Source organism: Rattus norvegicus, chromosome 8, assembly GCF_036323735.1.
Source record: "Rattus norvegicus strain BN/NHsdMcwi chromosome 8, GRCr8, whole genome shotgun sequence".
Lineage (NCBI taxonomy): Eukaryota > Metazoa > Chordata > Mammalia > Rodentia > Muridae > Rattus > Rattus norvegicus.
This window is the reverse complement of record NC_086026.1, coordinates 66,830,068-66,966,538: the sequence shown is the minus strand read 5'-3', so window position 1 is coordinate 66,966,538 and position 136,471 is coordinate 66,830,068. Positions and strand designations below refer to the sequence as shown.

At 49.6% G+C, this 136,471-nt stretch overlaps 7 protein-coding genes and 1 non-coding gene across 22 annotated transcripts; 4 read left to right on the top strand and 4 right to left on the bottom strand.

Moving 5' to 3' along the window:
- Window positions 1–21,677: 21,677 nt before the first annotated feature.
- On the top strand, window positions 21,678–40,889 carry Csk (C-terminal Src kinase). 3 transcript variants are annotated; one of them, XM_006243163.3, is made up of 13 exons: window positions 21,678–22,526; window positions 36,250–36,326; window positions 36,653–36,766; window positions 36,879–36,991; window positions 37,281–37,500; window positions 38,290–38,383; window positions 38,577–38,642; window positions 38,723–38,822; window positions 38,915–39,005; window positions 39,254–39,327; window positions 39,428–39,623; window positions 39,701–39,787; window positions 40,027–40,889. In XM_006243163.3, the coding sequence occupies exons 2-13, from the start codon at window positions 36,312–36,314 to the stop codon at window positions 40,207–40,209; spliced, it is 1,353 nt and encodes a 450-aa protein (XP_006243225.1). In that variant the 5' UTR covers window positions 21,678–22,526; window positions 36,250–36,311; the 3' UTR covers window positions 40,210–40,889. The 3 variants fall into 3 exon arrangements, with proteins under 3 accessions (XP_006243225.1, XP_006243226.1, NP_001025210.1); XM_006243164.5 differs by lacking the exon at window positions 21,678–22,526 and adding an exon at window positions 22,685–22,882; NM_001030039.1 differs by lacking the exon at window positions 21,678–22,526 and having other exon boundaries at window positions 36,265–36,326.
- Window positions 40,890–41,026: 137 nt separating this feature from the next.
- On the top strand, window positions 41,027–59,855 carry Lman1l (lectin, mannose-binding, 1 like). Of its 2 annotated transcripts, none has more exons than XM_063265121.1 (13): window positions 41,027–47,157; window positions 51,052–51,206; window positions 51,305–51,412; window positions 51,518–51,576; window positions 53,014–53,113; window positions 53,485–53,605; window positions 54,530–54,585; window positions 55,289–55,421; window positions 56,001–56,152; window positions 57,146–57,213; window positions 57,895–58,018; window positions 58,610–58,737; window positions 59,615–59,855. In XM_063265121.1, the coding sequence occupies exons 1-13, from the start codon at window positions 46,839–46,841 to the stop codon at window positions 59,745–59,747; spliced, it is 1,656 nt and encodes a 551-aa protein (XP_063121191.1). In that variant the 5' UTR covers window positions 41,027–46,838; the 3' UTR covers window positions 59,748–59,855. The 2 variants fall into 2 exon arrangements, with proteins under 2 accessions (XP_063121191.1, NP_001012483.2); NM_001012465.2 differs by having other exon boundaries at window positions 46,955–47,157; window positions 59,618–59,797.
- A 483-nt stretch (window positions 59,856–60,338) lies between these two features.
- Cplx3 (complexin 3) lies at window positions 60,339–67,101 on the top strand. Its single transcript, NM_001109295.2, has 3 exons — window positions 60,339–60,887; window positions 62,094–62,181; window positions 64,347–67,101. The coding sequence occupies exons 1-3, from the start codon at window positions 60,724–60,726 to the stop codon at window positions 64,569–64,571; spliced, it is 477 nt and encodes a 158-aa protein (NP_001102765.1). The 5' UTR covers window positions 60,339–60,723; the 3' UTR covers window positions 64,572–67,101.
- A 4,057-nt stretch (window positions 67,102–71,158) lies between these two features.
- Window positions 71,159–77,719, bottom strand: Ulk3 (unc-51 like kinase 3). Of its 5 annotated transcripts, none has more exons than XM_017595922.3 (16): window positions 77,451–77,719; window positions 76,681–76,821; window positions 76,477–76,597; window positions 75,956–76,060; window positions 75,173–75,316; window positions 74,898–74,980; window positions 74,327–74,482; window positions 74,038–74,143; window positions 73,808–73,848; window positions 73,488–73,590; window positions 73,295–73,359; window positions 73,133–73,211; window positions 73,022–73,059; window positions 72,666–72,713; window positions 72,473–72,539; window positions 71,159–72,372 (listed from the first exon to the last, which is right to left on the bottom strand). In XM_017595922.3, exons 1-16 carry the CDS (start codon window positions 77,550–77,552, stop codon window positions 72,356–72,358), a joined length of 1,416 nt encoding a protein of 471 aa, XP_017451411.1. In that variant the 5' UTR covers window positions 77,553–77,719; the 3' UTR covers window positions 71,159–72,355. The 5 variants fall into 5 exon arrangements, 3 of the variants coding, with proteins under 3 accessions (XP_017451411.1, XP_038938114.1, NP_001258064.1); NM_001271135.1 differs by having other exon boundaries at window positions 72,099–72,372; window positions 73,022–73,062; window positions 77,451–77,605; XM_039082186.2 differs by having other exon boundaries at window positions 73,022–73,062; window positions 76,194–76,597; window positions 76,681–77,719.
- Window positions 77,720–78,387: 668 nt separating this feature from the next.
- Scamp2 (secretory carrier membrane protein 2) lies at window positions 78,388–105,035 on the bottom strand. 2 transcript variants are annotated; one of them, XM_017595894.3, is made up of 10 exons: window positions 104,838–105,035; window positions 90,169–90,237; window positions 89,679–89,777; window positions 89,032–89,160; window positions 87,841–87,958; window positions 86,503–86,631; window positions 85,766–85,925; window positions 84,466–84,567; window positions 79,984–80,104; window positions 78,388–79,767 (listed from the first exon to the last, which is right to left on the bottom strand). In XM_017595894.3, the coding sequence occupies exons 1-10, from the start codon at window positions 104,892–104,894 to the stop codon at window positions 79,633–79,635; spliced, it is 1,119 nt and encodes a 372-aa protein (XP_017451383.1). In that variant the 5' UTR covers window positions 104,895–105,035; the 3' UTR covers window positions 78,388–79,632. The 2 variants fall into 2 exon arrangements, with proteins under 2 accessions (XP_017451383.1, NP_076445.1); NM_023955.1 differs by lacking the exon at window positions 89,032–89,160 and having other exon boundaries at window positions 104,838–104,990.
- Window positions 105,036–114,430: 9,395 nt separating this feature from the next.
- On the top strand, window positions 114,431–122,737 carry Mpi (mannose phosphate isomerase). Of its 5 annotated transcripts, none has more exons than NM_001004081.1 (8): window positions 114,523–114,548; window positions 114,992–115,119; window positions 116,425–116,625; window positions 117,815–117,956; window positions 118,268–118,450; window positions 120,470–120,643; window positions 121,640–121,848; window positions 122,094–122,427. In NM_001004081.1, the coding sequence occupies exons 1-8, from the start codon at window positions 114,533–114,535 to the stop codon at window positions 122,310–122,312; spliced, it is 1,272 nt and encodes a 423-aa protein (NP_001004081.1). In that variant the 5' UTR covers window positions 114,523–114,532; the 3' UTR covers window positions 122,313–122,427. The 5 variants fall into 5 exon arrangements, with proteins under 5 accessions (XP_063121189.1, XP_038937015.1, XP_063121190.1 ...); XM_039081085.2 differs by lacking the exon at window positions 114,523–114,548 and adding an exon at window positions 114,568–114,702 and having other exon boundaries at window positions 122,094–122,737; XM_063265119.1 differs by lacking the exon at window positions 116,425–116,625 and having other exon boundaries at window positions 114,431–114,548; window positions 122,094–122,737.
- Trnaa-agc55 (transfer RNA alanine (anticodon AGC) 55) lies at window positions 120,047–120,119 on the bottom strand. Its single transcript has one exon. It is a non-coding gene; the product is annotated as a tRNA-Ala (tRNA).
- A 982-nt stretch (window positions 122,738–123,719) lies between the features above and the next one.
- On the bottom strand, window positions 123,720–129,309 carry Fam219b (family with sequence similarity 219, member B). Of its 3 annotated transcripts, none has more exons than NM_001401179.1 (5): window positions 129,033–129,309; window positions 128,756–128,843; window positions 127,991–128,068; window positions 127,581–127,629; window positions 123,720–126,114 (listed from the first exon to the last, which is right to left on the bottom strand). In NM_001401179.1, exons 1-5 carry the CDS (start codon window positions 129,244–129,246, stop codon window positions 125,950–125,952), a joined length of 594 nt encoding a protein of 197 aa, NP_001388108.1. In that variant the 5' UTR covers window positions 129,247–129,309; the 3' UTR covers window positions 123,720–125,949. The 3 variants fall into 3 exon arrangements, with proteins under 3 accessions (NP_001388108.1, NP_001388109.1, NP_001102234.1); NM_001401180.1 differs by having other exon boundaries at window positions 123,720–126,111; NM_001108764.2 differs by lacking the exon at window positions 127,581–127,629.
- Between the last annotated feature and the right edge of the window lie 7,162 nt (window positions 129,310–136,471).

Here is a 136,471-nt window from a genome sequence, read left to right as displayed (position 1 = left end):
TGCTGCTTTTCCTATACCAGGGTTGAGTTCAGAGAGTCAGCCCCTGAGGTTGCCCTGTAGCTTATAAAGAGCTCCCCAACTCTCAGTGACCCCCTTGGCTAGTTCCCTAAGGCCGCGCTCTCTGATTATCCCCTGGTCTGGCAGCTCTCGGGTTATACAGTTGGCACATTTCTAGACAAGGACTACGCCTGGTGCACCTCAAACTGTTCCGAGGAAGAAGGCAGCCTCTGGGCTTTGCTGAGGCCACCTGTGCTCTCCCAAGGACAGATAGTAAGGTGACATTTGTTTGCTTTTTCATGCCCCTCCCTTCCTTCATCCCTGTACTTCTGTCCTGGGCCAGCAGTTAAAGAGCTGTTCCAACTCAGCAGGCGTTGGAAGCAGAAAGTGAAAAAGCAGGTGGTTGGCTCAAATTCCCTAGCCAGTTGCATAACCTGAGTCTGGCTTTTCTCATCTTGCAACTGAGGATAATAAGTCTACCTCACAGGGCTGGTAAGAGGCTTTATGAGATAGTACATATAAAGTGTCAGGCTTCAGGTGAGTGTACACACACAGCAGAAATGCTGGGAAAGATGTTCTCAGTGCAGGAGCAAGTCCATAGGCTTACCATGAGCAGCCGGGTACACCTCAGGCCCACATGTGAGCCAGCATCTCCAGGACTTGCACCCTTTTCACTGGGGCCTTGCCAGGGCCCGGGCTCAGCTCACTTCCTCCTACTCCTTCCTACCCACCCGAAAGCTGGGGAGGGCTGGGGGAGGGATAGCGTGCCAGGGAACAATAGGCCCATAACCCCTTCCGGCCCATCGCGTGAGAAGGAACTTCATGAGAAGGAGCTTCGGGAAGGAAACTCATCTCCCAGTGGGAGAGGCCACCGCCCCTAGTTGCCAGCCCTTTGGGAGTTTCAGGACCCTCTCTCTGTTCCAGGCCTTGTCCCCACCCCGCATCTGTTGTCGACATCACCTGGACTGGCTCTCCCATGCCTTCCTTCAGAGAAGAGCATCTGAGCTAGACACCCCTGACTCAGCCAGCAGAGATGAGAGAAGGATCCAGCATAGAAAAGACAAAGTCCCTGCCCTTTACATAGGGACAAAGTAACAGCCCCCAAAATGCCTCCACAAAGCGCAGGACTGATGGCCGGAAGTGAGGACATTCAGCTACTCAGCTTGGCTCAGCCTGTCATTTCATGTATGGAAGAGCTGTCACCAGCCCTGTCACCTATATTTCCAACTCTGCAAGCATTTCTCCTGTCAGACTGGGAGCCCTTACAGACAGGAGGACAGGGCGGTAGGGCAGCTCTCCCACTCTGCCTATCCATGTCTGGCTGCTAGTTCAGAGGCCCCTCTCCAGGCAGCCTGCTATCCAGAACTCTAGGGCTCCATTTCTAAACGTAGAAGACAGGATAGGGTCTGGTGACTGGTTGAAACTAGGCCTGCCCTGGGCCCTCCTGATCTGGGCTGTATGAACGGAGCCTCAGTGTGTAGGCAGATGCTGAAGCTCTTGTCCATAGATATATTTCCTCTTTGTCACCCCCAAAACTCTGGGCAGGAACCCTACTCCTCTGTGTGTGGACTTGGTGTCACCAGTTCCAAGTCTCAAGTGTGACCATTGCCAGGGTGCAGGGGAAGCAAAAGCTTCTTAAGCTTCCCAGGTCTGGGCTAGTCACCTCCCACGGCCACCTCCACTGAAGTTCTCAGGACTCCAGCTAAAGGCTCCTAGGGCCTGAGGACACAGGATGGCAAACACACCCACAGACACATGCCCAGCCTCAGACACAGACACACCTGTCTGGCATGCTGACCCACTTGAATGCACACCTGGTGCACTCACGCACATGCACCTGGCTGCACTTGCCACAGAGTAGGCCCAGCACAACTCAAGCCTTGTGCGCGTACACACATACATACATACACACACACACACACACACACACACACACACACACACACACACACACACACACACACACACACACACACAGGCTAGCATGGGATACTCATTTCACCTCCTACTTGGCCATGCTAGAACTCTGTCAGGTGGCCCCAGGAACTAGGAGCCTTTTTTTTTTCCTACCGGGAATTAAACCTGATCCCAGGAGTAGAACTCAGGTCTTCAACCTTTGAAGCAAGCACCTCCACCAGCTAAGCTGTCTCAAAGGCATAGTTTTATTTTTGTTTTTTAGTCATGTGGTCCAGGCTGGCCTGGAGCTTACTGTGTAGATGAGGCTGTCTCTGAATTCCTGATCAGCCTGCCTCCATCTCTCAAATGCTAAAGTTACAGGAGAATGACACCTCCTCCCTCTTCTCACTCTGTCTCTCTCTTGACATTGTCTGTCTGTGCAGCTCTGGCTATCCTAGAACTTGATATGCAGACCAGGTTAGCCTCCAACTCATAGCAATCCCCTTGTTGTAGCTTCCCCATGATAGGATTACAGGAATACACTGCACAGCTAGCAAAAACAAAAAACAAACAAACAAAAACCCTACCCCCTACCCTGTGTGTGTGTGTGTGTGTGTGTGTGTGTGTGTGTGTATTTATATATAGTGAGTGGGTGTTAAAGTAGGGCAGCCCAGGCTGTCATGGAAGTCACAGCATTCCTGTCCCACACTCTGGAGAGCCAGGATGACAAGCATGAGCATGACTTTTAAAAATAATATTCGTCCATTTTTGTTTTCTTGGGACAGAATTTCTCACTGTGTGTACCAGGCTGGCATGAACCTCAAAGCCATCCCCTGCCTTAGCCTCCCAGTCACTAGTATTTTAGGCAATGCATTGCATTGCTACTCTTGGCCAAAGGCAATAACTTTTAAAAGGAAGGCAAAGGAGAAAACGCTAATGAAAACAGTGCATGGTTTTGCCAATCAGATTGGCATGGTTGAAACGTTTAATAATAGACTTTTGCCAAAGCATTGAAAGCTGAGCATGCGGGTTATAGAATACGCTTATAATCTCAGCCTGTAGAAAGTAAGGATAGTCGGACCCAGAGTTCAAAGTCAATCTTAGGTATGTACAAGGATTTTAGGCTAGTCTGAGTTACATAAGACTCTTGTCTTTTTTAAAAAAAAAAAATGTGGGCTGGAGAGATGGCTCAGCGGTTAAGAGCGCCCGACTGCTCTTCCAGAGGTCATGAGTTCAATTCCCAGCAACCACATGGTGGCTCACAACCATCTGTAAAGAGATCTGATGCCCTCTTCTGGTGTATCTGAAGACAGCTACAGTGTACTTATATATAATAAATAAATAAATCTTAAAAAAATAAAAAATAAAAAAAAAATAAAAATAAAAAAAAAATGTGATTAAGGCATGACTGGGGACAGTGGTGTGCTGGGATAGCTCCAGGTGTTTGAGGGAGTATGGTGAGAGGGTTGAGTGGGGCCTGGAGTTCACAGAGGCCTGATTGAATTGTGGGGCAGAGAGAGGGGGGGCTCGGGGAGAATGAGGAGAGCACAGAGGATAGGGGCCAGGAAAAAAAGGGCTCAACCAGTACTGTGCTTACCAGGAAAGTACCAGGACCCCCGAGCACCACGACTTGGTGTATTAGGACCCATGAGGCTGCCTGGCCAGCCAGCCACCTCAATAAACCCCAGGCCCAGCAAGAGACTTCTGTCTCAAAAGACAAGGAAGGTGGGACTGAACTCAATGCACAGTGCTTGTAACTCCAGCACTCAGGAGGCAGAGGCAGGTGGATTCTCTATGAGTTTGAGGCCAGCCTTGTCTACATAACAAGTTCCAGGCTAGCCAGGGATACATAGTGAGACTTAAACAAACAAACAAAAAACCAAAAAAGACAAAGTGGACGGCTCCAGTGACACCCTAGATTGACCTCTGACCTTGTAGTGAAGTCTTCGTCCCTCTCACAAGTGCACACGAACACACACAGAAGTTTAAGATGATAAAGATAGATGGCTCTTGTGACATTCTCGGTTGACCTCTGACTTTTAAAAGAAGCCTCACTACCACCAAGTGCACATGAACGCAGGCAAAAGTTTAAGATGATAAATCTTATATGTATTTTCCTAACATTTAAAAAAGCCTTCCCATTTTAAAAACAGGAAACACAAAGCTTTAAAGAATGTTCACGATGGGGGCTAGAGAGATGACTCAGTGGTTAAGAGCACCGACTACTTTTCCCAAGTTCCTGAGTTCAATTCCCAGCAACCTCATGGTGGCTCACAACCATCTGTAATGGGATCTGATGCCCTCTTCTGGTGTGTCTGAAGACAGTGACAGTGTACTCACATACATAAACAATTTTTTAAAAGTTGCATATGACAGTATGAATCAATGAGGTAATTTTATGGCTATGATCAAATCTAGGGTATCGTGTGTGAGCATTTTCAAAGCTCATTTACTCTGGTCCAGCAATTCCACTCCTAGGAATTCCTCCTTCATTTAAACTTACACGAATGACAATGGCATGCTTAAGGGGTTTTTGTTTAATTTTATTTTTTAATTTATTTATTATATATAAGTACACTGTAGCTGTCTTCAGACACACCAGAAGAGGGCATCAGATCCCATTACAGATGGTTGTGGGCCACCATGTGGTTGCTGGGAATTGAACTCAGGACCTCTGGAAGAGCAGTCAGTGCTCTTAACTGCTGAGCCATCTCTCCAGCCCTTTGTTTAATTTTAAATAAGGCTTTTACTGTTACCCAGGTTAGAACAGAGATTGGGGGGGGTGTTCCCCAGGTTTGAGAACCCAAAGAGGAGAGAAGAGAATGAAGCAGCCATGGAATAGAAGAATGTGCAGGAAAGGAGGAAGGAGGAAGTCAGAATGTGCAGGACGGAGAGAGAGAGCCGCCATGGGGTAGGAGTAAAGAAACGTGGCCATGTGGGCTGGCCGATTGGAGCCAAGAGTAGCCCGGATGAAACATACTGTATAATAAGTGATAATTCAGTGTCATCAGTAGGGAAATGGATTCTAACAGCATGAAAGCTAGGCAGTAGCTCAGCTATTGTGATGATAAAGGCATATTAAAATACAAAGGCTGGGTACGGGTGTCTTTAATCTGGAAACATAAATGGTCAAAGGCAGGAAGAAACTGAGCTGGGATTAATTAATTTTTTTTTTTTACTACAGCTCATTTATGAGAACTTACCCAGCAAGCTCAAGGCCCTGAGTTTTATTCCCAGTATCAGCATAATCTTGCTGGGGTGGTACGCCCCTATAATCCCAGCAGTTAGGAGGTGGAGGTAAGAGAAACTGAAGTTCAAGGCCAACCTAGGTTCTGCAAGACTCTGTCTCTCAAACAAACAAAGAAATAAATGAATGAATGTGGAATTGATTTCGTCAAGCATTACGAGATAATAAATGATTTCTAGAAAGGAATTTTACAAATGGTTAATAAGAACTTCTGACAGAAGCACGTGTCATCACCTCACGCAGCCTACAGCAGCCTCACACAGAGAGCACTCTGCACAGATGTCCGCCCCATCGTTGTCAGCTCAACCTTGGACAGAACCAGCCCTTGTTATTGATGCTGTGGCCCAGGATCATTGCAGCAACATAACTTACGAAAGCCTCCTCGTTTTACCTTTGATACCTGCCCCTGGCCTCAGCCTCTTTGCAGGCACGCAATTTACTATGACACAGGTATTGCTGTGGCAATGCTATATCAGCAAACATATTGAAAGGCTGATCGTGGGTGCAAACCTGCTGTCCCAGGACTGGTGCACACCTCTAGTCTCAGCACTCAGGGGGCAGAGGCTCTGTGTATTTGAGGCCAGCCTGGTCTAATGGGCAAGTTCCAGGTCAACCCAGAGCTATACAGTGAGACAACACCTCAAATAAAATCAAACATATAAAGATCTGCAGAGATGGCTCAACGGCTTAAACCTCGGACTGCTCTTCCAGAGGACTGGAATTCGAGTCCCAGAACTCACATGGCAGCTCACACCCTTCTGTAACTCCAATTCCAGGGGATCCAAGACCCTCTTTCAGACCTCTGCAGGTACTACACACATACGGTGTACAAACACACAGGCAAGATACCCATACCACAAAATAAAAATTAGTAAGTCTTCTTTTACAAACCCTGAAACTGAACAATAGTACCAACAACAGATTGTGTTTGGAAGTTCTCTCTGTGTTACTCAGAATGGCTCAGTATTCCACAGAAACAAGTAATAGTTAAAATGACACCAGTCTTGGTTTCTTCACTGTCACGGTGATAAGATACCACAACCAAGGCAAGTTGCAGTAGCAAGGTTTTATTGAGAGTTTTCTGTTCTGTCACCGCCATGGCTGAAGTGTGGCAGCAGGCATGACACCATAGCAGCTGACAGCTCCCATTTTGATCTGTGAGCACCAGGCAGAAAGCTAACTGGAAATAGTGGGAGTCTTTTGAAACATCAAAGCACGCCCCCAGTGACACACCTAATCCAACAGGGCCTACCCAATGCTCTCAAAACAGTTCCACCAAGTGGGGACCAAACATCCAAGCATCCGAGCCTATGGAGGCCATTTTTATTCAAACATCACAATAGTCTAGAATGATCTTGACTTTCCCTTCCTCCTGCCTATATCTTTGATTGCTATAGGTCTGAGTGTGCACCAGTACACCCAATGTATGCAGTCCTGAGTGTGCAGCTGTACACCCAGTGTGTGCAGTCCTGGCGACTGCACTAAGGCTTTGCTACGTCAGCACTCTGCTAACTGAGCTACAGCCCAATTACACATCTAAAAACAATTTCTGCCAATGTGTGCAGAGAAGATGGGGAAAAAGGCATATTTCTTCTCTGGGAAAGGTTATAGATGGAATATAGGTTTTTTTGGGGGGGGGTTTGTTGGTTTTTTTTTTGGGGGGTTCTTTTTTTCGGAGCTGGGGACCGAACCCAGGGCCTTGCACTTCCTAGGCAAGCGCTCTACCACTGAGCTAAATCCCCAACCCAGAATAAAGGTTTTTTATTGTTTGCTCTAAGACAGTATGAATTCACATTCTCTGGCATGTAGCTGTGGCTGTCCTGGAACCCTGTATATAGACCCGTCTGTCCTCAGATTCACAGAGATTGGCCTGCCTCTGCCTCCCGAATATAGGATATAGATTTCCTTTTCAGTGCTAATAGCTGAATCCAGAGCCTCTCCCATGGTAGGCAAACAGTCTACCTCCGAACTAGGCTCCCTGCCTCCCAGCAGCCCTGTCTCAAGTTCCCCCTGCTGCAGAAAAAGGGGCACCTGGCTCTAAGTGTCAAGCTGCAACTGTAGTCTTCAGATTCAACATTTCCCCACTAGTAGGACCCAATGATCAAAGAAAATTGTCCTCCCCTCCCACCTTGTGTACACTTGAAATAAAAACCAAGCCAGCTGGTCATGGTGGCACACACTTGTGACCTGCACCTGCAGGAAGCCAAAACAAGGCTGCAAAGAGAGCTCAGAGATAAGAGCTTTTCCAGACCTCTCAGGTTCAATCCAGCACCCATGGGGCAGGTCATGAGCATCTGAAACTCCAGTTCCAGAGGAGCCAACACCCACTTTGAGCAGCTCTCCTTGGGCATCGGGTACACACACGGTAGTCCTGTAGCAAACTGACATACAGACATGCAGCCAAACCTCCCATACACATGAAAAACAAAATTTCGAAAGGTGGGGCTGAAGTAGAGTGGGCATGAGGTGGGCAAGACTCACTGAGAGCTCCAGGATAGCCTGGGCTACACAGCAACAGCAAGACCTTGTCTCAAAAAAAAAAAAAAAACCCCAAAATAACAAAAAACTAACAAACAAACAAACAAACAAAAAACCCCACAAATGCAAGCAAATACAAGAACCATCTGGGCATGGTGGTGCACACCATTAGTGAATTCTAGGCCAGCCGTGGACTACGCAGATCCTGTCTATAAGTAAATAAATAAAATCAGGATTGTGACCTATGGAGAAGAGAGAAATCTTCCTGTTTCCTAGTTGCCAGTTTGCGTTTTGTTTTTTGTTTGTTTGTTTGTTTGTTTGTTTGTTTGTTTTGTTTGTTTTTGGTTTTTTGTTTGTTTGTTTGTTTGTTTGAGATAAGGTCTCACTGTATAGCTCTGGACTCTGGCTGGCCCGGAACTAATGATATAGATCAGGCTGGCTTTGAATTCATAAAGATCTGCCTGTCTCTGCTGCCCAAGTGCTAGGATTAAAGATGAGAGCCACTAAATTGCCAGTTTTAGTCTCTCTTCCTGCCTGGTCCTGAGTTCTCAGGACTGACTCTGCCTCTACCTTCTTTGTGCAGGACTGTATCACTGAGAGTGTGGTCTGTGCTGCCCTCTCGTGGTCACTTAAGAAAACTGAGTTTCCCAGAGTGGTTGACCTCTACCCAGTCTCTCAGACCCACTCAACCCCCATCCCAACTAGGCGATCTGATGGAAAGTGGTTTGTGTTGAAAATGCAACTTCAAGGTGAATCTCAAGTCTTTTTCTTTAAGATTTATTTGTTTGTTTGTTTGTTTGTTTGTTTATTGTATGTGAGTACACTGTAGCTGTCTTCAGACACACCAGAAGAGGACATTAGATTCCATTACAGATGGTTGTGAGCCACCATGTGGTTGCTGGAATTGAATTGAGGACCTCTGGAAGAGCAGACAGGGCTCTTAACCGCTGAGCCATCTCTCCAGTCCTCAAGTCTTTACAAACCAAAAATTCTAGAGAAATTACTAATAGTGGCTAGAACACCCCCCACCCCCGGCCACCACCGCCCTTCTCTGCCTCATGTTTTGGTCTGTTTCTTGTAGACTAACTTGAAACAGAAATTCTTTGTCCAGCCAGGTGTGATGACACACCCCTGAAATCTTAACGCTTTAGAGACTGAGTCAGGAGGATTGCAGTGAGCTAGAAACTGGACTGAGCTACATAGCAAGTTCCAGGCTAGCCTGGGCTAGATAATGAGAGTCTCATTGTAAAACAGTATAGCCAGCTAACCATATAACTTAGAAAGACACAAACCATCATCTGCCCCAGGAACTTGGGGGACCATACATCTAGAGGCCCTTCTGATTTGCTGACTGAGAAGTCTTTTTTTTAAAAGATTTATTATTTATTATAAATAAGTACACTGGGGGTTGGGGATTTAGCTCAGCGGTAGAGCGCTTGCCTAGGAAGCTCAAGGCCCTGGGTTCGGTCCCCAGCTCCGAAAAAAAGAACCAAAAAAAAAAAAAAAGATAAGTACACTGTAGCTGTCTTCAGACACACTAGAAGAGGGCATCAGATCCCATTACAGATGGTTGTGAGCCACCATGTGGTTGCTGGGAATTGAACTCAGGACCTCTGGAGGAGCAGTCGGGGCTCTTAATCGATGAGCCATCTCTCCAGCCTGAGAAGTCTTGAAATGCATCTTCCCCTCCCCCAAGTCGTGTTCCTAACCCTTCCCATGCTAATCCCCAAACACACTAACCAGGAAAAACTCATACATATTACTGTCACAAGAACCAGGAAGAAAAAAAAAGCAAATGGGGAGAAGGGATAGAAAGCCAAAGAGGAAGAACAAGAGTAACAAAACTAAGAATGAGAATAAGGGGTTGGAGAGATGGCTTAGCGGTGAAAAGCATTGGGGTGCTATTCCAGAAGACATGGGTTCTAGCAACACACAGGCAGCTCACAACAGTTTGTTAACACCAGTTCCAGGAGATCTGGCGCCCTCTTCTGGCCTCCACAGGTATCAGGCACATGCAGTATACAAACATACAAGCAAAATACTTATATGTATAAAATACATTAAAATTTTTTAAAGTAAAAAAGTAGTCTGAGAGTAAGAAGGAGATTGGGGAAGAAGGAAAAGAGGAAGGTGTCCCTTGTCCAGTTCCTTCTGTAGCGTTTCTTCTTATACCCTCAAGGACTACCTTCAAGGCTGAGCTCCTCGTTGTTTTATGAGCACACAGTGCTTATGTAGAGATCAAAGGACAGCCTTGAGCATCGGGCCTGGCCTTCTGCCTTGTTTGAGACAGGATCTCTATTTTCACCATATCACACAAGCCAAGCTAGTGGCGCTTCAAAGAGTCCCTTGTCTCTACCTCCCATCTTGTTGTAGGAGTAGTGGGGTTCCAATGGGGTGTTGAGTGCTTTTTCAGACATCAGTTTTACCCACTGAGCCGTCTTCCCATGTGTCATCACCTCACGCAGCCTACAGCAGCCTCACACAGAGAGCACTCTGCACGAATGTCGCCCATCGTTGTCAGCTCAACCTTGGACAGAACCAGTCCTTGTTATTGATGCTGTGGCCCAGGATCATTGCAGCAACATAACTTACGAAAGCCTCCTCGTTTTACCTTTGATACCTGCCCCTGGCCTCAGCCTCTTTGCAGGCACGCAATTTACTATGACACAGGTATTGCTGTGGCAATGCTATATCAGCAAACATAGTCTGGTTCCTGTGGTCTCAGGTGGGAAACAGAGAAGGGTCTGGAAGGCGGGTAGGAGGGAGGCTTTAGAGACCTTTCTGAGCTTGCTTTGTTTAGTTAGTTTGGATGCTTGCTTTCTCTCCCTGAGACAGGCTCTCTCTATATAGTCCTAGCTGCCCTGGAACTTGATATATAGACCATGCTGACCACAAACTCACAGAAATTCTCCTGCCTCTGCCTCTAGAGTACTGGAATTAACGGTGTGTGCCACCACATCCCACCTGGTTGCTTTATTGAGACAAAGCTATACTATACATAGCACAGGCTGACTTCAATCTCATTTTGTAACTCGGGCTGGCCTTGAACTAAGATCCCTCCACCTTGGCCTGTCCAGTGCTTAGATTATAGATATGTACTAACATATCTGACCCCATCATCTTTTTGGTATTGGAGACACTGAGGCGTACCCGTTCTTGGCTTAGTATAATATACTGCTTGCTTATCTAGAATGACTGGTGAACAAATGAGGATTACAGGTTACATAAGAACAGAGACAAGAATGGGGGGAGATTCCCCTACACACACACGCACGCACGGACATCCTTTCAGAGACAGTGTATACAGGGGGATTAAAGCGCCAAGTCTTGGAGATACCTGGAGTCCAGCTGCCTCTTGATTTCACTTGAATGTCAGCCAGATTCCCTGAGCAGGTGCCTGCCCTCTGTTGGTCCCCCCAAGTATTGTGCCCTGGATTCTTACATGCTCTACTTTGGCTCACCAAGAAGGTGGAGAGTGGAAGGGCTTGTGCTACAATGACTGCCGGTCGTTTTCAGAGTTGGCACTGTGAACAAAGTCCTCAGGAAACAGCTGCACCTACAACAGCAGGTTGACTAGGATGTAAGCATTTGGAAACAAAAGGTTGGACTGTTGCAGGCCCGACGCATAAGTACATTCTATCCTGAGCCTTTCATTTGAATAGCCATTTACTGCCCACCTCCATGTATGGCCTAACAGAACTATTAGGTAAGTCCTTTTGAATGTTTGAGCAGACCCCTACCTCTTACCAATCCAAAAGCTAAGAGTGTCATCAGATAGCATCTGAGGCTTGTAGCAGGGGATTTCCCCAATCTGCTGTAACCACCTACCTCATGTGCTCACCCATGATGTGAGAAGTGTTGACTTACAGCTTTCTTGGTTCTTTATTTAAAACTTCACAAAACTTACTGCCGTGTTGGAAGATGGAATCTGGGGGAGCCTAAGTCTGTTCCCAGGCAGGAATAAATTATTTCTTATCTCCCTTGAGGAAAGAGGTAGTTTTTTTTTTTTTTTACATTTTTTTCAAGATTTACCTTATTTTTAGTTACATGTGTGTGAGTGTATCTACACGTATATACACCCAAGTGCAGTGCCTATCATAGAGGCCTGAAGCATAGGAAACCCTGGAACTGGAGTTGGAGACCCCTTTAGTCTCCTCCTGCGAGTGCTAGGAGTTGAAGCGGAGTCATCTCTCCAGCCCTGGTGTTTTTATTTGCTTGGTCTGTTTTTCACATCTACACATTGATCCTAGTTTTGCTGGCAGCTCTTGCTGCTGGTGGAGAATTGCCTGACAGTACATGAGGCCCCAATCTGGCACCAGTGCCCTGAGCTGCCTCTCAAAAAGCCTGTGTCAAACCACATCTCACAAAGCAAGCTCAGAGAGGACTCTAAAGCCTCCTTCCTACCCACCTTCCAGACCCCTTCTCTGTTTCCCTCCGGAGGGCCTGAGACCACAGGAACCAGAATCTCCTGACCAATTTCCAGGTTGCCAGCACAAATGGCACCTTAGGATAAGTGGGAGTGGGCTAGGCAGGCAGGAGGCAACCATTTCCTACTCATGGCTCTTCTCTGCCAACCAAACCCAGCTAGTGGGGGCTCTGGCTTCCACAGCTACCATCAGAGGCCTGTTGTGGGGTAGGAGAAAGCGCAGGTTTGAGCAACCCTGTCAATCAGCCTCACCATCCAAAGACGATCTAGATGCTACGGTTTTATTCGAAGGCTCATGATCAAATGAGAATTTTAAAAAAACAAAACAAAACATCCAGCACACAAGTGCTCAAGAAAGTGCCCTTCTCACCTGTCCTCATTCAGAAAAATCTTGGATTGCCAGCAGGGCTGGTGTCAGGGGCCAGTACAGTAGGTAGGTACCTTAGTATCAGAAGCAGCCCAAGAAAGGGAACCCGAGATGTGCTGTCCTGGCTGTCCCCCTCCAGGAAGGGGGGGCCCCCTTTGGGAGGAAAACACCCTTCCAAAATGCCTTTCTAAATCCAGAGTCCTTGGTCATGGTTTATGTAAAGGCTTGTTACCTCCATCCTGTGGAAGGAGGGTTAGTGCTGCAGAACTTTCTGGAAACGACTTTATCTCCTTCTCGGTCCAGGCTGGCTTTGGCCAGTACACGCCCTGATGTTAGTCTAACCTGAGACAGCGTCTCCCCGAGCTCCTAAGAGCCTAGCTTCCCAGTATGGGGATGCAAGGGCTGGCAGACTATCCCAGCGCTTGGTCTGGCATTCTGGGGCAGAGTCATGTGACTTTGCCCTTTTCCCCCAGGGCCTCTTCTCTTGTTCTTCCCTTTGTGGGTCTGAGCTTTGGACACCAGAGGGCGCTGATACCTCGCGGGTCCGACAAGACTTGTGGCTGGCATTAAAGACAAGCAATTCTGAGAGAAATCAGGAGGAAAGTAAGAGCAGCATAACAGTGGCATTTATCTTCCACAGCTGTGACTCTATCGCTTCCCCATAATCCCATCAGTTGAGAGGGTGAGGCAGGAGTAATTGCCACAGGTTTGCTAGTCAGGGCAAACTTCTGTCTGGGGCTACAGAGTCAGAGTCAGAGTGTCTCAAAACATTAATAATAAATATTATCATTAGTTGTGCTGGTATAATAATTATGTTTGTTTTGCTTTTAGTTTTGTTCATTGGTTGTTTATGACAGTCTTATGTAGCCCAGGCTGGCCTCATACTTACTATACAGAGCTGAGAATAACTTTGAATCCTGCTCTTCCTACTTCTGCCTCTTTAGTGCTGGATTCCAGGCATGTATATTTTTAAAAATTTATGGAGGATATGAGGGAGTTGGCACATGCCTTTGATTCCAGCACTTGGACAGGGGGAGCTTGGTAAATTCAAGAACAGCCTGATCTACATAGAGAGTTCTAGAACAGGCAGGGCTAGAGAGACCTCATCTCCATACAACAAATCTAAGGGAAGCCTGGTGGTGTGGTTCAGCACCCGTTACTCAGGGGGTCTGAAGGCTTGCTTTGGCTACAGAATGAGTTCAAAGTCACCCTGGGAAGCTTAGTGAAATACTTTCAAATTGAAAATTCAGGGCTTGAGAGATCACTTAGTGGTTGCTCTTAAGGTATACCATTCTCTCTTCCAGAAGACCTGGGTTCAATTCCCAGCACCCACTTGGCAGTTCATAATCATCTAAAACTCTAATTCCCAGGACTATGGTGTCCTCTTTTGGCCTGCAAAGGGCACTAGGCGCACAGGTGGTAGACAGACATGCACGCAGGAAAAATGCCTCCACATATACAATAAAATAATGAATTAAAAGTTCAAAAAAGGGCTGGTGATACTTGCTTGCTATGTGCAAGGGCCTGGGCTCCATCCCGGGTACCAGGAACAGAGAGAGAAAGAGAGAAAAGTAGCACCTGACATAGAGACCTCACCTCATCTCCTGCAGCCACAGTCCATGGAGTGGGCTGCCCTGGGGTAGTCAGGATCTAAGTCACAACCAACAGAAAGTGACCTCCGCCAACCTCAGCAAGAGTTAAGTAAAGGCCTTGCTCCTGAAAGAAGCAGCAGTCGGAGCCACACTGGGGAGGCTGCAGGAACCTAGGAAGAAGAGGCCTCCAGTGCGGTTTGAACAGGATGTGGCCCCTGGCCTCATCCTTCAGCTGCCAGGGAGAATAATCTCCAAGTCTTTGGTGCCTGGGGCACAGCTTCCTTTCCTTTAAGCGACCCCATACTTGCTGCCCTGAAGAAACAACACAGGGAAACACCAGGTGCTCCATGCTGCATGTCTGTCAGGGACATCCAGGGGTGACGCCCTGGTCCCCAAGGCCCCCCAGGGAGTGCAGGAAGATGGGGAAAGGACAGTCCTTGCTCCGATCCTCAAGTTTGCCTTCTCTTTGAGGGTGCCCCTCATTGCTAACTGGCCCCACCTTCTGAAAGCTCAGCTCTCAAGACGGCCAAAGACTACAGGCTCAGGGAGGCAAACATGGCCTTAGGCGTCAGTGTGGACAGTTTCTGGGGGCTGAGGGGCAGATCTCCAAACACAACTGACCTAGGCTGAAGAGAGAATTAACTAGGGACCTTCAACCCCCACAACTCCGGAATGCCCAGGAGGAAGCTCCTGGAGGGCAAGAGGTAGTTAGAGTTGGGGCGTCCAGGAAGACTGACAAAAAAAAGGCAGGCGTGGCACTGCTCTGGGGATGACAGCCAGAGAACTCAAGGAGAGTTTGCTTACCATTTCACTAATGTCCAGGTGTGGACTACTAGAGGCTTTGTGCTACCTGGCTATGGAGTCAGAAGGAAAAGCACCAGTCTCTGTCCCCACTATTCAGATGAATTCCTAAGCGGCTTAAAGACAGAAGGCAAAAGGCCTTTCTTCCAGGCCTTCTGGAGCCTGTGAAGGTCCCTCCAAGGCCTCAACTCCCAGGAAACATCCACAGTCCTACACTTGTGGGATTGGTACCCCCCTTACAGCTCCACCCCACCGTTGGCCAGACAGAGACAGGTGTTGTCACACGGTCTAACAGGTACACCTTCTGGGCAGAAAGATTTGCATGTGATTTGCAAAAGCTGGGCTTGAAGCAAGCTCCACCTCGTGCACCCTGCCCACCCTGCCCACCCTGCCCACCCTGCCCACCCTGTGGGATAGCCAAGCCCATCCCTCAGTGGAGAGCCCAAGGACCTCTCTGCTCACCTTCCTTGCAGGCAGAGCAAGCTAGATCAGCAAGCAGCTAAGAGACTTCTAAGCAACGGGCAAAGCCTGGGGATTTCTGGGCGGGGTGACCCCATCATAAAAAAGGACAGCCAGAACCTGGGGCCTCAGGACAGCATGGAGGGGTGAGTAGCAACTTGTAAGTGGCTTTGGGAGTGAGAACGGGGGAGCTCCAGCTCTGCTCGATGCTGTGGAGAGAGTATACTAACTGCCTAACTGCCGGGGTATTTGGAGGCTGGATGAATGAGGCTTTCTCAACTCCTCAGCTATTATGGCTCTGTGGCCTCAACAACAAAAGCCATGGCCCCACCCAGCAGAGGCCAGCAGATCCCAGAGAGGACTGCAGGGGAGAGCCAGACTACAAAGCTGTTCCAGAAGAGAGAGAGAGAGAAAAAAAAAAATTCATCTAACTGCCAGTGAGTGCCAAAACACCGGGCTAAGCCACACTCCACCAGACTTCTCTGGGCAGCTCTTCTCACGTCTTTAGAAATAGGTCTGTAAGGCTGAGAAAGGCTCAGAGTTGGGCCACCAAGAGGGCTTGGAGGGCAAAGGTGCTTGCTGCCAAGCCTTCTTACTTGAATCCTATCCCTGGACACACAAGGTAGAAGGAAAGAACCAACTGTCAAGAGTTATTCACTCAAATGCCTCCCCTCCCACCTCTAAAAATAAATGGATAGATGTAATAATTTCTTAAGGGTTGGTGTTGGCCAAGGGGTATGGCTCAGAAGCAGAGCACATGGCTAGCATGCAAAAGAGAGCCTGGCTTCCATCCCCTATTTTGCAGAAACTTAGATCGAAAGGTCACATAGCCAGGCAGGGGAAAAAGTCAGCACTGCAACTAGGAAGTTGTTAAAAAATAGAACTTCAAGAACGTCACCCTGGGTCCTTCCTCTCTACAAGAGATCTGATGACCAGCTGAGTTCATCTCTCTTCAGTTTCCTTTTCTGCAAAATGGGGCTGGTAATAATGTGGCAGCAGGAGGCTCACCCGTAAAAACCAACGTGCTGGCATGGGGATGTGACTCAGTTGACACAGTACTTGCCTCACATGCGGAAAGCCCTGGGTATGATTCCCAGAGCACACTGGGCACAGTGAGTGACCCATACCTGTAATCCAGGCCCTTGGGAGGTGGGGGTAGGAAGATCAGAAAGTCAAAGCTCTCTATCCCCAATAACACAGCATTCGAGACCGATCTGACATGCATAAGAGCCTGCCTCAAAATACATAAACAAATAGGGACCATCATCATCGCTGATAAGGTATCTGACAGATAATGATGCAAAACAAATAAAATGAGAGGCCCCTTGTTCTCCAGGGAGAGATGCTGCAGGGAACTCGCAGCCTCCACTTGTGAATGAGGAGTCATAACTACAAAGCCCCAACTAGTCCTCAGATACGCAGGTGGGGAAACAGAGGCCCAGAGTAGAAAGACTAATTCAAAGTCAAAAGTAAGGTCTCTTAGGCCCTTGATTCTCATGTCAAACGTACCCAGCCTGTAGGCCTTCCTCCCAGTGGCAGTATTGGGACGTAGGAGCTAGGGCACTCTGCATCACAGTGTGGGAAGGGTCACCTGGAGGCCAGAAGCCTGGCATCTGAGCGAGAAGTGCAGCCCCTTACTTGGAGTTCCTAGGAAATGTGCTCTCCCGTAAATGGAGGCAGTCACTGGGAGACCCACCTTGGCCCTCTGGGTCCTGGCTCCTTTGACAGCTGAGAACATCAGCCAAGCAGACCCAGGCATCGACAGGACAGAAGCAAGCCACTGTGGCCACTTGGCCTTCTCCTGGATTCTGCCCTTTCCTGCATGCTTGGGGCCTGGAGTACCGGCCTGGTCTTGCTGCCTGCCCACCTTTGTTCCACCGTTCCTGCCTTTTAGCCTAACTTGTCTTCCTTAGCGAGATCCCAGAGCAGAGAGGTAGGGTTCACAGCAAGACTGAGGGATCCTGGAGCCCATGTCCTTCCTCTTGTGTCCCTCTACCTCCCAGGAGCTCCAATGCTGTATCCCCTGTCCTGTTTTCAGTAGGCTATACATGAGGCTGACTGCCACAGGCCTTGCTGGCGAGATGTCAGGTGAAGTCCAAGGAACAAAACTGTAGAGGCAGGTGCCTGCCGTTCTCACCGCAAGGGAGGTCAGCCCAGCCCCTCTGCTCTGCAGTCTGCTCAGACGTACCCCAGCCGGTCTTATGCTGTGCAGGGGCACCTGCCCTGCCGGAAGTAAGAGACTTTGCTGGAAATCTGTCTTTAATCTTGGCTTCCTGTTTTCTGCCCTGGGGGACGCCCAGAGTGGCTGAGTTTCAAGCTACTTCACACCAGCTTCTCTAAACTATCATCTCTGAACGTAAACGCTGGGGGAGGGGGAGAGATTAAGAGAAGGAGCAGAGGCCCTTCCCTGCCAGGAAACCATGGGAACAGACCCCAGTCAAAAGTGCTAGAGCTCTGGACCCCCACCCGGCTCTGCCTGCAGCTGGGCCATCTGGTCCCTTTTCCCAAATGTTGCCATAAGCCTTCAGCTCCATCACCCTGCCCTTCCCTTCCCCTCACCCAGCCCTTCTCTAGCCTTCCTCTTTTCTGCATTCTCCTGGAGTAGCCCCATCACCAAAGAGTGAGTGGCCTGGCCTGCACACACAAATCTTAAATCCTGACTTGATATATCTTAGCAGCAACTCAGATTTGGCTCAACCAAAGTCGCACTCTTCGGTGTTTTCTCATCTCTGTCTGCCCCCAGCCCCTACTTGCTGAGTTCTCTCTCAAGAGAACCCCACCATCTCCTAGGAGCTGGGCGACACCAGAGGATCCTGAAGCCTTGCTACTTACACATTCCTCTCAGGGAAAGCTGTCCCCAGGCACTGCTTCTGCAGACCCCTTGTTTCTGGAGGACCCGAGGCCTCCTCACTGTGTGGACCACCCTATGCTTCTTTGCTGGGCTTTGGGTTTGGTTTGGTTTTGAGTTAAGGTCTCATGGAGCCTAAACTGGACACAGAGTTTCTACTCATTCAAGGACGAGCTTGAATTTCTTTTTCTTTTTTTTAAATGTTTATTTATTATATATAAGTACACCGTTGCTGTCTTCAAACACACCAGAAGAGGGCATCAGATCCCATTACAGATGGTTGTGAGCCACCATGTGGTTGCTGGGAATTGAACTCAGGACCTCTGGAAGAGCAGTCAGTACTCTTAACCACTGAGCCATCTCTCCAGCCCCGAACCTGAATTTCTTATCTTTCTGCCTGAACATCCCAATTCTGGGATGCCAGGTATGGACCACTGTGTCCACTTTCTGCTGTCTGAAGATGGGACTCTGCCAAGCTGCCGCTCTACCTACTAAGCTATATCCTGAACCTTAATTAATGATGCACACACACCCCCTTCACTGGACTTTTAAAAAGGTGTGTGTGTGTGTGTGTGTTTACCCATTATATGGTGTGTCTGTGGAGGTCAAAGGAGTCTGTTCTCTCCTTCTGTTGTGGGGTCCAGGAATCAAATCCATGATTTTGGGCTTTGGAAGTAAGTGCTTTTAATCAGCTGAGCCATTTCATTGGGTAAAGGTTAGAGGACCTCTACTCTGATGATGTCAGGCCCTTGCTCAAAGGCTCCGGATTACTCATGAAATGTAACCCCAAACCAGAATGTGTCGCTGGCACCTGTTTTCATTCCCCCACCCCTCCTCTTCATGGCCTTCTAGCTCACCATCTTGGCCTTCTGACTGTTCTTCAGCCACTGAGTGTTTCAGTGTACCGGAGCCCTTGGCCATCCTGCCCCTCCCCCCTCATTACTCTCCTCTTCCTATATCCAAGGACCAGAAGCCCAGCCTGCGAGTGTCCGTCTCAAATGCTGTCCCGACACATTCATATATTACAGGCAACTCAGGCCCAGCTTAGCCTAAGTTGCATTCCCCCCACCCCGAGACAGGGGTTCTCTGTCGAAGCTGCATTCTTGAATGGCCCTTTCGTGAGTCCAGAAGCTGACATTTTGGATCTGTCCACTGGATGTTCAGAGCCTTCGTAAACTGTGGCTGATCAGACTGGTTTTCTCTGTTCTGTTTGGGCCAAGAACCATGGTGTCCCACTCATCTCCGGCATGCAGGTCTCAGCGAGGTTCCATATTTTTTGAGAGGGAATGAGTTCGTGAATGGTGAACTTGAATCTTAGCTGGTCCTTACACTATCCAATTCAGGCTTTAATTCCCAATGCCTGGAATTCAAAAAGTTATTTTTTTTTTCTCTCTCTCTCACTTTGCTGAGAAGAGGTGGAGCCAGAATTCAAACACAGGTTTATTTGATTCCAAAGTTCACATTCTGGGCTCCAGCACACTAAGGGGGATAGTGTCTGTGGGGAATGTAACAGAAGACGTGTTGGTGGTAAAACTGGAGCAAAAAATTAGATATTTACTCAGGTACTCCGCCTCCCAAGTCCCCTCAGCCTCCTCACCACCTTTTATCAGATGGAGTGGAGGAGATGGCAGTCTCTCCCTCCCAGAAGGCTTTGCAGGCTGCTGAAGCCCTTTCCTTCAGGCTGAGCAGCAGCAGCAGCAGCCCCCAACTGGGGCTGTATTATCATTCCATCTTGACCTCAAAGGAAAGAAAGTGAAGCCTGACACACACACACACACACACACACACACACACACACACACACAGAGACACGCACACGAACTCACTCACATACTCACACGCGCGCGCGCGCACACATACACACACACCCTGTCACCCCAGGCCTCTTATCTTGCTGAATCTGCACCATCTCTCATGAAAGAGGCATGCTCTTAGCCTAATCTCACGGAAGAGGAAACAGTTCAGAGACCTTAGGTAACTAGTTCAAAGTCACATAGCTCTTGAGATTTAACCTTGAGATTCTATCCCCAAATATCTGGGTTGGGTTGGTTTTTTGGTTTTTGTTGTTTTTTTTTTCCCCCTCTGTGTCACTGAGATCTACTAGATGCCTTCACCAAAGGTATCCCTAAAGAAGCGGTTCCTTGTAAGCAAACTGGTACGAGGCATGCTGGTCAGAGGGCCAGCCTGTACTCTGAGGGTGGGGGTTGAGCACATCCAGCTCCTGTTCTAACATTTTTTTAAGTTATTTGCGCTCTGTAACCCCGTCTCTCACAGAACCCTCTCCTGCCCGCTTCTGCCCCTCCGTTATACCTTTATATTACATTCCAAGTCTCTGCCCGCGGCTTCTCTTCTCCCGTCTGAAGGTCCCCCTCCTAAACTGGTTGCTTCTTTCAGTCCTGGTCCTTAGAAAGGGCTCCTACACCTAGCACCTGCAGTGGACTTCCTGGTTTCTCTCTTAGTCACTGTGCCCCTCTCACGCCTGAGCACTGCTTGCTCCTGTAGCTAAGAGCAAACTGCTCAGGGAGGATCCTGGATCCTCGTTAACGATGGCCCGTAATAACAGCCCGTGTTTAATTGAGGACTCACCGCGTGCCACTGCACACCAAGCACCTCAAACCTATTAACTCATTTCCTCTCCACAAAACCTTACCAAGTTGGTGGTATTACTTTTGCTCATTTTACCAAACCACAGTGCAGTAGGACAGACAGAGATTAGGTAACTTGTCCAACGCTACACAGTCAATGACAACTTCCTTATTGCTGCTAAGCTGAAAATAAAGTCCAAGAGAGTTCCAAGAGGCTCTCTGGTTCTTTTGCCCCTGTAGCTTAGAGGACAGCATCTCTCACTATTCTCCCCTACCCACAGTGTAAGTCAAGTCTCACTGCTCCCTGTGTTTTCCCAGCTCTAGGAAACCAACCCACATACCTTTCTTTCCTGGTTCCTGTGGACCTGGTACAATTTTTCATTTTTTTACCAATTTGTTCTTTGTGACAATCTTTCTGCGCCAACCCCTAACAAGAACTTGACAGAAATAGAAGTTTTTTGTTTTTTTCTTTTCTTTTTTTCGGAGCTGGGGACCGAACCCAGGGCCTTGTGCTTGCTAGGCAAGCGCTCTACCACTGAGCTAAATCCCCAACCCCAGAAATAGAAGTTTTAAGAAGTGGACTCCTGTTGGCCGGTGGTGATGCACACCCTTAATCCTAGCACTTGGGAGGAAGAAGCAGGCAGATTTCTATGAGTTTGAAGCCAGCCTGGTCTACAGAGTGAGTTCCAGGGCTACACAGTGAGGCCCTGTCTTGGAAAAACAAAAGAAAACAAACAAAAAAACTACAAAGAAGGAGGAGAAGGGAGAAGAGGAGGAAGAAGAGAAGAGAAGAAGAGGAAGAGGAAGAAGAAGAAGAAGAAGAAGAAGAAGAAGAAGAAGAAGAAGAAGAAGAAGAAGAAGAAGAAGAAGAAGAAGAAGAAGGTAGACTACAGAGAGAGAAAGCAGGGGCGGTGTAAATGCATGCTTACTGTCACTCAAAAGTCTAGGCCTAGCCTCCATTCTAGCAAGGAAGCTTCGCCTAGAGAAGTTTGAGAGGTTGGCTCTTTCTAGCACGCTGGTGGCCCTCTGAAAGGACCTTCGGGAGGCTTCGCGAAGGCCAGCCTGTGGGGGCAGGGCATAGGCGCGGACACACCCCCCGCATTTCCTTCAAGGTCCAGCAGAGGGCGCCGACCCACGCCCCGCTGCGCGCCGGGCAGGCCCCCTCGCGCAGGCGCGCCTCAGCGGGCGGAGGATCCGGGCCGCGCTTCCTCTCACTAGGCCTGCGAGCTTCCTCCCATCGGAGCCCGGGCGAGCTGAGGTTGGCCACCACCGCCGAGCCTGCTACCTTCCTTGCGCTCCCGCGCCACCCCGCGCCCTGCTCCGGGGGTTCCCACCGGGGTGGGGTCCGAGCAGGGTCAGCCCCGGCCGCGCCGCCGTCGGGGCCGTCCCCCGGCCAGCGGTCCCTCCCTCCTGGCCAGCCTCTGGCCGCCCAGCCTCCTGGGTGTGGGGCTCAGACAAGCCCCGCAGACCGTGATCGAACGCCCGGGGCGGCCCCCGGCGGCCGGCGCGACGTCCCCAAACCGAACCTCGGTGGCCGCGTTCGGAAGCGGAACTCTGCCGGGGCCGCGCCGGCTACATTGTTTCCTCCCCCCGGACTCCCTCCCGCCCCCTTCCCCCGCCTTTCTTCCCTCCCCGCCTGGGGCTGCGCGGCAGTCCCCCTGCCTGTCTGGCGGTCCTTCCTCCCTCTCTTTTCGCATCCATACACCTCTTTGTACCGCACCCCCTGGGGACCCCTGCGCCCCTCCCCTGCCCCTTGGCCGCATGGACTGTCCTGTAGGCCACTGATGCCGCCCGCGGTGAGGAGGCCTGGACCGCAGTGCCCCCAGAGAGGTAAGTGTTGGGTAGCCCCGAAGGAGGTGGGTGTCCGAATGCCCCCTAGAAGGGAGGAGGTCGCTCGTCCCGCCTCTATAGCCACCGCCGCCGCGCCCACACCCATCCCCCCCACCCCCCAAACGGGTTCGAATTCTCCCGGGAATCACTGTCAGAACACTACTGGGAAGGAGCCACGAGGGAGATACTATCCTGCACCACAAGAGACTCGGCTTAGATCAGCTGAGTCCTACCTTCCCACCCCCCAACTCCCGTGTGGAGAGCAGAGTGGGAAGTGGCTGGACCCCGGAGGAAGAGAAGCAGTATGGGCCGGACTCCTGGGAGTTTGCCCTTTCCTGTTCAGGGCTTCCCTGAAGGTACCCTAGCTTGCTTGGTTCTGAACTCTTCTTCAGTCCTGCACTGAGGTTCTACTGACTCTAAGCAGCCCAGGGCCATGCCACCTCCCTTTATCCCTGATAGAAGCCTGGGTCCTTGAACTGAGCCTGTCACCCTTGGCCTTTCAGAGGACCAGGCTTAAAGCAAGGGACCTCTGACCCTCGGGTGGAGAAACTGGGCAGGGTTTCCAGTCTGCATAGAGGTGACACTGGGCATTAGTACTCTACCCCTCCCCCTCCCCCAGCATCCTCATCAGTCGGTTTTCCCAGGCTTCTCAGGACCCAGACCAGTTATTTGGAAGGGGTGTGTCCAGTCACTGGATCTTTGGAGTTTAAGTAGGGGCTTTTTTTGATCATTTTGTACAGCGGGGAACTGAGGCCCAAGGGGCAGGTCATATTCCAGGCCCTTGGAGGAGAGAGGCTGGCTGGCTGTCATTCCCACTTGTACAGAGAAGGATGGCTGTAGGTGGAGGGGAACCAGACCCACTCTGTACCTACCAGGGACACTGGCTGTCTCCAGCCTGACCCAAGAGGGACCTTGTGGGGTGAGCACGTGTTCCCCTGCAGAGGACTAGAGAAGAGGGAAAGGGCTTCCGGCTCTAGTGTTGTCTGTCTTCTTAGGGGCTAAGACATTCGATGTATTGCTTATAAGACTTCCCCTTGGGATCTGGACTGGGTTCTACTGCTGTGGGCCATCTGTGGTGTGCTGTGCTGTGCTGTGCAGAAGCCTGGTTCTGGGCCTGGTAGTTAGTCCTACCCTGCCTTCCCCGTTTCCCAAAGGGCTCAAACAGAACCTGAATAGGGTCGCGTAGGCAGAGAGGGAGACAGCCTTGGCCTGAAAGTATCAGGGGAATGTGGACACTTGGAGCTTGTTTCTGCCTCCCTGTACCCTGGATGCCGTGGTGTCTTGGTAATAATGGTCACAACAGGAACAGGCCAGAGGCAGTGAGGTTGGCAGTGCAGCAGGATCTTCCAGATCCCTTCAGGATGCTGAACTCTGCCTAGGCCCCCTTGGAGCCACAGGCTGCTTTGTCCTGCTCAGGCCCTTGCCCTTGGGCACTGGAGGTTGGGGGAGGGGGGCGTCTATACTCACACCGCCTCATGCCCAACCCGAACTTCTGTCCAGCCTCAGGGTTTGTGGTAGGCCTGACATGGCTGGGTGCTTCTTACCAACTTAGCTGCAAGGGTGTGGCCCGAGACCAGAGGCCTTTTAGAACGTAGCTTCATTCGGGCTAGCACATGTTTGAGGCTGTGAGTCTCATTTGATGAACTAACTTTCCCCTATCAGAAGGGGCTAGTCTTTCTGTGTTGGGATGGGAATAAGGAAGAGACCAGGAAAGCAGAGATACCTTCCCAGCTACAGGTCACTGCTCTTCAGGGGCCAGTCCCCACGGAGTAGCCTACAGCAAGTGTTGGTAAAGGAGCGGATTCTAGCTTCCTTCATGCTAGTACAGGTAGGGATGGAAGCCAGAGACCCAGAGTGTGACTCAACCTCCCCAATAATCCTCCTGGATCCCCTTGGAATGGTAGGACCACCCAGGTCCATCTTTTGAAGAATTTCAAAGCCTTGACACATAGCCATCAAAGAACAGAGATGGGAAGGAAGTTGAGTCTGGGAAGGAAGGTAGAGAGATACCCTCTCATGTCTGAGGGAGTGTTCAGATGGGAATGGGTGCTCCATAGCAGAAAAGTCCTGAGGACCTGGGCCAGAGCTGATGGGCCCTAGGAAAGTTGTTGTGAATTCACATGAAACTGTGTGTATTGATCTTACTGTTTGGAGAGCAATGAGGTCCGTATGTGTTGGCATGCACCTGTAATCCTAGCCCTAGGGAGGCCGAGACAGGAGCGATTCCAAATTCAAAGCCGCTCCAGACTAAGATTCCATCTTTAAAAAAGAAGAAAGAAAACAAACCCCAGAAATTTTAGAAAACAAGACACAGTACCCACTAATTGCCAGGCAGGGACCGTCAGCACGTTAGAGCCCTGTTTTCCGGATCTTCTTTGTTTGTTGCTGTTAGCATTTAAATGTGTGTGCCTCGACTCTTTTCCCACTTACTACTGTGTCGCTGGGCATTTCTTGAGCTACCTGTCATGGTAACTGCCTCTACAGAGCTTCAGGGTGTTTCCAGGAGCTCTGCTGCTTCGTCACCAAGCCCTCTCCCAGAGTGTGCCCGGCTTCCATCTGTCAGTGTTGTGGGCTGTTACTACACACCCTACAAGCAGCTAGTAGAGAGCAGGCAGTTTAGCAGCTAAGTATGTGGATCCCAGGCCCAGCCATGCCCCTGTCCCCTGAGCATAGCTAACAGGACAGTGATTCTTATACCTCAGAGGACACTGAACTAACCAACCTACTAAGAAACTGGAGAGAACATGGGACAGTGGCTAGTGTGGCTGCCTTAGAATGGGAGAAAGATCCCTGAGCCACGGGCCCCAGAATGAATGACCTCTCACCCATCTTTGGTAAGGTGTCCCAGCCCCTCTGAAAACCTTTGACCTTGTATTCTAGGCTGCTGTGTCTGTCTACTGGTGCCCCACTCCCTTCCCATCACCTTGTGATAGGCTGCCTCAGGGCATGGGGCTGGCTTTAAGAAGTTAGGCTGCTAGTTGCTGTCCAAGGCCTAACCCCACCCATTCCCCCTCACAGTCTTGGAGTTGAGAATAGCTAACTACTGTTGTTGCTTTCCAACATACACACACACACACACACACACACACACACACACACACACACACACACACGTTCTCACCACAGGGCCTTGAACCTGAGATCCTCCTGTTTCAGTCTCCAGAGCATCAAGATTACAGGTGTGTGTAAACCACCGTTCCCAGCCTGACGAGTCCCCTTGCCTCCCAGATTCTGTATGGCTGTCCTAGGCTTCACGTTCCAGTGGAAAATAGAGGTTTCCATAGGCTGAGCCAGAGTTAGTCAGGCCAGCCTCAGTTTTCTCCAGTGACCAAGGAAGGGAAAGATTAGATTATGGAGGGGAACCTTGCACCTGAGAGTTAGAAACTAGGCTTATGAGTTAGTGTTCTCCTTTGCAGATCTAACCTGGCTGTGTCTCTTTGTGACATGGGCATTGGGAGGAAACCAGTCTCTGCTTGGCACACCCTGGGTCCAAAAGACTGTAGTCCTAATTGACTAGGGTGGCGCAGAACTAACCTAGGTGAGGAGTACTGATGTGACCCTTTCAGTGCCGAAGTCTCTTGGGCTTGTATTTGGGGACCCTGACTAACAAACTTTGACACATACATTCTGTCTGTCTGTCTGTCTGTCTGTCTCTCTCTCTCTCTCTCTCTCTCTCTCTCTCGTACTAGTGGCATGAAAGTAGGCATTACTACTACCCTCCTGTCCCCCTAGCTTCAGTGGGATGAGGTCACAGGGTTGGGTCTTATCCAAGATGCTGGCCTTTGGGTGTTTCTCAGTTTCCCCCGCCCTTGGATAGGGACAGGATGGGTGGAGGAGCAGGCTGCTCCCTAAACCCAGCAGGGAGCACTGCCTCCCTCCTCCTTTCTGGGTCCCTTCATCCAAGGGCTTGAAATAGAATCCGCTAAGTAATGATTAAAGTCAAATTCAGGCCTAAAAATAAAGAGCCGGAGAAGGAAGAGTGTGTGCTCCCTGCATGGCTGAGAGAAGAAGTGAACAGGGAAAGACTGGGCTTGGGTGGCTGAGTCCTAATCTCCATCGTCAGGAGTGCTCCGAGAACTGGGGGATGCTCTCTTATTGGGCATATTGCATCCAGCTACACCCATTGGTTGCAGAGTGCACGAATGGGGTGCAGGATGAGGAGAGAATCCCATTTTTCCCACGAGGAAACTGAGGCTCATTGAGTGAATTTGAATTGACTTGCCCTCGACTAGCCGGGAGCTCCCCAGTGGAGGCCCCAGGGCTGGAGGCCCCACACAGCTCCGCCTACCCTGTTTTGCCTGCTCTCTCTTCCTGGTTCTGTGAGAAGGACAGCTTCTTCCAGCACACTAGTGCACACCCTCCGACCGACCACAGCTTCCCTCCGCCTCTCTTCCGCGGTCTGCAGACTAGCAGAAGAGAGCTGCTGCTGGGCGCTCCCCGGCTGCCCTGGGTTCTGCACGGTTGGAAGGCTTGTGGGCGGACGAAACCTGGGTGTCATCCGACCCGTACATCCTGGCTGCTGCTCTTCAGCCCAGCCCAGCCCAGCCTGGCACCTGGTCCTCACCCAGCCTCAGGGCATTGCAGCCTGTAATGTGCACACTACAGGAAAAAGGACAGGAGGGTGGACGAGCTCCATTACTGGCCACAGAGGAGGCTGGACTCAGGGAAGCCTGGCAGCATAAGCCTATGGTTCCCCCTCCTGCAAAACTGCTAGAATCTGCATGGGCTAGGACAGCCTGGAGGACTTCTTGGAGGGAGAGTAGGGTTTGTGAAAAGTATCCAAAGAGCCAGAGAGCCTCAGGTTTTTGTTCAGTGATTGTGTCTTCTTGGAGGCTGCTGCCTTCTCTGAGCTCTTCTATGAGACTCTGAACGATATTCTGATCTGTCTGTGCACAGGCCAGATACGCAGACGGTCAGGAGAGAGAGCACAGGTGTACCTCAGCTTGCTAGAACGAGAGGGACTTGTGAGTAGTCAGTTGCCCCTAGCATCCCTGTTCTATTATTTCAGGATATCATGTAATCCTGCCAAGGAAAACTTGGGGAAGTCTGCTTACCCAGGTCCCTGCATAAGTAAGCTTAAGCCCCTGTTCAAGCACTTGGAAGCCAATGGGTACCCGAGGTGATGGCCAGGACTTGTGGTGGGAGGGGAGGCTTAAGCAGCTGATACAGAGCCTTGAACTATGTTAGAGCAGCAGGCTGTTGGCTATCTGCTTTCCTCTTCTGTTGATCTTGCTAGTGTTGGGGTACCCCCTTCTCCTAGGTCTTGGTCCCCAGCGCAGTGTCTGTAGCTTAGCATTCTGAACTGTGTACTCTGCTATACCTGTTGTGTTGGTTCCTTGACTGCTTTTGTTTTTCTGAGGCAGGGTCTCACTTTGTAGACCATTCTTGTTTCAGATCACAAAGATTCACCAGCCTCTGTCTCAAGTGCTGAAGACCAGAAATCTGCCACCCAGAGTTCTAGACCATTCTCTTATTCTCTGGGCCTCAGTTTCCCCTCTTGTAACATGGCTAGGAGACTTTGAGGGTGCGGGTTGTGAAACAGAGACACTGCATGACTTTAAAGGGTTGTTAGAGGTTAGAGAGGAAGCTGTATGTAAATACAGGCAAAAGAAAATGCAAAGACCTGGCCCTTAAACTAAGGGGTGGGGGGCAGGGGCCTGGGGTAGGACCCTGGGGAGACCTGGAGGCCCAGAGGCCCAGTGCATGTAAGTAATTAGGCTCCTGAGTGGTAATTAGAAACCTTTCTGGGCCAGGAGTGGCAGCCTCAAGCCACAGTGTACCCTGGGGAGGAGGCTCCCCGTTAGCCTCCTCTTAACTCACCCCTACTGCTCCTAAACTTTCAGACAGGATTTCCGGTCTCGCTGAGCCCCAGTGAGTTGCCATAATTTGGTTCTCTTAACATTTTTCAGTCATTAAACTCAGTCCTCCTCTTAAGTCAGGGGTGCTGATGGCTGAGGGAGCCTGCGGATGGGAACAGGGCAGCATGCCCCAGAAGCCAAGCCAGCCATCTTTCTATCCCCTCTTGCCCAGAGCTCTGAGTGTTCCACAGTTCTGTGCTTTCAGACCTTCTGTGGTGTTTGTACATTCGGGGTGCTGAGGGCCTGTGTGAACTGCTGGGTTAGTGAGAACACACCCCCCCCCAGCCCTTCTGTTCAGTGTGTGGTGGCTGGGTGACAGTGCCATCAGCCTGAGAGCCCTTCTGCAGGACCAGGGGTGGGGCTGACTGTAGCCACCAAACCAGCTCTGCTGCTGGATGGCTGCCCTCCTCAGGTGCTCTGCCCTGTGAGGGGGGTGTGCCCAAGACTGCAGCTTCACCTTTGCCCCTGTCTGCCCTTGTAGGACATGTAGGAAACTTTCTTTGGCTGCCTTGATCGAATCCTTCAGTAATTCTATATAAGTCTTAACCCTGGCCTGTTCTAGGTGCCCCTTTTCCTGTCTTTCTAGCTTCCCTCGCCTCTTTCCTGCAAGCTGATGGGTAACTCTGCCTCTACTCTGTTGTTAAGGCACTGGCGGGGAGCACAAGGCAGTGGAGGGAGCATGCTATACACATGCTTGACCACTGAGTTATACTCAAAGCCTCAGGTTTTTGAGGCACTGGTACACCTAGCTGATGGACCATTCTGCACTGAGGAAGACAGGAGCTTGGAGTGTATTTTGTCAGAATCCTCAGTACCTCAACAGGCTGGTCACAGAGGAGAGGCTGAATCAGGTTCTTAGATCTCTATGACAAGAGTCTCATGGGCCTTCCTCCTCCTGCCCAACTTGACCACTGACGTACAGAAACACCAGCAGAGTGAGAGCAGAAGACCTTCCTGTTGCTACAAGTGGTTTTGCCCCCCTCTCTCCCTCCCCCCCCTCTCTCGCCGCCCCCCCCCTTTGTGTGTGTGTGTGTGTGTGTGTGTGTGTGTCTTTGTGTCTCTGTGTGTGTCCCTGCAGACAGTGCAGCTGGGTCCTATAGCAGGACCAGAGTCTCTGTGGGCCATAGAGCCAGTCCCCCCAGGTCTCTGGTACACTTCCCTTTTCAGTGGGTATTTTTAGCTGCGTGTAAACAGTTTCTGAAAGCTCCCACGCCCCATTAAGCAGTGGAGTTTTGGCGAGGGGGCAGGGCTAGAGTCTTTTGACTTACTCTAGCCTCTGCACGTGCTTGGTTCTGGGGTCTGCAGCTGCCTCCGGGGCAACAAGAGGGCAGCCTGGGAGTGTCTGGGCCCCTATCCCCCCACACTTAGGTCCCCTCCTGGACAGCTTAGGCTCCCAAGAAAGGCCCGCCTGAGGCTGCAGCCACTGACCTCAGCACTTGGGCACAATGCCCAGCCTGTTCCCGGGACCCCAGCACAAGGGCTGCTGGGAGCAGAGTTTAGGGCAGGAAGTCAGACAGAAATGTTGGTCCTGCCACAATCCCAAGCCCCTGTTCTCCAGCCCTGTGGGGGTAGATAGCAGCTGCTGACCCTCTGGGGTTAAATATAGTCATATTGGTTACAGGACCTAGTGTGCTGTAAGCAGACAGGCTTTTCCTTTCCTTTCTCATTCATTCATTCATTCATCCATTCATTCCTCCCTCATTGCTGAGTAGCAGCTCTCAGCCCAGCCCATACTGGCAGACATGAGTCAGATTAGCTCCCCTCTTCCACCTACACAGAGCTTCGTTTCTACCTCAACCATAGGCCACTAGCAAGGTCCTCTGATAGAGCACTGTGATATGAGAGACCATGGAGCCAGGGCCAGCCAGCTGGAGAACCAAGGAAAGATTCCTGGTGGAAGTGGCTTTCAAAAGTGGTGTATTTTCAAGCTTATTTTTAAGGGGAAGGTAATACAGATGTTTGTAACTTTAAAATAAAACCAAGACTGAGGATATAGCTCAGTTGGCAGTGTTGGGGCTGCCTGAAGTCCTGGGTTCAGTCCCCAGCACTAAATAAACTGGGTGTGGTGGCAGACAGCGGATTCAGTAATTTAAAGCCATCCTTGGCTACATAGAGAGTTAGAGGTTAGCCTGGACTACACGAGTCTCAATATATATATAGCAAAACAGGAAATGTAGAATAAACTGCAGAGATGACTCAGTGGTTAAGAGCACTGGCTGCTCTTCCAGAAGTCCTGAGTTCAAATCCCAGCAACCACATGGTGGCTCACAACCATCTGTAATGAGATCCGATGCCCTCTTCTGGTGTGTGTGAAGAGAGCAACAGTGTACTCGCATGCATAAAATAAATAATTTTTTTTAAAAAAAAGGAAATATGGAATAAAAAGGTTTTCCTTTAATTTGATCCCATCCCAGAGGCAACTTCTTTTATTTATTTGTTTTTAAGGGGTGTTTATTTTATTTTGTGTGTATGAGTGTTCTGCTTGCATATGGATATGCATCATGTGTGTGCCTAGTGGGAATGGAGTTCAGTACAGGGGGTTGGAGTCCCTGGAAGTGAAGTTACAGACATTTAGGAGCTGTCATATGTGTGCTAAGAGTGGAACCCAGGGTCTCTGCAAGAGTAACAGTTGGTCTTAACTTCTGAGCCATCTCTCCAGCCTTCTCTGTGTCTCAAAGACTACCTAGGTGTCTGTAAGCTCAGGAATGTGTATGTGTTTCTACAAAACACAACTTGTGAGCTAGGGAAGCTCCACTTGTGAACAGTGGAGGGAGAGAACCAACTTCCACAAGTTACCCTCTGACTTTCACATGTACTATGGGGCATGCATCCACATGCATATAAAATAAATAAAATGTAATAAAAGATTTTAAACCACACAATTTATACCTGGGTATGGTGGTGCTTACCTGTAACCTTGTCCTGGAGACTGAGGATCTCAGAATTTGAAATCAGTCTGGACTATATAACAAGAACCTGTATCAAAAATCCCAAAACAGCTGGGAATGGTGGCACATGTCTTTAATCCCAGCACTCAGGAGGCAGAGGCAGGAGGATTTCAGTAAGTTGGAGACCACCCTGATCTACATAATGAGTTCTAGGATAACCAGGACTATGTAGAGATATTCTCTCTCAAACAAAAGAAAAAAAATCAAAAACAAAAACCCAACAATAGCAGCCACAAAATAAAACAAAAACCCCACCCACAATTTATAGTACACTATAGATCACCTGTATCTGCATTAGCCTTTTTTTGGTTTTGAGTGTTTCAAAAATCACCAAAAAGTGGAAATAATAATAATAATAATTAGTAGTAGTAGTAGTAGTAGAAGAAGAAGCAGTTAGACACTTGTAGATCCTTTGTCTATATTTATGTGTTTTTAACATTTTGCCACATTTACATTACCTCTTACTTTTTTGTTATGATTTGTGTGCAGGGGTGCCTGTGTACATCACACTTGTGTGCATCATTTCAGGTTGTCAGGCTTGGCCACAAGTGCCACTGTGTTACCCGGGGATCAGAGCCCAGGGCCTCATGTGCTTCACAGTTTGCTTCACTGACCTGTTGTCCCCACATGGATGGATGCTGGATTGCTCGTCACAGGCATCAGATCCTTTACTCTGCAGAGTTTGGTCTTTCAGTTTGGGGTGTGTGTGTGTGTGTGTGTGTGTGTGTGTGTGTGTGTGTGTACATGTCCACTCATGTGTGAATATGCCTGTGTGCACATGCATGTAAAAGCCAGAGGGAACCTCAGGTGTCATTCCTCAGGAACTGTTCACCTTGTTCTAGGGATGGGGTCTCTCCCTGCAACCTGGGACTCGATAGGTAGGTTAGGCAGTTCTAGAATCCCTGCTCCTGCCTTCCCGCACTGAGTTCGGGAACATGCCTTCAACACTCAGATTCACTTGGGTCTTCACAGCAAACATTTTACCCACTGATCTAGCTCTTCAGGTCTTTGGTTGGTTGGTTGGTTTCATTTTGGTTTTTTGAAACAGGGTTCTCATAGCCCTGGCTGTCCCGGAACTCTCTCTGTAAACCATGTTGGCCTTGAACTCAGAGATCCACCAGTCTCTGCCTTCCAGGTCCTGGGCTTAAAGGTTGTTTTGTTTTGTTTTGTTTTTTTTAAGATAAGGTGAAAGATAAGGTATCACTGTGTAGCCCAGTATGGCTCTCTCCCCATCTCTTGGCCACCACAGAGAGGGATATCCTATTATATGTTGTTTTTTGCTTGTGTACAACAGTAACAGGCTGTGCCCTAGGCTGCATAAAAGTCCCTTTGATGAAGGGAGAGGGCAAGTAAGTAGGGAGAGTGAAGGTATCTTAAGAATAGGTGTGAGGCAAGCCATGTCTGTGTCAACTAAAGTAGGCACTCCGATGTCCCTCACAGGGCAGAGGTTTACAGTACAGATGCCTGCTCCTCAGTCCCCTGCTATAAAGCTTCCATCCCTGAGACACCAGCAGTTCAGGTTGTTCCTAATAATCCATCATTAATTGGGTCCAAAAACATTCTTATTACCACTAATATGGTATCACAAAATATGGCCAGTGAGTCAGCAAATGCACTGAAAAGAAAGCGTGAAGATGATGATGATGACGACGATGATGACTATGATAATTTGTAATCTAGCCTTGACGCATGTAACTGTATTCCTGGTCTTGGATCCATTGTACTGAAATTGAAAAAGCATGTTAGCTGTTTTAAAGCTGTACTTTAGAAAGTGGTATTTAAAAAGTACACTTACTATACTTTTGGATTGAAATGTTTTACTAGAACTAGTAATGGTTTTTCATCCAGCTTTATGCATAAAAAAATAAAATTGTCATTTATCAGTTTGAAAAAAAAAAAAAAAGAATAGGTGTGAGGAAGGGAAACAGGCACAGTGCTTGAAGCCAGCAAATGTGGGGAGCTCTCGGACTGCCCAGAGGTCATAGGGCCAGGATGCAGTGTTACTCCCAGAACAGTGGCCCTGCACTGGCTTCCTAGAGCGCCTTGGTCATGCAAGTGGCCCCACAAAGGACCTTCCTCTGTGCCTGCTCCCTGGCTGGTTGGGAAGTGGCTTTCAATAAGTAGGCTCTGTAAGCTGGCTGCTATCAGCCTCAGACTGTGCTGGAGAAACCATAAGACAAGGCAGCTTGCTCAGCCATCCTAGCCTGGCGACCTCACCATGATTGACAGGTTGGGGGATGTCTGGTAAAGCACGCAGTGATCCAGGTGTCACAGCAGCCCTGGGAGCTGCTGGCTTCTCACCTAGCTGTTGTGTACATGAGGAAACAGAGTCTCAGAAGGTGCTGAGTCTCAGGAAGGTCGATCCTCCTAGATCTGGTGGCCGAGCAGCCGTCTGCTCTAGGCAGCATCCCCTGACCACTGCTGCCTTGTTCCATCCTCTCCCCACGTCCTTACCCTCATGGCTGCTCTCTGTCCTGTATGGCCCTGATAGACAGCAGTCCCTGAGGGTATGTGAGGGATGGAAGGGAGAGGCCACCAGGTGGGCAGGGAGTCCTAGCCAAGGAGCTCAGGAGTCTGACTGAAGCAGGATCGGACATCTCACCGGAGCTGCTGTGACCTCAGGCAAGGTCTCACGGTACTCTAGGCTTTACTTGGGGGCCTCATCTGTAAAATGGGGTTGGTAATAATAGCCCCTCTGTTTCTCAGAGTCATTAGGATTGGACGAGCCGTGAAGTGCCAAGGATAAGGCCTGACACTGAGTAAGTGTCAGAAACAGGGCCTGTGATTATCTTTATTATTATCATCAAGGCAGCAGGGAGGTGGCACGGCAGCTGCAGGCCAGGAAGGAGTGTTTGCAAACTGACAGCTGGAAGGGTGACTAACTGTGCCCAGCCTCCGCTCCCTCCTGTGGTGGCAGCAGTGAGTTCTGAATGTGGAAAGGGAGGAGGAGTTGTGGAGAGCTGGTGAGCTAATAGGATCTCCACAGAAGGACCCTAAGGTTGGGACTCAGCTAACTGCAGTGGGACCCTAGTTCAGGCTTTGTGACCTCAGGCATCCTCTTGGACCTTGGTTGTCACTTGTATGAAACAGGGTAGGGAGGCTCACAGCTCTTCCACAGTATCCATGGGGCCCAGGAGGTGGTTTTCATGCTCATGCTGGCTCCGACAGGGAAATACTGGGTGTGAGGGGGTGGGTCCTATTATGCTCTCTCTGGGCTTCTGTCTAGACAGCAGGCTTGATAACCTTGCTTGCTCTGGGTACAAGAAAGACTGTTCTGAAGGGGACAGGAAGCACGCCGGGCACTTCCAACTCTGGAGTCTCATTCCGTTCCCTCCACAGTCTTCTTGAGGGGGTTCACTGTGCTCCGTTTCAGGGGGAGGGGATATGTGGCCCAAAGGGTTTGTTCATTCTCTCTTGAGTTGGCATGTTGATAAAGCAAGGTTCAGGGCTCAGGTCTGATTAGAACCAGGAGTCCTGCTCAGGAGTTACTTTCCCCTGCTCTCTCTACCCTTGCTTCTGGAGGACTCTGGGAGTGTGTGCTCCCTGAAGAAGTTCCCCAAGCGTATCCCCCTCAGAGTCCAACCATAGCGCTTCACAGGGAAGCTCCTTGCTACCCTACAGTGTTCATGCCAGGGCCACTGGAGCCCTTCTCATACGGCAGACAGACAAGGGTGCTTGGGATAGGCTCAGCAAGTCGAGGGTCACAGAGGCCCAGATTGATTCAGCCTTGCTTCATCAGCTTCTACCCAGGCCAGTTCTTCCTTCCTTCCTTCCTTCCTTCCTTCCTTCCTTCCTTCCTTCCTTCCTTCCTCCCTCCCTCCCTCCCTCCCTCCCTTCCTTCATTCATTCATTCATTCATTCATTTTTATGTGTGTTGGTGTTTTGTGTGCATGTATCTAATAGAAGCTAATATCCTAATATCTAATAGAAGCTAATATCCTAATATCTAATAGAAGCTAATATCCTAATATCCTAAGCTTCTCTATGTCATTTTTTCTGGCCATTTTCTTTTAAAACAAGTTTTTAACCATATAGCTTAGGCTGGCCTCCAACTAGCCATCCCTCTGCCTCACCCTCTTCCCTCTGCTTTTCTAACAAATATTTATTTGCTTGATTGCTCATGGATTTAAAACGTACAGATCCATACCTTGTACTAGAGTTTGAACCTAGAGCCTTGTTGAGCATTCCAGGGAACCACCATTCACTAAGGTCAATCCCTGGCTCCCATCCTCTACCTTTTGAAGTCTTAAGGGCTCAGCTTCTGTGCTTCCTGCATATGTGTGTGCGTGCAGGTGTGCATGCACTTGCTCATATATAACAGCACTCACGCTGAAAGTCCTCTTCCATTCGTAGTATACATAGCTATAAAGTAAAGGCTAGACCTCACCTGTCCCATCTCAGGTGGGCCTGCCATCTAACCGTGTGATCACAGAAGGGCCCTGCCTGCCTTGTGTGACTTCTCCCTACCTTGTCTACTTTATTTTCAGCACTTGGGCAGTTCCTGATCTGCCAGTTACTATAAAGCACACCAGGGAGAGCACCTGCCCCTCCTGGTAGACACGGGCTCTTTTCTGTTGGGTGTGTGCTGAGAAGGAAACACAGACATTTGTCTGTATAGAGGCCTCAGGACAAGCTTTCCTGGACCACATAGCACCTGCCCGGTTTCAGAGTTTCCCTGGACTTCCTCCCCTCTAGTCTTCCCGGCCTCGTTGGCCTTCTTGGTCATTCTGTGGGGCCTGTAAGGACTGGTAGGCACCCCTCTGGGACTCTTAGGTCTGTGTGTGTCTACCTGAGGCTGGTTAGAACAGCCCAGGACCCACATGTCACGGACCACGGCTTGCACTCCTTTAAGGAAGAAGTGATGATCACAGTCAGGGTGGGGGTCATCTCATCTTCAACTTGATTCTTTTCCCGCAGCTCTAATGGTACCAAGTAACAGACCGGCCTTCCTGTAGCACGGGGACGCCAGATCTCAGAAGATGTCGGCTATACAGGTATCGTGAGGCTGTGGTCCCATGTCTTGCCCTCCCCAGGCCAGACAAAGAATAGGTACTAAGAGCAGCTTGTTCCAACCATGCCCAACCCTCCATCCCAGTCAGGACTTTGTGTGAAGTAACACTAATTCCAGTGTGCTCTGTCGGGCACAGGGCCCCAGAGAGGGCTACAGAGGAATTTGAGCTAGAAGGGCTGAGAACTCTCTGGAGAAGTTATCTCCCCAGGTTCATGGAGGTTAGCTAAGATGCTTTGGTCTCAGGGGCATTCGGGCAGGTTGGTAGAGAAGCTCCCCAGGCTGCACCGACACCTGTCCCTTATCCTCTAGGCCTCCTGGCCATCCGGTACAGAATGTATTGCCAAGTACAACTTCCATGGCACTGCCGAGCAAGACCTTCCCTTCTGCAAAGGAGATGTGCTCACCATTGTGGCTGTCACCAAGGTACTTGGGACCTACGATGCCTGTCCCATCACCTCCAGGGGTTTCTTCTGGGTTTGGTTGCTTGGCCGAGGGAGGCAGGCCTCAGAGTGTGTCTGTGTTGTTCTCTCTCCAGGACCCCAACTGGTACAAAGCCAAAAACAAAGTGGGCCGTGAGGGCATCATCCCAGCCAACTATGTCCAGAAGCGTGAGGGTGTGAAGGCAGGCACCAAGCTCAGCCTTATGCCGTGAGTACCAAGAGGACGGAGGGCTGCAGTCTCCTGGTTTGGGGGAAAGAGGAAATGGCAGTGGTCCTCCTGGAAAGGCATCAGAGCAAAACAGCCCTGAGTTAGGGCTGTGAGGTGAGGGCGTTCTAGGGATGGGGCCAGAGGCTGGAGCTAATGGATGCAGAAGGAAAAAAGGGGTACAGGAAGAAGATGACGCCCTTAGATTGGGAGTTCTGGGAAGGTGTGTGCAGGAGGCTGGCGGAAGCTTCCGGGTCAGCACCCTGGTGACGCCCAGCCTTGCCACCCGTAGCTGGTTCCACGGCAAGATCACACGGGAGCAGGCGGAGCGGCTTCTCTACCCACCAGAGACAGGCCTGTTCCTGGTGCGGGAAAGCACCAACTACCCTGGGGACTACACACTGTGTGTGAGCTGTGAAGGCAAGGTGGAGCACTACCGCATCATGTATCACGCGAGCAAGCTGAGCATTGATGAGGAGGTGTACTTCGAGAACCTCATGCAGCTGGTGGAGGTGAGTGGGGAACATGCCTGCCCGGGGTGAGCCCCCTTCTCGTACACTCGCGCCTGAGTCTACCTGAGGACACTTAGGACAAACCCAGACCCAGCTCACCTGGCAGGGTGACCTGGACATGTTGATGGCTTCTTTGAGTCTGAGGTTCCTCACATGTGTGGAGCACCACCTGTGTGAGAGAGCTCAGTTCTGTCCCCAAAGGCCCACAAATAGGGTGGTATCCCCATTTTATAGATAAGGACACAAAGGTTCAGATCAGTGAAGGTCCCCTCATCTGTGCAGGGGAAGCACTCGTGTGATCCGGAACTCACTTCTTCCAGCACTCAGAGCCTCTGGGTTGCACACTGCCGTCAGGATCCTTGAGACTCACAGGTCCTTGATGCTTCCAACAGCAGCTCCACCCAGCTCTGGCCAGGCCATATCTGGCATCAGATACCTATAGGTTCCCTCCAAGCTCGTTCTCATCTCTGGCTTACATTGGCCCTGAGTACACCTGGTAGAGGCTGGTATAGGGAGCAGGCAGGTTTTGCTATCTACCTTGAGATATTGGTGAGGCCCAAAGCAGTAGTGGCAGTTGGGAGTCCAGGAGCTGAGTGTGGATAGGGCGATGTGGGAAATGGACAGGCATTATACCCTTCTCGAAATGAGGAACCCTCTCCGCACAAAGCAGCTCAAGGTTGTGTGGAATGGCCTCTGCTGCCCTCTGGTGGTCAGACCTGAACAGTGCGTGGGTCAATGAGAAATGGGGCCCAGTAGGTCTGGTTCTGAGGGCCTGCCCCACCTCTGCAGCACTACACCACAGATGCCGACGGACTCTGCACTCGCCTCATCAAACCAAAGGTCATGGAGGGCACAGTGGCGGCCCAAGATGAATTCTACCGCAGTGAGTGCACAATGTCTCCGATCTCCCACTTGCCCACTTCCCCTCACCCGGGCCCTCTGCCCTTACCCTAGAGGCTTGGAAACCCCAGACACCCACATCTAAAACAGTTTAGCCTGTGCCTATCATCTCAAGTGCTTCAGATTAGCTGTTCACTTCCCTGACACACCGCCTCCCTCCTGGTCCCTGTCCCCAGGTGGCTGGGCCCTGAACATGAAGGAACTGAAGCTGCTACAGACGATAGGAAAGGGGGAGTTTGGAGGTGAGTTGAGGGAGTGGGGGTGGGGGGATGAGGTGGGGGAGCCCCAAGAGTCCAGGAAACAACCCCTGCTTCTCCCACAGATGTGATGCTGGGGGATTACCGAGGCAACAAAGTTGCAGTCAAGTGCATTAAGAATGATGCTACAGCCCAGGCCTTCCTGGCTGAAGCCTCTGTCATGACGTGAGTTGGGCTGGACATAAGAGCAGGCCGCCTGGGTGGAGTGTGGCGGGGGATGGGCAAGCTGAACTCTTGACCACCCTGTCCTGCCACAGGCAGCTTCGGCACAGCAACCTAGTCCAGCTACTGGGTGTGATTGTGGAGGAGAAGGGTGGGCTCTACATCGTCACAGAGTACATGGCCAAGGTAGGTGCTCCTCAGCCTCAACCTGCCTGTCCCACAGCCCCTCCACTCTGCCCCTGCTGAGCTTTGAAGTTGTCGGGCCTGGCCAGTCGTTTATTGGCCAACTTTAAATAAGACCTTTTCAAACCTCAGTTTTCTCACCCATAAGCCTCCCAGTGATTGTGGGTTGAATAATATGAACATCACAAGTGTCACAAGTTCTGGTCCCTCCCTGCTCACCTCCCTCCCATCCCTTTTTATCCTACCCCCAGGGGAGTTTGGTGGACTATCTTCGATCACGTGGTCGTTCGGTGCTAGGCGGAGACTGTCTCCTCAAATTCTCACTGTGAGTGGTGCAACCTGGGTGGGGGGATAAGAACTTGAAGGAGACCCTGCCCTGCTATGGGAGCCCCAGTCTGAGAGATATGTGGCTATCCTGCCCTCAGAGACGTCTGTGAAGCCATGGAGTACCTGGAGGGTAACAATTTTGTGCACCGGGACTTGGCTGCCCGGAATGTGCTGGTGTCTGAGGACAACGTGGCCAAAGTCAGTGACTTTGGCCTCACTAAGGAAGCTTCCAGCACTCAGGACACAGGCAAACTGCCAGTCAAGTGGACAGCTCCTGAAGCCTTGAGAGAGAAGGTGAGCAAGGGTCCTGGAGTCACCCCCTCTTCTGAGCTGCCTGGGGTCCAATGCTGATTCTCTTATCCACGTGGCAGAAATTTTCCACCAAGTCTGATGTGTGGAGTTTCGGAATCCTTCTCTGGGAAATCTATTCCTTCGGGCGAGTGCCTTACCCAAGAATTGTGAGTATGGGTCTGGTAGCCAGTGTGTGGCTGAAGCCCAGGGTGGGGTGGCAAGAGTAGCATCCATGGGACCTGCCTCCCTGGCTGGAGCTTAGTACCTCTGGTCTGTCCTGAGTACCTTCCAGGCCATTCCCTGATCTGGGCCTGAGGCAGGGCTGAAGGCCCTTCTTAGAGAGGGATTTCTGGGTAGGGCTCCCTTCTGCTGTAAGACACTGAATTCATACACCACCTGCACACAGCCCCTGAAGGACGTCGTCCCTCGGGTGGAAAAGGGCTATAAGATGGACGCTCCGGATGGCTGCCCACCCGCAGTCTATGATGTTATGAAGAACTGCTGGCACCTGGATGCTGCCACGCGGCCCACCTTTCTGCAGCTTCGAGAGCAGCTCGAGCACATCAGAACCCATGAGCTGCACCTGTGACCTCTGCCTCCACCTAGGCCATGGCCTTGCAGGGATGGGGCCTAGAAGATACAGATTTGGTGCCCTGCTGCTTGCTGGGCCTGAACTTGAACTGAGCCCCAGCGGGCTGGTAGGCTTCTTGCCTCTGACCTGCCTGTCCCTTCTGGCCCCCCAGAGACCCCACCTAGGCCTGGCATCTTCTCTCATGGACCCACCTATAGGGCTTAGGGCGCCCACTGAAGGGGCTGAGAAGAGAGGAGGCCGAGGAGCGGGAGGCAGTGCTCCTGTGGTCGGCCTTCTCTCGGCCCCATCATTCGCCTTCTTAGAGTTTTATTCCTTTCCTTTTTTGAGATTTTTTTCCGTGTGTTTATTTTTTATTATTTTTCAACATAAGGAGAAAGAAAGTACCCAGCAAATGGGCATTTTACAAGAAGTACGAATCTTATTTTTCCTGTCCTGCCCCTGGGGGTGGGGAGGAATCAGCCTCTCTCTAGGGACCCATCACCCCAGCCTGTCCCCCATCCTGTGTTCCATGTCCAGTGTTGCCTCGGTCGCCTATGTTTGCGCTTGACCATGTGCGCTGTTTGCATGTGCCCAAGGCAGGCATCTGTCAGGGGCTTGGATTTCATGTGCTGTGGCCGCTCACCCACACTGCCTTGTGAGATGGAATCGTAATAAACCACTCCATGAGGACACCGCCACCCAGCCTCGGCGCTTCCTCCGCCGAGCTGCCTGTCTGCCCAGTCGTCTTCCCATCCCATCTTGTCCATCCCCCTGTCTCTGTGAGTGGGGCTGAAAGGGAAGCATGGCCAGGAGATGTAGCCGCCTCTTTGTTCAGCTGCACGAGCCAGTGTCCTGTGTCTGCCCGTGGGAAGTGCTCACTGCTGTCCATTTCTGCCAGCTACACCTGAGCCTGAGCTCCTGGGCTGCCTCGGGCTCAGGACCAGTCCCTGGGAGGCTGCTGGGAATTCTGGCTGCTGCTTCTGCCGTGTTGTCCAGGCCTGAAGCACAAAGCAGTGGAGTCTGCGCCTGGCCAGATGGGATGTGGCTCTGGGGTGAGAGCCCAGATAAACATCCCTCAGACAGTGCTGACCTCAGGGTGAAGGGAAGGGGAGCCTCTGGTGCTTCTCACGTCCCATCTAACATGGGACAGCTTTGCTCTTCCTCACCCCTACTGTGTGCCAAGCCCCGTGCCCTCCTGGGCTCTGCATGGAGTGAGGCACTTCTGTCAGCCCCAACTGGGATACACAGGGGGAGAACGGGGACCAGTCATGGGCTTTTCTCCAGGTTGTCCAAGACCGGCAGAGCCCCAATGAGTAGGAGAGACCTGTTTCATTGAGATGAGTAGGGAGTTTCCCCTTGTCCCGTCATGCTCTGGCCTTCCTCCAGCATACAGAACCTAAGACCCAGGAATGCTGGCTTGAAGGTCATCTTCTGTCTTCCTCCACAGGCCAGCTGTGCTCTAGCCCCTCCCAATGCACTGCCTCTCCACAAAGCCACCCTCTGCACATACTTCAGGCTAATTTTTATGAGTCATTCTACTGCAAATGGTCTAATACCTGCTGTGTGTAGACTACTGGATGATTCAGGCAGGGAGCAGAGCAGACTAGAATCCATGGCTAAGAGGGCAGTCACCCACAATGACAGGCTCTTGTGACGGATTGCCTAATATGAGAGTATTGTCTGTAGATTAAGAAGCAGCATTTGGGCTGCGTTCAGGATGGGTGCGAACATGGGTAGGGCTTATAGCCCACCAGGGACCCTAGGCAGGGAAGCTTGTCAAAGAGCTCTAAGAAAATGGGTGAAGACAATTCTTTACCGACAGACAGTGCTAGGAGATATGAGATGGGGCTGGTGAGAGAAGGGTGTAGCCTGCCTGTGTTTATTATCAAGCCAGGAGCTGTTGGAATCCAGGGACAGGTTTGAGACAGCAGAGACATGCCAGGTCACACAATTTTAAAGTCATCCTCCTGGGTACTGGCAGGCAAGTGTGAGGCAAAGAGAGTAAGAATGATTGTGAGGGAAGATGGACTCTAGGGAGATCTAAGAGGCCACATCAGAACGTACTCGTGGGGTCAGCATGCACCACATGAAGGAAAAGGATGAGCCAAACACCTCTGACTTCCTGGTGGTGGGTATGAGGAAAGGGGTAGCTGGGCACCTGTGGAGGAGACACCATCACAGGCTCTGCTGAGGGCACACTGAATTGTGTGCCTTGAAAACTGCCAAGAGGTAGGGAATTGTTGAAACCTAGGCTGGAGAAGGAAGCCGAGAGTTGTCTGTGAATGGATTGAACCTGAAAGATGAGTGCTATGTGGTAAGGGGCACAGGATGAACCCTGGAGGTGTCTTAGAACAGGTCAGGAAGAGGAAGCTCCTGCAAACCTGGCACTCAGGAGGCTGAAGCAGGTAGATGTGAGTTAGAGGCCAGCCTGAGCTACTTACTGAGAACCTGTCTTCAAATAATCAAGACTAACTGCAAGACACAGGGGAAGCTCAAGACTGGGTGGAGCAGAGAGCCAGTGCCACTGAGGCCCAGAGAGAGGCCTGCGGGGGAAGCCACTGGGGCCTGCCTCACCAAAAGGACTGGGATGAGACTGTTGTTGGTTTCATCCCCAGTCTGAGGAAACTGGCCCGAGTAGCATCTGTGTTTGGCCAAGCCCATTCCAGGAAAATGTATCTCTAACTGGAAGATGGGAGTAGGAGGTCAGAGGCTTGTGCAGATTCCACTGTCTGAGGGAAGGACACTGACCCATGGCTCATGTCCAAATCCTGGGTGGGAAAAACAAGCTACTGAGAAGACGTGGTAGGGACGGGTGGTAGAGCCTTCCTTGGAGTTGACTTCGTTGACACCGCAACAGAGGGAGGCACACGCTGGAGCCTTGGTGAATGTTTGATGACCAAATTGAAACCAGATATACACCGCTGAAACCCTAGCACTTTCCAAGTGAGATGGCACGCAGGCCATCTTGGCTACATACAGAGTTCTAGGCCAGCCAGGGTGTAGAGACCCTGTCTTTTTTTTTTTTTTTTTTTTTTTTGGTTCTTTTTTTCGGAGCTGGGGACCGAACCCAGGGCCTTGCGCTTCCTAGGTAAGCGCTCTACCACTGAGCTAAATCCCCAGCCCCGAGACCCTGTCTTAAAAAGAGAAATGTGTCATGATTGCTTCAGGTTGGGCTCTTTGGGTCTGTTAAAGCAGGTGAGGCCCAGGGCCTGCTTTCTCTGCACTTCTGCTCCCAAACCATGCCTCTCAGCTTCGAACACATTAGTTGTAGGAATCTCACAGCTTTTGCTGCCCATGGGCCCTTCTTTTTACAAGGAACATGCACATGCGCGCGCACACACACACACACACACACACACACACACACACACACACACACACCACATCTCTGCCCCTTTCACTGAGTGCCTGGAAAGTGGTGCATCCTGCTGCCTTTGCAATATTGGTTGGCTACTGGCAGAAGGTGACTTCTGAGTACCAAACTGAGCTCTGAAAGGGTGTCCCCCATCTGCACTCAAATGTTAGGGATACCTTCTAGGTTAGGAATCATGTCATACTCTTTTACAACAATCCAGCAGCCACACAGATGGCTGAGGGTGGGAGAGACACAAGCACAAAGAGAAGTAAGCTTGGGGCTGAGCTGCCAGTGGTTACCTAGCAAGCACGAAGCTCCCTCTGGGTTTGATTCCTCATGGTGCATAATCTGTTCATGGAGTCACAAGCACCTGAGAAATGGAGGTAAGAGACTCGGCAATATAAGTTCATCCTCAGCTGCATATTGGTCAGAGGCTGGACTGAGCTGGCTAAATGAAGCCCTGTCTAAGAAAGTTGGGCGGGGGGACTGGGCTGGTGGGTTACAGCTCAGTGCTACCATCGTTAAGAGCTCTTACCTAGCATATGCAAGGTCCTGGGTTTGGTCCCCAGCACTTGATCCAGGTACAAAAACACTTCAAAAAATAAAAACAAAAAGGGAAAGAAAGGAAAGGAAAGGAAAGGAAAGGAAAGGAAAGGAAAGGAAAGGAAGAGATGGGAGCTAGAGGCAGAAGACAGAAGGGATGGAAACTGAAGAACAGCCTCAGTGAAAGCCCTCTTTGCCTCAGGGTCCTGAGAGCGGGGCCTGCTCCTCCACAAGGCTTTATTGCTGGCTCCTAACAGAAGATGGCTGGGAGTAGCTGGTGAGGAGTTAAAATTCCCCCAGTCCAGTCTTCAGTGAAGCCAGGTGGTGGTGGTGTGATTCAGTTATCAGTAAATGCTATAGGTCAGATCCTATCCACTTACAGGAGTATGGGTCAGGGGTCATTTACAGGAGGAAGAATGACTCCAAAGCAGCTGCATCAACACATGGATGATGGCTCACAAAAGCCCGAGGCCTGGAGCTTGCTGCAGGACTTGCAAGAAACTTCACAGATCAGTGTCTTCCAGGCAGCTCCACCAGTCTAACCTCCTCAACAGTTCATCCTTCTAACATTGAGGGCCCCTACATGTTTGGTCAGTTTCAGGGACTTCCTGAGTGTTCTGGATTGTGTATTTCCTGAGTCTTAATGAGCCTACCTTTAGAACTGGTGACTTAAAGAGTCTTCCCTCAGAATTTCCTGAATCTTTAGAACTATTTACTTAGTTTCAATGAACTTCCATCAGGGGCAGTTTATTAGAACTCCAAGGAAATGATTCACAATACCTTGCTTGGATAGAGTAGAGACTCAGAAAACAACTGTAGGGGAGCTCCCCTGCCCCCAGCTTGGCTGTGAAGGTGGAGGTGGTTGAGCTTGGCACAGTGACTTCCTTTTAGCATGTCCTTAAACCTGTGTATTCACAGCCTGGGCATAATCAACATCACACAGTTCAGTCACTACAGTTATTAGAAGACTTGAATTGACTACTATGGAGACGAACCTCTACCTGGATGGGAGGATTTGGAATGCAGATTTCTTACCTTTCAAGAATATTTTTAATTGTGTAAAGAATAGAACAAAGCATAGCTCAGTGGTAGGGCTCCCTGGGTTGGATCCCCAGCATGAAAGAATAGAGAGCAGAAGACAGGCCTAGGGATGTAGCTCAGCTGGTGGAGTGCTTGCCTAGAATGAGGCTCCCCACCACATAACTGATGAAGCACCAGGAAGGAGAGACAGAAGGAAGAGGCAGGTGGGTGGGTCTCTGAGTTTGAGACCAGCCTGGTGTGGGTAGCACATTCCAGGCCAGCCAGGGCTACACAGCAACATCTTGTCTTGAAAACAGCAGACAAAACCCAGCTGTAAGCTGGGCATGGTGGTGCATGCACACCTTTAACTCCAGCACTCAGGAGGCAGTGGTAGGCAGACCTCTGAATTGAAGGCTAGCCTGGTCTACAGAGTGAGTTCTAGGACAGACAGGGCTACACAAAGAAATTCTGTTTCAAAATATAAATTTAAAAACAATTTGACAAATGCCGTAATTTAGAACTTGGCACAGACAAACACAGTGAGATGTTGAAGGCCATCCCTAGCTACAGAGCATACGTGACATAAGACCTTGCTTTTTAAAACGGCAGATGTAATGAACCCTCCATTTCAACAGTGACCAGTCCAGGTCTGGCCTACACTGTCTCTACCACCTGTTTGCCCCAGGCTCTGGGATATGTGAGAACAAATCCCAGACAAATAAATTCCTCCGTAAAGCTTTAATGTGTTTCTCCTAAATACCTAAAATTCATAACTCAAATGCCATATCACGCCTAAGCATTTAACCATAATTCCTTGATATCATCGAATACCCATTGCTCCAATTCCCCAATTGTTTTATTTTTCCAGTTGGATTAAAATTAGACCCCAAACAAGGTATTTTATATCTTGTATTCTCCAAAAAATATATCCTATAACTCGTATTTGTACTAGTTCTCCCTATGTCCTTTTCCTCCCACTGCCCCATCCATCTTTAATCCCATCATTCTGGAGGCAGAGGGAGGGAGATCAAGGCCAGCCTGGTCTACAGAGGGAGTTCTAGGATAGTCAGGGCTGCACAAAGAAATTCTGTCTTGAAAATCCAAACTGAACCAAACAAACAAACAAGTAAACAGGCTTCTTCTGTTTTTTAAGATTTTTATTATGTTGCCCTCACTGGCTTGGTACTTGCTATATAACCTAGGCTAATCTTATCAAACTCACAGGAGTCCTCCTGCCTCAGCCTTCTCAGTGTTGAGATACAGACATGTGCTACCCTGTCCAGCAGCTTTATCAAGATACACTTTATTTGTGGAGGGCCAGAGGCACTGGCAGAAGGAGTCATTGGGCATGCAGGACAGCAGAGGGCCACAGCTAAAGAGAAGGATGAAGGGATACAAGGCTCAGGGGAGAGCGGTCGGATGAGCGGCCAGAGAGCAGGCTATGCACAAGCTGTTAAAAGAACAGGATACAAAGGACCACCCCCTCCCCAACAAACAAACAAACAAGGAGGGAAGGCCAGGGCTGTGGAAGAGCTGGGCCTGGCACTGAGCTCTCCCGAGCACCCCATCCTCTCAACAGCTGAAGGAACGAACAGGAAAGAGCAGGAAGATGACCTAAGCCAAAGAGCAGGGGCAAAGCTCAAGTTGGCGAAGAGCCCAGGGATAGCCAAGGCTTCAGGTGGAGGCAAGGAAGGGTGGGGCCTGAGATCAGACCTGCAAGAGAAACAGGATGTGTATATTGGGAGGTGGGGAGCATAGAGCCAAAAATCTAGATCCTGGAAGGTCCCCAGTGTCTCCCTGCCTGACTGAGTCCTGTAGTTGGCCTCATAGCCAGGATCCAACCAGGTGCCCAGAAACCAGCTCCTTTGCAATGCTGAAGACAGGAGGCCTCTCACCTTCCCTCTGCCTCCTTTCCCTCCTGCTGGCTCTGCATAGTGCTGAAAGGAGTTACCCCCCTCCTCAACGCAGGTTTGAGTACAAGCTCAGCTTCAAGGGACCAAGACTGGCAGTTCCTGGAGCTGGAATTCCCTTCTGGAGCCACCATGGAGGTGAGGCACAAAGGAGGACTCGCCATGCCCAGGGTCCTCCAGAGTGCTAGTGGTCTATACAGTGGATGTGAGAGGCTCTATCGGAGAGAGGTAACATGGGGGTTACCTGAGTGCCTGGCTCAGGACCCTTCTAAGACCTGTCTCCTGCTCTCCCATTCCCTGCTGCTTTGCCTTTCAAGACATCCCTTCTTCGTTCATGGAATTTATTTGTGAAGGCACTGGCAGAACAAGCTATTGGGTATGTAGGACAGCACAGGGTCATAGCTAAAGAGAAGGATAAAAGAATGCAAGGCCCAGGGGAGAGGGGCTGTATGGGTGGCCATAGACCAGGCTATACATCCTAGCTCTACCTCACTACCAGCTTCAGTTTCTCTTGTGCCTCTCTATGCCCAAGACCTTTTTTTTTTTTTCATCAATTCTGTTTGCAGTCCCCCTCTTCCTCTGCTTTTGGACTGCAAACATATGCGCTTGTACACACGTACACTCATGTACACACATGATATGTCCCAGATGCACAAGAACAAGGCACCTTGAACACAGACAAGCCTCTTTTCTGCTGGCTCTATCCCATGGAACTAGAGGTCTGCCAGAAGGGAGGCACTGTGTGTCCAGATGTTTCGTTACAGCGGGCACCACGTTCTTCCCTTGCCTGTTTATTGGAGGTAGAAGCAGACATGTGAGGACCTTAGCCCACAGGTCTGTGCTCAGACACTTCCAAACCCTGATTTGTCCAATCCTATTCACAGAGGGTCTGTGCTGCAAAGGACCGCCCCCTCCCCAACAAACAAACAAACAAACAAACAAACAAACAGTGTTTGCTGCTCAGTGTTATCAAAAACTCTACAATATGCAGGATCTTACATTACGAATAAGAGAAAAGCATCAAACACTCTGAGGTAGAGTGGAGCAGGAATGGAGTCCAGGAACATGGCTCATCTACAGATATATTGTGAGGTTTACCCAGCCATGAGTGTTGTTCAAAGCCTTGTGGCTGGAAAGGCAAAGAGAAAAGGTAGATCGGTTGTGTATTTTTATCTTAGATATAAGTTCCAAATAATGGCACAGTTCCTGACTAAAATGCTCAAAGATGACAGAAACCTTGATCCTCCTCCACAGAAGGCCAGGGGATGAATGAGGGAGTGGGCTGTCTCACAGCCAAGTGCTGCCTTAGGGACAGGATGGTGCTCTGCTCAGAGCCTTACCAAATCTGAGGTGTCCCAGATCATGAGGGAGAGCAGAGGTATGTCCTCCAAGATCACCAGATGTGATTACTGTCTATCCATTCATCTCCCCTTTGATCAGAACCCCACCCAAGGCTACTCTATGCCCAGCCCAGATACCCAGGACTGAGTCAGGCTCTGGTCTGGGGTGAGGTCCCAGAGACTCCACATAATGAGGAGAACGTGAGCTTAGTCAGATAAGCTTGCCTCCCACAAGTCTCCCTGGGCTGGGTGTGATGCTGCAGTCCCAGCACTCAGGAGGCTGAGACAGGAAAAACAAGAGCTTGAGGTTAGCCTGCACTGCTTGTCAAGACCTTTCCTTTTTTGTAAAAAGAGCTGAGATGGCTCAGCTAATAAAAGCATTTGTCATGCAGGCCCGATAACCTGCATGTGATTCCAAGAACCCACAGTGGAAGGAGGCAACCAACTATTGAAAACCTATTGAAAGTGGTTCTCCAGCTTCAATACATGGGCCTGCGTGTGTATGCACATGCGCGCGCGCGCGCGCACAGACACAGACACAGACACACACACACACACACACACACACACGCACACACACATGCACTCCTGCATGTTTTAAAGTATGAAAACAAACTAGATGGGATTGCAACGTTATCCCAGCACTCTGTAGAAATAAAGGCAGGAGAACCAGGAGCACAGGGTCATCTATGTCTATCCAGAGAGTTCAAGGACGGCCTGGTCTATATTATAAAATCAAAACCCAAAAAACTGCAGCCCACTTCAAGCAGTAGAGACTTCCAGGGACTCAGGAACTTCTGTGCTTCCCCACCCACCACTGGCCTTTGCAGAGCAAACACGCCCAAGCCGGATTAGCAACCTCCGGAAAGTCTTGGCAGGGTCTAGGCTTTGGACCAGGTTCCACGTTGGTAGACCAGAGTGTTAGGGAGCCAGTTGGAATGGAGCCTTTGATCCCCACCTCCAGTTCTGGCTATGTCTGCCTCAGTTTCACTTCCTCTTCTCCACACCACAGGAAGATCCTCGGACATGCCCCCCAGCGCCTGGGTAATCCTCGAGCTCTCCTAGCCTGCACCGTTTCCTCACCACCCCCTAGGCCAGAGCCTGCCTCAGTTCCTTTGCCACAAACCTTCGTCTTCTTGGGCTGCCCTTGGTCCCTCAGGGGGCCTCACAGCTTGTACTTCTTACTTTCCCAGAGCTGATGTCTCAGGGCAAGAAGCCTTAGTGGAGAGAGATGTGTTTGAATTTCTGCAAAATGGTATCTGCTTTTTTGGAGACTGAAATGATGATGATGATGGTGATGATGATGATGGTGGTGGTGGTGGTGGTGATGAGTTTTTGGAGACAGAAATGATGATGTATGTTCGTGCACGTGCATATGTGTGTGTACATACGTATTAACCCATGCCTGCACATGTGAAAGCTAGAGTTGACATTAGGATAAATTCTTCAATTGCTTCTCCATCTTTGTAGTTGGTGGTGGTGGTGGTGGTAGTTTTATGCACCCCTGGCTGTCCTGGAACTCCCTCTGTAGACCAGACTAGCTTTGAACTCAGACATCCACCTGCCTCTGCCTCCTGAGTGATGGGATTAAAGGTGTGTGTCAACACTGCCTGTCTGTCTTTTGTTTGTTGGCTCGTTTTTGTTTGGTTTAGTTTTTCAAGACAGGGGGGTTGAAACCTTTTTTAAATTTTTTATTTTTATTTTTTGTGTATTGGCGTTTTGTATGTATGTCTGTATGAAGGTATCAGATCCCTTGGAACTGGAATTACAGACAGTTGTAAGCTGCCTTGTGGATGTTGGGACTCGAACCCAGGTCTTCTGGAAGAGCAGCCAATGCAATGAAAGGAATGAAAAAGGAAGGAGGGAGGGAGGGAAGGAAGAAAGAAAGAGAAAAATGACAAAAACCAAGATCACTCACTGATCCCAGAGCTCACTACTTCAGTTAGATTGGTATCCCCCAAACTCCCAGGATGTACCTGTCTCTTTCCCCCTGTTCCGGGCTTACAAGTCTGGCTTGCACGGCCACGCCCAGCTCCTAGAACTCAACCTGTAGACCAAGCAGGCTGGCCTCCAATTCACAAAGATCCACCCTGCTTCTGCTTCCTGAGTGCTGGGATTAAATCATGCACCATCACCCTCCGGCTCATGCCCAGCTTTTACATGGGTGTTGGGATCAAAATTCAGATCCTCATACTTACACAGCGAGCCATTGCCCAGCCCCAGGACAGTCTGATGTAGCCAAAGCCTCGCCTCAAGCTAACTACATAGCCAAGGATGGCCTTGAATTACGGATCCGCCTGCCTCCACCTCCTGGGTGCTAGGACTGCAGGTGTGTACCACCACGTTCAGTTTTACTAGGGAGAGAACTCAGAGCCATGTGTTTACTAGGCAAGTAGTCTACCAACTGAGCTCTGTCCCATGTCCCATAACATGGAATCTTATAAAATTGGATGGCCTAGACGTTCAGTGAGCCTGAAGTGGAACACAGCTAAGTACTGACTCTCTCATGCTGCCTTTCCTGGGTAGCACCCAGTTGGATGCTGGTCCCCTTTTCCAATTTGCATCTCAGCAGCCAGCCTCATATCAAATGACAAGGTCTTGGTGTGAGCACTTTCCCAGGGCTCACTTTTGCCAATGAGATAGAGACATAGGGGAAGAGAGTCCAGTGGTCCTCAGCTGCCCTGCTCCACAGACGCCATTCCAGGCCTAGAGGAAGTACGGCTGGTTCCATCTATGAAGAACCGGAGCGGTGCCGTGTGGAGTGAGATCTCTGTCTCCTTCCCTTCCTGGGAAGTAGAGATGCAGATGAGAGTGACAGGACCGGGACGCCGGGGAGCCCTGGGTGTGGTGAGTGGTCTTTACTCTTATCTGTTGGGGAAGTAGGTGATAGGCCCCAGATACCAGTGTCCTACAGAGACCCTGACCTGTGGGCCGGGAACTTGCAGGCCATGTGGTACACCAAGGACAGAGATCAAGTTGGCTCTGTTGTGGAGGGACTGGCCTCATGGGATGGCATTGGGATCTACTTTGATTCCTCCTCCAATGATGTCCAGGTGAGTAGGCATCCCTTGCCCATCCTCCTGCCCACCCGTCTTAACTCTAATCCTCACTCTCCTCACTCTAACTGAGGCTCAAACCGATTGTCACCTCCTATGCAGAACGGTCCTGCCATCCGAGTGCTGGCCAGTGATGGGCATGACCTCCAGGAGCAGTTTGGGTAAGGGCCTGAAAGAACCAAGCCCCACCCCTACCCCACCCCTGTTCTTGGGCTTACCAATCACTTGTACTTCTATCCCTAGAGAATCCACCCCTCCTAGACCCACGCTCACTGATGTCTCATTCTGAGCTCCCCTGCCTCCTGGGACTCTTTCCCATGGGTCTGAGCTATGCCTCAGGAACCAACCCAGAGTGTGCTTTCTTTTCTCGGTGATGGCCTCTCTCCAGTCACTTAGCTCACGAGCCCCAGGTGAAGTGACAAAGGCAGGGACTACCATGAGGGTCTCACTCGCTCCAGACCCTCTTTTTTTTTTTTTTTCTTTTTTTCAGAGCTGGGGACCGAACCCAGGGCCTTGTGCTTGCTAGGCAAGCGCTCTACCACTGAGCTAAATCCCCAACCCCCAGACCCTCTTATTAAGTACAGGTTGCTAGGTGAGGACATTGAGGCCCAGAAAGGCTGATTAACCTGAGTGGCCACACAGTAGTGCCCAGGGAGGGTCCAGGCACTAGCCATGCTGTCGTCTTTTTCTCCCAGATGAGGTGGCCTTCTGCCCTTCCCCTGCTAGCTGCCCTGAGCAGCTGGACTGGTTTGTCAGTGCGTCTCAGCAAACATCCTTCGGCCCATCACAATTAGGATAATTGCTGGCATTTATGGAGTCGGGCTGACTGTATACCAGGCACAGTGCCCAGACACTTGACATTGTCCCGTGCACCCTCATAACACTGTTATGAGGTAGTTGCAGTTATTATCCTCATTTTAAAGACAACAGTTCTGGGGTTTGGGAAGGTGTGAGGACTTGCCCAAGGTTATACAGCCAGGCAGTCACTGCCTCCAATCTGGCTTCTCCCTGTTCCCTGCTGCCCAGCTCTTCTTGGCTGAAGGTGATAGCGTAGGTCCCACAGTGTGCAGCCACAGGCTGGAGAAACTCAGGCTCAACTCTGCTCCTAATTTCCTGAGCCTCCCTGGGAGAAAGGTGAACGAGACATACTGTCCTTGCTAACTAACTGTCCTTGGCCTTTAGAACAGGTCCCTTAGTGTCTGCCTCAACAGTCTGAATCTTGGTTGGTTGGGAAAGGGACAGACCAGCCTTGGAGTGAAGGGAAGTAGAGGGAGGAACAGAGGGGGGGGGCAGTGGGATTAGGAAGTGAGCTGGAGGATAGATTTAGAAATCCTGTGGTTAGCCTTGGCCTCTGGCTGCTGTGAACTCCCAGGTCCACAGTGCCAGGCAGAACTTACTTTCTTATTCCTCCTTCTCCTGCCATGGAAGCAAACTATGGCAAAGGAGCCCGAAGGTAGACAACAGGGACTTGTCCCAAGCCAGGTCACCCCATGGGGACAGTGACATTGCAGGCTTGAACAGAGTTGCTCCTGGGACTGTCCCACCAGGGGCTAGTCCTTTGGTGCCATGTGACCTGGTTGCATTCCAATTGTTCATAGGGATGGAACTGTCCGGGAGCTTGGCTCCTGTCTTAGGGACTTCAGGAACCGGCCACACCCCTTCCGAGCTCGGATCACCTACTGGAGGCAGAGGCTGCGTGTGAGTCACCTTGCTGTTTCTATGATAGCCTCTGGTGGCTGGTAGAGCTGTGGTTTGAGGGGACAGTACCTGGTGTTCCAACAGCCCCATGACTGTGACCCACGTGTCACTCACATATTTGTCCTTACACCCATGTGAGAGGTCCCTGGTACTCCCAGACCAATCCCCACACCTGATCTTCCACCAATACAAAGACTCACAAGGTTCCCGTGAGACCAACATCTGTGTCACTTTCGTGCCATCGTGATCCCAAGCTCTGTAGTTTCTACCTTACCTCAGGCCTGGGGAGCCAGTGAGTCTGAGGAAGGGATAGTCCTTTCCTTACCCTGGGACCAGAAGAGGCAGGGGCTCACTCCCTCTATGCCCTTCAGGTGTCCTTGAGTGGAGGCCTTACTCCTAATGACCCTGAAGAGGTCTGTGTCGATGTGGAGCCCCTGCTTTTAGCCCCTGGAGGCTTTTTTGGGGTCTCAGCAGCCACCAGTACCTTAGCAGGTGAGACCCCTACCAGGTAGGTAAGAGTAAAGGGCTGTGTTTGGTGGTGGCAAAACCTTATTGCAGCTTCTAAGGTGCCTTTGTACAGCATCAAGCACCTCCTCAACAAGGGGCCTGGGCTGGTCACACTTCCTCTCTGGCTTCTCCATCAGACTTTGAAAAGCTATTGAAGTCTCAGAGGGAGTCTGGGACTTCTGCACTCTGCTGGTGAGTACCCAAGTAGCATTCAGGGTACCAGGTGTGGTGGTGCATTCCTAACAACACAGAGGTGGTGGGGTCAGGAGGTCAATGTTATCCTCTGCTACACTGCAAATTCAAGGGTCAGCCTGGGCTACATGAGACCCTGTCTCAAAACAAAACAAAACAAAACAAAACAAACAAACAAACAAAAACCTCAACTGAGATGACACATGGGGAATTTTATAGTCCAGTGTCAATATCCACAAACTCACTTTACTGGCTGCTGTCAGCTGATAAAAAGAGGGACACCACAAGGTACAGTACAGAACTGGAGCAGTGGGGTATCTTGCCATGGAGAGTGTGGGAGTCTGTGGATGCCAGGACCTCCATCTCTGGACTCTGGGTACTGGAGAGTCATGGAAGGTTTCTGAGAAGTGACATGGTTATAACCGTGTTTGGGAAGCAGCCACCGTGTGCTCGTAATTGCAGCGGCAGCTCTCTCTTGCGTCTTGTGGTCTGCTGCATGGCCCCTGGGCCCCACTCTGGCTGTGTGAGGTTCAACCCTCACGTCCCACATGCTTGTGTATTTAACCTTCATACCTTCCCAATGAAGTAAGTGAGTCAAAAGTCAGAGTTGCCCAAGGTTGTACAAGTCTCTTGTTCTCCTAGCAAATAGTAGAGTCTGAGTGCATGGGCTCCTGGGTAAAAACCTCCTTATCCCCACTTCATCCGTCCCTCTTCCAGATGACCATGACGTCCTGTCCTTCCTGACCTTCAGTTTGAGGGACCCAGGTTCAGAGGTAATGCCAGCCATGTCTGCCTGGGAGAGGTAGCTCAGAGATCCTGCCCTCCTCAGCCACCTCCACTCATGACAGACCTTCTATCCTGGTTCTCACCCCAGATAACTCTCTGAGCTCTACTCAAGTGAGACCTTGGGCTGGACAGTGTAGGGGCCAGGGTTTGTCTTCTAGGCTTCCCAGGTGGCGTACACATTTAATCCCAGCACTCAGGAGGCAGAGGTGGGTGAACTTCTGTGAGTGCTAGGCCAGGATGGCACCGTTAGGACCTTGTCTCAACAACAAAAGGAAACCAAGAAAGCCCAGGGTGGGGTGGGGGCTGGGGAGTATGGTGGAAGGTGGGGAGGTGGGGAGTAGATTAGAGGGGAAGAGAAGGAACACTAAGGAGGGGTCTGAGGCAGCAAGGATGGGAGAGAAGGACGTCTGGAGGAGATGAGCTTAGAGGAGCACCATACCTAAAAGCTTAAAATGACCAAGGGCCTGAGCTCACAGTGAGTCGAGAAGGATACAGGATGTGGTAGACACAGAGCTTATGTCTATAAGCTACAGGGCTCTGGTGGGGCCTTGTGATTGAACTGTGGGTTTCTCCTTGGTCCTGGTGAGTATGTGGCTAGGGAGGAAGACTGGGATCCTGGGGTCTGAGGGAAGGTTGCCCCTCACAGTACTGCCATGCATTTGCCTTTGAGTTTTTGTCTTCCTCTTCCAGGAAGCCCTCCAGCCATTCACAGAGAAGGAGCAGTTCCACCTGGCCAGGAAGCTGGAAGAACTGAAGGCAAGGCTGGCCCTGGGTACCAGAGAGGATACCATACTACCACTGAACTCCAAAGCCCAGGAAGAAGGTAATACTCAGAGGGCAGGCAGGTAGGGCCATAGGAAATCGTAGGCCATAGAACACTGTCCTTCAAACCAGAAGCCCATTAGCCAGTGCAGAAGTAGAGACCCACGGAGGCTGCATGTAAGCAAATCCTGGGCTGAGCCTTCTGGCCTATTCCCAACTGACACCCTCACCCCCAGTCTCTCTGTCGCTCTCTGTCTCTCTGTCTCTCTCTGTCTCTCTTTGTCTGTCTGTCTGTCTGTCTGTCTGTCTGTCTGTCTCTCTCTCTCTCTCTCTCTCTCTCTCTCTCTCTCTCTCTGTGTGTGTGTGTGTGTGTGTGTATACCACAGCATTTATATGGCAGTAAGAGGATGACTCTGTGAAATTCATTCTTCTACCTTTATACGAGATCTGGGGACCTGAGGATCAAGTTTATATTGTCAGATTTCTCTGACATTTTTCTGTTGCCCACCCTGCTTGCGGGCTCCTCAAGACCCATTTTCTAGGGGAGGTCTTAGAAGAAGAGCCCACAGCTCCTTGTGCTTCACTCCAAAACAGAATTTACTGCCTCGCTCAAGCAACCTTTCTGCCCCCCCCCCCCCAGGGGAAAGGTTCTTTAACCTGGAGGATACACTGAGCAGACAAAGCCAGATCCTGCAGGCCCTCCAGGCTCTCTCCAGGCAGATGGACCAGGCTGAGAAACAGTGGAAACAGCAGTTGGGGTCTGTGGTCCAAATCCGGCCTGAGGGAGGCTGGGTGAGTTACCTTGGGCCACCCTGGATTCCACCCAAGAGCTTGAAAGAATAATGAGAGTCCAGCTCTAACTTCACCCAAGCTTGGCGGGGTTGCGGGGGAGGGTGGGCAGGTCACGGGATGCAACAGGGTAGTATGTAAGAGGACACTACCACATAGCAATTGCCCTGGAGCCACAGACTGAGCTGCAGAGTAAGAGATGCCAGGTATTTGGAATCTGGTCTATAGACAAATGGCAGAAATAGACTAGGCGCTAATTTGCATGTGGCTTCACGTGTGATTTGCATAAGACTTGCTTAAATGCTCAGTTGCACCAGAATCCTCATTTCATCTCTGCTGCCACCCTGGCTCCTCCCCTAGGTGTCATTCCCTAGGACATGCTCTAACTTGGGGAGTGAAAGCTAAACCCAGCCAAGGTGCTGGGTAGTGGTCAGAGGGAGCCAGTTGCTCTTGCAGGCTTTGCTGGGCTCTGCAAGGCCGTGCTTAGTCTTTTGTCCCCAGTCCAGCACAGGCTGCTGGCATGGCACAGAGGAAAGAGGCCCACACTCCAGGTATTTCTGATCCTTCTTCAGGCCCTGGACCCCTCTTGCCTGATTCTTCTCGCCCTCAGAAGTGTCAGTTGCCTCTCCAGGTCCCTCTGCCAGACTTGGGCCCATGTGCTGGATTTTAACCAGTGCTGGCCCATAGCCTAGGAGAAAGGCACAGAGAGGATTGGGTTGGGCTTCTGCTGCTCTGAGGAGGCCGGGACATGTTTTAAAAGGAGAAGGATTTGTGGAAAGCCTCGAAGTCCCTTTGGGGAGAAACATGCCAGTTTTGTTGTAGAAGGAGGGTCCTCCAGATGGACAAGTGCCAGGGGGATTCAGTATGTCCAAAAAGAAGGAAGCCAGGCCATTTAATAAGGTTTCTGGGAGAAGAATGAGGTGTCTGTGGGAAAGGTGACTCTGAGGAGAGGGGCACTGTCCTCTGGATACAAAATAAGAGCTGGCCCTCCCATAGAACACTGCCAAGGTCAGCACCCTGCTCTATGGACAGCGGACTCTGATCCAGGCTCTGCAAGAGATGAGGTAAGAGATGAGGAGGGGTACAGAGAGAGGGAAGAAAATATCCTCTATTATCCTGTCTCTATGAGAAATTTCTGCCTCCAGTGCTGGGGCTAAAGGCACATACTGTCATACTGGCTCTTTATGTGTGTGGTGGGAATATGAACTCGGATTCTCGTGTCTGCAAAGCAAGCACTCTTACCCACTGTATCATCGCCCTAGCCCTCGAGGGCATATATTTTGATAGAGGTTCTTGAAGGAAGCACACAGCCAAGATGAGGCTCTTTGGAGGAAGTGGTCTGAGCTCATTTTGCCTCTAGTCTCCCTGAATCTCACTCTGGCACACCCATGCCTGTAAAGCTCCCATGGAATTCTGGGGGTGGGGAGAGCCCAAGCACATCATGGGTTCTGTGGGTGGACACCCTCCATCTTGGTGCCTAAGGTGTTAATTCCTCTGGGATAGAGACGAAAGGCATAGACAGACACTTTTGGAGAGTTCTCTGTATAAGCTAAAGTTGTCTCAGGTTTTAGGGAGAAGTTTTAGAGTAAAAACACCAACACCCAAGGCAGGACTCTGTGGATGCTCTCTATTCTTTACCATGTACTGACCCTGGGGGATTCTGGGAAAAGATTAGGTAACATGGGTACAACCAAAGAGAGTAATGGATCATTTTTCTTGATTTCCATGCCCCACCACACCACCAGGGAAGCAGCTGCCCAGATGGCTTCAGGAGCACACGTCTTCTACCTGCCTGTGGGCACTAAACATCACTTTTTTGAGCTGGACCAGACCCTCGGCCTCCTGCAGAAGGACCTCCGGGATCTGGTGGTAAGAATGGTGGATGGTACGAGGGGCTCATCCTTGAGGTCTGGTCTCTCCCATCCTTCTCTCAGCACTCCTGCAGCTTCGAGGCATCTGTCCAGGACCACTGATAGGCATCTATGTGTGCACAAAGGGACACGGATCTCATTTCTTGCTCAGGAGGAAACCCCACCACTCAGCACTACCCAGAGACACCTTGGTCAGACCACCTCAATGGCCAGAAAGAAAGTGGGGTAGACCATGCCAAGGGCCACTCAGATTCAGTGGTGGCATCAGTGTTCCCTGGTTCCCTGTTCCTCCTTGTTCTTTCTCTTGTCCTCGTGTGCAGCATCCACTTCTCCTTCCTTCTCGTCTCTTAAGCTTTTAGTCTGTCATTGACTCCAGGACTTATGTCTTATGAACTATTTCCACAAATGGACCCATGCAAGACTGGAAGATGCAGCTTTGCACACTGCCCCCTTTTCCATGCTCCCTAGATGACAGGCAAGATGGCCCAAGCCTGAGGGAGATAAATAGGGACCACACAAGGCAAGATTCCAAGTCCCCTCCTCTCTCCTGGGTTAGAAGCTGAGGCAGGGTCTCATACTTCCCTTTCAGAAAATGACAGCCAAGCCTCCCCGCCCATCTGGCTGGCTCCCAGGATCCTCCACATGTCTGCGGACCAGCATCTTCCTGTTCTTCCTCCTAATCCAGACTGTAGGCTTCTTCTGCTACATGAACTTCAGGTGGGTCTTCCCATGGGCAGGACTCCCACACTACCTGTATCAGTTGGTTCTGTTGAACTTGAAATCAGGGACTCCGAGGCTCAGACAGGTGCTACCCACTTCATCAGAGGGCTGGGAGCAGGGACATAGACCAGGAACACATCAAGCACAGACACCTTCTCAAGCCCCAGTCCCATCTGGTCCTGTCCCACAGAGTTCACTCTACAGCGAGCATCTGAAAACTGATAGTCAGATCTTATGTCACCAGTGCTATGATGGCTGGAAGCTTAGAGACTTGGGAGGAAAGCAATTCATTTTGTCTTTAGGGTTGGGTTGGGAGTGGACGGGGAGTCAAGGAATTGACCTGGAAAAGATATTTGATTTCAGTCATTAAAGTGACTCAGAGTTTTTCAGCCTGACAAGATAGGTAAGAGGCACCGATGCAGAGGAAACAGCATCAGAAAAAGCATGGAGGCATGAAAAAAAATCTTTAGGGGGAAAAAAAAGACAGCTATAGAGTACCGTTGAATTAAAGAGCATGGTCAATATACAAGATTGGGCAAGGAATCTGGATGTTCTGGATTAGGAATGAATGTCTTTAATCTCAACTCTTGGAAGGCTGAGGTAGAGGGATGCTGAAATCTGGACCAACCTGGGCTGGCTACCAGTGAGATCTTGTCTAAAACAAAAACCAAAGAAGAAAACATAGAAGCGCAACTTTGCCACTAAACCACCCAGGAAGACTTCAAATTCCACGGTGAAATGTGAACTATATGGCATGTCAAGGGAGCCACTGATGGTCCCAGAATGTGGCAGCCTATCATATACCAAGTCTTGGGAGACAAGTGTGATTCGTGGTCTCAGAAAAGAGACTCAAGTAACCTTTGCTCTCTCACAGCAGGCAGGAGCTGGACAAGAGGCTTCAGGAGTACCTGTTCACAGAAAGCATTTCTCTACAGCCTGCATTGCCCATCCCTAGGACAATAGGGGTTCTGAGGAGACAGCCTGTCTCCCCCAGCATGCAAGCCTGACCCAGCTCAAAGCCATGAGGAAAAAAAAATGGGGGATAGAGGATTTAGCCTGTGCCTATATTTTAGCTTTTGGCATGCCCATCATATTAAAGGTGATTTTCCTCTTGTTGTATTTGATACCCTCATTTATCTTCCAGCCTCACATAGTCTCCCATAGTTTCTACCTTCTCTGGGTGGGTATCAGGAAGGCAGACAGGCAAGGAGGCCAAGAGCCAGATACTCCCCACACCCTTCCCCTCTGGACTACTGGAGCAAGGAAGATAACTGTGCAAAATTCTGTCCCTAAACTCAGCAAGGACAAGAACAAATCCCTGCGTTTCCTTCTGGCTCATCTTTTCAGTACCCCCAAACAACACTCCCCTTCCCCGACTCCCTGAGGCTCTAGGGACAGCAGGGCAGACACGTGACAAAGGAACTGAGCACAAACTCACCGAACCATATAACTGCTTGCGCTTTGAGGTCTCTCCACTTCCCAGCCTTGAGCACTTTGAGGTAGAGGCTAGGGTCAGTAGATTAGAGGTGGGGGTAGAAGGAGGATGGACTGGGAGGTAAGGCTGGGGGTGTTTGTCCCTTGCTGCTACCGAGCGCTCCAAGCCGAAGTCCTGGTTTCGGATGACCCAGGAGAAGAGGACATTGGAGGGTAGGAAGCGGAAATCAAGGCACACTTCAGCGCAGCCCCTTCTCCCAGGGCAGCGACCCCACCACCGCGATCCCTAATCAGTTGTCAGCAGTAGCCAGCAGAGCTTTGCTGGCGCTAAAGAAGGCACGTGGGAAAGGCGGGAGTGAGGAGCAGGCACGTGGTCCAGGCTTCTCAGCCCCGTGCATGCCCCCCGCCCCCCGTGAGGAGGGTTTTGGGAAGGTAGGGACCAGTGCTCAAAGCTTGGGGCGCGAGCTCGCAACCGGAGCTGTCCCCGGGACTTAGTGCTGAAGTAGTCGCTGACGAACCAGGCGCCTGGTGCGGTGGCCAGAGAAGACCATGGCGTTCATGGTGAAGTCCATGGTGGGTGGCCAGCTGAAGAACCTCACCGGTAGCCTGGGGGGCGGCGAGGACAAGGGGGACGGAGACAAGTCTGCAGCCGAAGCACAGGGCATGAGCCGAGAAGAGTATGAGGAGTATCAGAAGCAACTGGTGGAGGAGAAGTAAGTGGAATCCCTTCTTTGTTCGTGTGACCCCCACACAAATACACTCACGCTGCTATACCCACCTCTGGGTCAGAGATGCTGACCCAGAGACGCTTTTACAGCCATTCCATTTCAAATCCAGGACCCTGTACCAGCTTCATCCTCCTGCCCAGAGGGAGCTGGGGGAAGGGCAAAGAGTATGGCAGGGGTGGGGAGTGGGGTGGGGGAGGATGCACGTGCATCTCTGATGAAATAGGTAATCCCTTAATCCGATCTGGTCTTAACCGCATGTATTCCAACTGGGGCTCCTCTGAGCCTGAGGCTGTAAGAAAAGTACTTTTCATCTGGCAGGGCTCAGAGTCATGGGGACAGATCCACGATGGGGGTATCCATAGATACTGAGGCTACTCAGTATCTATGCGGTAGTTCCAGGGCAGAGTGGAGGTAGAGTGAGCTAGGGTCTGAACTTTGGTGTGAAGTTGCTTGGTTCAGACCCTCGCTTTGCTTACTAGCTGACAAACTTTAGAAAAGTCATTTAACGTTTCTGCGACTGCTTTCCCCTTCTGGAAAACTGGGAGTGCTAATCACAATACCTGTTGTATATGCCTGTGAGAATGGAATGACTTAATGCATGTTAACCTTTTTAGTACAGCACCTGGCACATAGTAAATCTTCATGACATGTCGGGCTATTGTCACTTTACTTAATCCCAGTTATTTTGTAAATTGCAAGTTTCTCATTTCCCACTTTACAGAAGCAGAAGGTAAATGGCACACCAAAAGTTAACAGTGGTGCCCTGAATTAGGGTCAGACTGCCCCCCCCACACCCTTGTACACATAACCCCATTGCCCCGCCACACAGCTTGTCAGAGAAGCAAAGACAGACTTGAGTCAGAGATTGCAAAGGATGTTCAGAGAGAGAGACAGAGAGAGACAGAGAGAGACAGAGAGAGACAGAGAGAGAAACTGAACAAGACTCCCACCCAGTCAGCTCTCTCTTGCTCTATGGGTAGGAGTGGAGAACACAGAGGAAGGACACTGTGGTGGTTTGTTGCTAAAGCTAAGCCTGCCAGTCTGAGGTGACTGACTAGGCCAGCTGGGGCCTGGAAGGCTATACAACCTCCTCCCAGATCTTCCAGGCCATTTTAGCCTCCCCTTTGCAGACCCCACACCTTCTCTCAACCCCTGAGATGACATCACAACTGGTATCCTCTTCCCATGCAGGATGGAGCGAGACGCACAGTTCACACAGAGGAAGGCAGAACGGGCCACGCTACGGAGTCACTTCAGGGACAAATACCGTCTGCCCAAGGTATCCAGAGCCTAAATTGTGAAGTGTTACTGGGACCCTGAGCACTGGGAGCTAGACTCCCTCAGGACCCCTCAACTCTCAGCCTGTAGGAGTCACAAGGTGCTTGATCACCTTCTTCCGTTTCTCATTCATTCATTCATTCATTCATCCACGCACTCACAGATCTTGAGACAAACCCTGGGCCTTTGGAAGGTTACAAGTTTGCATTTCTGGGGACAGTCCTTTTTTTCCCCTTCACTTCCACCTCTCTGAACCGGATCAAGCCTGGCCCATGAAGACCCAGAGAAGTCTGAAAGCAGACTCTATAAGGGAGTGAGCTCTCATGGGGCTGCTGAATATATGGAGAGCTGGCAGGAGAGAGGCCATGGGCTCCTCCCTTCTATGCACCAGGTACTCAACCATGTTCTCACCTGACTCTCTCAAGAGTTGCTAGTCATTGCTTGTGACACTGAGCTCAGGGAGACTGGAGGACTTAGCCAGTGGATGGGAGCACTCAAGCCTGTGACTGCTGTGCACTGCTTACTCTAGTTCTTAGGCTACTTTTCAGGATATGTGGGTCTACCTGTAAGGAGCCTGTCTTTGTCTCAGCCAGCTCCTGCCCTATGCCTCCCAAGATGCTGCAGCTCTAGACTGGCATACAAGTGTGCTACACCTACACAGGACAAGCTGCTTCCCAGAGTTATCACCTCTGTGTACCTAGAGCTGGGTTAGATCCAAGCAGTAGAGTGCCGTAAGCCAGGCCTTTGCTTTCTACCGAAGTGCAGAGATCAGCTTATGTGGAGTCATGTTTACTCTTCCAACAAATTATTTGCTGAGCCCCTAGCTGTCACTGACTTCCCACAAGTCCTTTGGAAGTCTCTCAGGAAAGTCTGCAGCACTGCAAGTTCAGATAGCAATAGGGTCATTAGTGCTTACACTAATCACGTAAGAGACATTACTCCTCTGTGAGGAAATTTGAGTCTAGAAGAAAAGGCAAGACATGAATGGAACTATGTAGGACACAGGAGGAGATCCCAAATGGCCCCCAGATGCCTGGAGGGGGGCAGAGTATGGTGGCTCTCAGTGGGTACAAAAGGAGTACAGGTGCCGATATGTGATATAGGCCTGAATCTAGATCCCCGCTTGTATGATCTTAGGCAAATTGCTTAAACTTTCTGAGTCTCTTCTTTTATTTGTAAAGTAGAGATATCAGGTCCCATATTGGTGAAGATGGCCTTGAACTCCTAACCTTTCTGCTTCCACCTCCTGAGTGCTGAGATTATAATGTTGAGGCACTTGTCATATTTTTGGTGTTTGTTTGTTTGTTTGTTTTGAGATAAGTCTTAGTATGCATCCATGGCTACCTGGAACTTGCTACAGTAGACCATGCTGACTTTGAACTCATAGAAATCCACTGGCCTCAGCCTTCCAAGGGCTGGGATTAAAGGCATGCACTACCACTCCTGGCTTTTTCTAATATTGTTGGTTTCGTTTGCTTGCTTGCTTTGAGACAGGGTTTCTTTGTGTAGCTCTGGCTGCTCTGGAACTTGCTTTGTTGCTCTGTAGACCAGGCTGGCCTCAAACTCACAAAGATCCACTTACCTCTGCCTCCCAAGTAATTAAAGGTGTATGCACACCCAGCATTTTCTTAGGTATTTTCTTAATGGCAGAAAGTAAAAGCATTCTTGGTGCTAGAGAGATGACTCAGTGGTTAAAATCGTTTGCTGCCCTTGCAGAAGACTGGCATTTAGTTCCCAGAATGCATCACAGAAGTTCACAACTACCAGTACTTCCAGCTCCAGGAGTCTGATGCCATGTCCAGGCCTCCATGGGCACCCACACACATGTGCACACGTGAATAATAAAATAAATCTAAAAAACTCATTAAACGCACCTACCTCACTGTCAGCCATGGGCTAGGTCTTGACAAATGGTACCTGCCACTAGTTTTGTTCTGGAGTTAGCCATGGTTTAACCCTTGACTCAACTGACTGTCACAGAGTGTCTGCAAAGTCTCCAGGTCTACCCATAAAAGGCTTAACTCAGATGTGGGGGCAGATGCCGAGCTCTGGGGAATATGGCCCTCTGGAATTAAGAGCCCCAGAACCTAGCCTGGGTAGCCTCTGTACCCTGTACTGCTAGGTCCTCACAGACCTCCGCCCTTGTCTCTCCTCTCTTCCCTTCAGAATGAGACGGATGAAAGCCAGATCCAGCTGGCAGGCGGAGATGTGGAACTGCCTCGGGAGCTAGCCAAGATGATCGAGGAGGACACGGAGGAAGAGGAAGATAAGGCCTCTGTGCTTGGGCAGCTGGCCAGCCTCCCTGGCTTGGACCTCAGCTCACTCAAGGACAAGGCCCAGACTACGCTAGGGGACCTCAAGCAATCAGCTGAGAAGTGCCATATCATGTGACCGCTTCCCCTGGGTTTGCCTCTAGGATGGCCAGAGGGTCGGTCCCATGTGAGGGCTAAGAGAGTGAGTGTCTCAACTTCCAGATACCTCCAGTCCATTTGGGCTCTGTTTTCCCTGCCCCAGCCTAGCCTCAGAGCCTTCTCATCCATGTCCAGCTGTCCAGCTCTCTCTCTCTCTCTCTCTCTCTCTCTCTCTCTCTCTCTCTCTCTCTCTAGCAAAGTTCCTATTCTTCCCTCTCTCCCTCTGCTGCCTGGAAAGTTTCCCAAGTTGATAGAATTAGCCCAACCCTCTCTGGGTACAGCCCCCTGTTCTTCACACAAGAGCACTCACAGAAAGACACAGAAGCCCCGGCTCGTTTGCCACAGATGCATCCTGGCACACACAGACACACATCCCTTGGATTCCCAGCCCCTCCAGATACCAGCACTCAGATGCTTAGGCGAGCCTCTGGGCACACAGAAGACCTGTTCTTATCCCTCCCTCCCTTCGTAATCCTAGAAGCTTTTGCTCTTTCCGAGTTTTATCTTATCATCTGTAAAATGGGAATGGACTGAGTGATTTCCAAAATTCTGTCCCGATTGGCATTCCTGGCCACTCAGGACAGAGCCCACATCCCTTCTTGGGCAGGGCAGCAGCTGCAGTCACAGCATCACACAGCTGCCACTGTGGGTTCTGGGAACTGAGCAATGCTGTGTGAGGGGCAGAGTGCCAGGTATGGAACTGGCACTGAACAGTAGCTCCAGACCTCCTCTGGGCCCAGGGCTGAGCCAAATTTTGTTCTGTTCCTGTAGAAGTCTCTGTAGTCCATAGTTGGAATTTCCTCTTCTTGTTCAGCAAAAAATAAAAATTCCAAATGACGTGGCTATCTTCCCACTTCCTGCTGACCTGGGGTTCACAGGCCCCAGGCCTGCCCTTTGAGGGGTATCATCTGCCTCTTCACCTGCAGCTTCAGGGGGTCCTAGGTGAAGAACGGGGGCTTCTGTGGGGCTCTCTAGTGACAGCCCTTGTAAGAGTGCCTCTCAGGGTGGCAGGTGAAGGGGGTCTCACTGAGGGAGCAGATGCCCTTTGGGCTGGATGAAGTTCAGTCTGAGCACCAAGAGTGAGGAGGATGTGGCAGGAGGCAGCTGAATGGAGAGGTATACGGGAAGATGGAGCCTTAGGGTGTTTCCTGAGATCAGAGAAGGGGCTGTCTCTAACACTGGTCCTGTACTTTCCCCTCACCTCAGAGATGGAGCGTGAAACAGAGAAGAAAGGGTGATTGTGCCCCAGCCTGGCTCTGTGTGTGTACTTCAGTAGGTCCCTGAGCCTGCGTTCCTCTTGGTAAAATGAACAGTTCTCTTCCCCAAGAATAATAACATGTATTTCAAAGAGTGGCCATTTGTCCCTGCCCCCTCCTCCTCCTGGCAGTGCTGGGGACTCAGGGCCTCACACACTGCATACTAAGGCAAGTGGTCTGCCACTCAGCCTCACCCACGGCCCCTGAGAATGACGCTTATCAGCTGTGGTAACACATTCTTTAAAGTAACAGAGGCGGAGGCACCAGCAGTCATGCTACACTGAGTGAGACCTGCTGGTGAAGACAGTGTTAGTCCCACCTCGCAGGGAGGTGGCCTGAGGTGGTAAGCTGGTGCCCTCAAAGTTTGTGTTTGTGTTTATGCAGTGAATTAGTTTCAGTCAGATTTCTTCTCTTTGTGTCCCTCCCTCCCTCCTTCCTTCTCACCTCCCTTCCTCCTTCTCTCCATCTCTCTCTCTGTGTTAGTTGGTATTATTGTCATTTTGTTTTCTTCCAGACAGAATCTTGTGTAGCTCAGGCTAGCCTCAAACTCCTAGGTAGGCAGGGATGATCTTGGACTTCTTTTTTTTTTTTTTTCGGAGCTGGGGACCGAACCCAGGGCCTTGCGCTTCCTAGGTAAGCGCTCTACCACTGAGCTAAATCCCCAGCCCCGATCTTGGACTTCTAACCATCTTGCCTCAACTTCCCAGGTACTCTGATTACAGGAACGGATCATCACACCTAGTTTCAGCTGTGCTTGAAACCTAGCCAAGAGCTTTGTGCGTGTTAGGCACCAACTGGCTGCATTCTCACCTGTGTTTGGTGGGGTTTTAAATTTAATTTTATTATTTTATGTATATGAATGTTTGCCTGCACACTGTTATGTATTTGCACATGTGTGCCTGGTGACCAAGGAGGTCAGAAGAGGGGGTCAGATATCCCTGTGCCTGGAGTTACAGACGGTTTTGAGTTGCCATGTGGGTGCTGGGAATTGAATTTGTGTCTGGAAAAGCACTGAGCATTCTCTCCAGCCCCTTTGTGTTAGAAATGGGATCTCACTACATAGCCCAAGCTAGCCTCCCAAGGGCTAGGATTACAGATGTACAACAGCACTACATGTGACTTTAATGAGGAATAAAAGGAAAAAAATGTTTTTTTTTCTTTTTTTCGGAGCTGGGGACCAAACCCAGGGCCTTGCGCTTACTAGGCAAGCGCTCTACCACTGAGCTAAATCCCCAACCCAAAATGTTTTTTCCTAAATAAAAACTCTAGATGTCATCATACTCAGAGTAGTGCTGGCATTCTGGAAGTCCCAAGTAGCTGCTCTAGTAGGTCATCCCAGGGGCTTGCCGGGCAGAAGAAAAGTGCTACAGGCACCTGGTGCCTCTTGGCCTCACAGAATAAGTGCTAGCCTGTGGGGAAGCCCTCAGTATTACAGGCAGCAAAAGCAGTTTGTTTTCAAGGGCAAAGTTCCTATTAGGTCTCCCTATAAAATAAGAACATGGAAAGGAAGGTAATGTTGAGTGGGAGAGCTGAAAGAGGAAGGAAACATTGAGAGGGTGAGGACAGAAGGAATCCACGCCCTGAGGGGGAGCTGCTTGAAGCTGTCATTAAGGCGCATCCTTTGAGCATCCTAGGGAGGCACCTGCATCTCTCAGATGCTCCTGGTCCACCCCCTGAGGAAGGGCTTAGCAGCCACTTGACAAAAACCCTTTTCTGACCTTCCCAAAGGAGCCCCAAGCTGGGGGTGGTGGAGCATAGGCTGCCTCAGCCGCATCAACAGCAGGGTCCACGTCAGCCCTCCACCCTCAGGGGCCTTCTGCCTAATGGGATCGGACAGCCCCTTCCCCCTCAGTGCTTTGCTGGCTGAGAAGGAGGCCAGCATGGCAGGTCAGGTGGTAGGGGTGCTTGGGGACACTCACTGAACCCTGTCAAAGCAGGGCTGTTTGGCGCCTGGGGTCAGGAGGTGGGAGGGGACTCTGTCTCCTCACTGATACTCCATTCACATCCCAGGAACCCCAAGAGACCCTGAGCTGTCTTCAGTGTCCCTGGAATGGAGCAGAGGAGGCTCTGGGGCAAAAGAGCCAGTTTGAAGCTCAGGCAAAGATGGGTAAGGTGAGCGGACTGAGAGTCACCCGCCCATCTGCATCGGCTATGCTATGGATTTTTCTCCCTGTCCCTGTGCTGATCTGCGTCCCCATCCCCCAATACCACGCACATTCCTAGTTTCACGCCCTTTAAAGGGAGCAGCTAACCCAGCCAAGCTGGAGCTGTCTTCTGCACAGGCCCTGGACGGAGCCAAACAAGTCCCAGCTTACTCCGTCCTGTTTCCATGCTCTTATTTTATAGTCACATGTTCCAGGATTATCTGGTATGAAGTAAAGGCCACAAAGGAAGCCACTGACCCCCAACAGTTCCCTTTTAACAGCGCCTAACCCCTTCCTCTCCAAATAAGCCTTAATGCTTCAGGCCTCTTTCCTGACTCCCATCCTTTCGCCCTCTTTCCTTCTCACCCTGTGGGACACCGGAAATGTCCAGAGGTGATGAAAAAAGTCTTTCTGACCCAAATTCTTTTTATCTGCCCTCCCCACCCCCACCCCCAGCAAGTGTAGATTTCTTTTAAAAAAAAAAAAGATTTATTTATTACATATAAGTACACTGTAGCTGTCTTCAGACACACCAGGACAACAGGTCACCAATCACATTGTAGATGGTTGCGAGCCACCATGTGGTTGCTGGGGTTTGAACTCAGGACCCCTGGAAAAGCGGTCAGTGCTTTTTTTTTTTTTTTTTTTTTTTTTTTTGGTTCTTTTTTTCGGAGCTGGGGACCGAACCCAGGGCCTTGCGCTTACCTAGGTAAGCGCTCTACCACTGAGCTAAATCCCCAGCCCCGCGGTCAGTGCTTTTAACCACTGAGCCGTCTCTCCAGCCCTGTTCTTCCTAAGGAAAAACAAGGAAGAATTCCCAAGATGGGTGAGGATTCTGAGGGAAGAATATCCCAGGACAGGGGAGATCAAAACACACAGCCTGACCCTTGTACCCCACAGTGTACAGATTGAGGTCTCTGGCTCTACAACACTCAGAACTCCAGAGAACTTAGCGGCACCCCGGGGTCCTACCCAAGGAGCCTCCGGTCCCCTTCTCCTGCTTCCCACCCACCCAGGCAGCTCAGGCCCAGTCCCCAGTGGGAAGAGTAGTGCAGGAATAACAAGTGTTTTTCTAAGGCCAGCTGTTTCCCAGGGCGGGGGTAGGGAGGGTGGCCAGGGTTCGGAATGTGCAGGATCTCCCTTTTCCCCCAACAGCCAGATGGTCCCTCTTCAGACACTGGAAGCCCCAGGCAGGCACTGGGGACATCTGGGGCATGTTCACTTGTCCAGCTGAGCTTCTGACAGTGCCTATTGACCCAGCTGATGCTCTGGCTCAGCGCGGGGAAGCAGGAGCTTCTGTCCTCTGTCCCACAGAGCTGAGGTTCCAGCAGGGTCGTGGAGCTGTGGAGCCCACTGTCCTGCCTCTAACCCTGTGACTGCCAGCCATTGCCAGTCCCGGTTTGTATAAGGCATGGGGAGCCCTTTGGCCTGGGTCCAGGGGCACAACAAGGCTGAGGCCGCCTCTGCCTCACTCGGCAAGACCTGTGCCGGCATTTCTACAATGGCGAATGTAGGTCTACCTGTGAGCTTGGACAAGACTTTGTTTCTGCGTGTGTGGTACTTCGAGGGATAGCTTGGTAGTGCAACTTACAGTGGGGGGGAGAGTGGCCATTGATGTGTCTCATTCCTCCTGCCTCAGTCTCATAGTTGGGGCCAGGTACTTGGCCTCTGGGGCTGGATTCCTTCCTTTCAGATAACTTACATCCTTTCCTATGTCCCCAGTGGGAAATAAAATGAAAAAAACAGGTTGTGGGGGCGGGGCAGGCTGGGCCCAGAGACACCTGGTTCCGGTGGTCTATTCCAAAGGCTCATCTGCTCCTTCTAGGGCAGGACCATGGGAAAATAGGAGGTGGAGGCCGGGTAGTTGACCTTGGCTCAGTCTCCTAGTCAGAGAGCGGAGATGGGACGGCAAGGAGGTGAAGCTCCTGGATGGACATATTTGAAAGCCTTGAAGAAGTGGCAGCGATTCTCCGTCTCTCAAATGAAAAATATTTGAAAAGCCGATCTGAAGTTTCCTTTAAGCCCGTGCCACCAGGGGGAACTCTCTGGAGCCTACTCCCCACTTGCTCCGGCTCCTAGACTGCCTGCCTCCCTGCTTCACAGGGAACAGCCTGGAGGACATCAATTCAATGTGTGGGAGGGCCAAAGATTCCCATGCTCCTCCTGCGTTGGGCGCCTCTTGCGGGCCCATTGCTTGACACCCTGTGTAAGAATTTCAGGCCCCTGTTCCCAGCCAGCTGGGAGGTGCAGTCGCCACAGTAAACAACGGTCTGGAGACACAATGCCCCTCTCCCTTCCTGTCACCGATCCTGTCATCCTGTCCCCTCCCAGCCAGGCCTCTCCAGTCACCCCCTTCTTCCTTTCCCTAATCTTTCTTACTGAAACTTTTCATCTGCTTTATTTCCAAAGAAAATCTCAAGTACGTTTTTCTCCCTACATTTGAAAATAATATTTTATTGTACTTGTGCTATATACCAGGCCTACACACACCATCTTGTAAAAGTCCTACTGGGCTCATTCACCAATAACCCAACTGTACAGTCTAAGCATTGGGCCAAGGAATGGAACCAGTAGGGACTTCAGCAGCTCCAGCTGCCCTATAGGACACTGCTCTACACTGTCCCGCAATGGCTAGGCCAAAGGCTTCAGGGGATTGATTCATTCTGTCTTGTTCCTCCTGTATCAGACCCACGGTAATAGGCCTGAGGATAATTAAGGTGAGGGACTGTTAGAAATTACCCTGATCTCTCGGGGACTAGATATGAGAAGAAACCCTTAAAGATCCCCTCTTCCTAAAACCCAGCTTGCTGACTCACTGTTGGCTCAGAGTGAGGAGGCGCCTGGTGGAAGTGCAGGGTGGGATGGGCGGTCTAGAGAGGACTGTCCTCGAGAGCTACCATCTGCCACTGTGGGGAAGTATGGAGAGAAAAGGCCTGGTTGGGTTCCCAGGCCTGTCCATCCTGCCCCCCTGCTCCCAACAACACATACTAGGTGGTTGGCAGGAATGGTGGCAGTCAGCAGAACTCTGGGATCCCCAGAGACTAAAGGCGAAAGGCAGACATACAGTCATGTCCCTCTGGGACCACACTACCCAGGCTCCCCAACCTTTTCTGGTTATGAGCAGGGTGACTTCACCTATTTTTCCAAGGCAAGAAGAGGTGCATAAATATGGAAAATAATTTAATAGAGAAACAATGATCTACATTCTTGACATACATCCAGCCTCTAGCCAGGAGGATGTTTCACTTTGTCCTAAGGAGGCAGTTAGGGCAGAATGATTGGAAATCACCAATATTCTCTAACTTTAGAAATAACCCTTCATACACACACACACACACACACACACACACACACACACACACACACACACACCACACCTACACACAGAAAGAAAGAAAGAAAGAAAGAAAGAAAGAAAGAAAGAAAGAAAGAAAGGAAGAAAGGAAGAAAGAAAGGGACATTCAGCGCTTGTCATATGGGGTCATCTGTGGCAGAACAGCTCCCTTGCACCTTATTCAAGATCAGCCTTCAATAAGAATTTGAAAAATCTGAAACAAGATGATGATTGGGGGTACTGTTAAAAAAAAATCCCCCAGTAACTCCAGGTATGTAAGTTCTTCTCCAGCTCACACAGGGTGTAAGCTGTGGATGTTTCCACAGTTTAACAGGACAGAAGGGAAGACTCAGCCAAGACCCAGCTCTAGCTCAGGGCCCACCATGTGACTAGTGGGGCATATCCCCTCAAAGCGAGCTGTAAGAAGGGGTTTGCAGACCCCCTCCTCCATGCCAAGGCAAGGACAGGTCTGGAATTCTCACAGGTACTCCACCTTGACAAAAGACACGACTCTCATGCATGATGGATTGTCTTAAAGAACTGAAAAGGAGGGCGGCTGTGAGCTCCCAGGAAGACTGGAGAGTCTGTGGGGCTGAGTGCATACTGTAGGGTAGGTAGTCCCTGAGGGTATCAGACTGTCCCATTCCAGTGCAAGAAGAAAGTAGGGTTGGAATACAGGTTCCCAGGAAGGGTTGGCCCAGGTACAGCAGCTGCTTGGTAGTAGGGAAGGAACTGAAGTGTCTTGAAGAGATATGATGCCCTCTTTGCAGAAAAAAACAACAGGGTGATGGTGTCCTAAAGCTAACAGGCTTAGGTCAGCCATCACCTAATGACAAAGTCATATTAAAGTAATTCTCCCAGAGTTTAGTACACCTGCCACCAGATGCCCCAAGGGTGGAGAACACTGAGGAATGCTGGGAACTAGGAGGTGGGAGGAGCTCATCCAGAGGTCCCAGGTGCACAGGCATCAACCTGGCTTGGTACGAAGCTTCTCTCTAGGTTCATGTTCCATGCACAGGTTCTTCTGGAGTCACTGCAGTGTGCAAGCTAACACAGGTGAAAGAGCAAGGTCAGGTTTGGGTCTCTGACAAGAGAGCCAGAACCTATAACCCTGCTATGGGCTGTCAGACCCCAGGGCAGGACTTACAACTTCGAACAGACTCCGACAGCCCCTCTTTGTCCAGACTCTCTGCTTCCCAGTGAGATTCCCTGATCTGTGGGATGAAAAGCAGAGCAAGGGCTAAGGCAGAGTCAGTTAGAGTCGGAAGCCTGGGTGCACACACAACCACAGAGAGGAGGAACCCACAACCCACTGCCCAGTGTGGCTCGCTCATGCCCACCTTGATCTGCTCCTTCAGGTATTCAGCTCGAGCCATGAGGTTCTGAACCTGCCAAGAGAAGACATGTGCAGACGTGAGGAGGGTTCAAGTCAAGTGCCTCCCCACCCCTGGTGCTCCCCAGAACCCTGTCTCATTAGAATGGCCTTGTCTGATAACTCTATTTGTTCTCTTCTCTAGGAAGACTTCCCTGTTGCAGGAGTCTGGCAGACTTTTGGTTTATCCAGGCACTTAAGTCCTGGGTCATTGACCTCACAATTCTGAGGCAGGGAAACTCCATATGCAATCTAAGGAGGTCCCACAGACCTGAGTAGGAGGAGGGGAAGGAGAACGTCCTGACTCCCAGCCCCACTGAGTACCTCAGTGTGAAGGAGCTCCCGCCTTCGGCCTGGGGCTTCTGCTGTAAGGAAGGGAAGATGGTAAGGATAGGGTAGCCAGAGGTAGGGGCAGTATCGGTGCTGGGGCCTTACCTGCCAACAGCAGTAGCAGCTCCCCGAGGCTGTGCTGGTACAGGTCCAGGGCATCCTGCTCTTTGCCAGCTTCCTCCTCCTACAGCCAGAGGGGCAACACATTCCATATTGTGCCTTGGTTTCCCTCCTGTCCCACCTGGACTCCTCCCAATGAGCACAAACCTTGGCCATGGCAGCTGAGGCCACTTCCAGGGCAGCTAGGAGGCGTGGCTTGTCACGGGCCATCTCTGATGTGAGAGTAAAGGCTCTTAGTGAGGGAGCAGCCTGTTGTTTTGCATAGGAAGGCCCTGTCAGTCTCCCTGGAGATGGAGTGGGAGTGCCAGGACTTATGCACAGACCAGGAACCGAAGCCTACCTCGCAGCAGCTCTTGGCCAGTTGTGCCCTGCCTTAGCAGGGCCTGATTGGAGGAGGAGACAATGGCTTTGAGCTCCTCTGCCCTGGACACATACTGCCCCACCTGTAAGAGAATGAGGGGCTGAGGGTTATCCCCCTATCCTGCACCCACCTCCGATGCCTCTGGTCCCTTAGTGGCTGCCTCACACTAACCATGTCAGATACAAACAAGCTAGCCTGGCTCATTCACTTCCCCCAGCCTTGTCTTGTGAGAGTGGTTTCAAATCTAAGAATGCCATTTTTCAGAGGTCCACCCGTTTTCTCCTGGGGAGATCACCCACCTTCGCCTTAATCGCCTCTTTCCTCTGGGCATCCACTTCGTCTGCAGAAGGTAAAGGGTTCATATGAGGAATCTGTACTGGAAGCCTACCCCACAGTAAGCCTGCTGCAATCCTCAGATACTAAGTTCCAGGTTGATCTTCTGCACTGTCTCCCCTAATCTCTGCATGGGGAGCATGACCCAACTCCTGTACCCTCTGCACCCAGGTTATAGGAATGGCCTGGGCCTCACAGTGTAGTGCAGGTACAAAGAAGTCCAGGGCCTTGCAGTAGAGTGACAGGGCAGCAGCAGCGTCCCCCTCCTGGTCCTTCTTCACGGCCTCCACCACAAGGGCTGTCTGGGGGATTGGAGGATCGGCGGTCAGACCTACCCTCCTAATGCCACAGCAACCAGTGCCAGTCAGCAACCCCACCCCCATGCCCTGTGGCCACCTGCTCTGCTTCTGTGAGCCAGTCACCTATTAACCACCAAGAACGGGCGCATGAGACCCTGCCCACCCTATCCCCATCGGTCTGCTTACTGCTTGTGCCAGGCTCTCCCCACTAGGCATGTGCTCCAGGTCCACCCAGGGGTGGGCAAAGAAGTCCTGAAAGGAGATTCGATGGCTGGGGTCCCGCTCTAGAAGTCGCTGCAACAGGTCCCGGCAGTCTAGGGAGAGTTGGGGCCGAAGAGGGAGCTACAGAGGCACAGAGCAGGGACACATCATATGAGGCTCCAACATCTGAGCCCAAAGCCCAGGGTCCGTTGGGAACCCCCACAAGGGGTACATGTTTGCTGGTGGGTAATCTGAGATCTGGTAGAGACATGGCAGGTCCAGGTGATGTGCAGGGAGGGAGCCAGGCATCCCTTATCAGGCTCCTACCAGATGGGCATTTTCATGTAGCCCAGGACTACGGTAAGATTGGACCTGGTCATCTGTTGCCTGCTGTGGCTGATCAGGAATGGGCCAGATTCTAGGCTTCCACCGCAGAGCATGCTCCACTGCCACGAAAGGGCTAGAGCCTACACTGCAGTCGGTAGCAGTGGTGAGCAAACTTCTGGGCCTTGAGTCCCTCAATCCCCAGTGGATGCCAAGACCCTGCCAGACACACCTCAATAACCCGATTGCTACGAATCTTCTCTTCTAGCTCTGAGAACGATCTGGAGGCAAAGGGAGGCTGCCCAAAGAGAGCTTCTGTGGAAGAAGACAGAGGGGAGGTTGGAAGGGAACTGGGTTAAGTCTTGCCCAGCTCACCCATGGAAAGGGGGCCAAAATCCCTCAGAGCAGAGCCCCTAATTCTCATTAGAACCCAGGAGAGGCCCAGAGAAGCCTGGCCCAAACCCAGAGTAACTCTCAGGGTGGACAACAAGGAAACAAAGGCCTCACCGTACAGGATGACCCCCACAGACCAGAGGTCCACACGCGCGTCATACTGCCGCCGACACACCATCTCAGGAGCCATGTAGAGCGGGGAGCCACGAAGCACATGTTTCTCATCCCACGGGGACATATGCTGGGCAAAGCCAAAGTCTGCAGGCAAGAAAGAGGCCAGGCACAGGGCTCAAATCCCAGCTGCCTCTGTGATTCCCGTCAGAGCTCCTCCCCACCCCAGACTCACCTGCATCACTCCTGCCACCTCTCCAGTGCTACTGACACACAGCACTCCTATTATCCCCTCTGGGCTGGAAACCCTCCGCATGGTACATGGCCTCTTAAGCACCTTTTCCCTAAGCCTATCTCAAATGCAATCCCCACAGAAAGCCCCACCCTTGACCCCAGCACTAAATTATACCATGCTCTCTGGCCTCCAAACTCAAGTCTATTCTTTAAATCTTATCAGAAGCCACAAACACCTGCCCACTGCTATGTATTCTACCCAGCTGTCCAGACTGAGCCCTGATTCTAATAGCAGATCAAGTTGGGTCTTGGCTCATAGACTGCTCCTGGATGCTGTTCACACATTGGCACTATTTCCAGACTGAACCCCAACTCTGACCCAGACTTTATCCCTAGCTCCTCCCACAACACTGTAGGACATGAAGTGTGGGCAGCCTGAGAATGGGAGCTACCTTTCGGCGATGGGCTCACCCCTGTAGCTCCTGACCGGTCACTATCCAGCCAGGAGCTTACGGTTTACCCACTCTAAAACACCGCCCTGCTGCTGCAGACCTGCCAGTTTCAGGTGGGGCTTCTCCAAAGAACTCAGGAGGATGTTCTGCGGCTTCAGATCCAAGTGAGAGATGTTTCGTTCATGCAGGAACTGCAGGGCACTAGCTGAGGAGTCAGCCATGAGCAAATAAGTTAGAGCCTCTTTCCTACCCGCCTCTCCCCTCCCCAGGCCTCCCTCTATCCCTTACAGCTGTAGAGCTGTTCTACAGAATATAGGGAAGCACAAGACTCTAGCTACCTCTAAGAGTTCCCAGGTGCCTGCTTTTTGCACCCTTCATAAGATCGTCTTCCCTTCAAGGAGCCTCCAGAAAAGCCTAAGCCCTTTTGGACTTTGCATTCTCCCTTGCTAAAGCACTTGGGTTCCACCTACTGGGCCCTGGAAGATTCCACAAGGTTCTTACATCATGTTCACCATGAGGAAGTCTGAATTCCCCACAAACGCTAGAGACACACACATGGGAGACTGCAAAGCTCTGGAATAGGGGAGAAGAGGGCATGGGGTGTGCCACAGGCTTTTTTACCCAACTGCTGCATGAAAACACGGGCCACCTTCTCAGGCAGAATCCTGCGGGTATGGATGAAGCGAGACAGGTCACCCCCTGCACAGAACTCCATGATGAGGTAGATATTGTCATTGTCCCACTGTGGTTGAAAGTAAAGAGACAGCTTTAGGCAGTGTCCCTTCCTCAGCCTCCTTTGGAGGGAACCCCATCCCAGGCTCAGACCTGGAAGTCTTTCAGCTGCACGATATGGGGGTGCCGAATGCCCTTGAGGATCTCAATCTCAGTCAGGAGGTTTTCCACTGACGCCTTGTTGAGACTTTTCTTGGCCACGCATTTTATGGCTACCACTTCCCGAGTAGCCTTCTGTGGTACAGGAAATTTGGGGTCTCTGTCTTGAAGGGGCCGACCCCACGGGCTGGAGTGGGCTCTGGTTCCCTCAGCAACCTTTCCCTGTCTGGGTCTGTCCACTCTCCTCGGGTCTCCAAATTTCCCAGTTTCAACTTCTCAAATCAATGAGGCATCTCTGGAATCCTGGCTTCCCACCCCAGCATGGCAAGTGCCAATGCCATGCTTCTAACCTATGGCATCACTTTCTAGAGTGGCGCGGGGGTGGGTGTCACTATTTAAAGAGCTAGCCACTCTGCATTCTAACTGGTGCTTCCTCCTGGGAGTCTGACCCTAGACTCCTCCCAGTCCTAAGGCAACTTCCGTGCCGAGCCGGTTCTTCAACCACTGATAGCGAGGTTCCCTTAGGTCACGCCCGCCCCTCCAGACCAAACTGGCGTGGTTTTTTTAAAACCTAAAAGGGGCGGTTAGCTCCCGCCTCCTCCATCCGCCTGGTGCCAGGCAGCCGCTGGCCTTACTGCTCTCAAGGTGGTCGCCTTTCCTGCACAGCTTGGCCTGTCACCCAGCCGGGATTGCAGGGAGTTGGCTGGCACAGGAGCCGAGTGCCCAGCGCCCGGACACTTCGGGCACAACCCGCCCACACCCACCTTGGCGTAGGCCTTGTACACCGTGGCGTACGTGCCACTGCCCAGGCGCTCGGTAAGGATGAAACCGTCCAGCCGAGGGAGACCCCAGCCGGACCCAGCCATCCCGCGCCCGCCGCCAGGTGTTTCCTGGTTTGGGGTGCAGGTTCCGGCCAGCAGCGAAGCTGGGGGCGCTCGAGGGGCGGCAAGGCGGGACTCCACACAGCCCCAGTGCTGCCCGCCGGAAGCGCGACTCGACACCTCCCCTCTGAGGCTCCTCCCCGCCTGCCGCGGGCTGGGTGACACCCTCTGCCAAGGACTGCCAGGCAGGTTTCAGACAGTCTTCAGTGGTTGTAGAGGTGTGTCGAGGACTTCGGACACTATCACATGGGAACACTCAGCACTCCACTTCCTAGAGACCACCCACGTAGGGGGCTGGAGAAGGAGCAGGCTTTCTCCCTGCCCTTCAAGACCAGAAGCAGTGGACATGAAAATCCCATCGCCCCACTGGGTGAAGAGAGAGAACAGACTCCAGCAAGTTCTCTGATCATCACACATACTCAGGCGCTTATTCATTCGTTTATTTGGTTTTTGAAGACAGGGTTTCTCTGAGTAGCCCTGGCTATCTTGGAACTTACTTTGTAGATCAGTCTGGCCTCGAACTCAAGAGATCTGATGGCCTCTGCCTCTCGAGTGAGTGCTGGAACTAAACGGTATGCACCAACATGCCTGGCTAAAAAAATTTAAATGCCTTTGGAAGAGGTCAAGTTGCCACAGCCAGGGCCCTCCTTTCTACCTTTCACTCTTGGAAAGGGTTCTGCCCTAGAGTTGAGTGGCCTGTCATCTATCACAGTTCAGCCACCAACGATCGATCTTGTCACCTCAGCAATCTTAGTAGGCCCTTAGCCTGTACTTTGGTAGGCTATAGCCCTCCCAAGTCCACCAGAGACATCAGGACCAGTGCTGTCCGAAAATCTTTTTATTAAAGCACAAAAATTGAGACAAGACATATACATTTGTACATGGAGGAAAATAATACCAGAGAGTTTACAAAACCCTTGTGGCTGTCATTACCATTTGGTGGCTCTAGGGCTAAATGGGCTGACAGCATGAGGGTAGCCTCAGGAGGGCCCCAGTTCCCAGAGGCAGGAGGCTGGCCAGCTTGGCGAGTGCTTACAACACTCACAAAGCACAGGGTCCAGGTTCTCACAGTGGCTTCCTAAGTGCCACTGCAGTGACACCTGTGGAGCACCCCAAGATGAGTGGATAGGAACCTAGACTCCACTGAGGGTGTGGGAAGAACCCTCAGAAAGAAGGCTCAGCAGTCCTGCCTGCAGGACATAGTTCAGGACTGATTTCCTCCAAACCACCCTAAGAGTTGTAAGAGGTGAGTATTGCTGAAGATGGGCAGGGGCCAGGGTAAGGCGGAGGGGCAGAGTCCCTTGGGAGGAGAGAAGCCACAACAAACAGGTCAGCAGACACCTACCCTCTCAGAAGACTGCTAGAGGCTGGGCAGGACTTGATTGACTTGTCCTCAGTCCCTCCCCATCCCCAAGTCCCAACCAACCCCACTCACTATACATTCAGAAGTCTGAAGAGGGGCTAGGGAAGGCCCCGAGGACACAAGGTGCGGTCACACCATGAGTCGAAGCAGGCACAGGGTCGTGACTATCGTGAACACCTGAAGACCCCCGAAGATAATCTGGGAAACTTCTGTGCACCCACCCAGTACACAGTTCACCTAGAGTGTAGCCCTGGGGAGGCTCATGAAGCCCAAGCATGAAAGGCAAGACTGTGGAGGCCCCAGTACAGATGAAGCCTATAGAGGGAGGAATGCAAAGTGCCTGTGGGAAATCCCTGGTACAGTGAGCCCAGGCTGGCCCATGATCCCATACCCATGAGTCCATTTGTTTTCAGGAAAAGCAGGCCCATTGCTTCCAGACAAAATCCTACCAAACCACCGTTAGAAAAGGAAAGACAGCTTTGTTATTTTTTTCTTTTCCCATGTGTTAAAAAAAAAAGTCCTTGTCCCTTCCTGTCCTTCCCTCCTGTAGAAGAGAAAGCTGACTACTGAGGAAAGTGCAGGGACAAGACGAATCCCTGCCTGGTCTGTGCTGGGCACAGCCACTGCTAAGGCACCCATGGAAAGTGCAGCTCAGAAGGCAGGTGACAGAGGCCAGGGCTGAGGGAAGGAGAGTCAGGAAGACTAATTCCCCTGGAAGGTTCCTCGGGCAGCAGACGAGGCAGCAGTGCGGAAGGTTCTGCTGCTGAAGATGCCCTGGGAGAATTCTTCCTGAGCCTGCTGGAAGCTGGCTCCTGTTCGGCGGTAGAAGGCATGGACCTAGGGAAGGAGGCTGGCGTGAGAAGAGCACAGAGCAATTCTAGCCATCAGGGTATAGTGGCACCCGAGAGGACTGCAACCCTGCCTGGCTGCTCACCCAGAGCCCTTGACGAGCTGTTGGGCCCCTAAGAGCTTCAGGAGCAAGGAATATTTAGATGTGTACCCAGAAGAGATGGGCATTTTACTTGTGTTCGATGTTGGCTTTGCCCTACTTACCCGCTGCAGGAGGAAGAGTGAGAGCCCAGCACAGAGGGTAAAGAAGCCAGCCACTACCATCATGATGATGGTCACAGCTAAGGGCCCCTTATTCACTGTAGAGAGGGCTGCGAGCCAACCACTATAAAAGGAGAAACCAGAGGTGAGGTAAGATTGAAACTCAGAAGTCCCCAAGAGGAGCACTTCTCCCAGATGGCTGTGTTCTGACCACCACGTGAACATTTCCCAGCAGCACAGGGAGCCTTCTGCTTTGATAACATTCCTCAGAGACCAGGCTGTGAGTGCTGACAGGCCCACACTAGTCCAACATGAGCTCTCCTGAGGTCTCAGAGGTGGGGGTCACATGGAAATCTTCTGGCCCAGTGAGGTCCAGAAAGGAGATGTGGCAACTCCCTTGCCAGAAGCAGCCCAAGGCTCAGGGTTTGTTGCTGACTAAGGGGGAACAGGGAAGACTTGGCTTTTACAGAGGACTCTGGGGAGAGGAGCACTGGACAGACTGTTGCCTCTACCCTGTAACCTCAGCCTCCCCCATCAGAATCTCTGCCTTTAGTGGTTATGTCACCCCCAGAGCCTCAGTGTCCTTAGCTATAAAGGGATTATTCTTGTGCTACCTGATGTCAAAACTTAAAACAAAGTTACAGTAATCGAAGCATGGTGGGAATAGCAGGAAGAGCAATGCCATTTGCTTCAGAGTCCAGATGTACATATTTTTTAAATTATTTTTCAGGAATTGGAGAGATGGCTCAGAGGTTAAGAGCATCGACTGCTCTTCCAGAGGTCCTGAGTTCAATTCCCAGCAACCACATGGTGGCTCACAATCATCTGTAATGGGATCTGATGCCCTCTTCTGGTGTGTCTGAAGACAGCGACAATGTACTCATATATATACATAAATAAATCTAAAAGAAATTCTTTTTCAGTTTTTTCTGTGAATTGTTGTTGTGTCTGTGTGAGGGTGTGAGATCCCCTGCAACTGGAGCTACAGACAGTTGTGAGCTGGCATGGTGTACTGGGAATTGAACCTGGGTCCACTGGCACAGCAGCCAGTCCTCTTAACTACCAAGCCATCTCTCCAGGACCCCCAATCTATTTTGGGGGTCCTAAAACCAAGGGAACAGTGAGATGATTCAGTGGTTAAAGGAACTTAACCGAGCGTAGATACTCAGGACTCACGTGGTGGAAGAAAAGACCGTACCCTCGGACCTTTACATACATGTCTTGGTGTGCATGTTCCCCCAAACCCAATAGATAAAAAGAATAAAAAAAAATTGTTAACACTCTAAAGGGGAACTGATAGTCTCTTTACAAATGGTACCAGGACATCCCTACTTGAATCATATATGAAAATTAATTTAAAATTGGGCAAAGATTTCACTGTAAGAGCTAGAAAACTCTTTGAAAGGCTAAGCATGGTAGCATGCACCTTTAGTTCCAGTGCTCAGAGGCAGAGGCAGGAGAATATAAGTTCTAGGACAGCCAGGTCTACATAATAACCAGGACAGCAAGGACCATAGACAGATTCTGTCTCAAAAAACAAACAAATGAACTGGTGGGAGAAAACAGGAAGTAACTTTCATGACTCTGAAGTGTGACACCAAAAGCACAAGCAGCAAAGACCACTGTAGTGGCAGGAAAGTTCGCTCCGCCTCCACAGATAAAGGAGTCGCCACTGTGCCTCAGGCTGGAGTCGATCTGCAGAACCCAAAGGGTGGAAGGTGAGGGCTGGCTCTCACATGGGGGTCCCTGTTTGCATGTACAAATACACTAAGTAAAGATATAATTTTAAAACCTTTTGTGTCTTAAAGCTGGGTGCTGTGGCTTATACCTGTGATCTTAGCAATTTGAGGTTGAGACCTCAAATCTCAACCTCTGGCTTCCACAGAAGTGTACACACATGACCACACATGAACATGCATGCACACATGGGCAGAAGCAGGAAGATCAGCAGCTAAAGGGCAACCTTGTTTTTAAAAAAAAAAAAAAAAAAGTGTACGAGAGCTCAGTTCTTCAGCATAAATAAGCATGGGAACTTGAATTCAGAGCCACATTTTAAAAAGCCTATGCTTCTCATCCCAGCCTGCACTGGGAAGGCAGAGACAAGCAGATCTCTGAAGTTTGCTGGTTTTAGTGAGTCTTCTCAGCACACTCCAGGATAATGAGAGGCCGATCCCCCCCACACCTCTCTCTCTCCCTCCCTCTCCCTCTCCCTCTCCCTCTCCCTCTCCCTCTCCCTCTCTCTCTCTCTCTCTCTCTCTCTCTCTCTCTCTCACACACACACACACACACACACACAGAGAGTTAAAAATAAAACAAGAAACAAGGTGGATGGTGTATAAAGAACCACCTCTGGCTTCCACAGAGTGTACACACATGACCCTACATGAGCATGCATGCACACAATGGCAGACACATACACATAGAAAGAGGAAAGAAAACAGCCACAGAAGGTGTATGGGAGCAAGAACAGGCAGGAGCCAGCAGAGCTCACTGAGTACAAGGCAGCGAAGGCAGGGTGAGGACCAGACCTCACATCTCAGACTCTCAGTCCAGAGTGCGAATATTAATTGTAGCATGCCCCACACACCCCATTTGTTTGTTTTGAGCCACAGTCTCACTATGTAACCCTAGCTGGCCTAGATCTTTATATATAGACCAGGCCACCCTCAAACTAAAAGATCTACCTACCTCTTCCTCCTGAGTGCTGGGATTAAATGAATGCCTCACCCTGCTCAGCTGATTTGTTTTTTGAGACTATGTTCTCCAGGCTGGCCCAGAACTTACTACATATCCCAGGCTGACCCTACACTTCCAATCTTCTTGCCTCATCTCCCAAGTGCTGGGATTACAGACATGGGCCACCCACACTTGGTCAAGCTAGCTTTCCTAACAACATCTAGCATAAGGTAATGATGAAATTGGACCATATACTCAAAGGGTCGGGATTAGAACACAGGATAAGGCAGGAGGGTGGCAGGACGGACAGCAGTGTGCGCAGAGTGCCAGTGCGGATGGCAGGTCCTCTCCTCATACTCTGGACTTGCTAACTTGCTGTAAGGAAGGGACTAAAATAGTGCCTCCCTGCTCTCAAGCCCCATGCCAGTGCGACCTTTTTGCAATGTTCCCTGTGCACTGGCATAGAAAGGAAAACACCAGCCATCAGCCATTCTTTTGGAAATTAATTCTGAGCTGAGGACAGGGGTAGCCAGGAAACTCAAACTAGCTACATGCTCCAGAATAGCAAGACACCTCTCCAGGGAGGAAGACAACACTTCTGCAGTCACAAGGCCCTGAGAGAAAGAGTACGATGGGAGCTGAGCATGTAGCCCATTGATCGAGTACTTGCCTATCACGCATGAGGCCTTGGATTCCATTCCAAGCCTACATAAAACAACAGGTACAGCTCAGAGGCAGGGTGACAAGAAGTTCAAGGTCATTTTTGGGCTACATAGTGAGTTTGAGAGAAATAAGGTATAACTTAGGGCCTTCAAAGGCCAAGGATCCATCAGCCTCTCAGAGAACACTCCAAGAGAAAAGCAATAACTTGCTAGACAGACACAGCTAGACACCGCCCTAGAGACCTAACCCAAACTGGCAAGGTGGCTCAAGCCTGAGATCTCAGTTCTCTGGAGGCAGGCAGGAGGATCACTATAAATTAGAAGTCACTCTGGCCTACATAGAAAGTCCCAGGCCAGAGTGAGACACTCTCATCTACACACAGTAGAAGGAAGAGAACAAGAAAAACAACTACTTCGGTAAAATCATGGAAAACCAGGTTGTGGCTCAGCGACAGAGTATTTCCTAGCATGTACAGGTTCTCAGTCTGACCCCTAGGATCCCCAAAAGAAGAAATGACCAGGAAAGAGGTGTTGCATAGAGTTTCCACGGAGACTAAAACACTCTATCCTACTGTAAACAATTCAAAATAGCTTCAGGAAGTCCTTGAAACTGACCAGATTCACTAAATCCCTTCCTGCTAGAGAAAGGGATTTAGAGAAAAGCCTCGATGAAGGAGGCTGAAAGAACACTCCCAGACGAGCTGGCCTTCAAGGAAGACTCCTGACACCAGACCAGCTGCCTGGGAGAGCGTCATTGGAAAGGACAGTCTCCAACCTGCTGAGCTGCCTGCAGGCTGTGCTGTGTGCTCCAAGTACCCACCTTGGTGAGCTGTCACCCATGCTGGTGTGGACTTTGGTGACACAGCAGTCTTTGAGTTATTTCTGCTCTATAAGTTATCCCTCACCCATATCCTTGTAAGTAACCCCAAAAGAAAGCACTGGTTCACCAAGCTGAACTTTGATGGCACTACTGCTTTGGTCTGTCCTGGGTTTCCTATCTGGGCTGAGTGGATGTGTGTGTTGCAGGAAGTGTTTCATCACACAGAGAACCCAAGGGTGGCAGTGTACCTTTTCTCTGCCATGGTCCGAACAGGCTCTCTAGGAGCCAAGGAATGGCAGGGAAGGTGAGCCTCAGCTCAGGTCTTACCTGGTCCCCAAGTTAGGCAAGCCAATCAACTGGATGAAGTAGATTCCTATTTGACAAAAAAATACAAAAAAGAACACGAAGAAGCTGAAAGAGTTGTCAGACCTGTGGAGAGAGAAAGAAGTAAATTGTAAGAGGGCTTGGGGCCAATGAGACAGCTCAGTAGGGAAAAGACACGTGCTACCAAGCCCGATGCTCTATGTTTAGTCCTGGAACCCACAGGATGGAAGGAGGGAACTCTCAAAAGTTGCCCTTTGACATACTTAAGTGCACTGTGCTGTGCCCCCACCCCCACCCCGCACACAAGCTGATGGCTCAGCAGTTTAAAGCATGAGCTGCTCTTCCAGAGGTCTTGGGTGGGCTTCCCCGCATCCACACAGTAGATGTTACAACTGTCTCTAATTCCAGTCTCAAGGGATCTGACACCTTCTTCTGACCTCTACACACACACACACACACACACACACACTGTAAACTTGGGTGGGAGAAAAGATATCTGTGGAGTAGCAAACTGGTTAAGACTCTTCACTACCACTGTGCTGTTTTCTTAGTTACATACAAGGGTCTCATGCAGCCCAGGCTGGCCTCTTGATTCCCTGTACAACCTTGAATTTCTGACCCTCCTGTTTGCATCTCCCAAGTGCTAGGACTGTCCTGTGGTACCACACTCAGTTTTATGTGGAGCTTTAATAGAACCCAGGCATTGAGTGTGCTAGGCAAGCACTCTAGCAACTGAGTTACATCCCTGGCTTTGAGCAGGGATGCATCTTTGAGAACCACAATACAGAGTCCAGCATCTGCCTTCTTGGATACTCCTAGCTTTTCTTCCCTAAAAGCATCAAGAATGAAGTGTAATTCCAAATTCCCGGGGGTCTTAGAGGTACATTGTTCATGCTCATGGGAGCAATCTTACGTACTGACACAGATGCCTGAGGTCATAAAGATGAGCCACAGAAAGTACCTGACAGGGCAATACCTCCAGCCTCAGCAGGGTACTCCCTCTTCACAGCAACTGAATCCCTGCCTGCCAGCTAGCCTGGCCAGGAATAGTGCAGCAGCAGGCAAGGCTCCCGTCCTCTCTCATTCCCATGTTCATCCATGGACGGGCCTCTAGCAAACTTCACCCACAGGCCTGGCTAAGGGAAACAGATCTTAATTTGTCTGCTCTGACTGAATGAGAAGAGGAAGGTAGTCCCCTCCCCCTCTATTCTGAGTTAGGACTGTGACGGGGCCAGAACGTGGGTCTATCAGCTATTCCTGGGAAGACAACCAGCCCCTCAAGCCCTGTGCTAGCTCCACTCACCTGAAAGCCTTGTAGATGGGTCGGTACCAACAAAGGAAGGCACAGGGCGTGAAAATCAGAAACCAAAGGATGGAGAGGCCAAAGGCTGTTCCATTAGCTGCGTCACTTGTGAACCAGGCCAGGCATGCAAGCAGGTTTAGAAACAGAGTCACTGAATGCACTAGGAAGGGGCAAGGAAAGAAAAATGGCTTGAGGATTGGCTGCCCACAGAGTAAGCTACTCCCTAAGAAAGGCCACGTTGTGAAAGAGGCTGCAAAAAGAATAGGGACTTCAGTCTATCCCAAGGGAGGGTTAGCTTCCAGATCCTGGTTCTCTGGGGCCTCACACTAAGGACCGAGCTTTCTTAGGAGGTGACAAGGAGACAGGTGTGAGGAGGTTTCAGGAATAGGCATGGTAAGGTACAGACCTAGAGCTGATCCCTGGGAAATGAAATAACTTTCAATGGCCCACAATGGAGCTGCAGTCTTCTCTCACCAATAGGAACCGAGAGGCCTGGGGGGAGCTAGGCTGAGCCTTTCAGGACAGTGAGCTCTACAGGAACACAGAAGTCTCTGGCTGGACCCTCTTCCTTTTCAAAACAGTCGAGCTGGCCCTTTTGAGCAGGTTCCTAGATTGGCCATAAAGAACCTCCCCATGCTAGCCAAACCCTGGGAAGGATGGAGTCTGTGAGAGGTCTTGACCCTAGTGAGCAGAGCCCGGAAGCAAACCAGGGGATCTCAGTGCACTCGGGAACTCACACATCCACAGATAGTAAAGCATCTTGCATATCCGCTGGTAGTCGGCAGGGATCTCCGTGGAGAAGTCCTGATAGAAGCAGGGTTTCACAGGGCACCATGAGGGGAGTGGCGGCCAGTTGTTTTCTCTTACTGTGTAAAAAAGGGGTTGGCCTCAGCAGCAGCACAGATGAAAGCACCACCCACCCAGTTTATAGGCAAAACAGAGCTTGTGGAGGTGGCCCCTACAAGTAGAGTTCAGAAGTTTCAGGGGGCTTCAAGGAACACAAAATGAGATCAAGAGGAACCCAGAGAGATACCCACAAGTTTGCTCCAAGATAATGAAGCCCAACTATCCTAGGTAATAGAGGGACTAACTGTCCCAAATGATGTGTTTGTTCCTTTTAAGACTGTGAGGTATCCCTGGCTATCCTTGAATGTAGACCAGGCTGGCCTTGAACTCACGGAGATCTACCTGCTTCTGCCTCTTGAGTGCTGGGATTAAAGGTGTGAGCTAGCACACTGGCTTAAAGAAGTATTTTTTTTAATGACTAGCTCATAAGCAGGACAACCAAAGTTGTCATCATAAGCATGTAAAAGTCAAGCAACCGCCATCTTGGGAAGTTTAACTGCACCCTCTTGCAAAAGTATTGTCCCAGCTGACTTGTGGGGTGGAGCAGGAGACTCTCATCTAAGCCACTCCCTACCATAAGTTCTATGCACTTCTGCCTTAATTGTACATGGCCGTGGGGAGAGGCCAGACTATATAGGGAAGAAGGCTCCATGTATGCCACTATAGGGAAGTCCCTGCTGGATAAGACTTTCCAGGGACAGCCTGTCTGTCAGGAGAGGAGCACCCACCCTCCTGTAGGTAACCTCTCACCCATGCTCTGTAAGGAACAGTAAATTCATTGGTTCTACAGAGTCAACTTTGGTGGAATTGTACCTCAGTTTGTCACTGGGACCTTGTTTATGTCTCCTTCTGGGAAGGAGTTTTAGCAACAACATGTGAAGAATTTCAGAGCTGGAAAGGAATGCAGAAATAACTCATATCTGTCAGGCCCACTCTGCTGATCTTTTAACTTCTGCCTTACTTTTTTCTACCCCAGAATCAGCAACCTTCCTTCCTTCCTTTTTTTCCCCAGATGTAGTCATACTATATTATAGCTGTGGCTGGCCTGGAATGTGGAGTAATCCTTCTGCCTCTGCCCCAGTGTGCTGGGGTTACACATATTGTCACTAGGCTGAGCTCCCCAAACCAACATGCTTCTAAAATCAAAAGCATTGCAAGATCCCCCATGAAGGTGATTAAGAGTACCCCTTGTGCCAGGTAGAGCAGGCTAGACCCCGACAGTCTGTTACCATGCAAATTCGCCGCAGTGTTCTGCAACTCTCGCTCCTTGCGTTCCAGCTCAGCAGCTTTCCTGTCTAACTCTTCCTGCTGCCGAAGCAGGCCTGCCTGGGCTGCAGCCGCAACAGCCTGGAGAGAACAGAAGCAGGGAACAGCCAGCAATGAGAAAGGGACCATGTGAGCCCAGGGAGGCCAGCAGAGGCACCTCACCCAGGCAGGAAGAGCTAGCAGGTGGTCTGAGGCAATCCTGCCCAGTAAAGTGTCTTGGGCATTAAGGAATCCCATGGGAGTGCCTAGGTGACCCACTACCCACTCTCCTTCTACCACCTTTGAGCCCTTAGTCCTTACCAGGGCTCTCCACTTCCTCCCCCATCTCCCATGGTTCATCTAGTCTCCCATAGTGGAGTCCAGGCTACATTGAAGTGTAGTGTCCTTTAGTAAAAGCACAGGAGCTCAAGCTGAAGCCAGAAGCCCAGAGACTTGAAGCTAAGGGAAGAGCCTGAAATGTGTATGCAAAGTGGAAACAACGCTAGGCTGCAAGCAGGAAGCAAAGAGGGAGGATGTGAGGCAGGCCACAGGCACCAGAGCCTCAGCAATCCACACCAAAGTAGCCTCCCTTCCCACTCTGCCCGGGGAGCTGCCTCCCAGGCCCACCTGGATGATGTCTGGCCAACCCTGGGGATAGTCTATGATGTGTAGCCCTTCGCAGCATGCAGAGGCCAAGCTTTATCACCTCTGCAGAAGAACAGAGCCTGCCAATGGCCGTTGGGGGACTCTGGGGTGAGGCTGAGCAGAACTGGGCTCAGGGCCTTTGCCACTGCTGCTGTCACCGTTTGGCCCCATCTTCCTCCTGAAGAATGAGACTACAGTCCTCTCTGGGGGAGCAGGAGTGGTCATCTCACAAGATGACAGCTAGGCGTGTGTATACACAGGCACACATTTCAGCAAAGCAGTTCTCCAAAGAGTGAAGTTTGCCTCCCTGGGAGGTGAACTTCCGACACTGGGATTAGAACTGGTCCTAGCCTCGTCTCCTTGTGCTGTTGGTGGAACAGAGGCAGGGTCCCTGCATCCCATCAGCCCAGCTGAACATAAAGTTACCCCACACATAAGGAGTGTCTCACCTCACAGGGTTCTAGGACCCAGCCTGGGCAGGCTCCAGGGGCCCAGCCCACCCTCATCTTGCTCATCTACACTGGGCCTACCTTCGGAAGCTTGCACATGTAGCTGTCCCTGGGACTACTATCTCCTCCTAGTAGCATCTGCCTCTCTGAGGGCTCACCCGCTGCCAGGAATCGGGCAGGCAGAAACTTGCTGGCCTGTCTAAGCAGGAGCTGCAATACACAACTCCACTGTGGGCCATGCTCACCAAGGCAGTGAGAAGCCTGGGGTGGGGAGGGTGACAGAGGTCAGCATTAGGCACAAGCAGACAAGGTTCACCAGACTCAGTGAAGGGACTAGCAAATAGGATAGGAGGTGGGAATAAATGAGGTTTAAAAAGATGTAGCTTGGTGACAGAGCATTTGTAAGGTCCTTGACTTCATTTGCAGCACCACAGACAAAAAAATAGACAGATTCTGAGTCCTAAGAAGGACCTGGAGTGATGCGACAGGACAGGTGTTCTCTGAAGACACCAGGGGTCCCAGCCTGGTGAGCAGAGTTTACTTCTGGGCGGGGGTGTGGGGTGGGGGGTGTTTGATGGGAAGAGTGGGGCTATGGTGTGGCCTCAAAGAAATTTACAAGAAGCCTTGGGGATTAAGGCCCTTTCCCTGCCCCCAACCCAAAGGGTTCAACTATGGACTTGGGTGATTTCCACTTGCACAGGAGAGGCCAAAGGACTCCTGACCAGTACCTGGGGCGATGGCTGTGCTGGCTCCACTGAGGGCTGGAGAACTGCTGGCTGGGAGGGCCCAGGAAGTTGTGTGACAGGAACTGTTGTCGCTGCATTTGTCTGAGTGGGGCAAAGGGAGGAAATGAGTGGCTTCCACTTGTGGCAAACCCACGGTGAGGACCTGATCTGGATTCTCCTCTGCATCATGACCTCTAACCCACACCACTGGCCTCGCAAGGTACCAGGCTCCCCAGCATTGCCCTGTACCACCCTGAAAGAGAGAGGCCCACGTCTCAGAACCCACAGAACTTCAGCCACTTTGGAGACGTCTCCATTCTTACCTTACCCTAAGTCTACTTTAGGACTGACCCTCTGAGGACAATAACTCACCAGAGCTGTTCTTTCTTTCCCCACTGTGTTCCTTGTTCCAGACACCCTGGCACCTCCCACTAATAAACATGTCACCATCTCCCAGAAGACTTCATGACTCAGAAAGGACATAGTCACTAACCTCTGAGAAGGGATTGAACTCAGCCAGGCCACTCTGAGGAGCACTGGTCAGCTGGGTCACAGAAGGATCCTGGGAAGGAGAAAAGAAGGAATTAGATACTGACAAGAGAAAACCGTCCTGATCAGGGACCAGCAAGCAATTGAGTGTCCCAGGTATCCCAGGTTCTGGTCTGCCCTGCAACAAAGTCTCTTCATCCGAATCCCTTCACCTTCTCTGGAAACAACACAGGCTTGCTCAGTGCCAGATTCAGAGGGGGGCCACAGAGTTTAACCCTGGTAGGTTTTTTTCCCCACTTGGGTGGAAGGGGTAAAATGGGTGGGGTAGAGACTTTTCTGTACTATTTATTTTTTATTGTTCTGTTTATTGTTCTTGTATTTGTAAGGTTCAACCACTGATCTCAGCACCCAAACTCATTTTATTTCTTAGTCTACAGAAAGAATTTTATTCCTCTTGCTTTTTAGAGGACAGTTAAAGGTTCTGGAATGGAAACATGCTACTGGCTGCCAACACAGACGATTGAGTCAGGCACACTTGCTAGGAGGGAGAAGGTCTCAGATTTTTCGAAAAGCCAGAAAAATGTTCCCTTTCCTTTTTTAAAAAAATTAGTTACTTAGTTTATGTATATGAGTACACTGCCACTGTCTTTGGACACACCAGAAGAGGGCATCAGATCCCATTACATATGGTTGTGAGCCAGCATGTAGTCGCTGGGAATTGAACTCAGGACCTCTGGAAGAGCAGTCAGTGCTCTTAACCACTGAGCCATCTCTCCAGTCCCCCTCCTTTCTTTCTTAAAAAAAAAATTAAGTAAGAAATTCTAAACCTAGCATAGTGGTGCACACCTTTAATCCCTGTACTTGGGAGGCAGAGGCAGGTGAATCTCTGAGTTCCAGGGTAGCCTGGTCTACAAAGCGAGTTCCAGGACAGAGGACTACATAGAGAAACCCTGAGAGAGGAGGGAGGGAGAGAATGAAACAAAATCCCTCATAGTGTGGCAGCTTCTGTGTGTAGTCTCAGCAGTCTGAAGGCTGAGGCAGAAGGATTAGGATCTAAGAGTTCTAGGCTAGCCTCGGCTTACATATGAATTCATGGCCAGGCTGGGCTATGAAATGAGATAATAAGGTCTTGTCTCAAAAAAAAAAAAAAAAAAAAGAAACAGATGTCATCAGCATAATACCCGCTTGTCTTGTGTTTCCTTCCCTCTGCTCCCGCCCTCCTCTTTGCTTAAGTAGCCTTTTTGGTGGCAAGGGCAGTTCATCCTGCCTGTCCTATAGCAGGCAACCTCCCCGCTTCCCGATCATGGTTCAGGTCATACTATAGAGCCATGCAGGAACTCTGGGGAAACAGCTGTGAGAGACCAGACTGCCCCTGACTGGAGTCTCTACAGTCCATTCCCAGACGGGCATTTTTTGTTTTGTTTTTCCTGACAGTTTCATATACTCAGGTCAGCCTCAAATTGGAAAGACTGCCCAGTTCACAGGTGTAGGAAAGACACTAGTCATGATGAAGTAACTTATCTGAGACTGGAAGGTGGGAGCTTGCTTCCTATTCTGAAACTTAGCAGAGCTAAGTATCAGTTCCCCATGTGTTCTCTGGCTTTCCTATACAGCAGTTCTATCTTCCCACTGGGAAGACTGTGCCTGACTGCCTCTAGGGCCACACCCAGAGTGGAGCACCAACTGCAATTCACTGGGACTTTAGACAGCCTCCTCTTAAGGATGCTGCACCTCCTTCCAGCCTCCTCCACCAGACTGTGTCCTGACTGCTGGACATCCACCTCTGCTTTGGTGGTTCCTGCACTTCAGAGAAATTAACAAAGTGAGGTTCTGGGGGGTTCACCCAAAGACATGGGGATTGATCTTAACAGACTTCTCTCAGAACCAGCTGACCTCTGAGGGGCTCTGGCTCAGGACCTGCCCGCTTTCAAAGGCAGCAGATACCTGCCAGTGGAAGCAAGCCCAAGTCACTGAAATCAGACCCACCAGCCAAGGAACTGGCTACTAGTCTGTCACCACAGGGCATGGGACCCAAGAGACAGCTCAAGTAGCAGTTTCAGGAGCTGACACCTGGCCAAGGTGTACATGCTAACACGCAGCTTAAAGCTCAAGGCAAGGGGTTGGGGATTTAGCTCAGTGGTAGAGCGCTTGCCTAGGAAGCGCAAGGCCCTGGGTTCGGTCCCCAGCTCCGAAAAAAAGAACAAAAAAAAAAAAAAAAAAAAAAAAAGCTCAAGGCAAGATGCCATTTCTATGACAATAACAATCAGGTGACAGCTAGAGAGATGGCTCGGCAGTTAAGAGCACTGACTACTCTTCCAGAGATCCTAAGTTTAATTCCCAGGACCCACATGGTGGCTCACAACCATCTGTAATGGGATCTGATGCCCTCTTCTGGTGTGTCTGAAGACAGCAACAGTGTACTCACATATATGAAATAAATACATCTCTGCTCCCCTTCTTTTCTATGTCTGCAGAGCCCTGGCCAGGCTCATCCTAAGTGGCCTGTTCCTACTTGTGTGTGCTCTGCAGTTGGGGCATCTGGGCCTGGCCCACCCTTCAGGCTCGTTGGGGTTTGGTGAGGGGCCTAAAACAGAGCGAGCATCCTCACAGGAAAGGCTTGAGTGTAAATGCCACACTTGTGTTCTTTGTCCTAATGCACTCCCCATGACAGGAGGCATGCAGAGCAACAGCGGCCTAAGAACTCAGAGGCGCCTTGTCTGGGACCAGATGAGGTAAACACTGTGACGTGTGGGTCCTTCCTGCAAGGAAACCTGGACTCTACCTAGAAGCTGTAGGCAGCCTTAAGAGAGGCTGGGACTAGGTGAGGACAGTGAGGGAGGGAGGACCAAGGGAAGGTGACAGTTTTTGAGTACCTACTATGTGTCAGGTTCAGCACATATTGACATTACTGTCAATTCTAATCACCCAAACTTAACCAGTGTGTCTTATCACCAGCAGGTTCTATCAGCCTTTCTGAACTTGCTTTAATTTTTTTCTTTTTATTTATTTATTTTTGAGAAACTCCATATCACAAGAATCCACTATCTACTCATCCCCACCCCTAGACAAGAGCCCTTCTGTGTAGCTCAGGTTATTCTAGAACTCAGTATTGTTTTCCAGTCTGGTTGTGAACTCAAACCTCCTGCTTGGCCTCTCCAGAGACAGGTATATGCAACCATGCATTTTCAGTGGTGACTGAGCTCTCCTCTGTGTCTGTGATGTACCAATGGGCTGACGAGATGGCTCAGTGGCTGAGGAGCTTGTCACCAAGTCTCAGCTTGATCCTTGAAACCTACATAGTGGAAGGAGAGAATGAAGTCCTTCAACCTCCACACATGCAGGTACACACATAAAAGTAAGAAAAGGAATGAAGGAAGAAAGGACGGAGGGGGGGAGGGAGGGAATATTCCACTCTGTAAAATAGACTCTGGTCAGCTTGTGTTTTATGGCTCTGCCAAGAAAGGTGACCACAAATTTCCTCATTTAACCTTTACCATGGCCATGTTAGAGACCAGTACCCCTGACATAGATGGGGAAGTCTAAGCTCGGTGTAGGAATGGTAACTATTCAAGATCTCTGGAGCAGGGACTGGAGAGATGGTGTACTTGATGCTCTTCCTGAGGACCCACACGGTGATTCAGAGCCATCTGTAACTCCAGTTCCAGGACATTCGATGCCCTCTGACATCCTCAAGACACACACACACACACACACACACACACACACACACACACACACACACACTACATAGGCATACACACAGGCAAACACAGTTGCACATAACAAAAAGAAGAAAATCTCAAGAGCAGGTCTGACTCTAGGGACAGGACAGTAAGCCCAAGACTGCAAGGCTGTGGGACAAATAGAAGGTGAGCCATCACTCTGTGGCTGAAGAAGTGAATGACTCCTATTCCCAAAAGGCACGAGCAAGGGCTTCCTTACTAAACATAGAAGAGCTGGAGCCTGTAAGACACACGCAGTCTTTCACGGACGGATCACACTGATGAGCCCAGTGAGGACCATGAGCTTTCTGTCCACGTCACAAAAATGGTAACAGTATCGACTTCCCCTCTTCACAGAGCACCAGTTGGCTCTGAAGTGGGTCAAGAAGTTATTCAGAAGGACGGTGAGGTCTATGTTTCACCTACAAGGAAGTAATCTAAAACCTCTTCTGCTGCTCAGACTGGAGCAACAACACCGTCTACTGAATGTGTAAGAGGGGGAGGAAAAGCTCCCAAAGTTGGTCCTTTCATTTCGTGAACAGTTACAGGGGGAAGGACATGTTTAGAGAAGTAGGACACAGCTCTTTCCCTCCTAAGAGTTCATGGTCTGGTGGACTAGTAGTTGAGAAAAATGCCAACGGTGTGCCAGGGTGGGGTACAGTGTGAGTGACAGGACAGGAGGGAAGGGAGATAGATACCTCAGGGGGCTGGGAGAGAGGTGGGTGGGATGGTTAGCTTTAACTGTACATTTGTTTCAACCTTATAATCATCTGGGAAGAGAGTCTCAATTAGATATTATCTACTTGAGTTGGTTGGTGGGTTTGTCTGTGGGAAGGTTATCTTAAGTTAATTGATATGGGAAGCCACTGTGGGCAGCACCATCCCTTAGGTAGGCAGAGGGATCCTGAACTGTATAAGAGTAGAGAAATCAAGCCGAGTACATGCAAACAAGCAAGCACAATTAGTTTCTCTTTGCTTTTATCTGCAGATGTGATACCTAGCGGTTTTAAGTTCCTGTGTTAACTTCTCCATAATGTTGGGCTATAATGTGGATTTATAAGCTGGAATAAACCCCATTCTCCCCTAGGTTGCTCTTTGTTGGCTTATTTTATCACAACAAGAGAAATAAAACTAGAGTAGTGGGGTTCCCAGAAGGCAGGAAGGTAAGCAAAGGACCAGGGCAGCAAAAGCCAACAGCAGGTAGGAGAAACATTTCTATGTAGGTAGGTGTGAGAGCCCTGGGAGAAAGCATGGCTGGCCAGGGGCCTGCAAGGGCACCTTTTACTAGTTTGGAGGGAAATCTCTTGTCCTATGTTTCACAATTCCTGATTGGGCCTGAGCCTTCCCTGCTTTCTCATGTTATACCTGAACTCCTAGTGTGAGACTGAGTCCAGGCTACAAACAAGCACATTAGTCACCTTGGATCTGGCATGGTAATACACACCTGTAGTCCCAGCACCCACAAGGCTGGCAGAACCCTATAAACTACCCCAGACTATATACGTAGTGACTCTAAAGCCAGCTTAGGCTACAAAGCTACGCTCTGTCTCAAAACAAAACAACAAAACAAAACAAAAATTCCTGCAGTCATAAAAAAAGGGTCTGATTCTACAAGTGCCAAGTTAGTTTTGTCAAAAGTAATCACATGAAAAAGGATGGCAGAAAAACTCATCAAAAGAATGAAGCAAGACCATGGGAGGAACGGGTGAGCTTTTCCATCTTCCAAATTTCGTATGATGTCACTTTTACCTAAAAACACAAGGGTTAGAGGAAGGATGTGTTGAGGAAAAAAATTAGGGGTGTAGCTCATTTTGGTAAAATGCTTGTTTAGCAAGCACGGAACCCTTGGTTTGATTGTTGGCATGGCATAAACTGAGCAGGATGGCATATACCTGTAATCCCAGCAGCCACACAGTAAGTTCTAGGCCAGCTAAGATCACATAGTGAGCCCCCATCTCAAAGGGGGATGGGGAAGCAGACACTTGAGAACCTATCTGAGAGGGGCTGGGGATTTAGCTCAGTGGTAGAGCGCTTGCCTAGCAAACACAAGGCCCTGGGTTCCTTCCCCAGCTCCGAAAAAAAGGAAAAGAAAAAAAAAAAAAAAAGAGAGAGAGAGAGAGAACCTATCTGAGGGCAAAGCATACTCTGGATCTCCTCCCTGCGACAGGCAGTGATGCTGAGTGCTCTAGAGGTGACAGGAACTTCTTGGTCTGTTCCCAGCTTCAGGCCTTTTGGGCCCTAGAAGCCCTCCTGTGGACACGGTCTAGCTTCAGTTTGTACCAATCCCTTTCTCCTATTTCCTCCTATCCATTCCTTACACAAACAAATCCACAAAATGCTGAGTAGGGACCAAGAAGCAGCCTTGTTCTTGCCCCTGAGAACAGTGCAGAGCATCAAACCCGATCAACACTGAGCCCAGGTCATAGTAAAGGCACAGTATCACACAGGAGCTTGGAGCCTCAAGACAGGCGTTCCTTAACTGGCATCAGACCACCTAACCCCTAAAAAGGACATGCTTGTGTTCAGCAAATGAGAAGGGTGCACTTGGGTATTTTGCTTAGTTTTCTTTTTTAGAGACAGGGCCTCATTGTGTAGCCCTGCTTGCCTCCAAATCACAGGATTTGACTGCCTCTGCCTCTTGACTGCTGAGATAAACAAATGTGCACCACCACATCCGTCCGTCTGTCCGGCTTAGTTTCCAGTTTTACATTTGTGGTGGTTTGAATATGGCTGGCCCAGGGAGTGGCACTATTTGGAGGTGTAGCCTTGTTGGAGGAGGTGTGTCACTGTGAGGGTGGGCTTTGAAACCCTCCTCCTAGATGCCTGGGAGTCAGTCTTCTGTTTGCCTTCGGAATAAGATGGAGAACTCTCAGCTCCTCCAGTGCCACGTCTGCCTGCATGCTGCCATGCTTCCTGCCTTGATGATAATGGACTGAACCTCTGAACCTGTAAGCCAGCCCCAATTAAACGTCCTAAGAGTTGCCTTGGTCATGGTGTCTTCTCTTTTTCCTCTCTCTCTCTCTCTCTCTCTCTTTCTCTCTCTCTCTCTCTCTCTCTCTCTCTCTCTCTCTTGGATGACCCTGATCCCCGACTCTCTTGCCTCTACCAATCATATGCTGAATTATAAGCTTATGCCACCACACCCAGCTAGAAGAAGGTCAAGGAGACTTAGCGGTGAGGGTGTAAAGAGATGAGACAGAAGCACCAGGAACCAGCCTGAGTGCAGGGCCAGACTGGAGCAGTTGGGACTTGACCTCAGTGGCAGGAGGAAAAAGCCACAGGAGTTTGAGCAGGGCACACCGTGACCATTCTGGTTCTCATGAAGAACATGCATGTGCAGGAACGGCGTGTCTGGTCATGACTGCTGACCTGAGTAACAGGGATAAATTAAAAGACAGCAGCTTGGCGTGGAGGAGTTAGGGACTCTAGAGACCTGGGGTAGATGTCACAGGCTCGGCAACTCGAAATTGGTTAAAAATGGAAAGGCAGCCAGGAGACTGGTTTTTCAGGCTGCGTGGAAAGGAAGAGGATCTCTGTAGATTCTGGACCCCATGGGAGGTGTAGTGTATCTGGCTGGCATGTCTAGGAAGGTGTGGATTCGAGCTGCTGGAGACATTTGCCAGAGCCTAGAGTGAGCTGAGGACTGGGTGAGGATGCTATTCTGAGGCCACTGAAGTGGAGGCCTAAGTGGAAGAGACAGGAAATAGAAACAGCCTGAGGTAAGTCAAGGTACCAGGCAGAGACATCCTGAAGGTGTGTGTCACCCCAACAGCAGATGACTCCACAGGCTCAGAGAGGACAGGTGCGGGTGTGGTTGAGAGATACCGGGTGTGGTTGTGTTGCCCACAATCTCAGTACTCAAGAGGCGGAGACAGAAGGATCAGGAGCTCAAGTGTATCTTTAGCTCCAAGTTGAGTTCCAGGCTAACCTGGTCTAAGTGAGACACTGTCTTATGGAAAAAAATAAATAAACAAAAAAAGCCAGGCATGGTGGCACATGCACTAGCACTTGGGGGGCAGGCAGGTGAATTTCTGTAAGTTCTAGGATAGCCTGGTCCACACAGTGAGTTCCAGGACAGCCAGGGCTACATAGTGAGATCCTGCCTCAAAACAAACAAACAACGGTTGCTATGGAGCCTTGGCCATGAAGCTGTTAATCTGCCCACTTTTCTGAGCCCTAGTAAAAAAATCCTAATATTCTTTTTCTTCTTTTCTATCTCTCTTTCAAATACTGGCCAAAACCTAAGCATGTCATCTCACAGCTTAATGCCAACTCCAGACAGCTGCACAGATGGAGGTGAAGCCCACTTTGGGCTTTCTCGAACTCTCGTTTACCACACAGCTGCTTGCTGACCTCCACTGATGAGCAAGTCAGCTTAACTGAAAAGGCGCGGCTGTCTTCCTCGTCTCCTTGTCCCTCTTGCTGGTGGCTGCCAAAGTTTACAGCTTGCTTGCCCTGTTATTTTTCTCTCAAGCTCCAGAGATCTCTAAACTCTAGTCATCAGAGACCGAGTACAGGATCTAAGACTGAAGAGGCCTCTGGGCGACAGATGGAATACAGGTGAATTCTTAAAGAAGTGACTTTTGGTTCTTGCTGTTCATCCCAAATCCCTCACCTGCCAGTCTTTCTGCCTTCTGCCCCAGCCCCTTTCTGGCACAGGGCTCTGCTGCTTCTGAGATCCCTCACAACCTCTCTGCCCTCGGCTGTCCTTATCAACAGGTATTAGCGTTCAGCTCTGCCAACCTCAGACCACACACGCTCATTCACCTTCTCTCCGGACCAGCAGGTGCAAAGCAGGGCTTCTGGCACGAAGAAAGGTGTGAACCAATCTAGGAGGTGCCCAATGGCCCAAAGCTCACCTTGCACTGTGCATAGGACTCTTCCCTAAGTGAGTATCCTGGTTAAATATTAGCATCCTCTGAACAATGGCTAATCCTATGCATAGTGACTCCAAAGAAAATTTAACAGAAGTGTAGAGTCCAAGTTCATCTAGACATCTAGCCAAGTGCTAACTCCTGCCTGGCTCCAGGTGCTAGGCATAAAGGCAGGCCCACCTCCATCTGGGAAGCTGGCATTAAGTGGCGAGGCTCTTGCCGTTTTCAATTTTCTTTTTTCCCCTTACATTTTTTGAAGATTTTACATGCACAGGTATTTTGCCTCTGTATCTGTGCACCATGCGCATGCCTGATCCCTTTGGAGGCCAGAACAGGGTGCTGGATTCCCTGGAACTGGAGTTACAGTTTTGAGTCACAGACTGTGGGTGCAAGGAATCAAACCAAGGTTGTCTGGAAGAACAGCCAGTGCTCGTACACCACTGAGCCATGGCTCCAGATCCACGTTCAAATTTCTTTTTTTCTTTTTTCTTTTTTTTCGGAGCTGGGGACCGAACCCAGGGCCTTGCGCTTGCTAGGCAAGTGCTCTACCGCTGAGCTAAATCCCCAACCCCCACGTTCAAATTTCTTAAGACAGTGCTCCTGTCCTACAATAAGTTCTACCAGATCCTTAACTGGAAATGGAGGCAGAAAAATTAGGAGTTCAAGGACAGACTCGGTTACATAGCAAATTAGAGCGAAGCCTGGGGATACATGGTGCTCTAACTCGAAGGGTCTATTTGTGGTTCTGAGAATTCCCAACTCTCAGTCATGCTGGACGCAACCCTTTCTGGGAAGTGGCACAGGTCTTAGTGTCTATGGAGGGAACCTCAGGTTACTGTTTGCACCTTGCTGCCACTGTCATCTTCTCCCACAGGAGAGAAATGTTCTGCATCCCGGGGAATCAGCCACGGCACTGAGATTATCTTTAAACTGCAAGGAAGCAACGTGTGAAAGCAAGACTGTGAGACTTGGCAAGTCCAGGTTCTGAAAGACTTCCTCTGTTCAGCGCCAGCACCCCTTCCACACCCCCTCATGAGACCCAGCCTGCTCTGCTGTAATCTGGCAGAATGCTCGGAGGAAAGCAGCCCTGGCATTTACTTGGGTGGTCTGATTTTTAGTGGGCTGCTAGGAGAAAAAACGAAAAGGACAGTACAGTGCCACCTCTCTTTAGTTTTTCACCTCTGCATCACTTGACAAGACTCCTGAGAAACATCTGTGAGCAGACAGCCTGGAATCATTCCAACCAAGGGACCCAGACGTCCAGAGGGTGAGGAGCAGATGTGCCACAATTAACAGAGGAACCAGAGTGTGCACATGGGGGTTGTGAAAGCGCTAAGGCTTGGCTTGAAGCTTCCTGCTTCCTCCTAGGAGTTTGGTAAGCCTCTGCCACTCTCTGGGGACTTCACCTTCCACTCAGAGCTCTTTCTTAGAAGGACACTTTCTAATAACCTCAACTGTACCTATTCACAGGGCAGGGGTCCATCGACTGCACTGGGGGCGGGTTGGGGCAGGGGGAACAAGGGTATCATAACAAACCTGGATAAAGGGCTGGGAGACAGTTATCAAGAAATGGCTGTCATTGCAGGTGTGAGAACCTGAGCTGGACACCAGAACTCCCTTTTTTAAAACTTTTTGAGAGAGGATCTTACTTACTATCCCTGGCTGCTCTGACACTTACTATGTAGCTCAGGCTGGTTCCAAACTCACAGAGACTGCTTGCCTTTGCATCTATAATTCTAGGATTAAAGGCACGTTACCACATGCCTGACTAGGACTCACATTTTAAAACAAAACAAAAAGCCAGAAGTAGGAGCCAGAGTGGTTAAGAGTACATGCTACCCTTCCAGTTTCTAGCACCCACATCAGATGGCTCACAACTACCTGTATGTAACTCTAGCTCCAGGGGATCTAATGCCTCCTTCTCCTGCCCCCTCTTCCACTGGCCACCAGCATGTATGTGACATACATGTATACATACACACATTATATAATTACACTTAAGCCAGACATATTTGTAATCCCAGCACTGGGCAGTCCCAAGACAGGTAGATTCCTGAGCTTACCGGCACCCAAAAGTTCTAGACCAGTAAGAGACAATCTCAAAAAAAAAAAAAAAAAAAAAAAAAAAAAAAGTGAAGGGGGCCTGAGGAGTGGCAGTTTAAAAAAAAAAAGTTCTCTGACCTCTACACACCTGCATACACATGAACACACACAGAAAAAATAACTTGGGTAAGGAAATCAACTTCAAAGACGAATGAGAGTTTCACTCGCTTTTTTGAGTGTCAGCAGAAACAGGTTCCTTGGTTGAGCAACTTTGAAAAATGCTTGGTCAAATGTCTTCATTGTAGAGTGTCTCGGGCCTTTACCCAAACTGGCAAGCCCTGTCAATCTTCTTGAAAAATGTGGTAGGGGAAAATTTCTCAAACCCACTTGACCATAGAACAGAGTACCGTAGAAAGTTCAAAATGTACTGCCTAGGGTTGGGGATTTAGCTCAGTGGTAGAGTGCTTGCCTAGCAAGCGCAAGGCCCTGGGTTCGGTCCCCAGCTCCGAAAAAAAGAAAAAAATATATATATATATACTGCCTAAATGTAATGCCTTAAAAACCATATATTGAGGCCAGGAATGGTAGTGCCCACCTTTAGTCCCAGCACTGGGGAAGCAGAGGCAGGCAGATCTCAGAGTTTAAGGCCTGCCTGGTCTACACAGTGAATCAGGACAGCCAGGGTTACACAGAGAGACCCATCTCAAAACAAAAGGGGTTAAGTGTGGTGTCAAATACCTCTAATCCCAGCACTTGGGAGAGAGAAGCAGGTAGATCTATGTGAGTTCCAGGCTAGCCTGGGCTACACACACAGCGATACACACACACACACACGCACACACACACACACACACACACACATCTATAAGGGACTGCCCCAAGGTAGAGTACTTGTGTAGCACGCTCAAGACACTGGGTTCAATCTTCAGCAACAACAAAACAAAACAAAAAATGAAATCTGTCCTAGTCCACCCCTTCATACTAAGGGATGATGAGATGGCTCTCAGGACAAGATGACTCACTACGCCTAACTGTCTGAGTTCGATTCCTGAGACTCATATTGGAAGCAAAGGACTGACTCCTGCAAGCTGTCCTCTGACCTCTATCAGGCCACACAGCACGAACATGTTAGGTAAATAAACATAAAACATTCTTAAAAGTTCAAAAGCTCAGAGGATGCTGACCACTCCCAGCACTCTCATTTCAAGGAGGAAAGGCTACGACGATGGCAGGGTATCCCAACACTCAGGAGCCAGAGGCAAGAGGACTACCTCATGACCCAGGCAGGCCAGTGAGACTGTGTCTCAAAACAAAAAAAAGAAAGACGAGAAAAAGGAAAAGATGTCAAGTGTGCCAATACCACAGCCTTTCCTTAGCTGACCTAAAATAACCCCAGGACAGTTTAACACAATGTATGAGACTTGAGAATCTTTAAAACAGCATCATCCCAGCAATGATGCCCAGGCCTAAATTCCTGTGTGAGGCTAATTCTGGCATGCTTCTGTTGGCTCTAGCGTGTCCCAGTCTCACTGGAGTCTTGCCTTTCGTAAGGCTGAACCGAAGATGCTAGGATAGATTTCTAAGAACATTCACAGTCCCTGTCAGCCACAGACTCCAAATAGTAAGTATATTTTGCATCCCGCCATTATACGATATGACAGAAAAGGAAAAGGGAAAAAAAGCTGTTTTCCCGACTGACTAGGTGTGACAATTTGAGTCTGTCACCTCCCCACCTCCTCTCTCCCGAGCTCTGAGCCAACACCCTGAGTAAATGAAGCTGGACTCACACCTAGTCATTGGGACTACACCCTCCCAATGCCCCAGCCCTGGCAAGGGGGAAGCAGCTCACACTATCCTAAGGGAAAGGAGGGCAACTTTGACCAGAGGAGCTCCAGGCATCAGATGCATGGCTGCTTCTCCTCACGTAGCTTCCTGCCAAGGATGAATAGTCACTCCAGCATGAGGAGGAGTGTATCACTGTCAGCCCAGCCCTCTTCTTCCCACACAGGATTCCCCCTCCAGATGTTGCCGGTTTGCAAGCCAAAAGTTGCTTCCTGTGCTGCCATATCCTGAGACTGCCTGGACAAACTGCCTTACTTGAATGCAAAGCAGAAATTACTTTGTTACTTCTAAAGTTACTCTCACACTTTGCCCAATCATTTCCGAGGCCAGAGATGTACGTTAAGACTTTCAAGGAGCTACCCCTCATACAGGGCAGGGAAAATCCTCCCCACTGCTAACCCTGGAGAAGATCTGCTACGAAGTTGGACAGCTGGCTGACCCTGAGAGCAGCAAACCATTTATTTTTCTGACAGAATAAAACTGGACAAAGGAACACCTCTGTGTACCACGCACTCCCAGAGACTACTGGATTCTTGCTAAACATAAGCGAACCCCTCGTATTATAGAACAATCCAGCATTAAATCAAAAGAGTTAGCAGAAGACAGTAACATGAAAAACGCAAATAGTCTTCTCCTCACTCAACTGATAAGAGGCAAATGTTTGCCTTACATAAGAGACAAGGTCCCTGCAAAGGCTCTGTCAAGAAGCATTAAGCTACAAGAATATATTCTGAATTCCCCAGTGTAACAAGGAATGAACTATCAAAATCTGCCTGAGGGTTCCTATCAGCTAGGTCACCTTGGAAAAGAAGCATAAAATTTCCACTCTCAGCCTGGCTGGGTGTGGTAGCTCAAGCTAGTTAGAGCTGCACTTGGAGGTAGAGGAAAGACCCCAAGTTCAAGACCATCGAATGACAGAGAGGGAGTTCAGGGCCAGTCCGTGTTATGTGAAGAGGACCTGTTATAAATAAACCAAGGACCGGGTATGCAGCTCAGTGTTACCTCTGCACAGTGGTAGAGGATTTGCCTACAATGTGCAAAGCTGTGGTTCAACCACTGGGAAACTTCCAAACACTAAACGGTTATACACTACTCCCTGAGTGTATAGCCATCTGGTTCAAAGCGCCTCTGCTTTGCTCCCACCCTTGGAAGGACCCGCATTGGAAAAACTCAGAGGACTTCCCCAACACCTGCAGGAAACTCCGAAGTTGGAGATGACCAAAATAAAGTACCAGCAGAACGAGTTCGTGTGCTTGGTGACAATACTAATAAGAGGAACAGCTGGGCTCATAAATCCCCAGTCATCACAAGCACTTGTCCTTCAAACTGGTTTCCAGCAGACATGAAAGGAGAAGTACAAAGCGCCTTGGCACTAGCCGGAGTTCCAGCTCTTCAGCAGAGACAACAGGACATCCCTGTGTTCTCCACCTGAAGGTTTTGGCTTAAGTCCGAAGACTGTTGAATTCTTCAAAGTTCCAAAGGTCAAGCCAGTAACGACTCATGCAGATTTGTCAGACCCGTGTACCTTGTGCTCCAAGCTCCTTCACCTCCTTCCTCTGAAAGTCTGTGTGGCCCAAACTCACTCCAAACAAAGCCCTTAGCCAACAAGTATAATTTTTACCAAGGCCATTTTCTGGCTTGGGCTCTCTTCCTACCTCTCTCAGCCTTCTTTTCTTGATAAACACTAGACACTCTCCTGTACTTTAGATGCTTGCTTTGCTCTGCTGTTGATGCTAGGGTGTTGGGTTATCTCCACAATTCTCCACCCCACTAGACTTCTACTTCCTCATTATGTTTCAGTGAGCCTTTCTCCTAAGATGACTCAATGCAGATAGATTCCCCAAGACTGTAGAAATGTCACAGCTACATTTTGCTTCCCTTTCTGACTCTAAGACACCTCCCCAGGATAAAAGCGTGCCTGGTCTTTTACTCCAGCAGAAGCTGGTGGTCCGATGGCCTACAACCCAGAGTGCTCTAAGAGCCCACTTCTTTGCAGTGCCCCGCCCCCTTGCCACAGTTCCACCTGTTGCAAAGTCCCGCCTCCATACAAACTATGATAGGCCAGCCTTTAGATACCGCTCTCCTATTGGACAGGTGATCCGTCCCTCCTACGCCACGTCTCCCGGCTCTGGCGAAAGAGGCCCAGGCCCCAGCCCCTGGCCCTCGAGAAATCTGAGAGTTGGGGGTTCTACCTGGAAGGGGTTTACATCCACTGGGTCCGCGAAGGGGTTAGTGTCGAAGGCCGACATGGTGATCGAGGGCCAGCGGGCGATCTCCGCGAACGCTACTGCCTTCGGTCACTCAGACCCAGCGGCACTCAGTGTAAACCCTCCACTTCCGGGAGCAAGGCAGCCGTTCTGGCGCAGGCGTAGCGCCCTCTGTGGGGGCGTGGCCCTGAACGTCACAGAGGTCCGCTCCGCCCTTGTCCATCCCAATAGAAAGCGAAGGTTATGCGTTCTGTTTCCATCCACTTTCTTTTTCTCCAGAGATGCTGTGGATAGAACCCGGGGCCTCACCAATGATAGACAGCGCTGTAGCTCTGAGTTACATCCCCAAACCTTCCTTCCATCCACTTACTCCTCCGATGCAGGATCTCTTCTGATGCCTTCCTTTTATTGTGCATTTATTTTGAGCTTCCAAATAAAAGACTGGCTGGAAAGGAGCATGCATTCCTAGAGAGCAAAATTGGGACGTTCGAGCAAGTCCCGGACCAAAAGGATAATGTTGACATGTCAAACAGGAGTTGTCAGAAGAACTGTGCTCCAGGATAAAGCTAGAAGACCTTGCATCAGCCCCTGCCCTAGATAAGCAGGGGTTCTTTTAGGCTCCACCCTCCTGTGATTTCATGGTTATCCTAGAGGTGGTAGTTAATTCACTCACAAGCTCGACTTATTTTATCCATGTCTTTTGGGCTGCTGTGTGATCTAGCTCAAATTGTTTCTTACCCTGGAATAGAACAGCACTACTGATTGGTCTATTCTTTGTCTGGTTACCAGATGTTTTGTTTTGCTTTTGGTTTATTGGTTATTGTATCTTCCAGGGTTTTTGGCTAGTTGGTTTGCATTTATTTATTTATTTACTTTTATTGTTTGTAGGTTTGAGGAATCTCTCATCCCAGAGTGTGATTGATGTCCTTCTCACCAGCTAAGAAAAAAAAAATTCCAGCATAATTAACATTTGCTATTAGGGGCTGTTGACATATACCTTTCATACATAGATATTTCATGTTAGAGTAAAGTGAACCAGGCTTAAAGCTTGGATGTGTATGTCCTTTCCCAAGATATCTCCTAAGAATCTCAAACAAAACTATTTACAATGAAGATATCACCTTTCTACATCATGGGGAGCTTACCAACAGTAATCTGACAGGCGCCCCTCAGAACTACCCAGAGGTCTCATTTAAGCTTTTTCTTTAAAAAGTAGTAGTGGCAGTGGTGGTGGAGGAGGGGTGGGGGCAGCAGCAGTAGCTTTTGCTCTGTACGAATGAGGTGTGGATGTGAGCACATGTGTTAGAGAGTAACCGTGGAGTTGGTTCTCTCCTTCCGCCTTTATGTGATTTTCAGGGACCGAGCTCAGGTCATCAGGCACAGCAGCAAGCACCCTTACCCACTGAACCATTCTGGTATGTGAAGTCCAAATTTTTAGTTTGCCCTCAGTGTCTTTTTGAATATGTCTTCCCCATCTCTTCTCACCTCTTTTGCCCCAGACCTCCTCATTCTACTGGTTAGTGGCTTTTCAGTTCCTGGGACTTCCCTGTTCTCTCTCATCTCATGGCCTTTGCACATGCTGTCTCTTCGAACTAATAGGCCAATGTAATGAGCATAGCAAAGGGGAAAAAACAGCCTTTAGACATGTAAGAATAGCTTAGTGGGGAATCCCAATACACCCAAAGCAGATACACACCCGACAACCAGAACCCAGTGTGATAGCACTCACTAGACACAGTCCTAGAACCCCGTGACACCCGCTGGACAGAATGTGAATAGAGACCAAGAACAACGCTCTGCTCCCCATATCTGGAGAGACGCCATCTTTATCTGTTCTGCAGTTGCAGAGTCTCCCTCAGGATCCTGACCCTTGAATCAAGAGACTCTGTCAGAGACTGGTCCTGCCCTTCTGCTAAGTAAGATACACCACACGGGTGAGCAGCCTGGGGAAGATAGGCTTTCCCAGAGTAGGGAGGAATTTGGAGTGTGTACCCTGTGTGGTGACTCTCAGCATGATAGAATATAACTTTTGTTACATTGACTACAAGATCCACTTTCTTGCTCTAGATAGTGAGTGCCCTTACCCCATGCCCTACTGAACATATTCTTCAAATCCAACTTCAGGCTCTTCCTCAGAAGTGACTTCTCTTCACTAGACTAGATTAGCCCACATCATAAACTCATTGCCTGCAATTTTCCTTCCTAACATATAGTACAGATTTTAACTGCACATTTGTATATGAGACTTTATGTCTGTCTCCCCCAGCAAACAATAGGCTCCTGCAAGAGCTCACTGTTGTATTTCTGGTACTAACAGCACCAAGCACATGACAAGCATTTAGTAAACGCTTTGCCACTGAGCAATTTCCCTTACCCTTCTCACCCTGTGTGTGTCCTAATTATTCATTCTTGCTTGGATCAGTGCCACCAGAACACATCCTAAAATTGAGAGATGAGAAAGGGACTCATGTGTGTTGTCCTCTGTCCCTCAGCCCTACAGATACCCCTCCAAGGGCAGAGCTCTTAGCTGTCTGTATCTTGAAAGGATCCCAGTCTGTAGAGTGTGGTTCTCCCACTTCCCCTTCACAGTGCCAAGGCTCAGCAGCGTGCTGAGTTGGTGAACACGCTATGAAACTTAGTAATAACCAATATGGAGACCGCCCTCACATTCTGTTTCTGGGAAACACTTGTGTGTATACAAATGTATGTGTGTGAATGCGTGTGTGTGTGTGTGTGTGTGTGTGTGTGTGTGTGTGTGTGTGTGTGTATTTTGGGAGGATAGAGGATAACTCAGGTTGTCCAGTTGGTTAGCAAGCACCTTTCCCTACTGAGCAATTTCTTGGTCTTGTTTTTATTGTTATTCTGCCATTGTTTACTTGTTTTAAGACAGGGTCTCATTAGTTTGAACTTGTGATCCTCCTGCCCCTCACTTCCCAAGCGCTGGGACTATAGACCTGTGTGTGATACTATATCCATCTTAAAAGATTTGTCTCTAACGAATTCCAAGGAGCTATGGGCCAAGAAAGGGAGACATATGTTTTTCAATATTGCTACCAAACTCAGGGCCATTTGCTTGCCAATTAAAAGCCAATATTTGTGGAGATGTAGAAATGACTTAGTTGCTAAGAGCACTGACTGCTGATCCAGAAGGTATCAATCTCATTTCCAGCACCCACAGGGCAGCTCTCAATCATCTGTAACTCCAGTATTATGGAAGGATCCAATGGCATCTCCTGGCTTCCTCTGACACACGTGTGGTTCACAGACATACATGCAAGCAAAACTCCCATACATAGGAGGGAGAATCAGAAGTTTAAGATCATCTTCAGCTACATATGGAGTTCAAGGCCAGTCTGGGCTACATAAGACCTTGTCTCAAAGAGAGATAGATAGACAGATAGGATAGTAAGAAAAGAGGCTGGGGAGAAGACCCAGTTAGTAAAGTGCTTTCTAGACAAACATGAAGACTTGAATTCAGAGACCTAGAAACCATGTAACAAGTTGGTCATGGAGGTGTGCTTGTAATCCTGGTGCTGGGAAAGTAGAAGCAGGAGGATCCTGGGAACTCATTGGCCAGCTAATCTAGGTAACTGGTAAGCACCAAGTTCAGCGAGAGATCCTACCTCAAAAAATAAGGTGGAGAATATCTCATTCCCAACACCAACCTCTGCCCTCCATACTCGCATGAACTGCCATGAACCTCTACACACACATATGCTTACATTCAATAAATAAAAAGATAAAACTATGTGGGCTGGAGAGATGGCTCAGTGGTTAAGAGCACTGATTGCTCTTCCAAAGGTCCTGAGTTCAATTCCCAGCATCCACATGGTGGCTCAGAACCGTCTGATGCCCTCTTCTGGTGTGTCTGAAGACAGCTACAGTGTACTCACATAAATAAGAATAAATAATCTAAAACAAAACAAAACAAAACTATGGCATTGCACATGGTAAAGAAGCCCTCTCCCACTGATGTACCTACCAGCCCTTGTGATTCTTAGACAAGCATACTATTTCCTTGTAGGCTAAACACTATTTCACTTTTAATTTAATTAAAAAAAATTGATACAGGGTCTCACAGAGCCCAAGCTGGCCTCAAACTGACTATTATGCTGAGGACACCCTTCAATGTCTGATATGCCTGTCCCTACCTCTCCAGTGCTGGGATTAAAGGTATGTGCCCCCCTACACCACCCCACAATGGCCGAATTTGCAAGATCAAGATCAGCAAATCCTTGGCCGGTGGTTTAACGTTATACAAAGCCCATCAGATGTCCTGTGTTCTAAAAATCTAAATAAGACTTACTGAACTTTTAGAAGTCTTAGAGTTTGTCTTTTTAGTTCCTTTTTTTGGGAATAGTTAACTTTGCAGTTTAAGATGAGAAAAGAGAACCGAAAGCAACTCTTACCAGGGCCCAGTCTTAATCCATTGGAGGATTTTAGTCAGAGGTGACGGTAAAGTCTACAGCAGAGCTGGTGTAGGCTAATAACACATTGATCAATTGTATGCCTTCCAAATTAATTATGTATGTTCAGCAGTGGGAAGGGATCCCAGGGTTTTGGGGATGTTGGACAAGTGATCCACCATTGAGTTACGTTGCTAACCATACTTAAAAAAAACACTTGGAAGCGCAAGGCCCTGGGTTCGGTCCCCAGCTCCGAAAAAAAGAACAACAACAACAAAAAAAAAACCTTTTATCATAGGGTATGGTAGCTCATACCTGTAATCCCAGCACTTCGTACGTTAAGGCAGAAAAATTACTGCTAGCTCAAGGCCAGCCTGAGTTTCAGGCCTTCCTGAGCTACAGAGTCAGACTTTGTTGAAAGAAAGAGAGGAAAGACGAAAGGAAGGAACAAGTGTTGGGGGAGGGAGATAAAAAAAATTATTTTGAATCAAGAGTCTCACTAAGTTGCCAGGGCTGGCCTTGAACTCACAAGCCTTCTGCCTTTTGAATAGTTAGTATTATAAGAATACATCACAACATTCAAGTTATAGCATGTCTTTTCTTTCTTTCTTTTGAAGAGGCCTCATGTAACCCTAGTTGGCCTCCAACTCGGAATGTAGCCAAGGGTGACCTTGAGGACCTGATCCTCTTGCCTCTGTAACAGGACCTCAGACCTTAGCACAACTGACTCCATGACAGAAGTACCATTCGGGCTGTAAATCTCAGCTTGTAGATAGCATCACCTGCCAAAAGTAAAATAAAGGGGTTAGGGATTTAGCTCAGTGGTAGAGCGCTTGCCTAGCAAACGCAAGGCCCTGGGTTCGGTCCCCAGCTCCGAAAAAAAGAAAAAGGAAAAAAAAAAGTAAAATAAAGGCTTAATCCATCAAAGGTCACAGTTCTGGAAAATCTCTAAATGGACTAACCTTGCTTTTTGGCTTCTGTAGTTCTGCGTTTGGCTAACTGTTCTTGTTAGCTGAACTATGTCAACCCAGAATATGGTTTCTGTGCTTAAAAAGTCACTGAGAAAAGCTCAGGGCCACACTGGGATATCCAATGCCCAGTGTGAGTGAATAAACTCAGGAGGGACTAAAGCCATGTCTGAGCAGTCTTTTCCAGTGGCTACTCCACAACACCTCTACTCGCAGAGTTCTTCTGTTATAGGCATGTACTTCTAAACACAGCTCAAAGTAGTAATATGTTTGTTTGTTTCTTGACCTACGAGGATTGTTTAGGACATTAAACATGCTAGGCAAGTGATCCACTTCTGAGGTATATCCCCAGTCTTTACTTCTCTGTCTGTCTTTCAAGATAAGGTCTCATTGTAGCCTAGGTTGGTCTAGAACTTAATATATGTATCTCAGGTTGGCCTTAAACTTTCAATCTTCCTGCATCAGCCTCCAGAGTTAAGATCACAGGTCTGTGCAAGCAAGCTGGGCTTTCAAGTTAGTGATTGTTAAGGTCATTTAGAAGCAAGTGATGGCTCATTAGTTAAACAGCGAGCACTGCTCTTGCAGAGAACTCATGTTGGATGGCCTGTAATAGCTGTAACTCCATGTCCATGGAGATCTGATGCCTTTGTTCCCCCATGGACACCTGCACTCATGTGTATAAACCTAGCCACAGGCACAAATACACACATAATAAAAGATATTAAAAGCAAGTGAAACGGGGCTGGGGATTTAGCTCAGTGGTAGAGCGCTTGCCTAGGAAGCGCAAAGCCCTGGGTTCGGTCCCCAGCTCCGAAAAAAAGAACCAAAAAAAAAAAAAAGCAAGTGAAACTAAGTGTTTATTGGCTACAGTATCTCAATCATGAAGCGGGAGAGTTCTTAGAAAGCGCATAGTATGTGGTTTAGCAAGAAAGATAGCCAGCTACTATCCCAGCTTGAACTCTCAGCAGGGCACTGGCAGAACCCTGAAGCAGAGCTGGTGGTAAGAGGAGGCAGACAGATTTCTGAGAGTTTCAGGCCAGCCAGCACTAGTGAGACCCTGTCTCAAAATAACAACCAAACACCCACAAAGGAATGTGAAGAAGAGTTAGCCAAAGTTTAGAAAGGAGGGGGCAGAGGGGAGGAGAGAGAGAGGAAGGGACTGGGAGGGAGGGAAGAAGAGAGAGAGACAGAGACAGACAGACAGACAGACAGACACACACACACACACACACACACACGGGGGGGGGGAGAGAGAGAGAGAGAGAGAGAGAGAGAGAGAGAGAGAGAGAGAGAGAGAGAGAATATCCTTGGATAACAGTATAAGCTGTCCTTCAAGAGTCAGACCAGCAAGAGTGAGTGGTGGAAGATTCTAGGTTCTCTAGGCACCCTGGTTTCCTTTGCAGATAATTTTTCCTGTGTGGGAGTGGATAGCATGGGATGGAAACATTCTGTCTCAACAATTAAAGTTCATATTTTTCTTTCTTATGCAAAGGTTACTCTGTGGAAGTGATTCTAGTTCTGGTGTCTGTGATGGCTTCAATGAAAATACCTCTGGAGGGCTGGGGAGATGGCTCAGTGGTTAAGAGCACTGACTGCTCTTCCAGAGGTCCTGGGTTCAATTCCCAGCAACCACATGGTGGCTCACAACCATCTGTAATGGGATCTGATGCCCTCTTCTGGTTTGTCTGAAGACAGCTACATTGTACTCATAAAATAAATACATAAATCTAAAAAAGAAAGTGCCTCTTGACCTCTTGGGTTCAGCTCTTTTGTAATTGTATGTGTACATGGTTTTGCCTGCATCTGTTTCTGTGTACCATGTGTGTGCCTGGTCCTGGAACCTGGGTTCTCTGGAAGAGCAGTGTTATTGCAAAACCATCTCTATCTCCAGTGTCTAATATTCTCCCTTTCCACCCTCTCCCTCTCTCCCTCTCCCTCTCTCTTTCTCTCTCTCTCGCTCTCACTCTTGTTCTCGCTCTCGCTCTTGCTCTCACTCTGGCTCTTTGAGACAGTCTCACTATGTAGCACAGGCTAGCTTGGAACTCATAGAGATTGTCCTGTCTTCATCTCCTAACTGTTGGACTTAAAGGTGTGTGCCGCCGTGCCCCATTCCTGTGTCCAGTCCTTATCTCAGTAACTTAGTATGGCTTGGGGAGCAGGGTTGAGGGAAGGGTATAGAACTTCAAGGTAGTAGGTATTTGAGCTGGCAAGCACATGCTTTTTTTTTTTTTCCTTTTTTTCGGAGCTGGGGACCGAACCCAGGGCCTTGTGCTTGCTAGGCAAGCGCTCTACCACTGAGCTAAATCCCCAACCCCCAAGCACATGATTCTTATGTTTCCCATTTTATTAGTTGGATATAGGAACACTTCCTTTGAAATACAGGTTAAGTTACATAAACAAAAGGACTCCAGGAGGAGTTGGTATACACATCTGGGAAAGAAAGTTTTAGCTCCCTTTCCTTGGACAGATATGGTAGAAACTGTGGAAACCAATCCCTACTCTCTCTCTCTCTCTCTCTCTCTCTCTCTCTCTCTGTGTGTGTGTGTGTGTGTGTGTGTGTGTGTGTGTGTGTGTGTTATGAAGGCACAAAACACATGTCCAGACACAGAATTCTCAACACAAGGAAATTTATTCATCCCAGAGAGGGCAAGCAGGGGGACAGTCTGCCTTTGGATCAAGCAGACACAAATAGCAGTAGGTGCTTCTGCAGAACAAAAAAAAGAGGGGTTGGGGATTTAGCTCAGCGGTAGAGCACTTGCCTAGCAAGCGCAAGGCCCTGGGTTTGGTCCCCAGGTCCGAAAAAAAGAAAAAAAAAAGGGGGGGGGGAAGCTTGTGCTAGGATGAGTTGGTAAGTCCTGATTGGACATGATTGTCAGTGCAGCCAAATAATGAATTTTGATCGATGGACCTTGGTGATCAGCCTCAGGGTTGAGTTGGGTGGGCATAAGGAAGTGGCCACATAAGAGAGTGAAACTTGGTGCCTAGCATTAGGAATGTAATCTAACAATTTTAGCAAGGGAGAGGGATGGAGAGAGAGAGCAAGACCTGTGGGTGCTGTTTGCAATGCTTGGGCCTATTAGAGGGCCCTTTGAAGTTTGTGGCCCCTCTCTCCTCTTCCCAGGAGTGTTGACGGCTGTGAGTCTAGGTGTCTAGCTGGGTTCTGTTCTTGTAGGCTGTTGTGGAGGTCCGGATGTCAGAGACTTTCTACAGAAGTTATGACAAGATTATGCCACAACAGAAGTCTATTCCCTGCCTTCCCTGTGCAGGGTTCCTGGTGACCTCTCCCTCTGTCCTATGCACAGCTTATGAGCAGCTTAGACTGGAGGAGGGCGGGGTTCTGGAAACACCTAGGATGGGAGGGGCGGAGGGACACAGCACTGACTGTTTACGGTCCTCATAGGCCCCACAATAAATCTGGCAGATCTATATTACACATCTCATTCTACAGAGCGAGAAACAGAAGTTCATAGGAGGAGTGTATGGGGGTACAAGTGACATCTGCCACCATCATCATAATTACATCACCCAGTAACCTTCTAACCACTGGGCACTCGGGAAAACCTGAAATCCCCATGATAGCGAATGAACCCTAGGCATAGCCTTTTCGTTTTGCTGACCCCTTTACCTTCGGTGTGTGTGCGTGCGTGCGTGCGTGCGTGCGTGCGTGCGTGCGTGTGTGCGTGCGTGCCTGCATTTGTGTGTATCCCTTTGTCCCGCAGTGTTGGCCTCTTTGTTATTTAATTGTGGACTGTATAGGCACATTCTCTAGTTCCAGCAGCACAAGAGATTCTTGCTAGCTCTTTCTTCTGCCAGGAATACTCTTCACTCTTCCTCAAATGTCTCCTTCTTACTGGGGCTTACCCAGATGGCCTATGTGCCTCAGGCTGATCTCAAACTCAAGACAAGCTTTCTGTCTTGAATCCCTAACCACAAGAATTATAGGAGTGTGCCACTATGCATCGCTGTTTTTTACCTTTTAACACACTGTTAAGATCTATTCAATTACTTCCCTTTTCTAGATTAACTCCTCCAAACATACAGAAAAAGCACAAAAGCAGTGCTATCTTGTTCTCAGTCTGTGGTACTTAGCGATTTCTCAGTACTTACATATGGATAAAAGAAGGATGAAGGCGGGAGTGTTGAAACCAAGAGTTAGCCTTAATGCTTTTGGGCAACAGAGCCTCCTGACTGCTTAGGTGAGGCAGTGGGCTCTGTAAACTACATTTCCCGTGAAGCTCCGCGCGCAGAAAAGCCGAGGCTGCTGGGAAGGGCTTACGTTCCTGAAGCCGGGTCTCAGGCAACTAGGATGGCGAATCCGCGAGGTGAGCCGTTTACTGGTGTTGGCTATCTTGGTGGTGGTCGCGTTCTGGGGCCCAATACTGGCAGGACCTAGCGGGCCGTGATCATTCCCGTGGACTCTGGGCACAGTACGGGATCTGGAGTGGGTAGTACCACCGGGGTTTAGAGAGGAGAATGGTGCGTGCGCTCGAATCACTTCGGAACTGACCAATTGCAGAGAGATGAGTAGTTAGTTCCTTTTCCCTCCCCATCATCCGAACTCAATTCTTCCCCATGGCAGACAAGATCCGTATCTGCCAATCTTACAGATGAGAACATCGACGATTGTGAAAGAGAGGAGTGACGTTCCCAAGTCACTCTTGGGTGGCTCTGCCCTTAGATTTCCCCGCCCCCATTCCTGGTTCCCTAGCACTAGAGCCAGGTCTGAAGAGTGGAGTGGAAGCTGACCTTTTGTCTGTGTCCCCAGTGTTCCCACTTTCCTGTGTGGTGCAGCAGTATGCCTGGGGGAAGGTGGGCTCCAAAAGTGAAGTGGCATGCCTACTGGCTTGCAGTGACCCACTGACCCAGATCTCAGAGGACAAGCCTTATGCGGAGGTAAGACCCTGACTGTACATCATTCCACTTTACCCTAAGTGAGACCAAAGGGTCTGACACGAGCCATATGGATCAGTTGGGAAGAATCGCTGCAGCTCGTAGAATAGCTTCTCTTGGTTCTGGAACCAGTGCAGATACTTGCACAAAGAAAGCTGTAATCAGAGCACTGTAATCACAGAAGTAGAGAGGTAAGGCAGGAGAATCTGTCTGGTCTCTGTACCAAAATCCTGTCTCATATAAAGGAGGATAAAATATCTGGGGACCCCCCACACACACACACACAGGGTTTCTCTGTGTAGCCCTGGCTGTTTTGAAACTTGCTCTGTAAACCAGGCTGGCCTGGAACTCACAAGATCCACCTGCCTCTGCTTCCTGAGTGCTGGGATCAAAGGTGTGCACCACCAAACACAGCTTAAACATGTGTTATTTCTTGAACCCTGGCTGCTCTAGCACTTACTGAATGTTCATTTGTTTTGAAGATTGTCTCAGGATGCCCAGGCTGGCCTCAAACTTGCTGTACAATTGAGAATGACCTTGAATGCTCAATCTCTCCACCCCTATGTTCTAAGTGTTAGGATTAAAGGCATGTAACAGCACTCCTAGCCATAAATAAGTGTTTGACTTTCATGAATTTTTTTTTCTTTAAAAAATTTTTAAAAGATTTATTATTTTATTTATTTATTTTATTTATATGTAAGTACACTGTAACTGTCTTTGGACACACCAGAAGAGGGCACCAGATCTCATTACAGATGGTTGTCAGCCACCATGTGGTTGCTGGGAATTGAACTCAGGATCTCTGGAAGAGCAGTCAGTGCTCTTAACTGCTGAGCCATCTTTCCAGCCCCCAAAACTTATTATTTTATATTATGTACAGGTATGTTTGTGTATATGTGGTTATGTGCATGTGAGTGCAGGTGTCTGTGGAGGTCAGAAACATTGGATGTCTTGGAACTGGAGTTAGTGAGCCATTTTTCCAGCTCCCTAATTTTTTTATTTTTATTAATCCCAAATGTATTCCTTCTTATGAGAAGAGAAAAAACAAAACATAGGAAAGAAAGTTGTGTCTTTTGAGACTGAGATAAATGAGTGCTAAGCTCTCACAGATCTGTTGTTGAGACTCATGCTTCCAGAGGCATCTGAGTATCTGGACAGGCAATGGCAGAGTTCCTCCTGTCCGGATGGCAGGCCCCAGGCTTGGTCCCCAGCACCTCAGAAGCCAGTGTACTGATACTGATCCAGGCCTCCTCATACATCCAGGACTGTCCACTGTTTCCTTTCTTCTCAACTTTCCTGTCTTTCCAGCTGTGGATGGGGGCACACCCCCGGGGAGATGCCAAGATCCTTGACAACCGTATTTCCCAAAAGACCTTAGGCCAGTGGATTGCTGAGAACCAGAACAGCTTAGGCCAAAAGGTCAAAGACACCTTTAACGGAAAGCTGCCCTTCCTCTTCAAAGTGCTCTCAGTGGAAACGGCCCTGTCTATCCAGGCACACCCTAACAAGGTACAGGATCAGGGTACAGAGGGCAGTGTAGGAAGGGCTGGCGGGGGGAGCTCCCCACAGATTTCCTCTACCCATACTAGGCTCTAGCTCAGGGCTAAATTCAAGTCTTACTAACCCCAGCTTGGCTGCTCGGGCACAGATGCTAGTGACACGTACAGAAGCCAAGTGTAAGTGGACAACTGACTGGCCTCTGCCAAGAGAGTCTCCAAGTTTGTCCTTGGCTTCCCTTCCCCCAGCCTAGGTCTATTCATATCTGCCATTTCCCCCGCCTGGGAATTCCGGGACAGGGCAGGCACCCCCAGCTGTTGCCTCAGCCGCACCCCACCATGTTAATCTTCTTGAACAAAGCCTAGCCCAGCTTAAGCAGTCTGTCTAAACTCCTCTTTTTAAAATTATTTAACACATGTCTTTATTTTATGTGGCTGAGTGTTTTGCCTGCATGTAGGCCTGTGCACTCTTGGTGTGCTGGGAGGCCTGAAGAGGGCTTTGAGTCCCCTGAGATTGGAGATATAGACAGTCACAAGCTGCCATTGTGGGTGCAAGGATCCGAACCCAGGTACTCTGGAAGAGCAACCAGTGCTCTTAACCACAGAGTTACAGCTCCAGCGCCTTTTTTTAAAAGATTGTTTTAGTGTATGTGTTTGAGGGCCTCCATGTACATCATATAAAAGCTTGGTGCCTTTGTAAGTAAGACCATCAGATCCCCTAGAACTGGAGATACGGATGGTTGTGAGCCACCATGGAGATTCTGGGAAAGGAGCCTGAGCCCTCGGCCAGAGCAGAGCAGCTAGTGCTCTTAAATGCTGAGCTGTCTCTCCAACCCCTAATTTGGGGACTTTTAAAGACTGGTCTCACGAATCCCAAGCTGGCCTCAAACTCATTATGGAGCTGAGGATGACCAGATATTTCTAATTATACCTCCCCAAAATCATTTACCCCAGTCATACAGTTTATGTGCCTGCTGTCGAGGGTTTCTGAGTCACAGGCCAGGTCTCTTAAGTCTGTCCCAGCTCTCCGCTGGCCCATGTTTCTGTCCCGGGTGGGCTGAGCCCCAGCATGATGCCTTGACTGGGTTCATTGCCAGAGGTATCCGGTAAACGGAGCGGTTGGGCAGCAGAGACTGCAGAGGCTGGTACTCCTGACGATGGTAGCTATACCCCAATTATTGTCCTCCACTGCCCATCCACAGGAGCTGGCAGAGAAGCTGCACCTTCAGGCTCCAGAGCACTACCCCGATGCCAACCACAAGCCAGAAATGGCCATTGCCCTTACACCCTTCCAAGGCTTGTGTGGTTTCCGGCCAGTGGAGGAGATTGTGACCTTTCTGAAGAGTAAGGTTGGACAGGAATGCTGAGGTTACATGTACTGGGTCTGAAACAGGAGGGGCCTGGCCAGAGGGGAAACAGAGACAGAGAGTCAATATCATAGGCACTAAAGGGATCTTGGCCTCGTGAGGCAGTTTTAAGGGTCAGTGGGCCAGAGGGTAAGGCGTGATTGCTAAGGGCCGTTGGTGAACCATGTTTACACAGCACAGTTTGTGTAGTGCTGCTGGGTGTTTGGTTAGGGATGAGGTGGGACGGCCTCACTTCTTAGTGTTCTGACTCCTCATTCTTGACATCTCCTCACCCTGGCCACCCTGCAGAGGTGCCTGAGTTCCAGTCACTGATTGGAGAGGATGCCACAGCACAGCTGAAGAAGAGCATGAATGAGGGTTCTGGGGCCATGGCCTCTGCTCTGAAGAACTGCTTTTCCCACCTGATGAAGAGTGAGAAGAAGGTGGTGGTGGAGCAGCTTAACCTGTTGGTGAAACGGATCTCCCAGCAAAGTAGGTGTGGCAGAGGCCTGGGTGGGTACAGTGCCCAAGCCTGGGCTCCCAACACAGGCAGGGATGAGGCCACGGAGACAGGATTCCTGGCCCTTTTCACCAAGCAAGACACTAAAAGGGGCCAAACTTAGATGGTCCTACGATCAACTGCTACCGTTCCTTTCCCAGTCTCGGTGGCGTGAGGCCCCAGGTTGAGTGCTTCTTCCAAACTGGTTTTCTTGAGGTGGTTGGAAGCAGACTGGCCTAGAGGATTCTATCAGGGCCCTCTACCCAGGCATTCCCAGATGCTTCCCTTGGGGGCAGACTTGCATTTAGGGGGCTAGAGAGCCGGAAAGGACCAAGGAGCACTCCTTCTGTAGAGGACTCAAGTCTTGTGCTCTTAACCATTAAGTTCTTCCTTAAAGCCTTCCTAGATATCTGATCTTGTGCTAACAGAGTTCAGGAAATGACCAAGGTGGGTGTGGTCGTGTCACTGTTGTCCTGCAGAGTCAACACACACAGTGAGAAACAAGGCTGACAGAGTCTCAGCCAGGAGCTTACGTGGCAGCTCCTCGAGGAGGTCCAGCTCCTTCTCCAGGAAGCCCTCTTCTGGTTCAGTCTGTCCCCAAGTCCCTGCAGTGTAACTTTTGTGTCACAGCCTCAGTTGTGTGTCACAGTTTTCCCTTACCCGAACTTGCCCTCCTGTTTTGTGTTGCTGTGGTTTTGAGCATCTCATCTGCTTGCATACTCTTGGAGGACCTTGACCTGTGCTGTTCTGACATCCAGGTACACAGGGACTCCTTAGCACTGTGTGCGCATTTGTTCAAACTTGGGTTCTCTAGGTCAGAGGCTTCATGTTTGTCCCAGTGTTTAGCAGAGTAGCTACTGAGCAAGGATATGGAGATCCTCCCACTTAGAACACTGCTTTCTTTATTGTAATTCCTGCACATTCTGAATACTCCCCCCCACCCCCTATCTGCTGTTCCAGGAAACTGAGCTCACCCTGCTCCTGCCCCTGCCCTTCCAAGAAGCCTCCCTCATCCCTCCAGCTCAGGCTGGGCTCATCTCCTCTTGGTCAGTTTCCAGGGCACATTTTGGCCCATGGCACATTGTGCACTGTGCTTTCTGGGGTAGACAACCATCTCAGTTTCCTGAGACATGGGAGTTGAAGTGCTAACGAAAGGGAAGTCCTTGGTTAACAGGGAATAGCTCCGCTCTTCATGAAGTTTTCGGGTTATCTCCTTGTCCATAATAGATTTTGAGCTTAAGAGCAGTAAGTGGTCCCTAATCAGGAGACTCTTCCTGGACAATTGTCTGGAGATGTTTTTGTCAAAATCTGAACTGGAGATGCTAGTGGTATATGTGTTTTAAAATAGTTTTCATACAATTTTTCCCCCTACCTCCCTTTGAGATGAGGTTTCTTGTACCCAAGGCTGGCCTCAAACTTGTTATGTAGCTAAGGATAGCCTTACAGCTCTGACACTCCTCCCTCCATTTTCTGGGATTACAGGCATGTGCCACCATCCCGTTTTTTTTTTTTTTTGTTTGTTTTTTTTGGGGGGGGGGCGCTGGCTAAGCATCAAACCTAGGGTTGCATTCTTTTTTTTTTTTTTTTTTTTTGGAGCTGGGGATCGAACCCAGGGCCTTGTGCTTGCTAGGCAAGTGCTCTACCACTGAGCTAAATCCCCAACCCCTCTAGGGTTGCATTCATGCCGGGCAAGTACTCTACAAACTGAGGTATGTCCCTGGCCTGTATCATTTGAGACAGGGTCATACTCTGCCATCCAGTCTGTCTGCCCTTCACTAATGGTGAGCTTTCTGCCTGGGTGCTGGGATCATAGCTGTGCACCACAGTGCCCAGCTGTTGTAGCCTGGCCAGACCTGCATGTGACTGAGGAGAGACGGTATTTTTGTGCAAAGATGAGGCCCAGCAGCTGCATACGTACAGGCAGGGACTGTTTACCAAGACTCCCTTTGTCAGGGTAAAGCTGTGGATACCATGTGTGTCTTAGTGGCCTTGGGATGCTCTGTGACCCTCAGTATCTAACGGAAACAGCATGGATGACATTTGTGGGGAGCTCTTGCTACAGCTGCACCAGCAGTACCCGGGTGATATCGGATGTTTCGCCATCTACCTCCTGAACCTGATCACCTTGAAGCCTGGGGAAGCCATGTTTCTGGAGGCCAACGTGCCCCATGCCTACCTGAAGGGAGGTGAGCCCATTTCAGTAGTTAAGTCCCACTGCCATTCCCCTTGGACCTTGTTTGTTTGTGTGGATGAAAGACCAAGGTCGGTGACCTCGGGGTGACTGAGCCAGTGTGGATGGTGGCTGCCAGCTGGGCGGTAGATACTGCTCATAATCTGCCACTAGCTACAAGTTCTGACATTAAGCCCCTTCGATGAGAGTGGACATCCGTTTGAGCCAAACCACACTGGACAAAGCTGCTGTTCTCTCTCTTCTCACTTGTGATTGCATACCAACGCTACCTGCCTGGAGAGATTTTTACCCTAAAATACGGGGGATGCAACAAAAGGAAGCTATTTGTGTGTGAATGCAGGTACACATGGACCACAGGATGCACATGGAGCTCAGGACAGCCTGGGGATTGGGAGTTCATCCTCATTCTACTTTGAGGGTCTCTTGTTCTGATGCTTTCTTGTTTTTCTTGCCACATATTCCAGTCTAGCTGGCCTGTGAACTTGCAGAGATTCTCCTGTCTCCCCACAGGAGTGCTGGGATTACAACTGTATGTGCTACACGCTGGCTTTAACGTGGGGTTTTTGGTGTTTGGCCTCAGGCATTTATGCTTGCATAACGAGTGTGTCTACTGACCCTCCCTTTTTGTTGCTGTTCTTGTTTTGAGACAGGGTCTCACTCTGTAGCCCAGGCTGGCCTCAAACATGTGGTAGCCTCCCCACCCCCGTTCAGCCTTGTGAGTGCTGTGATTATAGGCATGAACCACAGTGTCAGACTGGATGTCCCATTTGACTGTTGGCAGCTTATCTACTCGCAACAGGATTCTGTTGCAGAAGTCCTTAATGCAGGGGTTAATATAATTTGGGGCCTGTTACCTTCACATATTTTCCCATGATATTTGCACATTTTAACCCAGTTTATAGGCATTGACATGGCCTAGGGTAGGAGGCCCACCTCTGGGGAGCCAAAGGCTTATTTACCATCTTATTACATGACACTTATCTGTCCCCAGACTGCGTGGAATGCATGGCATGTTCAGACAATACCGTGCGTGCTGGCCTGACACCCAAATTCATTGATGTGTCAACCCTGTGTGAAATGCTCGACTACACACCTAGCCCCAGCAAAGACAGACTGTTTGCACCAACACTGAGTCAAGATGACCCCTACCTCTCTATCTACGATCCCCCTGTGCCAGACTTCACAGTTATGAAGATAGAGGTGAGTAAGTGGGCCTGGAGGGTATCCTTGTATAGCATGGGGTATACCTGGGGCTAGATTTCCTGTCAAGCCCACCTGGTTGGGGCAGCCACAGAGCCCAGCTATTTCTTTGCCAGGGACCAGATGTGGGCCTTCATGGTGCCAAGAGTCTGAATAGTGGGAAAGGAGGCAGCAGAGCCCCTGAGGTGGTCTAGAACCCAGGAGCAGAGTGTAAACTATACTCTTCTATGGCTTCTTTCTACCAGGTCCCTGGCTCCGTCACTGAATACAAAGTCTTGACACTAGACTCTGCCAGCATCCTTCTGTTGGTCCAAGGGACAGTGACAGCTATCATACCTTCAGTCCAAGGAGAAATCCCTCTGTCCCGTGGTGGAGTGCTCTTCATTGGGGCCAATGAGACTGTCTTACTGAAGCTTACCGTACCAAAGAATCTGCTGATATTCCGGGCCTGCTGTCTGCTGTAGAGACCAGTTCTTAGTCTCTCTGCCTAGCACTATATTCTGGCCAGCTCCACATCCTGGAGATCCAGCCCAATCCCTGTCCCTATTGTGCAATCTTTGAATACATACTGGATTAGAATAGTGAGTTTGGAATTAGTGACTCCAGAGCATGCCCAGGCTAGACCATCTTCAGGACAAAGGAGTCTGTGTGAAGCCTGAGGCCTGCCACTCCACTGTACCTCTCAACACTCCTTTACCTCTGAGCCAGGTGTGTCATCCACTAACCAGTCTGCCCCAGCTGAGGTGTTAGGCTAACAAAATGTGTGTCACCCACTGTTAGCTCAGCATCCTCTCAGCTGCAGAGAAAGGGAAGTGACAGGCCAGTGGACTAATGAAGCTTGTTCCCCTCTAGCTCTATCAAAGTAATTAAAGATCATGTGTGTTGAGGATACAGAGTAAAGAGCAGTCCTTGGTGTGCCTGGCCCTGATTTGGAAGGAAAGAGCTCTCTGATGTTGTTTTGGTTTTGGTTTTAATTCTTCATACAGCTTCCTGGAGGTGGCAGGCTAGATTCCAGAATCTTTTACAAGAAGGGGTGGGAGAGGAAGCCAGCTCCAGCCTCGGTTGGACTGCATGCAAGCAGGCCTTCTGCTCTGGTAGTTTACTTTTTCTGAGACTGTCTTCATGTTCCAAAGGTTGGCTTTAGCGTTCTGCTTCTGCTTCATTATGGCTTCTGGTGTTTGCACGTGGTTGTGTATGTGCACGTGCACCTATGTGTTATTCCTCAAGAATCATCGACCTTTTTAAAGACAGGGTCTCTCACTGGTCTGGAATGCACCAGTTCAGTTAGACTGACTGACTAGCAGGTCTCCCTGGTCCTTTGTCTTGACCTCCACTGGGATTACAGGGGCGTGTCACTACCTTTGGCTTCTTATTTGGGTGCTTGAGGTAGAGGGCTCAGGGATTCGAACTTGGGTCCTCATACTTGCACGGTATGCGCTTTCATACAGCCCAGGCTAGTGTTATATATGGAACTGAAGAGACGACTCAGCAGTTAAAAAGTACTTGCTGCTGTTCTTGCAGAGAACCCAGGTTTTATCCCCAGCTCCCATGTGGTGGCTCACAGTCGTAACTCCAGTTCTAAGGGATGTGACACCTCTCCTGACTTCCGTGGACTCCTGTACCTGTGTGCATATAGTACACATACACTCACATGTACCCACACACACAGAAGATAAAAACCAAAGCTGGGTGGTGGCGTTGGTGCACGCTTTTATAAAAATCCCAGCACTTGGGAGACAGAGGTAGGCAGAGCTCTTAAGTTTGAGGCCAACCTGGTCTAAGTTTGAGTGAGTTCAGGACTCCTAAGGTTACACGGAAAAACTGCCTCAAATAAGACAAAAATGAAAAAACCCACTCCAACACAATAAAGGTCAACTACCAGGATTGCATTTATTATAACAGACTGAAAGTGCAAGCCGAGAGAGAGGTCTGAGAAGCAGCGTAAACACAGGGAGCACTCCTGAGGAAGCTCAGATGCACTCCTTCCCAGGGACTGCCCCTGAAGAACACCCAGCCCTCGGAATTAAGGCAGTTAGGATGTGGGCACTGTTGTGCCAATATTGGTGGTGTTTTCACCCAGCCCCTACCAGCTGTCCCTTTCTATCCCTCCTAACTGGACATTATTGAGCTTTCTCCACGAGTAATGCTTTCCCACACAAGGCCACCCAGCTCAAGAACTTTCCTTCCAGGGACGGTTCCAGCCAAGTACCTCAATGTTAACTATTAACTACAGCAACAACCACCCAGAGACTGTGGTTTGGGGGTACTGCCCACCCCCAGGAGCTGCCAAATGTCCAGGCTACTGTGTTCTAACCAAATAGAAACAGAGCTCTACACTTCAGTTCCACAACCACTTCTGGCCCTCACTGAGCCCTGCCAAGTCCTTACTCTGCCCTACATGTATTCCCTTTTCACACGAGGCCTCCACCCTGCAGACTTACAGAAGGCCGGGATATGGTTTGTGCTCCTTCCCTGCGGGCCTTACATAAAGTGCTCAGAATCAGAGATCCTTGCACTGAGTTGCAGACTCCCACCACAGCACAGAGCATCTATGGCCCAACCTAAGAACCAAGCAGATGTGCCTCCGGTTCCATCTTCCCTCCCGTGATGCTGCCCGGCAGTTGAGTGAACAGCGGTAGACAGTGTACTGCTTCACCCTTCCCCAGCCTGAGAACAAGCCCTGCTGGGCAGCAGTAGAAAGGGCAGGCAGGTCTGTAGCTGAGGGACACAGAAGGCCTTACCTTCTCACCTGACCCTTTCTACTACTACTCATGAAAGGACACAGGGCATATCATCCCTCCTAAGTCTCTAGTAGTCACTGGGTAGGACAGTCACATGTGTTCCCAACCCCTAACTCTTGACTATTGTGCCCCTTATGCTGGGAACCATATCTACCCCAAGCCTCACCACATACCCGGGTTAGATAAAACAACCTGGGGAAGGGGTCTGGGAAAACTAAATTCCAGGAAGAGGCTTAGTATAGCAGGAGAGATTATTCCTGCGTTTGTTTTCAGCTTGGGATTGAGCTGTGCTCACACGCAGGCTTGTTTTATTTCCCACGTCCCCCCTCCCTCCCAGCCTTGCACATGCTAGGCAAGTGCACTACACCTGCAGCCTGTGAGTCCTGTGCTGGGGGAGAGGAATGTGCCATAGGAATGACCTTGTTAGAGCGAAGCCCCCCCCTCCCCCCCGCACTGCAGACTCATCAACGCAGGTGGGGTCTCCCCTCCCATCCTGTCTAAACATTTCCATGTAGGCCAGAGTCACACAGCTACACCAGGATGTTGGCTCTCATCCATCAATACTTCTCAAAAGCTTAAATAGCTAACTATAGGAAGGCACTGACTTCCCAGCAGCTCCCTCTGCTGGTAATCATAAAAACTGTGGGTTTCTGGTGATAGCCTCAGCAGCCAATCCAATTTTTACCTTAAAAAAAAAAAAAAGAAGGCAGAAAAACTCCAAGGTCAGGGAACTACAGATAAATAAACATATATGACAGAACAGTTCTCTTCTAATGGGTAAAGGGCTGACCGAGTTACTAAGCCCATCCAGACAGCAGGACCAGTAGAATGTCCCAAGTCCAGAGGTTCTGAAAGCCATGGTCCTACTCCATCATTTAGACTCCTTGCCATAACAAACAGGATGTAACCTGAAGGGACAACCCACTTGGTGCTTTCCTGACTTGGCCCCAGTTGTACTCTTTCACTACTGCAGACCATAAAGTGCCGTTCTCTGCCTCCCACTACACCTCCGAGCACAGCCTGAGCGGACGAGTTTTCTTCTCCCGCCTCAGAACACCTTGACAAACACCAGTCAGAATGTCTGTAAATGGTTTTCTTAGCAATCCCTGTCAGCAGCATAAGAACCACATTATGAAAGTGGCTTCCTGGAACTGCCCCAATGGAAACCTGCTGACTTCCACCTGTCACCTATGACCCAGACGGGGACCTCTGACATGAGAAGCACCAGGTGAGGGCTACCTGTAGGCCACTGACCTGCTCAGAGGTCAATGCCTCCAGTGGTTCTAGGCTGGCAGCAGTACCCAGTGCACTGAGCTGTGAAGGGCCAGCAGGGCCATCTGCCTATCCTGGAGGGCTGTGGCTACTGGAGGGTACAGGAAGAATCCCCAAGACAGCACCAGCAGCAAGAACACGTGGAAGAAGCAATAGGCTTAGGAGGAATGAGGTCCAGGTCCTCATCATCTGGAATCTCATCCAGGTGATATCCATCCTGCAGCAGCTGCCGGCTCACGTCCTGGTTCACCTGCTGAAGGAAGAGGATAGAACTATGAGCTGCCGCCTAAAGGCAGGTCCCAGTCATACCCCCCTCCCCATCCCCCAGCTTCCTGTCCCTGCTCTACCTAGCCCCAGGCCAACTCCACATCCTAGATTACAGATCAGGATCACCATTTGTCTGCAGTGTCTTTCCAGCAGTTAGGAACTCCCCAGAGGCTTACTGAAAACCGCCCGGCTTCACATTAAAAATCAATGTACTAGCTTTCCCCACTGGCACCCAGATATCCTGTCAAGATTCAAGAATATGGGGCTGCCCTCTGGTGGCACATGCCTTTGATCCCAGCACTTGGGAGACAGAGAAGCAGTTCCGAGTTCAAGGCAAGCCTAGTCTACATAGTGAGTTCCAAGATAGCCAAAGCTATGTAGAGAGGAAACTGTTTCAAAAGAGGGAGAGAGGATGACAACAGAAAAACAGGCTGTAGTATTAGCGTTATATATGGAACAGTAGACAGGAGTAGGGGACAGCCAGTTCCTTCTCTGCGGGCAAGGCTGGTCCTGCAAAGTCAGCCTGGTTTCACCAGCATACTGGCAGGCAGGATGTCAGTGACACTAGGAAATTTTTTTTTTTGGAGCTGGGGACCGAACCCAGGGCCTTGCGCTTCCTAGGTAAGTGCTCTACCACTGAGCTAAATCCCCAGCCCCGACACTAGGAAATTTTAAGACTTGTGATTCTTGACAGAATTTTCTTAGTTTTTGACAATCTTAACATATGTGCAAGCGGCTTTCTCCTTTGCAAAAACTGAGTCTAGCCAGAGATTCCTAGAATAAAGGAGCGCTACTCAGTGCCATTGTGTCCTGCTACAGCTCCTTTGTACTGGCACACGCTACTATGCCTGGCTGAGAATCTTCTGTCCCTCTGATTCTCTCTGGGACAATCATTCTGGAAAGATGTCCTAAAGACCAGCCTAGGAGGTATGCTCAGATAATTTCCAGAGACGGAACTGAAGAAAGCAAGCTCAGTGGAAGATGGGTGGGGAGGGTTGAATGCTGACTCAGAGAAACGGAAGACTTAGGTTACCTTTCCATACTGGAAGGCAAGCCTATGACCAGTGGGTCCAGGCCGCAAGAAACAAGACCTGGAAACTACCCAAAGAAGGAGTTGTATGTTTGTTGGGAAAGGGCAGCAAGCATCTAAGAAATGCTTCTTAAATCACAAGAACACTCCAGCACAGTTTATAAACACTTAGCTGGAACTTATCAAGAGGATTGCTAGGTTATGGGCTTCTGAGATCACTTCTAGCCCTGAGGAGATACAGTCTCCTGAATTTCAACAGCCATCCTAAGATGCCTGTTATCTCTGCTTAGGGAAGAGGGCATAGTGGCAGACTAGAGAGCAGAGTGGAATCGAGCTGTGCACACAGCAGGCACCAGACATTGTGGCAGTGGTGGTGACGCTGCCTGCAGCCTGATGCTGTACAGCAGGCGCTCTGGACTTGCCTCTGCAGAGGAATACCCGGAGGAGTATCTGGATTCCAGCTCCCCATCACTAGGAGAAGAGGAAGACAATCAGTTCAGGGACATGTAGCACAGCTGCAAACAGCAAGGAGGACATGCAAGGGATCTGAAGACTTGAGAAGCAAAGACCAGAGAACTCAAGCCCAGAGTCCCAGGGAGTACCAATGGTTCCCTCAGACGATTCCAGCAGAAACAGTCATTCTCACTAGAAGTGCAAGCACAACAGGACAGGAACTCTTCCAGCCATGCCATCCCTGAAGGGACAGCGCTCAAAGAGAACAGTTCTGGGATGTATGTGAAGGGCCTTGGGGGAATTAGGCAGCAGGCAAGGGCATCAAGCAACCCACTGTGCTAGTAAGTCACTCCTGACTGTTTCCTAGGCAAGCACTCACCTGTCAGAGTCAAGGGACACCAGGTTTTCATCTGGACTCTGGCTAAGAGCAGTATAGCCCCTGTTAAACTTCACTGACCTGAGACGGGATAGGGAAGAAAGCACAGGCATTTCACAGGGAAGGCCAGAGCCCAGCCCCTACACAGAAAGAACTGATTGGGCCATTCTGGACTTCCCTTCTACCCCATCACAGCCACCACGACCGACCTGCAGCTCTATACAGCTGGCTCTGCCTCCTCAGATTCTTCTCTGGCCCACTCTGCTACACTGAAAGCTCCTAGGAAAGCTTCCATTTCATGAACCAGGTAAAGCAGCATCTCTACCTTATTTAACCAGAGGATCCCAGGCAAATCCTTTCACATTTGAGTTTCAACATACAGTTATAGACAGCTATGTGAGGTCTTACTGAGCTCGAAGAGCTTCCCATTCTGCTTTTAAAACCTCCAAAAAACACTGCATGGGTTCTCCCTCTTCGCTCCTGGGACTCCAGCTACTATCCCGTCCTTTAATGAATATCCTATCTATGCACTGATGGAACTCCCCTATTACAAAGCCTATTTTGTGATACTAGCACAGTTTTAAAAGAGTAGAGGTAGTTCCGGTTCTCACTCTCCCTCCCACCACCATCCCTCCTAGTTCTCATTCTTAAGGTGCCAGCAGATAAGCTAGCTAGCGCAACCTTAAACAGCGCCCCGTTTCCTAAGCAGGAAGGGATAAGGCCTTCTTTGCAAGCTGCTGACACAGAGGAAGTAATGCCCACTGAGACCTTTTCCCTGAAGAATCGGGGCGGTTCGTCAAGGCACCCAGCATGCCCTTTCTCCGTAGGACGGCCTTGGCATGGTCCCGATGTTTCTCTGGAAGTTAAAGGGTCTTGGGTCAGCCCGGTCTTCCCCATTCCGCTGCTTTCCAGGCTCTCAGGGGCAGGAGAGGGCTGCACCTAAATCCCTTCCCTTCTGGGGACAAGATCACAAGGCTCTAGGGCCCAACCCCAGGCCACAGCAGACCGCTCGAGCAAAGACACTCATGCAGCCCATGGCACTCACTCAGCTTAGCCTGAATGGAAGGTGCGCGCGTCACCAAGTAGGGTCCACGCTTCTCCGTGGCGGGGAGCGGGCGTTCCCCGAGCCGGAGGGCCGCGTCGCCGCTCTGTCTGGAGGGCAGCCCCGCAGCTCCTGCCACGCTGTCGGGAGCCGCACCAGGCTGGGACCCCTGCGTGGACATCCGCACCACATGCCCACGGAGCTCCCCGGTCGCCATGACCGGCCCCGCCCCGCCTTGCCAGTGGCCAGCCCGGTGCGGGGAAGAACAAATGACAAGACGTACACTCCTTTAGAAAGATGGCGACGCGCAGGCGCAGGCTTCCCTTGGCGCTTTCCGGCGTCCTGCTGCGGAGAGAGCACCAAGGTTCCGCCCTACCCGTCAGGAGCTGGCCAGCCCAGGTCCTGCTTTTCAGGTACTCTGAAACTCGAAGTCTGTCTGAGCCTGTTGATGTGCAGGATCTCAGTTCAGTCTATAGTCGAAGTAAAATGACATTTAGTAGGGTGGCGGGGTGTGCCGACCCAAGTGCTCTTTGGATGCGTCGTGGGCCTCTTTCGCCGCAGCAGGAGTTTCTTTAGGGGTGATACAGGAAGGGTCCGGCTCATACGAAGGGGCTACAGAGACCTTCTCTAGAAAACAGGTCTGGGAGGGTCAGGATTTACCCATGACATACTACTCAAATCCCACGGGTTTTGTTTTTTTCTTTTTGTGAGTTTTTTGCCTGAGACCTTGACCACAGCTGGCTCTCTTTAGGCCTATTTCCACACTTAAATACAACCTTGGGGCTGAAAGGATATATAGCCCAGTGGTAAAATCCATGCCTGGCATGCAAAAGGCCTTCTCCCCTGTCCCCCATCTCTCCTCCCACCCAACCCCCCTTTTTGGTAGTAAAATGGGAAACTAGGCATGATGGTGGACACCTGTAAACCCAGGGTTTGGGAGGTGGAGGCCGGAGTTCATGAGTTTATAAATCCTCATCTTTTAAAAGAACGAAGGTCCCACAGTAACAAAAATAAATCGAACACTAGAAAGCAGGGTGGAAGTGTGCTCTTGAGTCTGTGTGTGGCAGGGCACAAGGCTGTGTCAACTCTTGACTTTTCTGGCCCCCAAGGGATGTGTTTATGTCTGGCTGGAAATAAGCTCCAGATCCTTGTAGAAACGGCCAAATATCTTGAGGCTGCTCCACAGCTAACACACTGTCGAAGGAAAGGTCAATAATGTACAACCTAAATCCCCAGGGACAAACAAAAAATGCTGGATAGGAGAAAGGGAAGCGTCTGGGGTTAAGCTTTTGAAAAAAATCAAACTTAATGGAGTCTATGCTATCTTAATGAATCCACCCCTACACTAACTGTTAGACTTGTTTTATTTTTAAACAGAATCTCACTATGTAGCCCAGACTGGCCTTGAACGCACAATTCACCTGCTTTGGTTTCCCAGGTACTGGAACTGCAGGTTAACACCACCATTCCCAGCTGTTGGAATTTTTATTTTTAAAGATTTATTTCATGTATATGAATGAGTACACTGTAGCTCTCTTCAGACACCAGAGAGGGCATCAGACCCATCGCAGGTGGTTGTGAGCCATTCCAATTTTCATCTGGAATGCTGGGAATTGAACTCAGGACCTCCGGAAGAGCAGTCAGTGTTGTTTGTTAACCACTGAGTCATCTTTCCAGCCCTGGAATTGTTTACTTATAGAAACACACAACTCAGTTTATTGTTCAGTTTTCACGTTGAAAACAAAATGCTGAGTTACTCCTTGTATACAAACGTCACAGAAGGATGTAATTGCACATGCCTCTATCCAGTCGTTAGGAGGTAAAGGCAAGAGGATCATGCATGAGTTCAAGACTAGCTTCAGCTCCATAGTAAAACTCTGTCTCAAACAGTATCAACATTAAGGAAAAGGTAGAGGGGCTTACAACCACCTGTAACTCCAGTTTCAGGAGATACCTCACCTCTTCTCACCTCCACAGGCAGCAGTCATTGACACATATATAGGCAATTAAATGAATCTTCTGAAATGTTTTCAAGACCCTAAAATGAAACAGCAGGGGTCAAGGTGCAGAAGCACACCTTTGATTCTAGCATTCAGGAGGCAGAACATATGGTGAGGCTAGCCTGGTCTACATAATGAGGTCCAGGACAGCCAGAAAGAAAGAAAGAAAGAAAGAAAGAAAGAAAGAAAGAAAGAAAGAAAGAAAGAAAGAAAGAAAGAAAGAAGGAAGGAAGGAAAGAAAGAAAGGAAGGAAGGAAGAGAAAGAAAGAAAGAAACGAGAGAAAGAGAGACAGACAGACAGACAAAACAAAAACATCATGAGAGCGGTACCAGAGGGAAGCTGTACCAGCTCTGACCATTTTACAGACCGACTGTTTAGAACTTCAGTGATCATGAGGAGGCTGGAATTGTGCAGGTCCAGAGCTTAATTACAAACTGTCTCTGTTTGTCGCCCACCTCTGTATATGACTGACATCCCTGTGACTATCAGATAAGTCTCCTGGAAAGAATGGAGGGACTCAATCATTCGACAAGCTAAGATTGATATAAGATAGCACCTAAGGTCTATATGTAGTTTTCCTTACTTTGCTGCAACCACTCTGAGATTTATGTCTGTTCTGATTTTAGAAAAATGTTGAACTGTTACCACATTTAAACACAGAGTTTGGAGTAACCTAAATCCACATTACTGGGTTTTGGTCACCATTGTGCTCCAAAATAAACTGTCTTGTCTTTACTTTCACTGAGGGGGTCTCCACCCTCCCCCCTTTTATAACATCAATTAGCAAGGTAAGAAAAGTAAGCTATATCCCCATCCCCAAACAATAAATCTTATTTTGTTAGAGGTTGAAACTCCAGAGCAAGTACTGCCACAGGACACAGGTCACCCAGGCTACTCAGTCCCAACTCATAGGGACTGTCCAGGAGGCTCTCCTTACCCTTCCCTTCAGAAACAGCTTGTCCCCCATGCTGTGTGGAGGGATCACAACAGATCCTACAGATCACAGCAAAGACATACAGCCCCTGTTCATCCTTTTGCTTTGCTGGTGCAAATGTGTAGGTCCCTGAAGAGAGAATCTTTGTTTTTGCTTTTCAAGACAGGGTTTCTCTGTGTAGCCTTAGCTGTCCTGGAACTCACTCCACAGGCCAGGAAATCTGCCTGCCTCTGCCTCTAGAGTGCAAAAACTAAAGTTGTGCATCACTAGGTAGGACTGAGATTCTTAGATATTAGCACCAAAGATTTCCATCCTGGCTCTCTGCATCCTCCTGTCCTTGTTTTATCCCAGTCACAAGGAAATGTACAGAATCTACTTCCAAAATACAATATCTGGTCTAATTAGCATGTTTTTAGAGTCAGATTTGATGGCAGGCTTGCCAATCACTTGGCAGGCATAAGAATCTAGAGTTCAAGGTCATCCTTGGTTACATAGCAAGTTAGTAGCCAGCCTAAAACATGTATAGAAGCAGATCTAGTTTAAGAAAGCCAAGCCAAGCACGGCACAGAATTATGTCATTTGTACTGTTGAACAAAACTTACTCAATGTAGGAAAATGGCTAATTGAACCACACTTCTGCAAAATAGGTGGCCTTGTACCAAGGACAAGTTTCCTAGTACGAAGCAGGAAAAACTTGACAGTTTATGAAGCTTAGAGGAGGGAGAAAGACTAGGTGCAAGCCACTTCCCCAACATAGCCGTAACATACATGACTGTAATGAGATATAAGCTTACTAGTCTTTCATTCACATTGCAGTCCTCTGGGGCATTTCCCATCTTGAAAAAAGAAAAAGCACAGCACAAGGAAGGTGGCTGTCCAGTTCTATGGGTGGTTACAGATCCTATTGAAGGCAGGCTGGGGAAGACAGCTCAGTTGTTGAATGCTGCCTAACACACATGACGTCCTGAGTCCATTCCCAGAATAAACGAGACAGTTTTGTTGGAGTAAGATCGGTATCCACAAGACCAGGTTAATTCACGAAATGCCAAGTCACCAGACTGAAACTGACTTGAGAAATCAAGACTAGAGAAATAATCAAATATGCCAAACCAGTTTCATTGGCGTGACAGCAAAGTTTTCTGTCTCAATTCTTTCATAGAAAAAAATAACCGGAATTACTTGCATAGGCCAGTTTTGTTTCCTTTGTTTCCCTGCCCTAGGCCTCTAAGGAGAACAGTGTAAACACCCAATCCTTTCTCTTTCTGCCCCCCCCCCCCCCCCCCCCCCCCCCCCCCGTCCATAAACAAACCTTCCAACTCAGTTCATTGGGAACAATGAAAACAAAGTTGCCTAATTTAAGGGGTGGAGGTGGGGGTGGACCCAGGATGTACTTGGTAGCAGACACTTGCCTGGAGGCAATCCTCACCTTCATTGCTAAAATGTAATTTTGTCTCAAAAAAAGTGCTATTTGGTAGATAAGAGTTTTACCACAGGTCTGAATCTAAACCCCATTTCCTACCTTACTGCTACATTGTGCTGTTTACTTGATCTGGTAGAAAGATGTGAAAAGCTAGAACAAGATGCCTGAGCGAGTAAAGGCATTTGTCACTGTGCCGGACAATCCCGAGTTTGATCTACTCAGTGGAGAGAACTGAATCTTAGAAGTTGTCCCCTGAACTCCACACACACATAAATGAAATAAAAACAACTTGAGGAAAACAAAAAACAAAACAAAACAAAACAAAAAAAAGCTACACTATAGCTGGCACTGCGGCTAACACCTTCAATTCCAGCACTCAGGAAGAGCAGGCAGATCGGAGTTTGAGGCCAGCCTGGTCTAGAAGAGCCAGGACCACACAGAGAAACACTGTCTTGAAATACAAAACCAAAAACTAGGATCATGTCTCCTAAGAGAGATACAATTAAAATTCCACATAGCACAGAGGTTTTTTGTCACTGTCTGGCCTAGACCTATGTAGAACAGGCTGGCTTTGGACTCAGTGGTCCACATGCCTGTCTCGGGTGTAGGGCTAATCACATGCACTGCCATGAGTGGACTGTCAGAGGCAGATTGTAGGATATTCTACAAAGGACTGGACTCGGGGATTGGGGATTTGGCTCAGTGGTAGAGCGCTTGCCTAGCAAGTGCAAGGCCCTGGGTTCGGTCCCCAGCTCCGGGGGGGGGGGGGGGGGGGGGGGGAAGAAAAGAAAAAGGGGGCTGGGGATTTAGCTCAGTGGTAGAGCGCTTACCTAGGAAGCGCAAGGCCCTGGGTTCGGTCCCCAGCTCTGAAAAAAAAAAGAACCAAAAAAAAAAAAAGGACTGGACTCTGCAAAAATATGAACTGTATTTTACGTTTTTTTTTTCTCGGCTAAACAACTTTAAAAAGAAATTGTGTGTGTGTGTGTGTGTGTGTGAGAGAGAGAGAGAGAGAGAGAGAGAGAGAGAGAGAGAGAGAGAGAAAGTCGAGTAACTTCTGAGATTTAAGCTCCTTCCATTATGTAGCTGTGGAGATTGAACTCAGGTCATCATGCTTCCCACTGAGCCATCTGGCTAGCCTAAAAGCACATTTTTCAAAGTTGATTCAAAATATGTGGAGTTGGGGGTGAAGGCTATTTATGGGGGACAGGGTGGGGGGGAGGTCAGGAGCTGATGGTAGGTAGAAATTTATAAAACTATCCTACCTCAGTTAATGAATGGCCCACAACAGCAGTGCTCAACCTGTGGCTCATGACCTCTGTGGTGGGGATGGGGGTGTGGGGTGGGATGGTTGTCAAGTGAGCCTTTCATGTGGATTGCCTAAGACCATCCAAAACCAGATATTTATATTACAATTCATAACAGTAGCAAAATTGCAGTTATTAAGTAGCAATGAAAGTAACTTCATGGTTGGGGGTCCCAGCATCAGGAAGGTTGGGAACACTGTTCTATAGTCTAAAGATACCCTCCTCTTCTCACCAAGTCAACCTTCAGCCTATTTATACTCCAAGGACCTTCCTCGGGAACCCTCTCCTTGCAGCTTCAAACTTGAACTCCCTTCTCATTAGCCTCGCTCTTCTTACCGTCCATCGGCTCGGCCTCCTTCCCTCCCCACTGCTTTCCTTCAGCTTGCCCTCTCCTGTTTGTTGCTCTGTTGGCGGTGCTGGCATGTGTGGTACAGGAGGCAGTCAATGTCTATAGCATGAAGACTATTACAGCATTGCCTTATACACAAGTGTATCATATCGTGGTAGACAGATGCAAGCTTTGTTTTCTCCTTGGCTCCATCCATGGCCATGAGGAAACAGACCATTTTTTTTCCCCCCGGAGCTGAGGACCGAACCCAGGGCCTTGTGCTTGCTAGGTAAGTGCTCTACCACTGAGCTAAATCCCCAACCCCGAAACAGACCATTTTAATAAGTTTGTGTTCATCTATAATAAGAACCTGGATGGTTGTGGTGGTTCACACACCTATAATTCTAGCACTTGGGAAGTAGAGGCAGGAAGATTAGGAGAGCTTTGAGGAAAAAAAAAAAGATCCTTTCTTCCCGCTCCAGTGGTAAAAAGGCCAAACATATGACAGTTAAGTAAAATTACCTTTGGGGTCTAAGGATTAACAATACCCTACCCCAATTCTTGAGGCTTTAACTAAAACGACACTTCCTTTAATGCCTTTTATGTTTATAGTACCTGAATGTATATTCATAGAACTTTTAAATTTGCTATATTAGGGAGTTGTTGTTTAATATTTTTTGGTATCCCTCTAAGGACAGGACATCAGCATGAGTCCCTGGGATGAGTCATCTAAATTATATCTGGAGGAAACAAAGCACTGTGTGTGAACATGAATAGTATCTGGAGGAAACTAAAGAGCAAGGCACAGGGTTATGTTACAATACTTCTTCTCCCTCTCCTCCCTCCTCTTCTTCCTCCTCCTCCTTCATTTGAGACAGGGTTTCTTTGTGTATCCCTGGCTGTCTGGAAATTGCTCTATAGACCAGGCTGACCTCAAGAGGTTCACCTGCTTCTGTTTCCCAAGTGCTGGGACTAAAGGTGTGCGCCACCACCACTTGACCAATTCTACTTTTTTTTTTTTTTTTTTACTTACTTACTTATTTTATGTATGTGAGTACATTGTAGCTGTCTTCAGACACACCAGAAGAGGGCATTGGATCCCATTACAGATGCTTGTGAGCCACCATGTGGTTGCTGGGAATTGAACTCAGGACCTCTGGAAGAGCAGTCAGCGCTCTTAACCAATGAGCCATCTCTGCATCTCCCCAATTCTACTTCTTAACCAGGGAATGAGAGGTCTTCTGGTAGGGGATCAAATTTTATTAAAGGTGAGAATAAAACTATACCATAGTAGATTTCATGGCTGGACAAGTGCATGGGTTTGATGTACATCTTAAAAACAACAAAAACCAAACTTACTAAAACTCCTGGCGTAGCTTTAGAACACAGGCATCTACATTTCACTTAATACTGTTTGCCTGTTATAGTAACACAACTGTACTGGTGTCACCCAGA

Coding starts and splice junctions, on each gene's coding strand:
- Scamp2 (XM_017595894.3), bottom strand. CDS start 104,894: ATGTCGGCCTTCGACACTAACCCCTTCGCGGACCCAGTGGATGTAAAC. Junction 89,778..90,168: donor AGTTCAATCCCTTCTCAGAG/GTTAGTGACTAT, acceptor TGCCCCACTCAG/ACAAATGCAGCGACAACAGT. Junction 85,926..86,502: donor GCTTTACTATCTGTGGATGT/GTGAGTTCCCGA, acceptor GCCCCTTCCTAG/TGCATTCAGTGACTCTGTTT.
- Cplx3 (NM_001109295.2), top strand. CDS start 60,724: ATGGCGTTCATGGTGAAGTCCATGGTGGGTGGCCAGCTGAAGAACCTC. Junction 60,888..62,093: donor AAGCAACTGGTGGAGGAGAA/GTAAGTGGAATC, acceptor CTTCCCATGCAG/GATGGAGCGAGACGCACAGT. Junction 62,182..64,346: donor ACAAATACCGTCTGCCCAAG/GTATCCAGAGCC, acceptor TCTTCCCTTCAG/AATGAGACGGATGAAAGCCA.
- Lman1l (XM_063265121.1), top strand. CDS start 46,839: ATGTGTATATTGGGAGGTGGGGAGCATAGAGCCAAAAATCTAGATCCT. Junction 53,606..54,529: donor AGCCACCAGTACCTTAGCAG/GTGAGACCCCTA, acceptor TCCCTCTTCCAG/ATGACCATGACGTCCTGTCC. Junction 58,019..58,609: donor AGGACCTCCGGGATCTGGTG/GTAAGAATGGTG, acceptor CTTCCCTTTCAG/AAAATGACAGCCAAGCCTCC.
- Mpi (NM_001004081.1), top strand. Junction 117,957..118,267: donor GATTGTGACCTTTCTGAAGA/GTAAGGTTGGAC, acceptor GCCACCCTGCAG/AGGTGCCTGAGTTCCAGTCA. Junction 118,451..120,469: donor GAAACGGATCTCCCAGCAAA/GTAGGTGTGGCA, acceptor TGTGACCCTCAG/TATCTAACGGAAACAGCATG.
- Csk (XM_006243163.3), top strand. Junction 38,823..38,914: donor GCTGAAGCCTCTGTCATGAC/GTGAGTTGGGCT, acceptor GTCCTGCCACAG/GCAGCTTCGGCACAGCAACC. Junction 39,328..39,427: donor TGTCTCCTCAAATTCTCACT/GTGAGTGGTGCA, acceptor TCCTGCCCTCAG/AGACGTCTGTGAAGCCATGG.
- Ulk3 (NM_001271135.1), bottom strand. CDS start 77,552: ATGGCTGGGTCCGGCTGGGGTCTCCCTCGGCTGGACGGTTTCATCCTT. Junction 73,849..74,037: donor CTTTGTACCTGCACTACACT/GTGAGGCCCAGG, acceptor TACCTTCTGCAG/ACGAAGTGGATGCCCAGAGG. Junction 73,360..73,487: donor TGGCCAAGAGCTGCTGCGAG/GTAGGCTTCGGT, acceptor CTCTCACATCAG/AGATGGCCCGTGACAAGCCA.
- Fam219b (NM_001401179.1), bottom strand. CDS start 129,246: ATGGCGACCGGGGAGCTCCGTGGGCATGTGGTGCGGATGTCCACGCAG. Junction 128,069..128,755: donor CCCGATTCTTCAGGGAAAAG/GTCTCAGTGGGC, acceptor ATCCCGTCTCAG/GTCAGTGAAGTTTAACAGGG. Junction 127,630..127,990: donor GTGTCCCTTGACTCTGACAG/GTGAGTGCTTGC, acceptor CTCTTCTCCTAG/TGATGGGGAGCTGGAATCCA.